Source organism: Aethina tumida, chromosome 1 (assembly GCF_024364675.1).
Source record: "Aethina tumida isolate Nest 87 chromosome 1, icAetTumi1.1, whole genome shotgun sequence".
NCBI lineage: Eukaryota > Metazoa > Arthropoda > Insecta > Coleoptera > Nitidulidae > Aethina > Aethina tumida.
Genome location: NC_065435.1, coordinates 1,297,313 through 1,441,491, shown reverse-complemented (window position 1 = coordinate 1,441,491; position 144,179 = coordinate 1,297,313). Strand labels below are relative to the sequence as shown.

General features: G+C 28.6%; 3 protein-coding genes across 3 annotated transcripts; 2 read left to right on the top strand and 1 right to left on the bottom strand.

The window, feature by feature from the left end:
* Nucleotides 1-22,657: 22,657 nt before the first annotated feature.
* Nucleotides 22,658-124,219, bottom strand: LOC109600743 (uncharacterized). The gene is made up of 8 exons (XM_049961657.1): nucleotides 124,147-124,219; nucleotides 105,649-105,762; nucleotides 103,666-103,904; nucleotides 53,625-53,838; nucleotides 48,680-48,848; nucleotides 42,104-42,240; nucleotides 23,026-23,131; nucleotides 22,658-22,817 (listed from the first exon to the last, which is right to left on the bottom strand). Exons 1-8 carry the CDS (start codon nucleotides 124,217-124,219, stop codon nucleotides 22,658-22,660), a joined length of 1,212 nt encoding a protein of 403 aa, XP_049817614.1.
* Nucleotides 124,220-126,521: 2,302 nt separating this feature from the next.
* Nucleotides 126,522-127,170, top strand: LOC126264236 (uncharacterized). Its single transcript, XM_049961105.1, has 3 exons — nucleotides 126,522-126,647; nucleotides 126,731-126,898; nucleotides 126,957-127,170. The coding sequence occupies exons 1-3, from the start codon at nucleotides 126,578-126,580 to the stop codon at nucleotides 127,133-127,135; spliced, it is 417 nt and encodes a 138-aa protein (XP_049817062.1). The 5' UTR covers nucleotides 126,522-126,577; the 3' UTR covers nucleotides 127,136-127,170.
* Nucleotides 127,171-129,373: 2,203 nt separating this feature from the next.
* Nucleotides 129,374-132,889, top strand: LOC126264308 (uncharacterized). Its single transcript, XM_049961652.1, has 4 exons — nucleotides 129,374-129,474; nucleotides 129,678-129,842; nucleotides 129,902-130,122; nucleotides 132,722-132,889. Exons 1-4 carry the CDS (start codon nucleotides 129,408-129,410, stop codon nucleotides 132,887-132,889), a joined length of 621 nt encoding a protein of 206 aa, XP_049817609.1. The 5' UTR covers nucleotides 129,374-129,407.
* Nucleotides 132,890-144,179: the final 11,290 nt, after the last annotated feature.

The following is a 144,179-nucleotide window of genomic DNA, read 5'->3' as shown; positions in this document are numbered from 1 at the left end:
ACGAGGAATTTTTTTGTTAATTTGCATACATGACACGCTATGTGTTTGTCATTTGTTTATGTAAATAATGCAGTAGGTATATCACATTTACGGGTCAACAATAATTGATGAATAATTTTGAGACTGCGCCACACTGCGAGATAATTACCACAAAGTGAATATATATATGGTACGCGAGCTTTGGACGTACAAAAGAAAATATTCAAATTAAGTAATACTACATTATGTTGTATTTACGTTGTTTGTATGAATAAATTAGCACGTTTGTCGCACGCAGTTGTCCGAAAACAGTTTGTACTGGAAGCAAAACCGAATGCAAATGCCAATAACACAGAATTAATTGTTATTCACTGCACACGTTAATCACACAAAAATGTACTCTGATTTTTGGACCCTCGTAAACGCGGCCGAAACATCTTTTAATTTATTCGCCGATCGATTGGTCGTGTGGGACGTTAATTATCGGAATGATCTTGAATACGAAAGTTTGTTTTCGATTGTCAGGAAATTTTAGTCATCAACCGCCATAAACATGGTCTGAATCACTTGACAAAAAAAAAATGGACTAGGTTCAACAACCGTTTGGCTACAAAAGAAAGGCAAAAGGAGCCGGGTACATTCTCCATCTTATTCCGCAACGATTTTGATGACATGTGATTTTAATAATATGTACGGAAATGAATTGATACGTCACACCACGAAAACACACTAGGTGTTCGTTATTGCCTTACCTCCGTTACACTTGTTCATCTTGCTGAGGATAATTGCAATCTTACTTTTACTTATCAGATTTGCAGCAACTCAAAAGGTTTTCCTGGCAGGAAAAAATTTACTGATTCCAGCACAACGTTTATTGGGCTAAATTTATTACGAGCATGAACGTTTTAGTCCGGCGCAGCATCCCTTCATTTTTAAGACAAATTTCTCTCTCTCGCGTCTGCCCCGGGTTTACATTTACAACTTTCTGTTTATAGAGAATAATTTATCACCACCTCTTCGTTTTAATAGTGCTTTTACTTTCCAGTTAATTTACACACAGAGAGAAAAAACGTATTTCTGTTTTCGATGGTAAATTTCGTTTAATTACTACAATGCACCAAAAAAATGTATGACGTAGAAAGTCACGTTGTTTTTGTTCGAGGTTGACAATTAAAATTACAACCAGAAATTATTACCCAAAACAAGGCGTTTACAGCCAGTTAAATTTTATTCGTAAAACTCCAATTGAATAATTGCCATTAAAATGGAAGACGCCAAACGCCCGGTTGTTCTTAAGCAATAGAATTTAACTAACTAGCCATTACCTCACCATAAAAACTGCAATTTCTATATCTAAAATTAGCAAAACGGAAAAATTTCAACCGCACACTTTTTTTTTTGTTTCAATGTTACGTAACAGTTGTTGTGTAACAGTCAGGTGAAATTGGCGCATGTAATTATTGAGATAGATCGTGTTCAAGATCAGACAGACCTCTTTGGTTCGTCACACGTGTTTATGTTTGGTGGTCACACTGTTTATTTTTGTTGAAAAGAAAGGTGCGCAGTTCAACGCACTTCGTCCGGGATGAAGTGATCAGCGTCGCCAAATTGCATCGTTGCGTGGAAAATGTTGGTTACAACCTATATTATATTAATTGAATAAATGCATTTTGCATAATCGATGAATTGCTGGGAATTGCCCAAGTGATTTTCATCATATCTGCGGATTAGCCGCGTAATCTTGTGTAAAATTCGCTTATGTAATGTTTTTTTAAAAGTGCATTTTAACAGAAACAAGTAGCTAATAACAATTGGCAGTCCATATGGTGAATACTCGGTATATCGTTCATCATCATTATGCAATTAATTCGTATCGCACCTGGCATGGCATAATTTTTATTTCAGTTACTGGTGTACGGGTACAACAAGTATTTTGTAGAAAATATGAGGAATTGATTTAATAATCGCGTTCTACACCTGCAAGTTTCCTAATTAATACGCGAATAATTTTGTCGCCAAATTAATTAACAACGCGGAACTTCTTATGTAATGGTGTTTTGTTATTCCGGTAAGTATAAATTATAGTGAAAAAAAAATAAACTGTCAATAATTTTATCAATAACCGTTGAAAACTGATTAAGCTTGACACATTCATATCCAACACAACATCCCTTTAGAGTTGTCGAGATGAAATTAACTTATATGTTGAATTGTACTATCCACTTTAACAGTAGTATTTCTAAATTATTTGAAGTTAAATAAGAATATTTGTATTTTAAACCTTACTTATTTAAAATTTAAAAATTTACTAAATTTTTAAACAATTTGATTATATTCTTATATATATATATATATATTTATTTTCTTTTTTCTCTTCTATATTTATGAGTTTTAATATATTTTTTCATTTAATTTTTTATTAGTTTTCTGAATTGGTTTTCCATTAAATAAAATTTCTTTATATATTTCTTTTTGTTTGAGTAGTACTAGGATACTCTTTATTTCATTATTTATTTATTATTCTATTAATCTAATTTAAATTTTAGTGGTATTTTTTATTATTATATAACAAGCATAGATTTATTTCTTGAATATGAGATGATGATCAAAATTTGAATTTTTATTCTGTAAATGTTCTTTTACTGTTATTTCTTTCTGTTTATACAATGTAGATAGCGTTTCAATATTTGCACAATAGTTTATATATTCCACTTTATTGTAAAATTTGTGATTTCTCCGTTGAGCTTTTTAAAAAGTTATATAAAGTATTCTGTGTTTTGGGAGCAGTTAATAAGATAATTTTTTTTTTAATTTTGTTTATATTATTTCCTGTGTCCTTTATAAGTTATTTTTCTATATTGGTAGTTTTCTTTTTTTCTTCCTTTTAGGAGATTAGTTAGTTAGATATTTTTATTTCATTAAATCAATTTTCTTGTCTGATTTGGATTATTATTATTATTATTATTATTATTATTATTATTTGTGAGGGATCTTGTTTATTCTGTGCAACACGCTGTAGAATGAAATATATTTGTGTTACGTACAACGATAGAGTCTTGTGAAATTATTAGATTGGTTGTTATAATAAATATAGCTCGTGTTGTTTCTGTATATGCTTATTTATTATTTCTTTATTCTTCCTCTTCTACTGTAAACTTTAATATTGGTTTTTGATCATTTATATATTTGTAGAATTTGTCTAATTCTTCTTGTGTACCAATTTATATGCATAATTCAGTTATGACATATAGGAAACTAACAACAACCAGCGCAATATTTCCATAAAACCTATATCATTGTACCCAAGACAAATACTATACTTTCTACAGCATGCTTCATAGAATAAACAAAATAATAATCCGAATCGCATAAGAAAATGGAGTTAACGAAAAAAGATTTAAAGAATCTATAAAAAAATTATATGGAAATATGGAAGAAAACAAAACTATCAATAAACAAAAATACAAAATAATAATAATAAAAAATTAAAATAAAATCTAAAAATTGCCACAATTAATATCTACAATATTTATTATAATTTGTTGAAAAAGGAACAAAAAGCTCAGATTTTACAAAAAAAGTTTGTTGGACATTATTATAAAATAATTATAATGCAATCTATATTAAAGAATCAAAGCAGATGAAGAAAAAATGCAATTTCGAAAATCATCTGCAAGAAACACTTAGAAAACAACCTAAACCATTAATGGATCCACTCGTCCAGCCAAAATTTTGTGCCTTACTTCTTCACTGTTATTTAATCCTTATTTTAAATGTACCTTCAACAAAGTCTAAAAAATTCAAAAAATTAATAAATGAATATTTAGAATGTCAACTGAAATTAAAGCCAACCTGGAAGAAGAGGGTTTGCTGAAATTAGTTCAGTGAGAAGATAATTAGTTTCTACTAAAAATAACCAATCAAATCAAACAAAAAAAAACTGAGCCACAGAAAAGTGATGGAATTTTTTAGTGACAAGTCTAAATTTAATTAATTAAATTATGTTAAACATCCTACAGGGACAAAAGTTCACAAAAAGTTATACCCACAATGAAACATGGTGGTAATTCAATGGGGACGCTTCAATTGTCATGGGGTAAGTCCCTTAGATTGATTTATGTACAGTGATATATTAAACAGCAATTTGGTTAAATATATTGAAGAAATGATGCCCTTAATATGTGTATTTCAATTAGAAAACGATCCCATCCAAAATTGTGACAGATTAGTTAAATTATATTTTACAAATTTAAATGGTCTCATCAATGTAATTCAAAGAAGCTTGAAGAAATATTGACTTGTATAATATTTGTAAAATGGTGGAGTCTGTCCACGGAGATGGGTCAAAATTATAAGTATATAAAAGTAATATTTTATATACTGTATAAAGAAAGCAAAAATAGAAAGAGTTATGATTAAAATATTTGCTATAATAATTACCAGTAGTGTCTCAATAAAGGAGGTGTATGATGTTATATCAATATTTAAACAATTGAATTATGTAGGTATAAATAATACCTAAAAAACAACATAAACAATTAAAGCATTTCATTATTTTGAGTGTACTATCAACAAACTCTATGTTTATTTTAACCTACATAATTCTTTTAACGTGTAGATTTTAGAATTGAAGTTTTAATAATTTATTATTTTAATTAGTGACATTATATTATTGTTCAGTAAAATAAAAACAAAATAATAGCAGAGAAATGCTTTGTATTTAACTTCAAATAGTAAAAAATATCACTAAGAAATCTTAATTTAGGTTAGGTTAGGTTAGGTTAGGATAATAAAATAAACATAATTCCATTGAAAGAAAAAGAAACCGTGGAAAAGAAAAAGAAAGTTGTTGATATAATATTAAATTATTGCAGACTATTTGATGATAACTTGGTATGTCAAAACAAGGGGAGTTATAAAATAAAAACAATATAATAGAAGATAAGTGCTCTTTATTTAACGCCAAATAATAATAAATTCATTAATGGTAAATCGCCTGAAAATTCTCCCTTGCGAGTCCCGACAAATTCAGACATTAACTTTTTGTTTATTGAGAACAATCCATCAGCAGCACGTTTAATAACCGTAATTGCCTGCAATAAAATCGCGTTCCATTCACGGAATATTACGTGTACAAGGAAGACAGACCGTTGTTACAAAACAGATAAAACCCGAAGCCGAAGCCGTAGGAAACTGATGCTAATCACATCCTTAACTGTCGCGTTTTTTCCACGTGAACCATCTTAATCGCGTCCGAATTGCTACATTCTATTTCACCTTAGAGGAAAACACAAGTTGATTATCAATTTAAGTGTATCAGGTAGCAGTACCGCTGTACCACGAAACAAGGTCAGAAATTCACTCTGCAACGAAAGTACTTTCACTGCATCGTTGCTAGTCGCCGGTCAAATTTAATCTACGTCATATTCATTTTTCGTACGTCTTACACGTTGAAATAATTGATATTTTCATACTACATTTGCTTATATTGAAACAATGGCGAGGAAGGGAGTGGAGGATGACAAAGAAATATATCAAAAATATCCCAGCAGATTCGGCTGGTAGTGCTAAGCCAGCAATTTTTCCATGGAAATGCACTTAATAGGGTGTTCCGCAGTGTAATAAGGCACAAAGACGTTATCGCCGACTTTTAAAAGGTCATTCGGATAAAGAATATGAACTGACCATCTTCCTTTTCCACATTATACAAGATTATCGTAAATTTACTTTATGTACTTATACGTTTCATCCCTGTTTCTATTATTGCTGTTCAAAATAAAACAACGTTGATGATTTGATTGAGAGTCACAATTTTATTACATTACTTTATTCAATAAACGTTCTGTAGTGGATATATGTAAATTTAATATTTATTAATTGTAATACCTTTTGTTTCATTAATTTATAATTTGACCAGTACATTAGCGGTATCAAATTAACTGTGTTATTGATTTCCTTTGTGGTAAAATATTAACAGCGGTTAAAATTTTAGCGAACATCCATGTTTCATAAAAAACTGTATTTTATTCTCGGCTAGGTTCTTAAAAGGGCGCCATAAATTAGCAATTACCACGTCTGAAAACTTTATAAATCCTTTTTTTTTTAAAAAACTATTACTTTCAATTATTTTAAAGTTTTCTTGAACTCACTTCTGATATTCAAGCATAATTTAATTTTCCTATACAGCATTAATGTTTTATGTCAGCTTAAATCTTTAGGAAACGTTACATAAATCCGATAAATATTAAAATATATGAATTATTAGGGATGAAGAAAAAATCACGAGCGATTACCCCAAATCCGTCTAATAATAAATTTCATTTGAACACTAATCCTTTTCCGAATGTAAATCTGTCAGTTTAAGACTATGTGAAGTCTGTGAATTTATTTGGGACCCGGTTTATTCTTCCTCAATCTCAAAGAAAATTACGCTGTTACAGAATTAATCGTATGCGCTTCCTGCTGCTGACTAATTGATGTCAAGTATTTTTTTAAGGGATAATTCTTTAAATGTGGCTAGAGAAATTGCACAAGTTACTATTTAATGTTAATTAGGAAATGTACGTCTCTAATTAAATGTGCTCAAAATATTTTTAAAATGTTTATGTATTATTTCTTTAATTTGTACCTAAATCAACATAATATTTAATTAATTTAAATCTTATTTTTATGTTTTATATGCTTACAGGATGCATTTTGAATTAATTCCTTTTATGAAATTATTTATGAAATATTTAATTTTAAATTTTGTGTCATTTTCTGACGATTATTATAGTTTTATTTGTAAAATAATTGGGATGAAAATTGTGCAGTTTTTGTATTTGTATTCTTTGTGCTACTCATTAATAGATGTCGCACATATAAAAATTAATCAAAACCAACAGCAACTATACTTTTAATAAAATATTACTTTCCTTATACCCCAGTTTAATTATGTATAAATATGATGTTGATAGAAGAGTTTAAATTTAATATATCTGTAGCGATGTGTGAAGTTTACATTTTGCTGAGTTCAAGTAGATATTATACAACTCGGTGTACGTCGCGGAGCCTTGCAATACAGTCATGCACGGGATTACATGAAATTTAATATTGTCAACATTTGATTACAGTCGGGGAAATTGCAGACGACAAGTCTCTATTTAAAATTGATAACGGTTTTTGGCGTGCGTTTCGCGTTCTAACCGCCGCATTAGTGTTGCATTTCGGCAAGACGCAATTTCGAATTAAAATCGGACAGATGAAATAATCGATCGGTTTTCGCATTTGCACATTCACACACACTCACATCCGGGCCCGTATATGCGGTATTTCTTTGATGTCTATCAAAAGGCCACCGCGGCACGTTTGAAATTTTTCGGTGTTAGATAATAATAAAAATTTGCCTTTTATGTCGCACCAAATTTTTATCAATTCCAAACAAACCTGTTTACTTTGTCATTTTTTCGAATTCATGCAAAAAATTCATTCATTTTTATAAAATTGTTTTAATTTTATTTTGAAAATTAGTCTATACAGGGTGTTTCAGAAGTAAAAAAAAATATTTTACTTCACATACACTTGAGTTTATTTTAAGAAAAAAACTTTATATGAATCTATGTCTATATACAGGGTGGTAAGTTTTCAAAAAATTATCTATTTTATAATATCTGTAATACCTATCTAAACATTTTAATGAAAGTTTGTTCACAGCTAATAAATTCAATCAACGTTAACTTACAAACTCGAACAAATATAGATGTAAAAATAATGTCCATGAAACCCATCAAGGTAAATAAAATTAATAAATTAAAATCTTGAAATTATTAATTTTTTGGGATTATGGTCTATGAATAAAAGTCTTTATTATCTTAATATTTTATTTTTGGCTTTTTATAAGAAATTCTATCTATTTTTATGTTTTTAACATTACTTACAGATACAAATATTATTATCTTACAGTTACTTTAAAAGTCAATTACTCGAAACAGTGACAACACAAATAACATTTATTACGCTGTCAATATGTTGAAGTTTCCTGAGATTTATGAGTTGATAATGATACTATAAATGTAGCTAAGTTGACTGTTTTCAAATTAACACCCTTTAATTTTTTATTAACGTGACACGTTTTTAAAAGAAGACAATTTTTATATAATAATTGCTTACAACATTTTGTATTTGCGAATCATCTCTCGTTAATCATCGTATTATCTTCAAAAATATTGAAGTTATCGGTGATAGTTGCTTGAAAATTTAATAATATACCATTAACAATATATCTTGCATATATCGATCGGTCGTCATGCCTTGATATATGTACAATTCGGTACGGCCATTATAACGAATTCCTCCCCATCCCATAATAGAACCCTCTTGGGCAACAGGCTTAAGCCTTTGAACTATTTCTTGAAACACATCGTCTGGACCAGATGATAATTAAAAGGTCATCATTGTACAGTCCAATTCATATGTGAAAAGTATTCATAAACTTTTAATAAATGTATCACGTATTAATAAAAAATATGTAAAAAATTAATTTAGTTTTTTATTAACATGTGCGTGTATTTATTAATTTTTTTTTAACAATTTGTCAGGCGTATGTGTAAAATTAAATTTATTTTAAAAAGTAACAGATGTCGTTGACACTTTACAAATATGAAAATATGAAGTAAATGTAAATGTAATTGATTGAAATTTATTAAAATCAATAATCGATTAGTTGTTGTATGTAAAAACAACTGGGTTTAAAGGAATCCCGACGGGAGAGGTCTTAAAGGATCTAAGAAATATAAAGAGTGTCTGAAACGACCTTTTTCCTTTTGTTAGTGTTCAGTTTAATTAAAGTGACATTTTTATTGACAAAATTTGGTTTGGTCTGATTGTGAGTTAAATTTGAATAGAATAAAAGGGATTTATTCCGTTTTAATACCCTTATTGTTTGATTTACATCACAAAAGACGTAGTTTTTATACAAAATAGCGTGTAACAAATAATTTCCCCGGGTAAAATAAATAAAATGCGTCGATTGTGCTCGAATGAGATTAATATAAAGTGGAAGTGGTACGGATGACAGTGCGTAAAGGAAGAGGAAAATCTCGGAAGAGGTGTAATGTATAGGGAGTAGTAAATAGTAGAAGTGTAGGAATTAAATGACAAGAATATATAGCAAGAACAGATTTCAATAGCAGCTGTATAATGTATATCTCGGCTTTTGTGTTGAGCGGTACGAAAATCGCACAACGCAAGGAGGTTGTTTGCTAATTTACCAAAAATAATCACATTAATTAAAATTACTGCAAGAGATAAGGATTTTTTTCCCGAGCAGAAATTAATTATCTTTTAATGAAAATTAAACAGATTCCTTGAACACAAAAATTGGGTGTTATTAGAGACAATTTAACTTTAATAAAAAAACTGGATTTTTTATGGGCAGATGAATGGATTGTTTCAAACATCAATTGACTATCGATTTTGCTTTTTTTTTTGATACGATTTAATTTTTTTACGTACGTAACCCAACAAATAACAACAACAATAGGTAAAATTTTATCCGGCATTAAATCGATATATCCAGTGGCGTTGGGCACAAACCATTTCTAGGGTTATTGCACCATTTGTCGGTTAATGTGATTTCGCGATTTCAACGAGCAATATACTTAATGAAATGTCTAAAATTGTGCCCTACTCACAGCCCTTTTGAGTACTGAAAACAATTAAAATTCAATGAAAGTAAGTGTATGCAATTAAAAAAAAAACGATTAAATCTAATTGGTTAGGCCAGCAAATTTAATTAACAAAAATTTCTGATGTTTAGTCAATCAAGTTTATTAAAAACAGTAATTTATTTAAGAATTTAAATTATAATCTCTTTTATCCTTATATTTTTTTAATTTGAGACGTAAGAGGTCTTTTCAATTAATCAAAATATTACAATTAGTTGAGAAGTTATAGAAAACAAAATAAATCACAATTTACTTTTTAAAAGATTGCCAACCACAGATAATAATAATACTCAATGGTCTAGGGACACTAAATATCTAGGACTCCATCTAGATTTCAAACTCACTTGGAAGCTCCACACGAACTACGTGCAAGTAAAACTTGCGTGGCTATGAGCAAGTTATAATCTTTACTGTATAGACATGGCCTAGCAAGAACTATCAAGTTTGAAATTATTAAATTCATTGTAAGAAATCAACTTGTTTATTATTACTCAGACAGTATTTCGATTTCAGTCAAATGTAATGACTGAAGACTTTCCCTGTAGTCTTCTGTCTAGCCTTCTTTCAAAAAGGTTTCAAACCTGGTAAGCGGGCATTACATTTAAAATCCCCTGGTAGTAGGTTTAGAGGATACATCTTTCAGGTTATACCCACACTCGGTACTATTCCACCACTTTAAACAAATATAAATTACATAAACTCAAATAGCTTATAAATATTAAAAACAAAATTCAAGATATTGCAAATATTTCGTTATTTTTCACTTTATAAAATACAAAAAATATGTGGATAATATATAAAATTGTATAATGTTAAAATATTGTAAAGGTATCTAGAGTAAAGCAAATTTAATGATTTGACTGTGCAATATAGTTTTAATGAGGTTACAAAATTCTGAATATTGAAAACAATTAAAATTTAATAAAAGTAAGAATCCTTAATTAAAAAAAAACGATTATGCCTTAGTCAGGCCAGCAAATTTAATTAAAAAAAATCATATAAAGTAAAACAAACATTTTTCTAATTTAAAATCAAGGTACATTTTGTTACTTGTTTCATGTTTTAATTAAAAAGAAATTATTTTAGAAATTGAATTTTATACAATTTTTTACTATTATATTTTTCTAATTTCGCAGAAAATATTTTTTGTTTATTATTTTTCTATTTTGATAAATCAAATCTCTTTACAATTTATCAAAGTAAAGCATTTATAAGCAAATTAAAAAAGTAGAATAAAAAACAAATTACTTTATAAGAAGTTGTCAACCCTAGATAATAAAGCATTAAATAATATTAATATTCAATTGCATCTTTAAGAAAGGTAAGAAGAATACAATGTTATCAATACGACTTTGTTGTACTCTTGAGGGGCATGCAGTAACCACAAGAATCTGTTATAAACTCTCAAAGAAGGTATTAAATCAAAATTAATTGAGGAACATATAATGTTCAAAACTTTTAGAAGGCGTTAAAGCCCATTAAACTATCAACACATTTGAGGTCGAGTGGTGGTAGGTTTAGTGGGTATACCTTTCAGGTTAGCCCCATAAAATAATAATATTAAATCTACAACTAACACAATGAAATAATAAACCAATGCCATACAATTATATAATTTTTAACATACACAGCAAACAAATAAAGGTCATATTATTAATTATAATTAACATAATAAAATACATTCGATAAAAACACTATTTAATTAAATCAACCACCTCGCTAATGTGCTTTTAAAACAATTATGGAGTGTTTTATTAATGTTTTGAATTGCAGGTGGTAATTTATTGAATTCTGTGATACCTTTATATAATATGTAATTGGACACATATTAAATTAAAAATGTTATGGGGGCTGCATATTATGTTTTAATTTAAAAAGCATCATAAAACAACGTTTGCTTTATAGATACAATTTTAAAACAGATGTGAAACAATTGACACACAAGATAACCCTCATAATCCGTTTTACTATAATTTATAATATAATTCATTAATCTTATGTGGGTAAATTATATAGAAGGGTAAAACTGAATTGCAGGTGTGGGACTGCTAAACAATTGTATAATAATAATTTTATGAGTATAGGTAAATTGGTTACCATTCTGCATGTGAAAAATATTTTTACTATTAGTATCATTTTATCGATCATTAGCTTTTCTTAGATTGAAGTACATAATTTGGATCTTAGGAATTTAATAAAAACTCAGGTTAACAATAATCTGTCTATATTAACAAATAAATAATAAGAAAACAAAACAAATAAAAATCTTAAGTAATCCAAAAGAAAGGAAAGATAAATTAAACTTAATTATCTCGTAAAATTAAAAATAAATATATAAGCAAATAAAACAACTAACAAGAAATTCAATAAAATTTAATGTAATAAATATAAACTAGAGTTTTCATAAACCCCGTTTCTAGAAAGGGATGAAGTAGGTGATGACATAAGTCCTTATGGCACAGAAAGTTTCCAACAACGCTACTACTTCAAACTACAACTTCATTTACACTTTTGCCAAATTAATTTAAGAATTTTCCTAATTATGAAACTAAATCATAATGACATGATTTAAATTCTATATATAATATACTATAACTTTTGCATAAGGAGAAACCATTATAATCCCAAACATTTTCATTCATTTAGAAAACAATACATTAACTGAACAGAATTTTTGAATTTTGAGAAAACAAAATTCTCAACGTGGTAGTTCAAAAAATTAATATACAAAGATTAAATAATAGTTTTTGGTCTTGTTACATGTGGTTTTCTTTCAAAATTTTGATTTTGTTAAAAACTGAGACTGAAACGATTACATTTTAAATAGTTATTTATCAGGATACAGGATTATCAATTTTCTCTATTTTTTTAGCAGTAAATTTCTGTTAATTGTTATAAAAGACCTTTTAAAATTAAAGTCGACAGCTGGCACAGTCTGATACTCATCTAAAATTTTAAAAAATTTACAAAAATGATTCTTCAAAAAAAATAAGAATATTGGATAAACAGTAATTTATAAAATAATATACTTACCTTTGATATAATGTTAAAATAAATATATTAAAGGTGGTTAGAATAAAACAATTAATATATCATTATATTTTTTATTTATAAAACAACAAACGATATCTATATATATATATTTTATATATTAATATATTATGCATGTATATATACCATCACATTATAATAATAGTTTCTATATACAAAAGACAGTTCAAAGAACCATTAGTACTGGCTTCAGTTCTTTTATCAAACGAAAGAATGCACGTAAAGAGTAATTCATTTGGAACCCGCGTGGGATATAAATTATTATGATTTATTAGATCAGCTGTACGAGTGTATATGTCTGAGACAGTAGCTGCTTGAAGCTATCCGGCATTAATTCAGTTAAAATAGATGGGGAGCCGAGGAGGGGGGGGACCTTGTTTTAACCGAATCTAGAATTGAAACTAAAACAGGTCCCGACTATATTTTGTATAATTGGGTTAAAATATGGATGGAAAATTTTCGGCGTGTTTATAATGAGGGAGGTGAATAAATTTCCACTCCTTTATTCACTTAACTTTTGGCACAAGTTTTGTTTTTGACTTCGGATCGCGATTTAATTAAAATTTTGTTTTGCGTAATCACAAAAATGTCCGCTTTATCTTATCATAATTATTTTTCTTTGTTTAATTATTGTTGTCCGGACGTTTCTTAATCTGATTGTAAATTTACGTGTGCCGCAGACGGTAATTCAGCTGAATTTATGTATTTATGGATTCGTATCAATAAATTTGTGTTCAATTATTGTTGTTAGTCAGGGGATTACGACGACTCAGATTAATAATGATTTATGCTTAAATCAAAAGCTTAGAGCACTCCAATAATCAACTGACTAAAGCTGCGCCCGTTCGAGGAATTACAATAAAACACAAATTAAAAAAAAAATGTATAGTTTACGTTTGTGCAAGGTTGTTTCAAAAGTCTTTGCAACTGTCTGAAACGCTATTTATCCAGTCAGTGAAGGATATAACAAGGATCTTTTCAGGACACCCAACAGATAGACTCAATCTAAGAATTTTCAGGTTTAAAGACGTTGACACAGCTGTACATCCTACTGTTCTCAAATCAACGTGAAAGCGGCATTTTTTCTCTAAATAGATTCGACGTCTTACGGCGTTTCCTCGTGAAAAAATAGCTGTCGCACTTAAATTCCTGGGCGGAATGTTTAATGACCCCAAGACAGTCGCAAAGCAGTTTTAAACTAATTATCAGATTGTGTACGTTGAAGTACGTATATGCAGCTAATTCGAGATTATTAATTAATTTTGTTTAAACCTGTGCTAAAGTTTGGACAGGTGCAATTTTGAATTTCGCTCTCGCTCGGATGGAATAAATTTTCAATGGCAAAACTGCAAGACAACAATAATTAAAGTGGGCATAATTTAATAGTTGCCGTGCAATTACTGCTAAAAACGAAACTTGTTAACGTCTGCGATGATTTATTTATGCACCTCCTTCTTAATATACAGCCGAGTGCGTTGATTGTGTCATTTTTGGCCGGTTTTTTGCGGTGATTATATCGAAGTTAGCGAAGGGATCGGGCAGCAAAAACTCCGGACTAACATGATTTGTGGAAATTTATATGTTGGCGTTTTGTCCCTAAAAATTCTAGTTGAGTGTAAATTGATCAAAGGCGGGCTTTCGGTAGCAGCTGTTAGATCAGCTTACGCGCCATTTAGTAGACATTCATCACTACCAGCACTAATGTTTGTTCAACTCACATAGAATTGTGGTCTTGACATGTACGTACTATGTTTATTTACAACTTTTCATAAAAGTTCCCTCTCAACTGATCACACGCAAAAGGATAACCCGGAAACATGTCTGAAAAGTTCTCTCGTTAATAGAAAAATAAAAATTACCATGCTTTAAGCCACGTTTGCTTCTCTCGCATGCTTTTGTTCCCCACACACAATTCCAAAAATATATATTAATACAGATTGCAACGTTTCCTTTTAATATCACAATCAGAGCACCAATTCAAATGTCAAGACAACACTTCTATATTTAAACCATTAGGTTATACCATTACATTCAGTTGATAACCACTGAACTTACGACTATGTATAATAAAAACAAATTTAGAGAGAAATTTGCATGTTCAAACAATTAAAGAAACATCAAACAGTTTTATTAGCTATGTATTGTTATCTATGTATGCATGTAATCCTTACTTTGAATAAGTTTTGTTCAGTAATAAAGCTAATATCTTCTTTAGACCTAATTGTTCGTTTTTTTTTTTGTTTGTTATAAATCTCTTAACAACCCCTACTCTTTATATACAAACCAATCCAATCCATTTTTTTACAATTTGAATCTTACATATAAAGAAGTTATTAGTAAAGATATTTATATATACACATTAGAAGTAACCATTTATATACACATATGTTAGTAAAAAATACATTTGCTAATCAGCTCCAACCTTTTCCTTATTCAATAAAAAAATACTTCAGCTGAAAATTGTGTGGGTGCTTAAAAACAAAGTTCGAGGTCGTTAAAGTATTTAGCGTGAAGTTATTACGCTAAACAATTAATGTAAATTCTAGTTAAAACTTATGCTATTTTGTCACATGAAACGAGGTCAAAATCAGATTAATTCACCAGACAGGGAAATTTCAGTAAAACGTTTAAAGTGAATTATCAACAATATAAGCAGCACAACGAGAAGACCTATATTAAACAATGGCGGAACATTTAATGGGCAAGTTGACCGGACCTTCAAACAAAGGAAATATGAAATATCACTCAAAATAACTATGCGAGAATAATTAGTCGCATTCCCACGTAATGAGTTTATTTAAAACTTGAATTCAACACTTCCCGCTCTTAAGCACAAAACTATTACGAAAACTTTCGACCACATCCGCATCCGCAATTCTCGATGCGCACCTTTAAAACCGTTTGTTCGCATTTACATGTCCTAATTATATTAATATTTCATATGGGAAAGAGCGCAACACACTTCAAATTTACATACCTTATTTCTTCTGAAAACGGAAAACGTCCATCTATTAAAAATTCAGTTGCTGTTTCAATTCCGCCACTCCGACGCGTCCAACGTTAAAAACGCCAAAGAAGAATGTATAATTGTATTAAGCAATTTTTTATGTAATTAAATTGTCTCTTTTGTTCATGTTTAATTAACTTCTTGCCGTTGTATTTGTTAAACGAATGATATATTGTCGTTATCTACTTTAATGCAGGCCAAAAGTTTTTATTTTATTTATTTAAATGCATTTTAAATTTGTATTTAAATATATTCTGAAAATGTAGCCTCTCTACTAAATATATCGTTTTATATTCAACACAATGACACAGTTAAAAAATCAGAAACACAAGGACAAAGAATTTAAGTTTTTTTTTAAGTTGATTGTTGAACTTAGGTTAATAATGTATTAAATTAAAATTGCTTTTGACTTTATGTCCTTCTACAATAATTTTGTTAAACGTGTTTGTTCTTTTGTGTTTTCCTACTTTGACAAATCAAACGTACTGTTTTTATAAATTATCAAAGTAAAGCATTAGACCGAGTTGAAAAGTTATAGAAAGCAAAAGGAAAAACAATTTATTGTTTGAGAATTTCCTCGTATACAATGAATGAATAAAACGTGGGTGTAAAACTTCTTTGTTATTAAAATAGGTTCTTGTAATTAGAGCGAATGCAAATTAACATTTTGTGACGCATTTTAATAATAAATCATATTTTTAACAGTGTACTCTGTGCAATTTTAATAAAGACGTTTGGTGTTTTATGTTTTCACTGCCTTAACAAATCAAATGTTTCTGATTCTGCATATTATTCAAATAAAGGAAAGTTACGGAAAGAGGAAAACAAGGTACAAAATTTATCAGACGTGTGTGTTAAACTTCCTTGTTATTAAAATAGATTATTATAATTAATGCAAATCTTTCGCCAATTTTTTAAATGATTGCAAAAGGTTTTATTTTAACATTTTTGTGACGTATTTAAATAATGTAATAAATTAAAGTCCATTTTAACACTTTATTTTTTTAAATTTTGCTGAAGGTGTTTGTTCCTTTGTGTTTTTATTACTTTGACAAATCAAACGTTTCTCCCTTCACAAATTACTCAAAGTATAGCATTAGAAAGAGTCGAAAAGTTATAGAAGGAATAGCAATTTATTTTTTATTTCCTTGGGTAAAATGAACAAAATGTGGGTTCAAAACTTCTTTGATATTAAAATATATTTCTATATTTTAAAGTGAATATAATTTATCAAATTTATCACCTGTTTTTTTCCAAAATAATTTTACTGTTAGATTGATGATAGATATTTTTACCACTTTGCCAAATTAATTGTTTCTATTTTGACAAATTATCAAAGTCAAAGATCAAATGGTATTGAAAATTTATAGAAAGCAAAAGGAAAAACAGTTTATTGTTCAAGAATTTGGTGTAAGATTTCCTTGATGTTAAAGTAGATTCTTGTAAATAAAAATAATGCAAATCATTCAGCAATCAGCAAAACTGTTGCAATAAAGTTTTCACATTTTCTCCTCCTATTTAAATAATATAATAAATTAAAATTGCTGTTAACACTTTATTCTTTTAATTTTGCTGGAGGCGTTTTTTCCTTTGTGTTTTTATTACTTTGATAAATCAAACATTTCTGCCTTCACAAATTGCTTAAGTATAACATTAGAAGGAGTCAAAAAGTTATAGAAGGAAAAAGCAATAACGATTTATTTTTTATTTCCTTGTGTAAAATGAACAAAATCAAAACTTCTTTGATCTAATACTCTCTTATGTTTTAAAATTAATGTAATTTTTCAAATTTGCCACCTTTTTTAATCCATAATAATTTTACTCTTTTAATATTTTAAGCACATCATAGTTGTTCTTATTACTATATTTTTCTAATTTCATTAAGATATTTGATTTTTTCTTGCTTTTATTACTTTGTCAAATTAAATGGTTCTATTTTGACAAATTATCAAAGCAAAAGATCAAACGGAGCTGAAAAGTTATAGAAAGCAAAAGGAAAAACAGTTTATTGTTCGAGAATTTGCGGGTGTATAATGAACAAATTAGAGGTGAAAGACTTCCTTTATATTAAAGTAAATTCTTGTAATTAGAGAGCAAATAATTCAGCAATTTTGAATTTTCACATTTTTCTACTTCTATTTAAATAATATAATAAATTAAAATTACTCTTTATTGTTAATAATTTTGCTGAAGGTGTTTGTTCCTTTGTGTTTTTACTTCTTTGACAAATCAAACGTTGCTTCCTTCACAAATTATCCAAGTACAGTATTAGAAGAAGTCGCAAAGTTATAGAAGGGAAAAGGAATAACAATTTATTTTTTATTTCGTTGTGTAAAATGAACAAAATGGTTCAAAACTTCTTTGATATTAAAGTAGATTCTTGTGTTTAAAGTGAAAATGTACCACATTATAATTATTTGAAAATAATTGAACAAATTAGAGGGTAAGACTTTCTGGAATTAAAATTGCTGTTAACATTTTATTCTTTAAATTTTGATAAAGGTGTTTGTTCCTTTACGTTTTTATTCCTTTGACAAATTAAAATTTCTTAGATATTAAAATATATTCCAGTATTTTAAAGTAAATTTTAAATTTACATAATTTCTTACCTTTTTTAATTAGTAACAATTTTATTCTTTCCCTATTTTTGACATTATAATTGTACTTTTATATTTTTCTAATTTCATTAGAAAGGTGTTATCAAAGTAAAAGGTCAGACGGAGTTGAAATGTTAGAGAAAGCAAAAGGACATATTTAAATAATTTAATAAATTACTTTCAGCTTTTACATATTATCCATGTAAAGTATTAGAAATCGGTTATAAAAGGAAAAACTACTTTTTGTTTATTTTCTATATGAGAGTTTAAAACATCCTTGATATTAGACTAGATTCTTTTAATTAGTTAATGTAATTTTATCAAATTTGATAACTGTGATATGTGATCATCTGATTTCTTTTTTTATTTGTAATACTTGATAACAGTTATTAAATCAGTGCAAATTATCAAAGTAAAAGATCAAATGGAATTAAAGAGTAATAGGATGTAAATGAGAAAACTATTTTCTGAGAATAAGCCGATGTACAATGAACAAGATGTGCGAAACTTCTTTGGTAATCAAATATATATTCTTGAAATTGGAGTGAATGTAAATCATTCGGCAATTTTATAAATTGTTTCAATTCAATTTTATTGTTTTCGCAATTTTGCGACGTATTTAAATAATGTAATAAATTAAGGAAACTTTAAACAATTTATTCTTCCGATTTTGCTAAAGGTGTATGTTCTTTTACGTTTTTACTTCTTTGACAAATCAAACGTTTCTGCTTTTACATACTATCAAAGTAAAGGATTGGAAAGAGTCGGAAAGTTATAGAGAGGAAAAGAAATATATAAATTTATTGTTTATTTTTTAGATCAAAATGTGTTTAAAACTTTACATTAAATAGTGTAATAATCTTAAGATTTATAAAATTTGACCAAAAATCAACTGTTTCAGTTATTAAAATTAATAAATGAAAACATTAGAAAGAAATTAATAAACGAAAATCAATATATTGTATAAGAATTCGCTACAATAAGCAAAACGAGTGTGTAAAACTTCCTTGATATTAAAATAGACTGTTGCAATTACAGCGGATGCAATTTGGTGCATTCGTCATTTTTTAAACAGGGGGTGATAAACGTGTGCTCATTCGCCAGTTTTAAAATTTATTTCTCCATTTTTGTAACATACATATTTCAATTTTTTCTACTTTTCTATGTTTCCACTACAATGACAAATCAAACGTTTTTGTTTTTACAAATGATTAATGTAAAACAAGTGATTAAATAAAAATTGTGGATGTAAATTTGGTTGATATTGAAAACGAAGGGTTTCAATTTGCTGTGTTTGTGATGGAGAAAGAGAATTAAGCATAATATATACGTTATGTAGCATGTGACACTTGAGTTGTTTAGCATAGAGATGAAGTTTTATTTAAAAGTGGTGCGGCTGAATGCGATGCATCCTTAGTATTTTCATAATACTTTGATCTTCCGACCGGAATGTAAAATTATTCGATTTTGGTCCAGCGAATGGCGACAAAACATGTGAAAAGAGGCATGTTTACATAATATAGTATTCTGTGTGGGACACCAATGCATTGTATACAAACTTGGCCAAATGTTGTCCCGAATTAGGTATTCAGTATCGATTTCGAAACTTATCAACATTATACTGAAATCGTATTTACCATAGGATTTCAGTTGAATATTAGGGTTGCATCTTTGCTCAAACTAGGGAATATATATTCACTATGGGCGGTGTTAGCAAATTTCAATAATTGTACATTTCAATTTCATGCTTCATTAATCCATTCTACTAATTACCCGAATTTACATATATATTTATTGTGTCACCGACTATAAAACCAATCCCAATCAATTAACAGATACAGATAATAGTTCAATTATATTAAATTGTCAAAAAGCCTGAATTATTTAATTTTTTTTTAATTCGAACTTGTCACACCAGCAATTAGCAAAACCGCATTAACGAACCAGAAACGTAATCGCCAATCTTTCGGGTGTCGGGGCGTCGATTGCGATATTGAATATTGACAGAATACTGAAGTTTTTGTGTGCAACATAATTGCTTTTATAGTTTAATGGAATTTCGGCTCAACTTCAATGATTAGTTGATTAAATTCAAACAACCCAACACACCGTTCCGAACAAGTTTATTAATATAATTTTGTTGCCTCATACTTTCTGTAATGTGTTCTGGCAGTGACTTCTAAAACCTTTATTTACATTTCCATATCGACAAAAATAAATAAAGTCGTTCTGGTTATGTACAACTACGTAAGGTTAATTAGTGATTTGCTGCTTATTTATTAGGCAAAGCTGTTTCGTTTATACATTTTTCCATCCCTTTTATTTTGAATTTATGTAACGATACATACAACACAAATCCCTCTCAAATTAATATATATATATATATATATATATATATATATATATATATATATATATATATAATGTACAGTGTTTAATCGTCTTTCTTCCCCACAACATAAATAATAAATAGCTTGCCTTTTAACACATTAAATTATTCATAGATAAATGATATTTACATTTTCTTTAGAATATAAGCTTTCACCATCTTTGTAAAAAAGTAAAAATCTGTACAGCTTTAATTTCATTAATTAAATTGTTTTACTGTACATCTATGTTTGCAAAAACGGATTTTAAATATGACGTCAGTGGTTGAACAACTAAAAACTGTTCAATAATTTTATATGAAATCTGTTTACGTTTATAAAGGATGTCCCAAAAGTAAGGTAAAATATTTAAGGGTGATTCTTGGATTATTTTTCACGTATGAATGTATCAATTTAAGGTCTGAAATTCAATTAATTAAATTAAAATTTAATTTTGTTTTTGATTTATTAAAAAATTACTTAAATAATAAAATATTTAAATTAAATTAAATTAAATTAAATAAATTAAATGCAAAAAATAATAAAATATTTATTTTATATAAAATAATAAAATATTTAAATTAAAAAAAAATAATAAAATATTCAATTTAAAATAAAAAAACTGAATATTTAAGTAAAAAAAAGTAAAATAATAAAATATTTAATTCATTTAAAATATTTAATTTAATGTATGTTAAAAAAATAAAATATTTAATTTATATTAAAAAAATAAATACATTATTTAATAAAAATTAAAAAAAATAAAATATTTGTATTGTGGATATTATATATTAAAGATTTTTGGAAAGTTTAACATATAATATAAATACTTATTTAATTAATTCATATACATACATAGCTTTCTTAATAAAATATCTAATTTAAATTAGAAAAAAATTAAAATATTAAATTTAAATTAAAAAAAAAAAAAATAAAATAATTAATTTAAATCATTTATAGATATTGTAAAAAAGATAATTTTTTTAGTTTTTACCTTAAAATGGATCCAAACATTTTACCTCACCTTTGAAGCACGTTGTATACTGTTGTAACAAACCAACGCCAATCTGTACCAATCCGTCTTTGGTTACTTAAAACTACTAATTTTACTGACTTTAATAATGCCTATCTTTACTGTTGAATAAAATGTGTATATTACATTTACTGGACAATTTTTAAACAGTGTCTGTAAACCCAAAAGCTGGTCTAGAAATTTTTTTTATTTATTTAAATTTTGTTTTTAAGTACCCAAAATAAACTTATAACTGAAGTATTTTTTAGGTGATGTAAAATGATGTTAAACATGAAGGAGAATAAACAAATTTATCACATTATTGTTAGTTTTCCAACACTACTATTGAATATATGGCGGCTTAAACACATATATTAATTAGATATATACAAATTTTGATACATACAATTAGTTTAATGCTTCTTTGGGTCACAAGATGAATTATTAATAACCTTAGAACCAGTCGAATTAAATAAAAGTAATAAATACAGCACGATTTATCTCACCTGATTCTAAAACAATACTAATCCAGTGGCATAAAATTTATTGCTCAGCTTTTTAAGTTGAAATAGCAATAAAATGTACAGATATTGGTATGTACGGCAAGTGCACGCAATATATTTTATAAAAGGGGAAAAGTTGTGACAATTATTAAATTCCACATAACTTTATTGAGGCCATAAAATAACGAATAAATTATTACCCGGCTTCATCCATCCGCAAGATTATGTTTGTTGAATATGTTGAATATGTTGAATGAATAACCCGGCGTTGATTGAATTAAAAGTGTCTCTTCAAAATGACGTTTCTGTATATAAGTTGATTGAATAAATCCGTCGGCCTGTTAAAGTAAATTGGATGGGATCGAAATAATTCATTAAAGCTCGGACCAATTGATTTGTTAGTCGTTCAAAGAAACCACTGGCCTTTTTACGCCCATTTTACCTATAATATTTGGGGACCGCTTTTGCCACTGCCTTTCCCCTTTTGTAAATAAACACGTCCTCCAAACCGTTCTCCTTGCGATTTGTGACTGTTAAACCGTTTCGAAACATCGAACTAATTCCCATATCGAACGTGGATATTTTTGAAGCCGCACATCTAAAATATGTAAACACCATTATTATTATTATTATTATTATTATTATTAGTTATATTATTTTTTGTTTAAACGGTAGTCTTTACTTCTTGGTCACATTTCTTGATATGATCACAGGTTAGTGTTACTGTCTGTTAATAAACACCACCACCATTAATAACCCTTGTGATTAAAGTCGATTAATGCATATCGAAGATGGTTACGGGTCACCTGATCTTCAACAGCAGCAGCGAGCCGACGATCGCGAAAATCATCAGCGGCGACTCCTCGCCCCAGGCGACGCCGTTTCCATGATGGACCGCCGCCGGCAGTTCACCTGAAACAATATAATTGAATTGTAAAAAAATTGATTTATTTTTCCGCGTCGCAACAGAGAGGTTGCACAACGTAAATTGCAGATTTATATCGAGAGGTTATTAACTTTATTGCGAACATGCGATGGTGTGCATGTGCCATAGTTTACACATACACGAAAATCTCTGTTATTTCAGCGGCTTCGATTGGGTTAAATTATATTAGTTAAGTGAGGCGAGATGATAATTTACGGTGTTCTGTTACTGTTCTGTTTGCATATTTTACTAAAGTAATATTTTATAATTATTATGACGATTTTATATATTGTATTATTACTAAATGTATACTCAGACACATAGAAAACAGAACACATACAGTAGTGGTCATAATTATAGGAATTGGATGCCAGAATATTTTTTCTGTTATTGTTTTATGTACCAGGCAACAAAACAATCTAATTTTATTCTTTAAAATACAATAAAGAGAGAAAAAAAAAAATGAATTATCTAATGTATGTGTATCTAATGAATTGTGATATATGGATAATAAGGCATTCCAGAATGTTTATTATTGTTTATAATAACATTACATTTGACGCTGATGTTTTAATAAACAATCGCGTATTGTTTAAATAAATAAAATATAAAAGTATGACACTTGACTAGTTGTGAAGACAGTAAAAGAAAAGTAGAAGGAAGATAGTGAAGACAGAAGACGATGGTACTCGTCTTCTGTCTTCACACAGTAGGTACGATCATGTAGGGGTTAGCATCATCCCCATTCTTAAAGATTGTCTTATTATAATTATTATTATTTGTTTTCTATTTGTAATTATTTGCTAATAAAGTTTTTGTATGGAATCTGTGTTTATCAGAGCTGCTCCAATAAAATCACAGGTGTAACAGAATTTATTTCTTCCGATCAACTAAAGCCTGCGATATATCTGACAATATATTCGTTAAACAAAAATATATTAAAGACTTTGTTTTTTTGAATTTATTTCTTTTGATCAATTAAAGTCTGAAATGAAGTGTGAAAAGTATCTGACAATAACAAATATACTGAAACTAATTCTTTTCTTTATCATTTGAAAGAATTCTTTTGTAATATTTTTTAGGGTAAATAATTGGAAAAGTAAAGTATGAAATAAAATTCAAAAAATATCTCATATTATCAGACATTCAACAGAAGTCTTCCATAATATTTTTATACCAAATATTTAAAAAAAATGATAAAGTTACGTTTTGTGAAAAAAGTTTTCATTAAACAAAAATATATTAAAGACTTTTATTTAAGGAATTTGCTTATTCTGATCAATTAGAGCCATAAACAAAATGTGAAAAATATTTGTCAATATCAAATACACTGAAAGCATTTCTTTTCTTTATCATCATCAGAGATGTCTTCTATAATATTTTTTGTGATCAATAATTGGAAAAAAAATTGATTACGATATTTTTTGAAAAAAAAAAAAATAGTTTTTCATTTAACAATTATATGCTGAGGACTTTATTTTAATGTATTTATTTTTTCTAATGAAGTAAAGCTTTGGGATATAAAATAAAATGATATGTGTCAGAAGGCATTGTGGAGAAAGATGAAATCCCCAATTTTTTTGTCCCATTTACTGCTTAATTTTGGGCCCTCCAAAATCCAGTTCTCGAAAGAAATAATGTCCAACTTTATATTTTGGATTATCGCGAAGGTCCAGTTTAAATAAAAATATTACTGCTCAATATAGTCAATATGTTTGCCATTTCAAATTATTTTTCTAAAATCGGAGCACCGAATCTATGTGTTTAATTTTGCATGTCACTCAGTGCAGATACACATTTCGACTGCACTTAAAATATTATATTTTTACATTAATATATTTCAGGATGTAAATTTGTACATATGTAACCGAGAATGAAAATGTAATCTGAATATTTAGCCCGAAGATTCAAATACAAAATTTAACACGCATACATAAATAAAATTACACGAAAACGAAATTAAAAATTTAAAAATGTTTGTAAAATTTTAATAGCGTTTAGTGCCTGTTTGGCTATTTTATTAAACATTGTTATTGGATATTTTCAGTCGGGTTAAATAGAACGATGTAAAACCGTTGTATTTTGAGTAAATATACAGTAAATACTATTTGAACGTGATATTTATACACATGTTGAAGATTAAACGGGTAAATCGTTGTTGGTGTTAAAAAAAATTTCATTTGCAAGCCTCGCCTCATATCTTATGGTATATTTTGTATTTTACTGTTCTATGAACCTAATAATAATATTCTTTATTGCTGCACTAAAAATGTAATATTTTTTATGAAGTCTGTATATCTGTGTTATAAAACATGTCTGAGATTTTCCTCTGTAGACGTTTTTTAAAAGATTTATGTGACAAATTTCGTTTGGACCAATAAAATAAAATAAGCATGGTCCCCATACTAACACGAACAAGGCAGAGAAATATAGAAAAATTACAATGGCCAGTTATACAGCGTGCAGAGAAAACGAATCCTGTTTATATATTTTTTTCGCCAACCACTGTCAACGTATTTCATGACAAAGGTTACAGATCCAAACAAATGTATCGGTGCTTTTAATAAAATACATCTCTACGATGTCTATGATTGATAAATAAACGTTCCACCCCTGATCATTTATCATGCCATCTGTTTTGGGAATATAAAACGTATAAATTTTTTAACAATACCGACGCCGAAATTATCAGTTTTAATGGTTAAAAACTATTTCGGTCGGTCGTTTCGGAGTAAAGTTTTCGGTGAATTTTAGTTAAAAATTTAAGCGGAACTTTTTAATTTAATTATTTATCGTGACTTAAGTCCTAAATGGAAATTGTCCGTATTTACGAAAAACTTTCCTTTGAATTATAAATAAATCGCAAATCAATCAAATGGTTAAATTTAGTCGATTACTAATACATAATTGATAAAGCCTTTTTTTAAAACGAAGTTGTGCAGTCTGATTGTGTCACGTAAATTGGGAACTATTTATTGACAGAGTGTATCAAAAGATAACGTCCAAGTCCGAACAAATACATCAATGGCACACTTTTATCTCACTATTACCGCAAAAAAATTGATATTTTAGTTGTAACTTTTGGGGTAAAAAACGATGGTACATAAAGCTTTACCAACCGACCGAAACGCTAACAATCTTTTGTTGCATGCAAACGGAGTTCGGAACAAAAAAATAAATGACAAACCTATGATATTTCAGTTTATGTTCGAGTATTATCTCGTACGAAACCGTAATTTGATTTTTAACATTCATCAATTCCGATTCATCTTTTGCCTCGAAAAAAATTGATATATATTACTCATAAATTTCGATGTATTCGCCATTTTTTGATAAATCTAAAAATCTAAAAATTGTGAGTAATTTGGACAACCTCTAAATCTATTGTAATAAAATTTTATTCATTTGCTAGTATATTCTAATGGTGTTATTGTTTTTACAGTTTGCAATTCTTGAGAGTTTATGTTCTGATCTCATCATCAACAAAGCAATAAGTGATTTGATTTTTAAAATTCATCCATGAGTAGTTTCTTAATTTTGTTAAAAATTCCAATTTTTGCCATAATTTCCTTCAAATAAATATTATTTATTATATTTTTATTAATTGGTTTTAGTGTATTTGCTATTTTTGGAACCCGTAGTTTAGAAAATATAATGAATTTGCCAAATATGAAATTTGTTCTAATAAAACTTGATTTGATTTTTATGTGACTATTTTTGTGATGTCATTGTTTTTACTGTTTGCAATTTCAGTAAAGTTATGAATTTCCAATGTATGTTAAGATCTTATTATAAAAAAAGCAGTAAACGATTTGATTTTTAGAATTCATCAATTCTGACTTATTTCTTGTTTTAATAAATTCTAATTTTTGCTATAATTACCATCAGGTATTTTTTTATTAAATTAATATTAATCGATTTTGTCCATATCTTTTTTTTTAAATAACGTAGTTAATTGTCCAAATTTGAAGTTTATTGTAATAAAAGTTTATTCAGTTGTTTTTCATATAACATATTTTAATGGGTTGCTGAAGATGATTTGATTTTTATAATTCATATATGTTAACGTATTTCTTCTTATTTCAAAAAATTCTAAAATTTGCCAAAATAGAAGAAAAGTAAATATGAATTGGTTTTCTCGCATCCACCATTTTTGAAACCGAAATTTGAAATTTATTGTAATAACATTTTATTCATTTGCAATTTATATTATTATCATACACATTTTTCTGATATCACAAAATATCAGAAGAATTATTTTTTATTTATTAAAGTTTCCTAATTGTCCTAAAAAAATTAAATTATATTAATAAATATTTACGCCTTCGCCATTTTTAACAATTTGTTTTAGAATTTATAAAGTGTTGGACAATGTTGAAACTCATTGTTTTAAAATTTTATTCACACCCTTTTTTGTAACAAATTTTAATGGCGTCATTGTTTTTTATTTTTGCAGTTTCACAAAAGCATTTTTTCATGAAAAATTAAAATTTTGATGTCAAGAATAATTGTATTTAATTTTTGGCCCGTAACAGATCGTTGATATTCAAACGGTGCACCTTTATTGCACCAAAATAAAATTAACATATAAATGAAGCAGTTAAAACGAATAAATCTGTTACGAGTTTATACGTTATTAAGCAATAATAATGCAATATTTCTTGTTGTAAAAGTAGCGCCGTTACTAATTTGTTGTTACAATAATGAATAATTGAAATTCATTGTCTGCACCTTTATGGTCCCCAAATAAAATTATCATGTAAATTGTAACATTTAGAGGGAATAAAACTATTGTTAATCTATATATTGTAAGTAATTATGGTGCTCTTAATACAATTGGTTTATATAATTACAGCAATTAATATCAAAATTGTAAGGGCAAATTAACAATAATATGAAACAATAAAATTGTTCCACATATCGGTGATTGTAACAAAACTATTTGAAATAAATCATTTATTACAGTATTGACCGCGGAATTATAATGAGTACACCGTTAATCAAGCAAGAAATCACTACATACCATCATTTAATTCTTGTCACATGACAAATTATATAAACCATGTTTGTGCTCCATTATTTGTACAAACATTAGTCCAATTTAATGAACAGCTTATTTGTAAATTGTAACAGATTAAACATGAACAAGAAAAACTAGGTTGAGCGTAATTAAGTCTCATAAAAGTTGTGTCATATATAATTTCAGTCCGGCCAAGTCCGGGATCCGTTTTGAAAGGGCCAAAACGTAACTATTTACAAAAGAACAAGACGTATAATATTAGCATAACGTATTACACAATCTGACATAAAATAACTCCACGGTTTAGAATATGAATACGTTTTGAGCAAGTTTCTGTTATACAACCAAAGTTAGATGACCGAAATGCCAAATTTAGTTTACAGGTACGAACGGACTAAAGCAGCGTGTTAATTTTTCATTAAAGAACATGTTTCTCCCCCACAGTCGTGCCCGAAACTTTCCCGTTTACTTAGCGGGGGACGAGTTAAAACTTGCACGTTAGTCCGGAGTAAAAATCATAGTTTATGGAGTTCGAATCGATGGTGGGAGATGGAGCAATTATCTGGTGCGAACTGGAGCATGAGATGCTCTTGCTTATTTACACATCGGTCTGGGGAATATCAGACTTTGGAGAATTTGGTTGACATATAGCGTACTTAAATGGTGGGACGTATTTATAAAAGAGCAAAAACTCTGGTAATTTATTTCGTTTTCTAAATTACTTGAAAACTTTCTGCAATAGAGGATGTTTCCGCCCTAATAGGTACGTCACTGAAGTTTGTTCTAAAGGGGTTAACACTAACATCATACTCTTATATAAGGAATTTGAAGTGCTGGCTATATTCCAGGTTCCCAATTAAATAACGGGCTACACTCGAGTAGATTGGCTCTAAAGGGGCCACAAGGAGATATGAATATACAGCGGTCATTTTCCTACCTATAATCCGCCGCCCCAGACCTATATTAACCATGCATAAGACTGCGTAAATGATACGCACCTCCTTAACATTCCCTCCAATTAACATAATTCCCCTCTTCTTCTGCTTCTTCCCTTCCCCAACTGCTCCGCTCTGTCCCACTCTTCCAGTTATTAATACGGGGCTAATGTTGTTTAGGTATTTTTTTATTGTGGGGGAAGCAATAGGAAAACACACGTAGGCGCCGAAAACGGTCGCACAAACCATAAACCTAATTACCCGGACCGAATTTATTCACTGCATCGATCCGACTTTGACTCCAATCGTCAAAGGGAAAAGCACTCATAAATGTTGCAGGTTAAAACGAAACTATTTTAATGTATTCAGAAAATGTAAATCGACATTAAGAAATTGCTGCAACTTGTTCCATTTAAACATCGTGGCAAAAGGAACGTGCGTAAATTTAAAATTGAACCCAGTCACTGTTGGTTTCCTTTTTGAAAATCCATTCACTCACCAGGCTCAATACGTCGATTCTTGAATACGCAATTTAATGGCTTTTTCCTTTTAGTATTTACTAAATTGCTTCTTCATCGACTTCACAACGCGAGTAACGCAAAATTATTTTATCAATATTTTAATACGGCATTTCCAAATTATCTTGGGGCGGGGGAGGCATGACGAAATGTTAATGAAAATTTAATTCGATTGCTGACTGCGTTACATTGCCGTTCTGTAAATATTAAATGCGAAATAAAATATTGTCTTCGTGTAATTATACATGTTGTTCAAGTCCAAATTTTTACATTTATTAAATAATTTGTTAAACTTTTTATTCTGAAAATTTATTCTATTTTAATTATTAACTTAAAATATTTCTAATACAGTTAATTTTTTATGTAATATTTATTTGTTTCTTATTCAATACAAATAAATGTTCAGAATTGTTGTTAAACATTTCTTATTGTGAGAGTGGTTAAACATAAATATTATTATGTTAATTTATAATCTATTATTTTTAAGTTTTTATAATACATTTATTTTTTAGTGTAATTTAATACAAATAAACTTAAATATTAATTTTATCTCGTTCAAATTTTAAAAAAAAAATCACTAATTCATCAAATTTATGAAATTCAATGATTTAAAAATAATGATGAACAAGCTCAGTTAAATAATTGTTAACCTTTTATTCTGAAAGTTTGCAGCTCATATATTCATATTAATTATTATTATAAATTAATACGAATTATTAAATATCGATTAGTTAGTTAGTTAATTACTTTCAATTTTTCTTGATATATTTATTTATGTTAGTATAATAAAATTCAAATAAATTTATATATATTATTCTTTTTGTTGTTTAAATATAAATATTAATTATTGATATAATTTAAAAATACGAATTATTAAATACTTTATAAAAAGATATGAATTAATTATTATTGGTGTAATTTCATTTAAATAAATTTACACATTTATTTTTTCCTTGTTCATAACATTTTTATCAAATAAAAAATTTATCAGATCTGCTAAATACAATATATTAAAATCATTAATCATTTACAAATAAAATAAAATGAAGAAACTAGAAAGACACCGAGAAATTGCTAATTATGCATTAATTATTGGAGCAGAAACTTTAATATTGCAGCCAAGATTGTTATTTTTAACTTGAAAGGATAGTGAAAAGATATTCTTAAATTATCCGGACTGAAAATTGTATTGAGCCGAAAGCTAAAATCAGAATTAATTAATTAAATACATAATTGATTAAAGCTTTACTTGATATAAAGCTTTCCAGTTTCTATTGCCGACGAAAACACACTGATATAATTAAACAAAAGCTTTGAACTTCTCAAGGAAATAATTTCCCTGTAATGAGGACATTTTGAAGGGCGTCACCTTTCTATGCAAAGAAAGGCCCATTTTTAATAGGAGGAAAAGGGAAAAAACTTAAATTATTAATGTTATTAATAATTTTAGTTTCAGAATTTAAATAACATTATAATTTGATATAAATTCATATTTCTTTAAAATTTCTTTAGGAATTCTTCATTATGTTAAAAATCCTTTTAGCATCTCACTAATTGTTTATATTCGCTATTTTATAAATTACCAATCCAATAACTTGGATATTTTATAATATATTTTAGTGATATACTTATCATGATTTTTTTATGTATTTGTAGTTTTTATGATTTTGTTGATTAAACAAATTAAAAAAAAAAAAAATATTTTATACCTTTTAATTAAAAATAACGGATACGTCTTTTGGTAGAAATTAACGAAATTAAATGTATACATGTATACAACATATTCGCCATTTCTCAGATACAAGCCTCTACTTTATGTATAACAAATTGAAGTTTATAGATTTATTTAGACGAACGTATTGGACATTGAATATTAATCATAAAATATTTATCAATTGTTATCCAATCGTGTTTCGACCCGATTCCGGGGCGATGCGACAAAAACGACAAATTCCGTGGTCCACTCTGTACAAAGATAAAAAAGTAATAAACGTGGCAATTCAGTTTTGATGATATGACGTCCAATCTACAAACCCCTATTTTATGTTGTTCAATTTTATTGAATAATAAAGAGTAAAAACAAAAAAGTTTCCCTTTTATGCGAGGATAAGGAGGTTTGGGCGGAGCGGAGGAGGAGGAGGAGGTGCGTGCGTGCGGGTGGGGGGGATCGGAAAGGGCATAAGTTAAATTAACGTTATCTTAGCGACGGAAGTAACGGGTGGAAACTGAACACATATGATTCGCCGCGTATTAAACGATCAATGAAGCGACCGGCCACCGCAAAAGCGTCGGACCTCGGACCTACGTCTTAACCACATTTTAGGCCGTTTGATTTATCTGCACGACAAAAGTTGAACTTCATACGGCAATCGCTTTATTAGAGGATATCCGCAGGATCGTTCGAATGGGCCGATAAAGAAAATAGCGGTAAGGGAAGACCGTTAAACCAGACGGTTTTACTTTACCTCTTGTTTGAGGTGTTCCTCAAGGCTAAACAGATATTAAACGCCGGGACCTTTACCAGTCACGACCTTAAAAGGGTCCGTTGCGCTTTTATGGACGCGACCTGCTATTCCTTATTTCATTGTTTTCAACCATGAGATATCGCTTAATTGATGATGTATGCATCAAGTCAAATTATTTCTGGCTTTTACTTAAGCTTCTTTATGCTCCGGTGATTTATTGAGTTTTTATACACGGCCCTCTCATACACGATGGGGATAAAAAGAAAATCCATGATAAATTTCCTCCCTACAGACAAAACGTATTAATATATCTTTACTTCTGTAAAATAAAAAAATACTACATTTTTCTTCAACATTAATTATCTCGCACCTAAATTTACAAGTATATTAGGGGAACCCAAAAGTAATATCGTTGCTGCGCATGTCAATATTTGATTCACATTTATCAGCTCATTGTGACTTGTTCGCTTCTAGTCACAATGAAAAGTTTGTAACTTTTTATTTAATAAATATATTGAAGTGAAATTGTGATCATATAAAACTCAATTATATATTTTATAGAATTTAATCATAGGAGAGAAGTAAGTAAGTGTAACAAAAATGAAAATATGCGTTAACATTCAAATTAATGTAACATTATACAATGTCGAAAATGTCGAAAAGATATCCCTATATTTAATAGTGAATATGCCCTCCTTTACTTCTTCGAAGTTCGGCGCAACGTTGATGCATTGATTGCATCAACTGGCGGATCAAGTCTTGGGGTACATTGTTCCATTCTCTCTGAAGTTGTTGAACGTTATTGGCGGATTCCAGATATCTTGTGCCTCGTCCTAAAATGTCTCAAAGATGCTCTATCGGATTCATATTGGGACTATTGTTGGGCACTTCATAACCCCCAAATTATGCTCTTGAAAGAAATTTTGAACAACTCAATGTGTGATTATAATATTAATTAAAAATAAAGTTTTATTAAAAATTTATTCGTTTGAATTTAATGTAACAAACCGTTTCCTGTCCCCGCTTATGTTTTCACGTTGGTCGAAATTTAAGAACGACAGTGAACAACGTAGGCAACGGAAGCATTAAATGAATTGGTTAGCCGTAAAACTGTTAGTTCAGATTTTAGATAACATTTAAATTGGGGTTGTGTCACTGACTTTGCACCTTCAACATAAAATATCGTTCGTTCCAAATGTCCCCGCATTTTTTATTCCGCAAACCCTTTCCAGCCGTTTTACTTACACCACACACACCCCGCCCCCCTCCGCCTGCTTCCTTTCGGCGATTTAAAGAAAACAGTTATAATTTATGAAATTTTCGTCCTGTGTGGGGTTAAGGATTAGCCAGGAAAAAAAAACGAGCGAGTAAAAAAAAAGAAGTGAGTCGGAAAGCGTTTAGCCGTGCATTTTTATGAGGTCGATTGCGGTCGGCTTCGGAATCGTTTGCAGCATATTTCCACGGTTAGATATGGCGATGGCGGCGGTTCGTATATTTATTACCGGAGTAGGGTCAACATGTACGGACAATTTTCAGACATCCGTTGCGGAAGTAGCAAGCCATAATAACACACCACCATTGAAATACCGGCTAATAGCATGTAATCATACGGTTAAATGACTACACGTTTGTTATGCAGATACGACCGACTATAGATTGCCGCCGCCCTTAATAAAATGAGACATTGCATCGCATCTAGTTTTGTTTTGTTTCGAGTGCTTACGTACGCCGATATTCCGGGGATTTCTGCCTAATACACGGACACTGCTTCCAATTATACTTCATCACCGCCTATCTCACTGTTCGGCAACGTTTATTTGTTTAGGCCGAATTGACGGAAACGCACCCGCAAATATCCGGCCACCCGCGAACATGTACGCATCAAAAAATACTGTACAAACTAACATTTTTCATTAGAAAAACGCTTACATTAAAGATTTGTAACCTCAACTCATTTTCTTTGTTGAGTAAGTCTCCTAGTTTTCTTTCTTATGTTGTAAATTTGTAAAATTAATCTATTTTCATGTTTTTCTGTTGTATAAGTCACAGAATTAAAATATATTAAATAACATTGTCAATAGATTTACTTATTTTTGTTACAACTCCACTATACTTTTATGAACGAATTTCTAATTACAGCGTTAACATTTTTTATGGTTACACTTTTTAAAAACTTCTCATGTGACTTTTTAATAATGTCACTGCATAAATTTGAATGAAATTTCCTAGTGTATGTTTATGTATTTATGTGTATTTCCCATGTATTACAAAAATGGCGAATGCGATCATTTTTCTGAAAGGAAATAATTAAAATTCTTATATTTTGTTTCTTATGTTAGAAACTTGTAACATTAACCTATTGTTATATGCTTTTCTGTTGTATAATTCACAGAATCAAAATATTTTAATAAAATTGTCTATATTTTCATTTATTTGTGTTACAAATTTGCCATTCATCAAATTCTTCTTTTTACCATGTATTAGAAAAATGCCGAATGCATCCAACTTTTCTAAGACAAAATAATTTTATTTATTAGATTAAAATTATTATATTTATTTTCTTTTTTTAGAAATTTGTAAGCTTGTTATGTTTATGTTTTTCTGCTACATAAATCATTGTTCATCAAGAAACACCTTTGAGTGTTCATATAACAACATAACATGACATACCAATAATTTGAAATAATTTACCTCCACTTATTCATCAAATTTGTTAATGAATAAATTTTTAATTGAATCAACAATTTTTAAATAGTTTCAATTCTTAAAAAAGTACTTTTTGATTTTTTATAATCATATAACTATATAAATTTGAATTAAATTTCCTAGTACATTTTTTAATAATTAATTACTATATATTACAAAAATGGTGGATGCGCATCATTCTCTTCCGATAAATAAATTATAGTTATTATGTCCCACTATATTCCTGTACATTTTGGCAGACTAAACCTAATTTTACAACGTCGTAACATCGAGTTGATTTGACATTTTTGACTTTTGAAAATGTATGAAGATTAATATTTAATATATTTTATATTAAAATAATGACCGCATTCACCATTTTTTAGAATTTAGAATCATTCTATTACAAAAATGGCGAATGCGCCCCACATTTCTGAGGACAATATTAAAATCATAATACTTTGTTTCCTATATTAAAAATATGTAACCTTAAACTATTGTTAAATGCTTTTCTGTCGTATAATTCACAGAATCAAAATATCCACCATTTTTTAAAGAATTTAGAATTATTATTTGATTATATGAAAAAAACTTGATCAATAATAAAATTAATTAATACCCACTGGAAAACTGTGACACACTAGCTTCGAAATTGGGTTGAAGGTATTGGATTACAATTGATAAATACGTTATGGTTAATATTCGATGTTCAATACATTCGACTAAATAAATCCATAAACTTCAATCTGTTATATAAAAGTAGTGGCTCGTATATGTTTTCGAATACCTAGGGAATTCACTTTGAAAGATACTCCAGTCAAAGGCTCTTAAAATGCGAACATAAATATATATTGACCACATCAAACGGAATGTTTGTTTAGAAATTTATCGGTTCATTATACTTTATTGGGATCGAAGGTTAAAAAACCAATTTTACAATTTTCACAATCAACCGCAACAACCGTTTTTACAAACTAATTTTTTCAGTTTTCCTGTAACCAAACAGAGAAATTAAAATCACGTGGTGCCACGTGTGTGCACATATCTGTGGTGCGTTGTGGTTTCGAAAAGTTCAATAAAATCTCCGTGTTAATTTAACTCTCGAGTGTGCACTGTTCCCCCAACAACTTCTTTCTAAGTCGTCGCGATAATTACATCATTTTCAAGTGTCGCTTTAATAAACATACTCCGATTTCAAGTTTCTCCAAGTTTCGTAATTGTATCGGAGCAAAGTTTGAACTTATTTTTAATTTTGCCACAGCATTAATGAAAATAATTAAAATTGTGTGTGTGTGTGTGTGTGTGTGTGAGAGAGAGAGAGAGAGAGAGAGAGAGAGAGACAGATGCGAATTTCTCGTGTCGCGTCAAACAATGTAAATGATTTCCTTCTCGAGACGTGGAAGATGTGAAAGAAAACAACGAGCACAACACAATATTTTATACACGAATCATTAGAGGGGCAAAAGGTAAAATTGCTTGGCGGAAATTAGCCAAATAAACGGGCTGAATTTTAACTAGGATAAAAACGCTGTTGAAGCTTCCACTACATTTTACGAAGTTTTCAAACTTTCCGATAGTAATTAATTAGTCCGGTTAGTTCATAAAGCAAATAAAAATTACAGGTGAAATATAAGTGATTTCGCGGCGAAGAACTTTTACAATTTTTATGTGGAATTTAAATAAATAACAATAAAATCGACCTTTAATTAAAAATTTAATCAGCCACAACAATAACCGGGAAACTGTTGTAACTGAATTTGTTTTGCAAATGCAATAAAATCACAATGGTTATTTTAATGAATATTATACAATTGTGTGTGAATAAATATTAAAAAAACCTCTACACAAAACAACTATATAACTAAAATCAAATCAGCTACAAGTTCAAAACTCACGAATGACGTAGCAGATACAAATTCCGCTGATATTTTAAAAGTGGGTGTAAGAATACGGGTACAAAAAAAAACGCAATATAGAAATGATAAAAAAGGTTTGATAAAAGCGAATATGTTTACATCTGTCATTTTAATAAATTGATGTAGTATATTGTATGAATGCTGTGTCGTTCCTAGATTATCGATGAATGAAAGATTAAGAATACACATTATGTGCATAAATTGATGACGGTTTCGGGATTTATGGAGGCGGTTTAACCGAACCAAATACGTCTTAATTTATGTGTTTAAAAAAAAAAAGAAACAGGTCATGGTTTCTCTCGTGCGTTTCCACATTATTTTTCCCGATTTGTTATGTATTATTCAGGAAGTACAAGGGGAATAAGTTTGCGTTTCATTTTCAATATACGCAGCGGAGTTCTGGCTTGTTAAATTTTAAAATATTCGTTGAAAATTTCACTTCTAATAAAATTGTATGATTTGGTTAAGTATAAAACAATTTATATTCATGTTGATTACAATTTCTGAAAGTGAACGTGAGGTTTTAGGTTTTAAATCAATTACTTTTTGATTTTAACCACGAATATAATTGAAATAAATAAAATTATAATGAAAACTTAGATTTATAATATACAACAGCAATACAATTATTTATTTTTGCTTATTTTCATTTATTTTTGTTTGCTATTTATTTGTAAATAATTTATTAACAAGAAATTTTCTGTTGTTATTAATATTATGATCGAAATTATTAATTAAATAAGCGAAGATTTGATTTACAACATTTAGAACATTCCAATTAAATATAAAATCTAAAATTAGATTTTTAACATACAGAGCAACACAAATATTCATTTTTACTTATTTTCAATTATTTTTGTTTGCTTTTGATACCGTTTTTAAGAAGAAATTTTCTGACAAAGACAATACGAAGATTATATTTATAATATTCAGAACAAAACAATTATTTACTTATTCTAAATTATTTTTGTTTGATTATTAATTGCAAAAAAATTTCATAAAAAAATGTGTTGTTTTAAAAGTATTGTTTAAAAAGAGTTTTCCTATTTCTATTATTCATACAAATTGAACTGAAAAAAATTGATTTATAAAATTCATCATCATTTACAATTTTTGCTCGAAACTTGAAACTTTAGAACTACATTTTGAAAGTGTTTGTGCTTTTACCAATAAACAAATCAGTGAATCTACAAAAAATTTTAAAAATCTTCAAATTTTTAATAATGCAAATTTAACTGATTTTTTATGTCCACTTAAGAAAACTTCATTGTTTCCAATTTCCGGAAGGTGTAACCAAGAGGATATAAAATCAAAAATAATTGCGTACTTGTATATATAAGCACATTAGCTTCTAACGAACCAAAATTGTCAAAGTAAATTACTTAAATATAAACATCAAACAAAATTTTAAGTAAATCCATTAACAATATAGATCTAATGAAAATTTGAATGTAAAACGAAAGATTATTCAATTTAGCACGTAACACAAACACAAAAATAAGAAACTAATAGCAAGTTTTAACCAGACTGTGACGAAATTACAAAATGTACATAAAAGGAATCGTGAGTTAAATAATTTATCTACACAGACATTTTAAAACAGCCCAACCAGGAGAGTTTTCAGGTGTATATTTATTGTATATATTCCAGAAAAAAAAAACTTTGTAGATTGCTACAAGTAAAACTTTCTACTAAAACTTAAATTATTCGTTCAGCTTTGTTATTACCTTTGTTCCATATTCTCTACCGAGTTGTTTTTGTTTCGCTTTTGATAAGATAATGCTGAGGATATCTGGAGAGCATCTCTTACGCTGCACCGAATTTAAACATAAATAACTTTATTCAATTTCTATCGTAAACTTTATAATTAACAGTAAACATTTTACAACTGAAAGAACAACAACGAACCGAACCGAAGAAAAAAACAACAGAAATCTCAATTAGTCAAGTAACAAGTAACAACATGACTTTTATCTGTGGAACTTTTTTAATGTTCGAAAACACTTTGTACCAAAGACAGTAAACGTAACACATTAGGTCTTAGCGCGAATTTTCAGGATTTGTTTTATTGGCCAAGTGGACAATGAAATACGCGTTTTATTACTTGTACAATGTAAGTTGCTGCAACGTGCAAATACCATTTTATACCATGTTTAGCCCGTAATAAAATACTAAAAGATTTCGCTGACGCTGAAATATCACTCCTCTGTTTATTCACTTTTATTCACTTGGTGTGTGCCTCCGTCGAACCATTTCGACCATACAAATTTCCAATAAAAACATCCTAGTCAAACAAAAATAATTAAATACCCCCAATAATCTGCGAAACATGCTTATCGTAGTAAAAGGGCGGTTTAATTGAGCGATCGTTTCAACTTATCTGGTTAAAAAAAACTCCAATTCAGGAAGTTATTATGTTTATTAAGTCATGTCGGAAACTGGGCTATGGAGAAACAACAACAAATTAAGTGTTGTTATCTAATTCTAAATCTCCAACTTCAGGATTCCTTCATCGTCTGAGCAACATATTTCGAAATTAGTAAAGCAAGCAAAACTTTAGCAAATTTAAAATTAATTTACAACCAGAAAGAAGTTTTAAAGAGAGATTTGCCTCCGACGTTTTCCTGTTATCTTTGAAATTATGATGCAGATTATTTTTCTAGTTAGATGGGTTTTTGAAGCCGGTGGATGTAAATTGATATGTTCACGTCCCCTGATAATTGTTCCACGTAATCGATTTTAAATGAGTTCCAAGGATCATTCCGGACTGAAACAAATACACGTGTTCGTGTTTTATATCAGACGTTGGTTATTTAAATAATCATAGTCCTTTATCACGTCATATTAACCAAATGAATATTCATTTGTTTCCATTAAAAAATGTAAAAACATGTAAATTTGCCCATATTTACCATGTTCAGTGAACGCGATTTTCCATTCGTCAGAAAAAATCAGGTAAATTACAGTTTGTTTACGTTAATCGACAGATTTCCGCTGAATTTTTAACACTCTCAATTGGAAATAGTTAAAAACAATATTAAATTAAACCATGTTGTTGTTAAGGACGCAATCTAAAACCTACAAATATTTTATGCAACACACAAACACAAATGATTTTCAGTCGAAGGTTTAAAATATTGATTGTTATAAATATGTAAATTAGCGCAATTAAAAAAATTGCTATCGCGTAAATTAAATCATGAAATATGGACGATAAAAGCGTGTTTACGATTTAACACATTTCATTTCGAGGGAACAATAAAATCTTTACGTGAGTTATGGCAGACTAATGGAATAGTGCAACACATCAAAATGATTTACTCTTCGTGTTATTAAAAATTACTGCTCGAAACTCTTAGTTTAAAATCTTTCGGATGATTAACACCCCACCAAATAGCTCAAGACGAAATATTTAAATGTGTGACTGTAATATTGAAACATTGTTCATAACATGTAATTTTCATGTATTATGGGGAAACTAATTAAGATATTTAAATAACTTTTAACAATATTATGAATTTTAGTGACCTTTCTTTTTCTATAAAAAATGAATGTTACAAAATATATAACACAATTTTTTGTTAGAATCGGAAGACAGAGAAGACAAAGAAGTGAAAGCAAAATGTATAAAACATGTTAACTTTTATGTATAAACTTTTTTTGTAGGTTTTACAGAAAACCAAACACACGTTAAGAGAATTTTTAATTTTCCTATTATGATAGACAAAGTTGGATACCTGTAATTTGATACAACAGGTATATAATTCATCAAAAACACAAAAAAACAAAGCCCTTTCAAAACGACTCCCTTATACCATGCACACTGTATAGTTTACACACATTTTTATAATTTTCATGTGATTAATACCTCAGTGAATAGCTTACGGCAAAATATTTAAATAGGATAGTAATATTAAAACATTGTTTTATTATAACATATTATTTTCGTTGTTTCATTAATTAATTAATGAATTTATTATAAACAACTTCATGTAGGATTAGTTTCTAATTATATATGTTTATATAATATTTTTATTTCAAAATCATAAAAGAGAAGTAAATTGAATAATTTGTCATAACAAATAAATTTTCTAAAGTTTTAATTATAAAAACAATTAATAAAAATACGTCTGCAACTTTTATTTTAATAATTTTTCAGTATATTTTATTGTTTAAATAACTATTTTTATACGTACATTATTCTATAAAATTGATTGCAATAAATCCTAAACGATTAAATAAAATCTTTTATGAACAATTGAAAAATTAAATTCTCGTAATTTCTATTTTGTAGATGGAAATGTTTATTAATAAACCTCGTTCTAAATTTAAGTAAATTAAATAAAAAATAATATTCCATGATATCATAATACATCATAAACGATATCAAATAAAATTTCATTTTGCATGTAATAATTTAAATATTTAAATAATATATAATTTTCGTAGAATTAAAAATATTTTAATTACAATAACATTTTCATGATGATGCATATAATACTTTAAATAATATATAATGATCACATAATTAAAAATGTTTTAATTGCAGTTACATTGTAAAGCACTGAATTACATTACTACAATATTTTTAATTAATTAAAACAGTTTTAATTTTTATTTAAATTGTGGATGAGGTCCGCTATATAAACGAAAACAATTTGATGAATATTTAAATACCAGTAATGTAGGAACAATGTTTTAAACTATATTTGTGGGTGTGTTTGACAATTTTCGTTAATTAACATTTAAATTATTTTAATATTGTTGTTGTCATTGTTTTTTTGTGGTGTATCCCATTAAAAATGAATCCAAAGTAACTATTATTACCGTTTGAATAGTAAAACCCATTAAAAGGATTAAACAGTGTTTATTTTTAACAAGTGTACTAAATTTTCCTGACTGCCATCCATTGTTTTTCACTAAACAATACGGTGTGGCTTTCGAAGCAGTAGCCAAATATGTTATGTAGTACATGTAAACTGGAATATTCTAATGCGTTTACTTGATAGATTTGTATTTAACAGATATTTAGTTCCATTGGGAGAACCTATTCATCAATATAGGCCTGTAGGTCCGCTGATAGATAATCCCAAGTTTACAATGTCATGATGCCGGAGAAGTATCGTTTACAAAGCATGCAATTAAATTTTCATTACCAATAACAGGTGCAACTACAATGTCATTATGTCAGCTAATAGGAATGCACCCTAATTAACGTGCTTTGGAGGACACTTGGCCGATCACTTAAACAAATATCTGGGACGTAGGCAGATGAAAAAAGAAAAAAGAAAAAAAGGAAAATCGTAATCCGGTGATTCGGTTCCGTGATTGGCGACCGCGTTCTTCAACCAACCCGGTACATTATTCCCGAAAGTTAAGATTAATGGTGAGATTTGGCAGATTTTAGTGCAATAACTTACCGTTAAGAACGTGTACTGCCACTGTGGCGAACGCAAGGGCTCCGACGGCGCACGTGTAGTTTCCTGAATGCCTTTTCTCCAACGGTATAACGGTCAATGTTGAGATCGCTGTGTCTGTGGTTGTCGACATATTCGAGCTGGAAAATAATTTTACTAATTAGCCACATGGCTGGCTGAACGGCTGATCTTGTTTAAATGGAAATCGATGCGCCAGATTGGGCGTCCTGTTGATTTATGCGGGGATTAATCCTAATTGGACTTGAGGAAAATTCGTCTTTAGTTAAATAGTTGTATTGAAAAGCGGGTTCATTTAATTATTTTTCTACCAAAACTTCCATCAAACTAAAAGTCTTTGCCAACATTTTAAATTTATCATGTCACACTGTTATATTAATTAAACTCCTACTTTTTTTATTATTATTATAGAAATGTAGAATTTTTTTCCAAATATGCATTGGCAAATTTAAATTAATATATTTTATGTAATATATTATTTCGTTTCCATTTTATAAAATCGTATTTCTATTTAATTCAAGTTGTCAATAATTTATTAAAAATAATATAATAATAAATGAAGTTCAATATTTTTTATTTAATGGAATAATCTATATTTTATTGAGTAAATAGAAAAGTTACAATATTTATTTTATAAATTCTTAATTTCCACTTAAATCAATTATTAAATTTTATTTATTCTTTAAAAAATATTGTCTCTTATTGTTAAAATCAAATTAAATGAGAAGTAAAAAAATAACTTGCGAATGTGCATTCACCAATATTTGAAATTTTAACATGCGTCAAAATCAATATCAAGAAACAATTATTAATAACTTTCATTTTCCGTGTTGACAAATTAAGAAAGTAACTTATTTTTTTAAAATTTAAATGTTAAAATAGATGTTGAAATTTATTTTTGGCAAATTTAAACAATAATTATTAATAACTTGGTAATAAGTAAACTTTTGATTGTTGCGCATTCACCAATATTTTAATTTATAACTGGAGAATTTTTAATGTTCAAAAGAGTAATATAAATTAATTTTACAGCATATTAATATACTTTTAATTTAACTCATTAAATTTTACAAAAAAAAAAAAAAAAATATTGTGAATTAAAATATATTTAATATATGATAAAATATGAATGTTATAACGTTTAAATTTATGTATTTTGATATTAAAATCTCTATGCAAGTCAAACTAACTTATGAGTAATGCACATTCTCCAAAATTTTAATTATAGGCATAGGCAATAGTAATTTTTCTAAATATTTATTTTATATAAATCAGGTTTATTAAAATCTTTTCAGAAAGATGTACTGATCAATATTGAGTACTAATAAAATAAATTTTTTCTAAAGCACCACTTACCAAAAAATAAACATACAGTTGTATTATATATTTAATATAAAAATATAGTAATATTACACCATCATTTTCCATGTTGAAAAATTTTTATTTTATTTACAACACATAAATAAATATATTTCAATACTTTTATTTAGTTTTAAATAATATTATTTTGCCTTAGAAAAATTTTAATAGCTCAGTGTAAGTTTTATTAATGTTTTAATATCAATATAATTTTAATTTTATTTAACATTTAATGAACGAAAGGAAAAGTTTATAATTTATATTTTTAACTTTTTGAAAAAAAAAAAATGAATACCTACTGGTTTTACTTTTTAATAAAATTCTGTTAATTATTTATTTTAATATGAGTGATGCGCATTCGCCAATATTTTAACTTTTAATATGTTTCAAAATCAAGAGACACTCATTGTTTTTGTTTTAAATTCTTGTTTTTCAATAATACAACAGTTATTAAATTCTTTCCAAATAAACGTATATTTAATAGAGTTAAATTATTTTTTCATTTATTAAAGGTAAAAGCTTGCTGTAATTGACACGTAACATTATTGAATACCAAAAACATTAACAAATTATGAACTTTTAAATTCATAACGCACATAAAATTTTATAAAAAAAGAAATCAAATTTTAATATCAATTGCAGTTTAAAAATTTATCAATTTGAAAAGCATTGTGAATGTAAAAGTCTGTAATTAATTTCGAAATCCGATTAAAAGAGATTTTAGTTTTAATTAAATAAAAAAGTTGATCAATTTTTATTGTTTAAATTCTAACTGGACTTGCGACACAAAAACAAAAAGAAATATCCGATGGATGTTTAAATAAACTGTACAACGATCGAAAAAGTTTAGTTGTGCATTGAAAGTTTATAATCATTGTAATGTAAAACAATTCAATATAAAAAAAAAACTTCAAATAAACTCGTCGAAAATTAAAACTTATGAACGCAATAAAAAAACACAATGGATTGAGTGAAGTGGGAGAGGGGGCGGAAAGTTCGAAAATTTCCAAGAAGCAAATTACAGGGATTTTGCAGATTAAAGTTTACACAACCATATAACGAGTAATTTCTACTAAACTAAACCCTAAGCCATGTGTTTAATTACCCTTTATTATGTGTAATTTTCAGTTTGATTAATTAATTAAAAGATGAACAGAATTCCCCTAAACACCGAACACACCGTCAACACGTATCAGTATAAACACGTATACATCTAATCATTTAATTTACACCGGGGCGCACAAAATTTCTTTGGGCATAACATCTAATTTTCGCATTGGGCAAAAGTTCCGGATCGAATGAATAATATATACGTGGCAAGTTTCGGCTACAATCACGTACGAAATGAATGTTAAATGTTGAGTGAAGTTTGTTTTTGTCTAGATTATTACCCGATGGCTATAAATTTATATTCATGGAAACACGGAAATAGTTCGGGCTTAGTTTAATATGAGACAATTTAATTGACAACAGTTTCTACACATGCTGCGGCCGAGTTTTTAAGGAAAATTAACAACTTAATTAAATCTTAATTGAAAACAAGGACGGGAAGTGGCTCTAAATACTTGTTGCTCGTGTTGCGGATACTAAACTGGTCCTCTGTATTAAAGTGATTAATATTCGCAGGAGACATTTTGAATGCACCGAAAAGTCCTCAACATTATTTATGACCGTTTCTCGCCACGTTCACGTTTTTATTTCTTACACGTGTAATTGATTTCCCTTGTGTATGGGCCTTGCCAAAAAATAACCAATCGAAACACAAACATCCGTTCGTCCGCACTAACCGAAAGTGCAGCAACGGAAGTCGATTGCTGAAAAATAATAAAGAAAACGTGTGTGTATTTCACTTGTATGTACAAATACTTGGCCCATTTAGGGAAGTGAATTTAACCCCGTTAAGTCCCCCATCACCAATTCAACTAATTACTGTATTGCGGTTACTACGGTCACAGCATCACTTTGTTCTCCCCTGATTATTATCACGAAAACACAAATTGTCTACAACTATTTCATTTGCTAAGTATTTTTGTTGTTCCATTTGGAACACATGGTTATTATTACGAGAAAGGGGATAACGCAAGGTAAAATAAGCTTAGGATAATCTCGTGAAACGGTTATAAACTCTTTTATACACAGAAACAACAGTGCCCTTCTGATATTATCATTGTGCGCAGCCTGATGTACAGGAATTTCCATTTTTTTTTTTTCATAACAAGAAGCTTAGTGACAATTTGTAATAACGAAATTATTATTCTTTCATTCGTGTTATTAAATTTCAACCGCAGCAATTATCATATTTTTATTTTTAATTTTATTTTCAACATAATATTGCTCATTGAAAATGAAACTCAAATTCTAAATTCTCAAATTTTTTAGACTACTGAATAATTCTTTTATTTGCATATGGTTTGTACTGTCAGTTACTGTAACTTTTCTTTGATAAAACAAAAATTATAATTTTCTCTTAATCAAGTCTGATGTAACATATTATACTATTTCTAATATTGGCGAATGCGCAACACTGAATTTTATTATGTTGTGATTTAAATATTTTAAGATTTTTATTTAATTATAAGTAAAATCTCATTTGTTTCGATTTCAGTGTTTTTAAGCGTAAATGATGATGCGAAGGCTTTTTAGTTATGAGATTTTTGATTATAGGAATGTATATTATTCATTCAATTTCCGCCACAATCAAAAAATAATATTAATTATATTCTTAATTTCCCTGTTTGTTAATTCTGCATATAAACCATGTTAAGGTTTAAAATATTGATAAATGCGCCACACTAATAAGTTTATTTTACTTATGACTAATACTAAAATATTAACAAATATTAATATTTTAATACCATAATAAATTTCAACATTTCAACATTTCCATTTAATTATATATGAAATCTCATTTCGTTCTATTTAAATATTCATTATATACTTTTGTAATGACCATAAACTTTTAAAGTTCAAATAACGCTAAAATTTTATTTTCATATAAAATGAGGAGACTTGTAATTGGAAATGTTTAAATATATATTGTTTATGCTTTTTAATAAAATATTGTCAGTTACTGCTGCTTTTTAAAACTTTAAGACGAATTATTCATAAAAGTTAGAAGAATATTAAGAATATTCTTAATTTTTCAGCAAGAAAAATGATGATGTAAATAAAAGTTAAAAATATTACATTAGATATTAACAAAATATATATTTTAAAAGTGAATTAAAAATTACCTATATATAATAAACATACAATTTTATTTCTATTTTTGAGGAATGTGGAAAGATTTTAATAATTCATAAATTAGTTTTACCTATAATTAGCACCAAAGTATTGACAGATACTCGAAAGAGATAAACTTCAACATTTCTACATTTTAATGAATAAATGGAAAAATTCAGAATATTAACTACATTGTTACTTTTTAGCATATAAAATGAAGTATAATAAGTATATTTTATTTTTGAAGAATGTGACGTTTCAGAAAGTTTTTAGTAAGTGTATCATTATTGCAAAAACAAGAATTTAAGAAAAATGAAATTGCTATTAATGATCTGTGATTCTGAATTTGAAACATGTTACAATTTAAAATACGATCGCTTTACTTGCGATAAATATTAAAATATTAATATTTTAATATCACAATAAATAAACTTCAACATATTCATTTAATTGTTGTTTATAAATAATAATTTAATCCGATTTCAGTATTAATTAAAAACTTTTACATTTACAATAAATTTTTATAAAATAAATTACTTTAAAATTTGAGAATAATAAAATTACGCAGTCTTCGCTTTTTAATAAATGACTAATCTGTCAATATATATATACTCATACCAATTCTTTTCTTTATAATTTAAAAGAAGTTTTCTAATTAATAATTTTATGGTAAGAAATTGAAAAAAAAAAAAAAAATATTAGTGTATTTTTTTTGGAATTTTTATATTAAATAAAAATACGTTAAAGATTGTTTTAATGAATTTATTCTTTCTGATCATTAAAGTATGGAATAAAGAGGCAAAAATGTACTTTCGTTTGTGCAAATCTGGAACCGAAGACGTGGCACTGTTTGGAATATTTGAAGAACGTAGTCTGGAGGTCGTGAACAGTGTTTGAAAAGTTCACGAACGCGTTAATCGGTAGTGGAAGATAGAATGAGATGAGATTGTCTTCAGTGAAGAGTATTTGATTTGCTACCTTGTCTTAAAATCCAATTTTCCAACTTTTTGATACCTAACTTTATATAGCGTGGACTTTATATTTGAGTGTTTCCAATATTGAGATGTAAATTTGTTGCCGTGGCCATCAAAATTATCACTGATTGAACACACCCTTCCTCAATGAACTTTGGCGGAGCTTCAGAGTCAAGTAGAGGTGGCATGTAATAAGACACTTCATGTCGAAATTGACTACTTCATTAAATTGATGCCGAGGAGAATCGGTGAGTGTCAGGATCGTCCAACTCATTATTAGTTTATTATTAATATAATTAATATTTTTCATTATTTATTATACTCTTTATTACTTCAAACTAGACAAAAATCCAAGAACATGCAATATTAATTAATAAATTATGAAATTTGGCATGGAAAAATGCCGGAGTAGATTTAGATAGAATGGTAAAGAAGTTATAAAATTACGGAGGTTTTCCACATTGACCAACAAACAAATCCCAACAAATATAGATATTTTCCATTTTAATTAATCCACATTAGACATGATTATTTTGTGTATGCAGTGCTACAATAAAAAAATGAAATGCCTTAAGAATATTCAGTACAAGTACCATTTTTATGGTAAGTGAACTTTCAGTACAGTATGTTTTAAAAATCTGTTTAGGTCAGTTTGCACGGCTAATGCAATTCCACCATAAACAGCTGAATTTATTTAGTTCCATACGTAGCATTTTGCACTTTTTAACGGCATGATAAAAGTGGTGAAAATGGCGGCGCATAAACAAAAACGGAATGCGTTTAATCAGAGCAATTGTCCGCATAAAGATACACCTTTGGACCCGTACTCGAGTGGTCCACTCCACAGGAGGAGCATGCACGAATTGGTAAATGGTTCGATTGTTGTCGAACGTAGCGTGGACAAGTGACTAGATGAAATTGTAGTAACACTGCATATAATTAGGATAAAATCCCCTAGGGTAGTATTAAAGTGGAGGCTTAGTGTTCCTGTGGTCAATGCACTTACCTGATACCTTTCGTTAGAGTGCCCTCGCCGTGTCTCCAGGTGATTGGGTGGTCTTTGGAGGGTCCCCCAACTTGAGTGGCGTGACACGTCAATTCTAGGGAACTACCCGCTTTATAATAGCGTTCGGTAACCTGACGCCCCGACTCATCCTCTATCCTCACTTCAGGAGCTGCAAACACAATTATTCATTTAGTTTCCGATGTGGGTCATCACCGTGCCATTCATCCAATCCTATGCTAATTCGTTTCTATTTTGTGCTTGTCCCAATTCGCCCATTTCGTTTCGGTTTTCAAGAAATTAACGTCGAAACAACCTTGACACACATGAAACGACGGAATGAAAAACGTTGCTTTGAGGAAAGGGCCGCAGATCTGGATCAAATAAATGTAAGCCGCTGTGAATTATTAAATACACAAAATATACAATTCAAACAATTAACAAAGGGGAAATCAGTAAAAAGCTTTAACCACTCACATGGAAAGCTTAACTTTAAATCTCCCCTTCATGTCATTTTAGTTATATAATCTTTGATCATTGAGATAAGCTGGTTTTATTTATACTGTTCCACACCAATAATAATTGGTTATTATTAATATTTCAATTTTAACAGTGTATAGAGTACGACCTCTGAACGTGAGCAACGTTAATTTGAATCTCATTTTTCAATCGTGGAGGTTTTCTTGAGAATCATGTAAGTGATATCTGGCGAATTTATATAAAGGTCGTTCCGCAGCAGGAAATATTTGAAAAAAATATTTATTCTAGCCATTTGGATGGAGGCCAAGTGCGGATTTCCTTTATATGATTTTTGCTGGAGAGCAAAAATCCTTTGTACGCTTTAATTTAAGGTTAAATAATCGTTTAATTAGATTGTGTGTTTGTGTGCTTACGGTACAAATAAATCGTGTGAAACGTTGAAACAAAAGAACAATATTTATTTCCATTGCCCTGGGAAATTAGATTAAGAATAATGTATAAAACCATTTTGGGCATATGCGTTTTGCTATGAAAGCAGCAACTATATTTTACGTTGGAATTTAAGGCGAGCTAAAATGGTGAATGGCAAATGGTAAATGGCAAATGGCAATAGGTAGAAAAGTAGAAAGGCAAAAGGAGAGTTTAAATATAAATCTAGATGAGATTCTTCACCGTAGCAAATGTGATTTCTAATAATTCAAGTAAGCGATTTTACAAAACAACCACCTTTCAGTTGTTGGCCGTTATCTCGAGCCACGAACATTTTTATAAACGATCTTCCCCATTCATGGCGTAAGAAAATTAACGGTAATGCGATGACTTTTACTGATAAAAATGACTTTTTAAACTTACTTCTTCCAGATTATTTGACTTTTACTGCCCGAATTACACGCCAACACTCGCAAAATAATATTTCAGATCGAGGGGGAAATTGTACGGTCAAGTTTAAGCGCCTTTTTATTATTATTATTATTATTATTATTATCATTTTCACGATCCAAAATTCCACACGAACAATCGATATATTCAAATTTGGTGCGCGTATTAAAACGTTGAAAATTTCCATTCAATTTAAACGTGAAACTAAACACGGGGTAACGAAGTCAGAACGGTTCGGCGCAAACAAAACGAAACAATTGCGTTAATGTCAGTGTTTGATGTGCGTCTGTTTATCCATGACCACACTACAAATAATCCCGGTTTTACTCGTTAACTACAAAAGATTTAAGACGATCGTCCCCGTCCCGTATTATTCCGTTCCCGAATTTCGCCCCGATACGACCCAGAAAACCAAACCGAAGTGAACATGCATATTCATGGCGGGCCTTTAATGTCTTTCTTGTGTTGCTTCTTCTTGCTTTTAATATTTATTTCATTGTGAGAACGGTTCAACTGCGTTTTCTGTTCTATTGTTTTGTAGCCGACCGCGAAACTTTTCGAACGCCATCCGAAAGCCAAATTTCCCACGGCCAATACATTTACACTGACTAAATCAACCAGACGCAAACGTTTCAAAATTTTTATCACGATACTATTTTGATCTTGAGACGAAATATAACCAAAAATTATATATTAAAGATATTGTTTGCCAAGAAATATTGATAATTGTGCTTTAAAATTTAATTAATTTATAAAAACATAACAAAAAAATACTTTAACTTGATAAACTGTATACTATTTTAGATAATTACTGCAAATTTAAAATAATTATTAATAAAAAATACAATTGATAAATCTAAAAAAACACAGAAACCTTTAACTCATAAAATTTAAATAACTAAAGAGAGGCACTAATTACTAACCAAATGGTATGAAATGTTATTTAATATTTTTTAATATTTAGAAATATTGATTGTTGTACTTTTAAATTAAACAAAATAAAAATGATTGTTGTTAAATATTAAGGAAAAAAGTACATGTACATTTAACTAATTAGTTAATTAATTGATTAAATTGTAATATATTATATATAATTTATGTTTAAAAAAGGAAATAAAGAGTAAAATCCTAATATTAATTAATTACAGCTCTAATTGCCAATAAAAATTATTGCTACAAATTTAATCTAAATATAATTAAATTTAGTATCAAATGTTACATTTAGAAATATTTATTGTAATACTTTTAAATTAAACATTATATGACAAAAAATAAAAATGATTGCTAATAAAATTAAATTAATTAGTTTATTGATTGAAATATACTATTAAAACATTAATTAAACCTCTAATTAGTTAATTAAAAAATATTAAAGGACTAATTGATTAAAAAAAGAATAAAAAATGGTAGTAGAATACATTAAAATTCATATTAAATATTTATAAAAAGAATGAAATAACGAATTCAAAATAATAATTAATCATATCTCTAATTGACAATAATTAATATATAATAAAATTTAAAATTTATTGACTAATTTTTGAAAATATAATGTGTTCGTTGAATCGATATAAATATTTTTAGTAACAATTTTAAATTAATATACAATACAAGGTATAATAAAATTTGTAATTGATAAATATAAAAAGTTATATATAAACGTATAACTAGATACACTAATTAGTACTAAAATGGTTTGAAAAATTATATTTCTAAATGAATTTATTTAAAACAAATGTTGATAAAAATGGAAGAAAAAAATTAAAATATTAATTAATTAAAAACCCAAATTTAAATTAAATACATATAAAATACATTTGAAATAATATGACGGTTAAACTAAAATTATTGATAAATCTAAAAAATAATGTAATAAACGTAACTTTTAATTTTCAACATTTATCTAATTAGCTCTAATTACTCATAAAAATGTTACGTTTTCTATATATCCATTAAAATGTAAATCAAACATTTACATATAAAAAATAAGTGGTTAATAAGAATGAAGAAATAGTTAAAAATACTCATTAATTAAAGGTCTAATTGTTAATAGATGTTAATGTATTTTAAACAAAATCTTTACTACAAATTTATATTAAAAATTAATATAATTTGAGATTTATAGACTGGTTATTAAAAAAATAAATAATATGTATTTGTTTAATTGATATAATTCATTAAATTGATTAAAAATCTTAATTGTTAATAAAAGCGAAATGAAATGTTCTATTTTGATAAAAACATATTGATTATTGTACATCAAAATTAAATATTAATACACAATACAATATATAATAAAATTTGTTATTGATAAATAAAAAAATATATAAACGTTTAACTCATTACATGATGTATTGTTTATAGTAAATGTAAATTAAATAAATATGATACAATACAAGAGAGAGATAATAAAATATCAAATTGATAAATCTAAATAAAATAATATATAAACGTATAAATGATAATATTTAATTAACTGATTATATGCACTAATTACTAATAAAATAGTTTGAATATTTCTTTATAAAAATATTGTTACAATAAATATTTTAAAATAATTTTAAATTAAATAATATTGCATAATAAAATATAAAAAAAATGTTGTAGTGACTTAAAGAAAATAGGTACATGAACATTTTGCTAATTACTTAATTGACAATTTCTATACTCTCAAATTGTAAATTAAATTAATACATTGTAATTAAATAAATTGATAAAAGGCTGTAGTTGCAAATAAAAATAATATGAAATGTCTCAATATAAATTGTTACAAATTTAAATTAAATACTTATACGTAATAAAGACTGCAAGTGACATTATTACAAAAATACACATTTTAAATTTTAAAAATAATATAAGTTAATGAAATAAAAAATACTGTTTTCAAATAAAAATTAATAAAAATTGATACGTAAATGTTTAATTAATAAGTTTTTACTAACGGAGTAAAAGGTCTAATTGTTTACAAAAATTATATGAAATATTTCATTTCGAGATTAAAATATTAATTGTTTGTAAATTTAAATTAAATATTAATACGTAATAAAATATAAAATGGATTGTTGATAAAATTAAAATAAATATTTGAACATTATATTATAAAAACAAACATAATGAAAAATTAATAATATTATACATTTAAAAATTTGTATATATACATTATTAAAAAGAATATGTATTTTAAAAATAGTTAAATAGTTAATAAATTTATATGGCATATTTACATAGATAAAATACAGAAAAAAACGAAGAGGTTAAAAAAAATTAGTTTGTTAATTGTGGGCGAGGTGTTTTAATTCCATATTGGCTCCAAAATATGTAATCACCTTAATCTGTGTTAGAGACGGAGTGGAAGTGCAAAGTTTGAAGGTGAAGCTTGTGTAGACCGTTCGGATATATTGTGTGGAACTGGGAGTAAATCTAGTGCATTAGAGCTATTTAAATATGTAAACTAATCTTGGCCGGGCCTCGCAGGTTTGTTTTCTTCCAATTTTAGTTTACCCAATGAATCAATATTCGTTGTGTGAAGTTGGCTAAATTAAACCCTATCAACTTCAGTCAACGAACAATCGGCCCCGGATGATTTTACCTGTGACTTTAAGGAAAATCCTTTTGACTTTGGGCGGATGCGTGGCCACCTGACACTCGTACAGTCCCTCGTCGCGTCTGGTGACGAAAACGATTTGCAGACGATAGTTGTTCGGATACCGGAAACTAAGAGTGATGCGGTCGTCGCTGCTGTAAGCGCCACGGCCGACTGTAAGCAAGTGGATCGAGTCCTCTTTATGATGTAGCCAAGTCACCTGAAACAAAACCGTATCCGATGTAAAATTGTTGCTTTGCTGCAAGATTAGAATTTATTTCTATTCCGGGAGACGAAAACAAATTACGATATCCTTTGGGTTTTCGTTCAGATATTGTGATTACGTTCATCGATCGATCGACCTTTGCACGTTTGCAATTTGTTCGGTTTAAATTATTTTAACAGCGCAAGACCCGCACTACGGGGATGTTGGACATGTTTAAAAATAAATTGGCCGGATTCAATTGGCTTTGATATACGTCCATAGCTAGATGGAAATTTAATTTTTAAAAACGGTCAATTGTTAATGAAATTCTAATTAACAATATTGTGTAATTGTGTATAAATTTCGATGATGGACGACACTATAATTGACTATTGATAGTTTCATAGTTGTGGGTTAATTATCAAATTTAAATATACTTAATGACATAGAAAATGGAACACATAGGGCCAGTAGTCCAATTTTAGCCAAATTTGGACAAACAATTATTATACTTTAAAGGTTGATTGTGCTACAGTTTTTAATTTCCATGCGTCTTAAATTCATGTAATCCCGACACAGCCAATATTCATTTCATTTTACTTCTTTATTTATACTGTATTAACCTTAGAGTGTTATTAGTCGCTACAGATGTATACTTTAAAGTAAGGACATCTAAATTATGTTATATAATTTCCTTTAACGAAAGTCTCTATGTGGGAGAAGTTTAAATTGTCTCCTAGTATTTCCGTGATGTTTCCTTTGATGTTATTGGAATCTCGGCAGATTTCGTAGTTGGGGTAATCAACCAGTATATGGCTAACAGTTAAAGGTGGTATTACAGATGGGGCAGAATGGTGCGTCGACTCTCTTTAACAAGTAATTATGGGTCAACTTTGTATGTCCAATTTGTAATCTGTTTAATAATACTTGTTGGTGGCAATGTTTGAGGACAGACATCCATAATTTTATTGAAGATTTGGAGTCCTTGAATTTATTTGATGAATTACTCCATGACTTTTGCTTCTTTGACTGTTTCATTTCCTGTGATACTAATATATGATGAGTCAGATGTATGTCCCCAATATCGTTGTCAAAAATTAGAATTACTTCTAGTTAGGATCCTTCAAAAACAATTTATGTTAATCCCATATTGTGAACGTTATTTTGAAGAGTTTCTAATATTTGTTGCCATTCCCCTGAAGATCCCTGAACTTATCATCTATTGAACACACGTGGGAACATCATGGATAGGATAAATTCAACCCTCCCACCACCATAACCGGCAAGTAGATATATCGTGAAAGGCATCTCAAGACAAAATTGACCACTTCATTAGATCAATGCTAAAGGCAGTCAATAAGTGCCTAGACCATCGTGGACTCACCATCATGATTCAAGGAATTCTAACCACTATATCTTTGTGTCCTATTTTCTGTGTCGTTGAGTACACAACGTCGATTTATTTAAATTTTAGTCAAGAGTCTGGATATTAAAATTGGTTTCTTGTGCAGTACATGGCTGATAATAATCGAACACGAATATTCCTAAAGATGTTTGTTTTATTCCAGTAACGAATCTAAATCAGTTTCAAGGTAAAATTTAAAAAGTCTGCAGTGTAATTTAAAAGACTTTAATACTTTCTTGGGGAAGGTATTTAAATGATTTTACGGACCGTCGACGAATAATGAATAGTAATCTTAAATATGAATAAGACTTTCTTATTAGTAAAATAAAAAGTAAATTTTATATTTCGACGTTATTTATTATGTGAAATAAAAGATCCAACTGGAAATTAATAAATATTTACTCTTGTCAGTTTGATGAATGTTCCATGTAAAAATTCCGCGAATAAATATTTAGTTAGCGTTCGTACCATTAAACATGTTAAATCATGTTTACGTTCTGGCGTTATTCACAGGTTGACATTAAGAAAGTGTTGCGAGATTAGATTAGATGTGCTCTTGTAAAGACATCGCCCGATGTGCTTGATCGAGTGAAGAATAAGATTAATTAGACTTGAAGTTAACACTCGCACTCGCACACAAAATTTTATGTTCCGCACAAATTTATTCACTCGGTTAGATTAATGGTTATTTAAACAGTTACGTGGGTAAACAGAACGGGGCTTTGGCTGCCAAAAAAATATACACATAAACCGAAAAGTAGGCGACGACAACTGAAATCAGATGTTTGAAGTAAAAGTATTAATTTACATTTGATCATGGTTCGGATGTGTGAAACGGCGTCGGGAAAGCCGAAGTGGTATTGGCGGTGGTTTGCAGGACCATAAAACAGGAAAACCGTGGAGGAGTGTACAAACACATCGCTGTTTAAAAGGTGCATTGCCATAATAAAGAAGATATTTTCGGGGTGAATGTTTGGAATCCCGGTGTGATAGGGAGGACGTGGAAATGTGATTTCATTATAAAGCACGGCGCTATTGGTATTTTGTATAGCGGGGCTTGATATTATATTGCAAGCAAACCACCTCACGAAACAAAACTTTCGCAATGTTTACGTCTTCTTGTTGGAACTACATGTTTAAGGCGAACTATTTTATGTACAAACTAAATCCTTACTTCTTAAATATCTACTCTATCGATTTCCCACCACGGAATGGAATGGCCATTACTTTAGACGAGGTGGCGGTTTATTTCATTAATTTATGATGAATAGGACTCTCAAGGAAGAATGTAACATACAAAAGCAGGCGAAACTTTATATACTGTGGCTTTTTGTTTTCTCTAAACTCCAAGTTTTAGTGTGTTAATGCATTAAGGAACATTAGTCATTAGAAACTAACGTAACCAATTTTAATTTATTTGATTATCAGTTTTAAAATTTTTGTTCCTCTCTAATTTATTGAATTTAACACACAGTTTTATTTAATTAAGTTGCGTTTAATCAAAAAAGTAAATATAGAGCACTAATTACTACTAAACTGATATTTTAATTAAAAATTAACTTAACTAACTTAATTACATTTCCAATTAAAGCAAAAAATATAAAAGCTCCGTAAGCATTCACAACTGTAAATAAATAAATATACACAAACATCCATATGACAAAAATAAATGTTAATGTAACTGAAATTAAATCTAAAAAACAAAAATGTACAAATAAGAATAATAAACGCTAAATAAGTATTAACAGATTAAATGTACAATTTTATTCATTTTTGTTATTTGACATTTCAGTTTCAGTAAGTTTTTAAGCAGTAGTTAATTTAATTAAAAAAATGTTTATATACATATTCAGTTCATACAAAAAATATGAAAGCTTTGAGTAATTAAATAAGTAAATATACATATGATAAATAAATGATAATGGTAGTGAAATTAAGTCAAAATAAAGTTTATTTTATTTATTATTTTTCATTCATTGAGAATTTCTTACATCACAAAAATATTGATAATTAATTTTTTGCCAGTAATTTTTGGTTACTACTAAATATATAATAATGATATCAGCAAATAAAACTTAATCTAAATCTATATAAAATAATAAAATAAAGTATAACATGAAAATAAGAATTAGCAACCCTATCTAGATAACTATTCAGAATTTTATCATTTGAAAATTTTATTTTATTTAGCATTCACAGAAATAGAGTCCATATTAAAAAAATTCAGTGAATTTCTTTAACACAAAATAATTGTTATAAATATTAGTAATAAATAACTGTTTGTAATTTCCTTTATTATTTTAAAATTTATTTATTTAATTTATTGAATTTAACAGATGTTCAATTATGTTTCATTAAGTTACCTCGTTTGTTATTTTATTTGTTAATATGAGGTATTAATTACTAATAAATTGATATTTCTAAAAATATTTTTGTCAATAATATTTAATTTACTAGATTACCATTTTAAAATTTGCGTTAATTTTATATTTATTGAATTTAATAGACATTTAATTAAACTCCTGTGAGTTGCTTTAAATATTAAATGTAAATATGCAGTATTAATTACTACTAATGGATAAGTCAATATCAGTAAATTTTTAATCAACCAAAATTTAAAAAAAAATATTTAATTTCATATTCAGTTAATACAGAAAATATGAAAGCTATGAATAAATAAAAAATAAATATGATATATTTAAATTTTTATTATTGGAAGAGTTTATTTTATTTATCATTAAAAAAATAAAAGATTTTATTAAAATATATATATATATATATATATATATATATATATATATATATATATATATATATATATATATCAGTATAAATATTTAAATAGTTTTTTTGTCATTAAATTGAACTTTTTTATAAAAAAAATACTGATTTTTTTGACAATAATTTTTAATTTTCTTTATAATTTTAAAATTTTTATATAATTTACTGATTTTTACAGACTTTTAAAGAGATTTTCTTGAGTTGTATAAATTTTAAATGTAAATATTAATTTATAATTGTTTTAATTACTGCTAAATTGAAATTTGAGTAAATTTCTCTTTAGTCTGACGTGAACTTAAGTAAAGAAAAAACTTTATTACATATTCAGTTGAAGCAAAAAATTATGAAAGCTTCGGAAGTATTCATAACTGTAAATTAAATTTTTACAAAAATAAATAAATAAATATAAAACATCCAGATTGTAATTAAATTAGAATTTCAATGAAGAAAGAGAATATTTAAAGAAATTATACTCAAAAATATTGTTAATTAATTTGTTCACAATAATTGTTTTCTTAATTTTCTTGAGAAGTTAACAAAAATGGCCCTAATTCTCTCAAAATAAATTTATATCTGTCACACAAAATACATTACATTTCTTGTATTTAAAGGCATTTCATGCGCACATTTCAAAAGGTGACACTCTCGAGTTTAAAAGACTTTTAATTAGACTTAATTAAGTTGCGTTACAGTCTTGAATATAAATATGGAATATTAATTACTACTAAACTGATATTTCAGTACATTTTGTACCATTCGTTAATTTAATTAAAAAAACTTTTAATTATTCAGTTAAGCACTCGAAACTGTTAATTAAATTTCTACAAAGCTACAAATTAAATTTCAAAAAAATAATGCGTGGGAATAAAAAAAGACCCATAAATAGATGTTGACAGATTAAATATACAAAAATCCATAATTTTTATTATTTGAGGAGTTTTACTTGTCGTCCAGAATTGGAGAAATCTAATGGAAACTAATAAAATAACCGACAATAATGGGTAAACATTATCTTTGCTCTAGCCTTTATTAAAAAAAAAGCCGTGATGATGCCATTAGTTGGGAAAACAATATAATTTAATCTTCCAAATGAAAATATTTGTTAATAAAATCAACATGCATAAAAATTTTACGAGAGCAAATATTTAACGTCTCATTAAAGCTGCTGCAGATTCATTCAAAAATTATAAATATTTAAGTAAAGCAAAAGACATAGTTGCAGTTGGCGTCGGGAAAAACAGTCGGAAGTCAGCCAGTCAGCAGCGAATGTACAAAATCTGTAAGAGACTATTTTAATGGAAAAAGAGTGAATCGTATTTAAGGATTTCTGGGTCTACAATTCCTCATATTTAACTCGGAGACTTTAAAGCAGAGATGATGGGTATAAAATATAAGACGTCGACAACGTGCGATAATGGCTTTATTCTGTAGATGGGCATATCTTTCTATGGCTCACGAGAAATGCTTTATATACCACGGACATGAAAATTTCCCCACTAACTTTTTTTATCTTAAATGTAATCTTAAAATGATGGCTAACTGTACATCGTTACTTTTATAATGACTGTGTCACGATATGATTTATGCGTTAATTGTTCTTTTAATTATATATTCATAAAAAATTTATCGTCTTAAGGGTAATTTCATATTTTAATTAATATCCACAGCAAGAACCAACCAGTAATTAAACTCCTCACAATCATTTCTTCACTATTTTTTACGGCAATTAAAAATTAATTAGGGGTGAACTGTGAACAAATAATATGATGGGGCGGCGCCAATTTTATTGTTCCCATTTAATTACATTTAAAAATAAATAGTCGTCGATAAAAACTTCTGATGTAGGGTAATGCAGTTGTAAAAAGTTGAGGCCGAGTTGGAGCATCTAAATTTATAAATTAAATAAAATAATGCCAGACGTGGTTGATTAAAAATTAAAATCAGGCAAAGTTTATAAATTCAACTTTGTTATATAGGGTAAAGTATAAAAGGGTAACAGTCCCGAATATGAATATTCTTTATAAAACAATGTGGTCCCGTTTAAAACAGCAACTATGCCCATGAACAAACCCCATCAAAATTAATGGCATTTTTCAGTCTGCACATGTTACGGCAGGAAATACATTTATGAAAGTATCGGACTTTTACAATTCTGCTTCTTAATATCTTCGTCGTCGTTCCCCCGAATGTTTTAATATTGTCATGCCCAATGGTTTTTAATAATTCCCACCCTTTGTTTTATTATATTTTAATTTACGATCAATTGTGTTATGTTTACGAGCAGTCATACTTTTCATGTGGTGAATAAAACACACGCAATCGTTTGTTCGCGACTAGAATGAAAAACGACAGAGACCACGTTTCATACACTTACTTTATGGAGTGTGAAGGAATTTTTGTTGTGGCATAATAAATGAAATAACGTCAAATGTTCTAGTGATGCTTTTTGCATTTCTCTTTTGCACTCATTCACAACACTCCAATCAATATCAGCCACACGATCATGCCTCAACCTCCGACGTTACTTTAATTTACCTACCTACACACAAGGTGAGATGTGAAAGCAACGTCTGACGTCCGGTATATTTATTACTAATTAAAGTGGGGGATGACATCTTTTGGTTCTCGAATTCTAGTATTTTGACTTAATTAATTATCAACATTACAACTACTTAAAAATATAAATCATTTACTCAGCACGTGTTGCCCGAAATTAATATAATCTCACCCCTAAATTATCTAAGCATAAAAACGTAACTTTCGGCGATTAATCTTGGGTAATAAAAAATGGTTTGTCGTTTAAATTACTGCCTCACCTTTTATACAATTAACTTTGCCAAATGGATAATATTTGTTGTGCGAGAACTGTGGAAATTTCATTCTTTTTGTGAATGTTATGTTGTTTCGTTTGTGCATATATCAAAATTAAATTATACTTTTTAATGTGCAATGCAAACAAATTGTTTTCTCTTATGTTTGATAATTATTTGTTTTAATGAGATAAATAAATATAGAACTTTTAACGTATTTTTATGTAATTTATAAAAAACTGGCAGTGTCTAAACTGAACATTTCGCATCTTTCTTTATATTTCCATTTGCATTAGTTCAAAAATTAATTCCTTGCAATTTTCACTAAATCCTTTAAAGGAATTATTCTACGTTATTCATATTGTTCTGCATATCGTCTTTTACATACAATCTGAGTTTACTTTATCATATCACAACTATTTGGTTTTGTATTGTATGGAAATCACTTTCTTCGAGCATTAAATTTGAAATATCTCAAAAACAGCGGCGTAAATCAATATTCATCAAGAGTACCTATTTTTTCTAAATTGCACAAAGAATATGAGAAGCTTAATGGTTAAAAAATACTTAGAAAATAGAGCTACGAAAGGGGGAGAACCCTCCAAAATCCGAGCTATTATATAATACAAATTTAAATCAGATTTGACCAAAGAAAATATGAGAGAAAACAATTTTTTGTATCTTAAATTCAAGAAAAAAATATTTATATTACTATTTTAAAAGCATCTTGTGTTTAATATTTAAATGAGACAATTAAATTTTCAGATTTTATTAGCTTATTTAATTGCTTGAGTAAAATTCCGAGATGAAAATATGATATTAAGAAAAAATGAAGGTAATTGATATATTAATGACAAGAGCAGGACATAAATTGTTTCGGTTGTTTGGCTAACGAGTTCAGTTCTCGTAAATTGTTATTAACACAGGAGGAATTTTAGAAGCAAGTTATAATTAACCAGCGTCTGGAATGTCAGAAAACGAGAATATCGCACGAATCACCCCCGTAGTCTCGTTCAGATAAATGTCAAAGCAGTGAAATATAATTAAATTATTAAATTCGCTATAAATTTACGTGCCGTGCGATATGGAATATAAATTACAACGGCATCGAGATAATAAATTATGAAATTTGCTAATATATATATATATACATACGTATGCACCGTGCCTATCTGTAACACGGAATTCGTTTGAAAAATTAAAAGGCCTTTGAAGGAACAATTATCAAATCACCGGGGAGTCGACTCTGTTTGTTGGCTACGTGACTTGAATTACACGCTAATGACGATTCACTTCTGACTATCGTATTTAACATTTTTCCTCGTGGTGAATGGAAAACAACAAATATTTATAAAGGGAACGTTTTTTAAAATGTCAAGATGTAAGACATATAAAGGACTGTTTAGACATATCATATCATACGTGTATGTTAACGGCACTGAAATATGTATGTACTTACTTATACATATTTGTTATTCATTGTACTTTGCCTTTATACCTAAAGTCTATTTTGGTACGTTTCATTTGGAAATGGAAATGGGAAGGAAATCCTCGTATTTTAACATTAATGTAGTGTGGCTTAAATATATACGTATAACTGTGACTGTGACAATGTTAAGTAAAAATTTTACTTAACTTCAGACATTTACAGTTACAACTTTAATTATTATACTGAAACACACTCTTTGAATTTGCGTTTGTGTCAAACGAGGTTTTGCTTTGCAGTTAGGAGAGTGTTCATATATTAGGAGTTAATCGATTATTTACACCAAAGTGGTTCCGATTTTATTATCAAAGTCACAATCTGTAGAATCATCTCTCTCACAACAGTCTTTATATATTTCCAATGAATTATAAATTTTATTGTCAAAGAGAAATTGGAGAACTTGATGCTGGATCATTCATTAAAGTACACCAATTTAGACGAAAATTGTTAAATAAAATTATTCAAGCAAGTACAACTGTAAATTTATTATGATCGAAATATAAATGGGATAACGTTGGAAAATATTTATCGTCTTTTAATATAATAAATAGTGTAAAGTATGACTTAAGAATATTGCTTTAATGTATGTAACTGAAACTGTGATTATCTTAAGTAAAAACGTTCTTAATTGCAGCCATTTGGATTCATCTTTGTATCAACCAAGGGTTTGTTTGGTAGTCAGTATATTGCTTGATATTGAAAATTAGACGAATATTAACACAAAACTTCTCCTGAAATTATCAACAAAGTAAAATGTGTAAAATTGTCTATGTCTCAAAAATATTCATGTATTTTTAACGAAGCTTAAATGTGGGTGTTAAGAATCATTTTTCTTAATTAAAGACCTTCCAGAGCTTCAGGTCTTTTTACTTAAATTTTGTTATCAATAAGAAATTGGGGAAATTAATGGTCATCATTGAAGTCATTAAAGTATATCAATTTTCAGCAAAAAGTTAAATAAAATATAATATTATCACTTAAATTTTATTTTAGTAAATTTCACTTTAAAATAGAAAACATTCATTGTTTTGACACATTAATTAGTGTAAAATCTCAAATTTATTAAAGAAGTGTGATTTTAAGATATTAATTGAATGTATGCAACTGAAATTTTGTCAATTGTAAGTAAAATGTTATTTAAATCTAAACTAAAAATTAAAACAAACTAAACTAATTTTATGAAGGTGTGGTACTCATTGAAGTCATTAGAGGATATTAATTTTAAGCAAAAACTTGAATAAAATTAAACATTTATAAATAAAAACATTCAAAGTCTTTAAATAAACTAAGGAAAACTGCAAATTTGTTTAAGAATAATAACTTAAAAATATTAATTGAATGTATCAAACTGAAACAGCGTCTTGAGTTAAAATGTTGCTTAATTTCAGCCACTTACAGTCCTAAATTTTATTCTAACAAGTTTCATTTTAAAATAGAAAATATTCATCTTTTAATATATTAGAACTGTAAAATTTTATTTAACTTCAGTCACAGTTACATCTTCGATTATAAAAGCACAACATACTATTTGAATTGACCTTTGTGTCAGTCAACCAACGATTTGTTATGCAGTTAGAACAGTGCTCAAATATTGAGAGTTTGTCAACTATTGAGACAAAGCTTCTCCTGAATTTATTAACAAAGTACAACCAGTAAAACTATCTATCTCCTAAGAGATTTAATGTGTTTCTTATCAAATAAATGGATGAGGTTATTAAGTACAGTTTTAATTTACTTTCTAACAACAACAACAACAAATTAGTGAAATGGATGGTTTTTATTGAATTTATTAGAGTATGTGAATTTTAAGCAAAAAGTTCAATAAAAACCAAGCATTTAGAAATGGGAAACATTCATTGTCTTTATATAATGCATGAAACTGAAACGGAGTCAATTTTGAATTAATATGTTATTTAACTTCAGTCACTTACAGTCATATCTTTAATTATCAAATTAAAACAATTTGACTTCACCTTTGTGTCAACCAATGATTTGTTTTGCAGTTAGAACAGTGCTCAAATACTGAGAGTTAGTTAACTATTGACACAGAACTTCTCCTGATTTTGTTAACAAAGTACAGCCAGTGAAATTATCTATCTCACAATGGTATTCATGTATTTCTAACGAAATATATGTTATCTATTATTGACCAGAAATTCAATCGATTAAATTGACATAAAAATAGTCCATATTTTATTAACAAAGTATTCACGTATTTGTTTTTTACACGATAAAATGTAGGGCAAAACTGTAAATTTATTAAAAGTTAAAAATATTGATTGAAGGTGTGCAATTTGAAATAAAGGTGCACTTTATCGCAAGTTTAAAGCCGTGACTTTCGAGCAAGATTCTAATAAATACCAGCGGAAAAACCATCAAATTGTAATTCTTTTAAACAAAATTCCTAGAAACGAATTGATCTACTTTGGTTTTTTTGCTCGATAGTTCGCGAATTTGATCATTGAATTGAGTTTCGCGGCTGTAAGCTGAAAGGTTTTTCTGCTATTAACTTTCCTTGTATTTTATGTCTTTGATAACGATTGTATGAATACAACAGTCAGCCAGTTAGTCTGAACTAACAGAATCCGAAGTTTTCTACGATTGAGTGTCTTTGTGTTACTTTGTTGTTGCGGTGCTTTTATTTAAAACATAGTAACTGAAATAAAAGTGTATTAAAAGGTCATATAAAATTTATTTAGCGTCCCCAAAGTACACAAATATATTTGTGAGATAAATGTAACAAAGATAATAGAGAAACATCATAAAGTAAACCATAAAGTCAATACAACGACACACACGCCAAATAAAACATTCGTGCACTTTTTGTAGCAATTTTAGGACGATTTTACTTTGTATGTCGTATCCGGGATATTCGGGCAACATTAATTCTGGAAGACATTCCATTTTCTCTGCATAAAACTTTTAATATACATATGTCGCTGTTTGACCATTTCGAAATGCTAATGAAAATGTTTGAAAACAGCGTAGCTGACCAAGTTTTGTGTCAGCGGGTTCCCGCATAGATATTGTGACCAGAAAATATATTGCTTCCAACGAAACATATAAATTGTAAAATATGTACACAGCATGTTTCCTCGTCGTATCAGTTCAGTTATAAGTAACACACACACGGCCTGAATGCGAATGGTCTCGCTGTTTTCGGAATCAATTGGGACACAAAATAACGAAAGGTATTCCCAGTTGATAATTTTCCTATTTGCACTGTAATGGCCGCTTCAGTTGGCAGATTAAGATTATAAAAGTTTTATTACGCATTCCCTTATACTCTAAGGGCACACATTTACTGGCCTCCTCTTTAATATCCCCCCGCAATATAAATTTAATGGGACTCACTTGATGAGCTCAACGTTTAACTCATTTACAACAATAAACCACCATTCCCGCATTTTTTTTTTTTTTTTTGTATATAAACAAACCTCTTTTTTGGTGTTGAGTGAGTGTAATTTGGTTGTGCGATTAATCCCTGGGACTGGGTAACATATTCGTCGGGATTTGCATGAATTAAATTCGGTGGCAAATTATTTTCGGAAGTGAAAAAGTTTGATGGCAGACGAGTTGTGCGCGTGTTGACTTTCAAATTTTCCTGTTTGTTTATTGAATATGGCATATTAAAGTTTTCCCCCGTTTGCACTTAATTTAATAGGACTAGAAGCGAACCAGACTAATTACTGCTAAGATTTTAATTAAGGACAACTTAATATGTGTTATCCAGTTTATCGAAGTCCTCTGCTAGAAGTTCATATTTAGATATAAATTTTCCTTCCTTCCGGTGCCACGCACTTCACTATTTGCTTCAGGGAAACTACGGCACACAATTTTACTATAGACTTGTTCATTAGTTCTCTGTCTGCATTTTGTCTCATTCCATTCAAATTGGCCTGTGGGCTAACCAAGGTTTTGCTTTGTAGTTAGAAAATTGTTCACATATTGAGAGTTAATTGCTTAAGCAGACAAAAATTGTCGTGGTTTTATTGCCAAAGTCACAATCTCCAAAACCATCTAGCTAATAAATGTCTCTATATACCTCCAACATAATATAAATGGATGGAGATGTTAACTATCTTTTCCCTTAAGCTAAAATTGTATTATTCAGAAGTTGTAGAAGTTTGTGGGATTATCAAGTTTCATCATATAAAATTATTTTAATATATAGAGTAAAATATTTTTTCAAACAATCTGATCAATCAATTCAAAAAAAATTGTTATGGTTTTATGCCAGTCACAATCTCCAAAAACCATCTACCTACTAAATGTCTCCATAGATTTCTGGTGAAATATAAATGGAAGATGTTAACTGTCTTTTCTCATAAGCTCTCACATTAATTCTATTTTTGAGAAGTAGCAGAAGTTTGTGAGATTGTCTCCATAGATCTCTGACGAAATATGAATGGAAGAAGATGTTGACTGACTTTCCCCTTAAGCTAAAGCTTCTCTCTCGTTAATTCTATTATTGAGAAGTTGCAGAAGTTTGTGGGATTATTAAATTGTGTCAATCATAAGCAAAGTGTTGCTTAACATTATCACTTTAAAACAAACTCTTGAACTTACCTTTTAGGAAACCAAATTTTATTTCGCAGTTAGTAAATTGTCCAAATATTGTGAATTTATCAAGTTTTCAATCAAATTTATCCTGATCTTTCAACAAAGGCACAGCCAATAAAATTATTTACGTGGCAATAGTCTACAGTATTTCTAACCAAGAATAATGGATGAAGTTTAGTTTAGTTAAATTATTTAATTATTAGTTCATACTTTGAGAGTTAAGCACAAAAATTGTCCTAATTATATTGACAAAGCATTTTGGTATCAAAGGTATTGATTCCTTAAAAATTAAGAATCTTTTTAATCCTATTATCAAAAAGAAGTTGGAGAAGTTTATGTTGAATCATTCATTGAAGTGATTGAATTAGATTATCTTAACTTTGAAACTTTAGGATTGTCATATATTGAAAGTTAATAGCTTATTAAAGAAATTGTCATGTGTTCTCAATCTCCAAAATCATAGCTAATATATGTCTCCATATTTCTCCACCAACTTATAAATAGATGAAGACCTTAACCGTCCCTTAAGCTAAATAAATAATTTCACGTAAATTCTATTATTTAGAAGAATTTGCAGAAGTATAATGGTTTGAAATTTTATTTCGTAGTTAGAAAATTGTTTAAATATTAAGAGTTAATCATTTATACAAATTTATTATTATTTTTTAATCAAGGAACAATCTGTAACATCATCTACACAATTGTACTCCAACATTTTTAGCTAAGAATGAATGAAGATCAATTTAATTAAATTCTTCGATTCTTTGTTCATACTATCTAGTTATTAAATGTTTCTATCTCTGACGAAATATAAATGACTGAAAATATTAATTGTATTTTCTTTCAAGCCAAAGGTCCTTTCACGTAAATTCTATAATTTGGTAATTACAGAAGTTTGTGAGATTATCAAATTGTGTCAATCATAAACAGAATTTTACTTAACATTATCACTTTAAAATAAGCTCTTTGAATTTACCTTTTAGGCAATTAAAGTTTAATTCGCAGTTAGAAAATTGTTCAAATATTGAGATAATCACTTATTCAAACATCAAAAACAATTTTCTCAACAACATCTTTTTTGTAAAATCTCCTACATCACAATTGTGCTCCAATATTTCTAAGACACTAAGAATTTGTAGATGGAGATTATTTTAACAAAATTATTCGATTATTTGTTCATACATTGAGAGTTAAGCATCCAAACACAAAAATTATTTTGGTTTAGTACCAAAGCATTTTTTATAAAGGTAACATTAAGATTCTTTAAATTTTGTTATTTAAAAGAAATTGGAGAAGTTTATGTTGAATTCATTAAATTGCTTTAACCTTTAAACACTAACTTAATTAAATTTTTATATCATTTGTGCATTCATTCATTAAGAGTAAAACATCTAAACACCAAAATTATCCTGATTTTATTGTACTTTTAAGTACTTTTTTAACATAGGTATAGTTTCTTGAATTCTATTTAAAGTATCAAAAAATGAGTGTTAATCATTTATTCAAGAAAAAATTGTCACAATCTTCAAAAACAATCTAACTAATAAATGTTTCCAATATCTCTAATGAAATATAAATGGATGAAAATGAAATGAAACTATCGTTTCCTTTAAGGTAAAGATCTTTTTCAAATAAATTCTATTATTTAAAACAAGTTGTAGAAGTTTAAAGTATTATTAAATTGAGTCAATCATAAGTAAAATATTATATAACTTTATCTCTTTAAAACAAACTCTTTGAATTTACCTTTTAGACAACCAAATTTTATTACATAGTTAGAAAATTGTTCAAATATTGAGAGTTAATCACTTATTCAAACAAGCTTATTCTGATTTTTTAATCAAGGCAGAATCTGTAAAATCATCTATATCGCAATTATTTCTAACTAAGGATAAATGGATAAAAGTTCATTTAATTAAATTTTTCTATTATTAGTTCATACACTGAGAGTTCTGTATCTAAATGCACAATTATCCAGGTTTTATTGCACAAAGCATCTTGCTAACAAAGGTATCGTTTCCTTAAAAGTTAAGATTCTTTTCAATTCTATTATTTAAGGAGAGTTGGAGAATTGTATGTTGAATCGTTCATTAAATTGTATCAACCTTGAAACGCTGGAAAATTCTAAAGTATTGGGAGTTAATCGCTTATACAAAAAAAAAACTGTCCTGTTTTTATTAGTAAAATGGCAATTTGTAAAATCATCTACCTACATCAGATATTTCTAATGGAATATAAAAGAATGAAGACGTTTTCAACGTAAATCATATTATCAAATATTGGACTAATTGATGGTGGATTATTTTTAAAATATGTCCTCGTCAAATAAAGGCTCCAACTTAAGACCTAGACAACATTTTCTTAGGAATACCATATAAGTAACAGAAATTTATATTTAATACGTATGAAGAAACTTGATTTAGATGTTATAAAATATTTAAAATCAAAATTGAATTGTAGTGTAGGTGGTTTGGGATTTGTGCTAAATTTTCGAGGGTTGTCAGTTATAATACAATAATTTAAGTGAATTATATGAAGTTGACTTGTCACATCTTACCGGTGACTGTGAGTCAAATGCGGAATATTAATATACAATGTAAATTTAGAAGCAGATTTCGTCGTTATCTTGTCTTATTTTCGTGTGTAAAACAGTTCATTTTCCATATGTCAAAACAAGAAGTTGAGAATATCTTTTAAATAACGAATGTGTTGTTTTGTGTTATTGAGACAATCATGCGTCAGTATAAATAGCTCTAGGGGAAAACATAGTCTCCAAAGTGTTTATGTGCTCCAAAGTTATAACAAAATGCATGAATTTTTTCTCGAATATACCCATGTACATTTTTACATGCAAATTTCCAAAGCGCAAATAGCAATTACGGCAGCAATTATCACTTGATACGATAAGCTCATATAATTTATGACTCGAACATGGTCGAAGATAGGAGGAAACTTAAGAATACTTGATTGCATGTTGTGAACTTCACGGGAAGTTTATATCGGGCGCTAAAATTACCGATGAAGCATAAATGGCACATAATTAATTACACCAGAAATATTACCTTCACAAACTTCGACTGTCATTAGCCAGAAACACACCCTCAAATTAATTTTACGATCATCATCATGGTGGCGTATCGTAAATGTAAATTTTTTTATCAAAATTATGAAAAATGGAAGCCCCAGCACGGGAAAAAAACTAAACTGATAGAAAATTTAATTGGATTACGGCGCCCCGGATTAAGTCCGCATCTCTTTAACGTTTTGTTTTAAGGACGCTGCGGGTTATCCCCCACATAACGTGAAATGTACATTTTTTAAGACGGGCCATAAGCCCCTCAACGTAAAGGTGTTTTTCGGTAATAAAAAGCCGACATCGGAACGTGTCGATAATAGCGTTTTTAAATGGAATAAAGGCAATTCAAGCATGTGGAGATATAATTTAGGGTGGATCCGGGCTTTTTGCGATACATAACAGCGGAAGGGTGGCGAATCCACAATCACTGCCGCAGTTTTTTTTTTATTTATCACTTAAAAAGGGTTGTCGGCCGATATCAAAATATAAACGTTGTCCTTTGATTTATTCATACTTAATTTAACGTTTTTTCCCTGCGAAGCTTGATTACACGTCAGTAGAATTTTACGTTTCACTTCACTATTTAATGATTCTATCTGGCCACGTCTACGTATTGTTTCTATTTAAAAACACCGGGCCATTAACTGATTAAAGTGGCCGAAAGCCTGTGGTTTAACGCAGCTATCTGTCTGGTTGCCATTTTTTGCCGTCTACAAAAATTCACTAATACAAGACTGTATCTAATTGTTGACATATTAGAGTAGATTCGGTGATTGGTTCGTGTTTCTTTTGTCCCCAAAGTGCGTATTAAATGTATCATTCACAATTCGTTGTTGCCAGCCTGAAAGAAAATCAGAGTTTTCGTGTCCAATTAGAGTCAGACGCCATTCAATTTAAGTTGAATGTAATTTATTTTTTTTTTTAAGTTTAAGCACAGGCGAATTAATTGGGCTAATTCGTTAATTATTCCCATTAGTACGGTTCTGCGCCTTTTCATACTTAAAGCTTTTAGAGGTAGTTATAGGCCTCAAGAAATTTCAATGAGCAAATTCGTATGCCACACAAGATCTAGATTAACCATTTAGGTCTATTCAATTTAAACTAAGTTAAGGTTTGGAGGCTAATCGATAATGCATACCGCATTTATTGCTATTATTCCCATCTCCCTCACCACCATTTCTCATTATCTCTCACCGACAAATCCGTGTCATCCTTAAAATCACCTGGCAATTTATTCTCGTCCGCTTTCTGGCGCTTGTTATAATTATTTGTGAGTGAGACATTTTTCTTGCACCTGGCGAAATTCCTCAAGATCTGCTCCCGACGAATGTATCAATGCCCAGTTGGAAATGGAAAAATCACGACGGTATTAAACGGCACAAAAGAAATATATATTCCAACATTTATTTTCAAAGAAAAGTGGTTAAATTCAAATACACACCGCAAGAGTATAATAGATAGTACTGATGTTGACACTTTTTCGCGTCTGCGCCTGTCCCGCAACACACTGATCGAGTTTTTTTTCCGATGTCGTTTACATTGAAAGAGATTCATCTACATTGGACCTACATATGTTGCTTTATTGAAAACCCCCCCTGATATTCATGCAATGTACAACCTTTTATAAAGTACATGATTTATGTTTTAAACTCTAGTCAACGTTAAGGGTGATATTGCAGATTCAATCTGTTACACATTTATACTTTCCATGATTTCTTTACAGTAAACCGCCGAGGCCAAAATGCAAATCCAGCACTTTGATAATGCCCAAACGCTGAATTATTGGTTCGTTATCACGTCACGATTTCTGTTCTGACGGGAAGATTTTCTACCCAAAGGCGACATGAATTTTATTTTTTCACATTCTTTATATAACCCTCATAATTTTTTATTGCGACCACTATACTGATTGTTTGTGATTGAACATAACGTAATATAAACTCTTTGATTTGATTATATTTTTTCACAATTTCAAATAAGATAATCAAATATTTATAATAAATGCCGGATAATTATTAAAATTTACTGTATTGGACTGGTGCCGCATTCGCCATTTTGAACAACAGTTGTAAAAATGGTGGCTGCGACACAAAAAACTTAATTAAAGCATTCTAATGAATTAGGATACGATATTTGAAAACATAAAATTAATTGCCTTTTGAATGTAGTTGTAATTATACAATTTGTTTGCGCATTCACCATATTTAAACATTTATTAAACACCAAAATTATATTTTTTATAGTATTTTAAAGTTTACTTTATTGATTAATTAAAAAATAATAAATAGTACCTGTTAAAAATGGATCTAACAGTAGATAAAATAAATTAATTTTTATATAGTCAATTTATTCGTGGAATTTGTTTAATAATAACTAATTATTGGATTGGGTGCGCATTCGCCATTTTTAACAACAGTTGTAAAAATGGTGGATGCGAAACAAAAAAATTAATTAAAATATTCAAATGAATTAGGATAAGATATTTGAAAGCATAAAATTAATTGCCTTTTGGATGTAGTTGTAATTATACAATTTGTTTGCGCATTCACGATGTTTAAACATGTTTTGAACATCAAAATCATAATTTTTATAGTATTTTAAAGGTTATTTCACTGAATAATTAATAAAATTTAAATAGTACCTGTTAAAAATGGATCTAACAGTGGATAAAATAAATTACTTTTAATATAATCAACTTATTCGTAGAATTTGTTTAATAGTAACTAATTATTGGATTGGGTGCGCATTCGCCATTTTTAACAACAGTTGTAAAAATGGTGGATGCGAAACAAAAAAATTAATTAAAATATTCAAATGAATTAGGATAAGATATTTGAAAACATAAAATTAATTGCCTTTTGGATGTAGTTGTAATTATACAATTTGTTTGTGCATTCACGATATTTAAACATTTATTAAACATCAAAATCATATTTTTTATAGTATTTTAAAGGTTACTTCACTGATTAATTAATAAAATTTAAATAGTACCTGTTAAAAATGGGTCTAACAGTGGATAAAATAAATTACTTTTAATATAATCAACTTATTCGTAGAATTTGTTTAATAGTAACTAATTATTGGATTGGTTGCGCATTCGCCATTTTTAACAATGGTTGTAAAAATGGTGGATGCGAAACAAAAAACTTAATTAAAACATTCAAATGAATTATGATAATTTATTTGAAAACATAAAATTTGAATGTAGTTGTAATTATACAATTTGTTTGTGCATTCGTAATATTTAAACAATTATTAAACATCAAAATCATATTTTAATTTAATCTGAATACAATTATCAATTGATCAGGATAATTATAAAGATAATTTATTAGCGAATCCTTCTTTGTTGTTAATCTAAGGAAACGTTAAGTTTAAAATGAATTAGTTCTTATATAAAATGTGATTAAACTGGAATAAGAACACGATCGGATGTTTGTCAATATTTGATTACGTTTTCTGCATTGTCCTTGTCATATCTACGAGAAACTTATTCACAGTGATAAAATAGATGAAATACGGTGTACATGGATATATGAGCTTCATCCACTGCTGGCTTGAGAAACGTCAATATAATCTAAATTGCAAGAAAATTCTTTTTCCATTTGAAATGACAAGAAATACAACAAGAGTATTTAAAAGTCTTTCAAGTTGTGACGTATTTGTATGGTTTTATTCGGGGGCGCAATACAATTAAACTTAGGAACGTGTCAAAACCGTCACACGATTTCCTTTTTAAATCCCTATTGATTTACCCGTACCTGTTTGCACATTTCCTAAAAATGCACTTTAAAAGAGTATTTAGACAAAATAGTGGAAACAGAACAATGGGAATAATGGCGAATTCGTCGGAATTTAAGCTCGCACTCCCAATAAATGAGCAAACAAAATATGAAAATAACCATTTCCTGGCTGAAACGCAATCCTGCAACGAATTGCCTCGCATTTAATAAGAATTTAATACCCCGGTTTTTTTTGGTTGTTGCGGGACGTGCATAAATTTTGTCCGACCATCAACAAACAATATTTAAGACACAGAAGCTACTAACATTAAAATTAATGAACTCGACCGCAGTACAAACAGTTTCACTGATTTTGTCGTCTCTTTTGTTCCACTTTTCGATTAATGACCCCCCAACTAGAAGCAAAACTAACAGACAGAAGTTTCTTCTGACTATCTATAAAAGCTGGAGCTTTAATTCTCGACAAGCTGTTCGACTCGGGTAAATTCTTTCGAATCGTTAAAAACTGAATGTCACACCGTTAATAAATCTTCACCAATTACCCCCTTTGTGTGTTTATGACGCGGAATAACAAATCAGACTGAATTTATGCGTACTAAACGGTTTAAAACTGGACAAAATTGACGAAGCTCTTGTTTACATTGCAAACAAGGGACCCGACGATATGAAACTGTATCGGAAACGTGTGTATTGATAAATTGGGTGAATCGAAGAGTGATTTTTAAAAGTGTGACTGAAAAAGGTAAGTCATTCGTGCGATCTAATTACTGGTGTAGATGTAATGAAACGTTGCAAATGGCCTGAAAAGGGATTAAATAGATTAATTTGGTTAAATGGCTGTGTCTGTGTTTGACATAAAGGATCTATGGTTTCTACAAAATTACGTTTGAAAGTTGTTAATGCAATGATGGTTTCAATCAATGCTCATCAACGTTCGTATGTTTTTATTAATATACAAGTTGTTTCCGTAATAGATGGTCAACGTTTGAAAACAGATAAAATAGGGAAGAAAATCTTAATCAAAATTAAATAGGTATGAACTGATGAAATAACCTTAAATTATATTTATATTTCTCTTTGTATTAGTTGTTTGTATTTGTATTTGTGACAAGTAGATACCACATTAATGAAACAATCTAAATTGAATGTTTTTCCTGTAAGTAAATTTTCTCAATTTTTGATCCAATCGTGTTAAAATTTGTCTTATCTTAAAATTCAAAATACAATACAAAATTAAATAGATATGACATGATCTCTTTGTAATTGGTATGTATTATCTTAAAATACAAAAAACAATACAAAATTGGATTGACCACCTATTTCAGAAACCCTTTGTGTTGTAATATATTATTCTGAGATTGAAAATCCGAAACAACTAGAAATTAATAAGCCAACTCCTTAACGTAGCACGTGGGATTAAATTAATTATGAAACTATTAAACGTTGCACGTAAATTTAACAAGTTAATGGTTAATTTAATTAATTATTTAACGTATTATATGGTAAACTAGTCGAAAGTAGAAGGGGATAATTTGTGCTTGTTGTTCCATGCCGAATAAACAAACAATGCAATTTTATTATTAGCCATAAAACTCATCTGATGTTTATTGACAACATAGTAAAGTTTAAAGTACGAGGTACTAAACGGTGAAGGATGGCCGTAATGTAGATAAAGGATCGTCGGAATTAAAAGAAAATTTATAATATTTGTCTCAATCTAAACGTACGACCGTTGAGTTTTGTCTTTTATGCATCGCAACAATAAATTGCCGTAATAAATTCATTTATTCACGTATGTATCCGATTTGTTTATCTTTACAACGCAAACACATAAATATTCTATTAAACACGATTTAATTTAGTTACAATATGCGACGGGCGAAAACAATACGCGAATGAAATACAGTTATTAAAATTACATCCAATGAAAAAATAAAAACACAACAACAATCTCTGGTGATATTGTCACGTTGTAAAACGACAAAACCCGTTAAAAGACCATCAGCCGGCCATAAACAACATTTCATATCTAGCGAAATAAACGTGTATTTATCATTTGTATCGTGTCCCTTTTTTGGGGCGGCGCCTCGTGTGAAAATGTAAATCAATTCCTATAAAAATGCGACAATTATAAAGTGGTGGAGCGGCTTTAAGTCAGATCAAAGCCTTTGAAGTCCTTTTGCGAAATTGCTTGTCACTCGAAATATATTATCGTGGGCAACATCAAATTTACACTGTAACCATAACTACATATTTATTTATATTTAATATTTATTAATTTTAAAATAAATTAATATTAATAAATTATTATAACTATTAAATTATTATAAATTTTTAATAATTATAGTGACGAACTAAAAACTAAAAAAATGATAAAATAAAAAAATATGTTTATTTATATAAATTTATTAAATTTCATAATTACTACCTTTATTTATTATAAAAGCTCAAAATGATAATTTAAAATTTGAAGAACTGAAATTAAAAATTGACATCAAATTTATTCTAGAATCATAAGTAAATATTTACTTTCAACATTTACTGGATTACAGATAACCTTTTTAATTTTATTAAAATTATTTCAAAAATAAAACTGTGACCATAAAAAAATTTGATAATTAAAATCTTTATTTAAAAGTTCAAAATGATAATTAAAATTTTGAACATTGAAAATAAAATGTACAATATTAAATTTACTCTGTAAATGAATTAATGTATTTAACATTTATTACACAAAAATAAGCTTTTTAATATTATTAAAATTATTTCAAAAATAAAATTGTGACTATAATGAAATTTGAGAATTATAAACTTTATTTAAAGGTTCAAAATAATAGTGTAACTATAAATAAATATTTATTAATGTATATGTAACATTTATCACATAACGATAATAATTTTAATAATAAGATTATTATTAAAATTATTACCAAAATAAGTGGGTGACAAATATTGATTGAAATTTTTAATGTTTACTTAAAAAATCCTTATTTTAATTATAATTAAACAATAAATTACTTAAAATAATAATTAAACATACAAATGTATAAATTAAAATGAGAAAGATTAAAATTTGAAATTCTATTTATTGTGTTTACATATAATAAAAAAATACCTTAGAACTTAATACATAATTAAAAGGGTGCTCCAAAATTTCTTTAATAATATAAGTACAAATTAAAAGACAACACTAAGGACGTTGTCGGTCAAAGTGTTCAGACCCCTTAACTCACCTTTCACCAGATTACTTCTGTTTGATCAACGCCGCTTTAATTATTTGTATTTTTTATATCCATTTTTCTCCCTTTTTTATTTGACCTTATATAAAAACGGTTGCCTGTTAATTTAGTGGACGCCTCGAGGAATCCACTGAAACTTTTTTTACAAAACAAACTTTCACTTTTTTAAGAATAACATTTGCTCAGTCAATATAGGTAATTCAATTTGACAGTATTAGGTTCAGTAAACCCTTGAACATGAGAATAATTTTAGTGTTTTAATATTTGATTTAATTATTTTGTCAAACAACAGATTGTTTACTCCAAACTGACATAACACCACCGAGGGTGGCTCCCCTTTGAAGGTGACCCAAGTAAATTTCCCACAGATAAAATGCACCAGCCAATACATTTTTTTAAATTCAGCAAGGGCCTCTACAGTTTTTCCATAAGAAAAATACCATGTTAAACACTCCTAAGCGTACTAAAGCAAGACACGTCCTGAATTTTAAGTTAATATAAGAAAAAAACTGAACAACTGGTATTATGAAATAAAAACGATCGAACCCGGTCGTGCATTCGAAAATGAGAATACACCTTTTAGTCCCTTCCTCTGTACAAAATTAAACATCGGAATTACAAAGCGGAGCAAATTGTATTACATTAGTTTAATGCAGCATTAAGTTTCAGGAAACTATGAATAACATTAATAATAATTAGCGAGGATTATACGGTGGGTGGGGAGCAGAAGTGCACCAAGAAACCCACTTGTTTTGATTTACAACTCGAACTTTCAAGAGCATCGACATAATTCCACATTCACGTGTAAAGAGCGGGTGGGATTTTTATTTTTAGTCGATCATCGAACGTTCAACATTTATCGGTAACGCAAGACACGTACCGGTTTTTGCCGGCGACCGTAGCCGGTTCTCAAGTTTATGCATGTTTATTAATTGCGGCGAATGCGAGTGAAATTTTTGAGCGGCGGTGCAGCAGCTGAAGTACGGAAGTAAATATAATTCGTTTCGTGCACAATTTACCTTCCGGCTAATTTCAGAGAAGGGACCCATTTATTTTCAGCGGCGTTTCACTTGAACCTAAATAATTACTCAAATTAACCTTAATTTAAGGGATCGGCCTTTCCAGTTCTTCATTTAATCCGATCATGCTAAACCGCCGCCGACCGCATGCACGGCCACCACAAACAATGGACGCGGCTACTCATTTTTTTTTTATTATTATTTATTTTGTTTCCCTCGTCACTGGATGAATGATACATGAAATTTGTTAAAATGGAAAATGTTGTACAGCAAGCTGCACCACAATGGTGCAATAGCACTAATGAGATTTATATGCCGCCCCACAATCCTATTATCCTGTTTTTGTACATTTGGGCTTTTAAAACGGTATTCAGTTTTCGAGTAAATCCAAATATATATTGGGAAATCCGCGGGTGAAAAACAAAACGGGTTGTTGACACTGGAGATTCCCATTAGGAAGGAGAAAAAGAGGATGGTGCAAAAGGAAAAGAGCAAAGTCTAATCAGAGATAAATGTTCATAAATGCGTTCAGATTACCTTTATCCATTATCAAAGAGGAATTTCGGCTGGATATTGTTGGTGTATCATCATACAGTTCTGGACTGATCTGCAGACAGTGATTTGCATCTTTACGTCAGAATTTATTAAAGCCCTTAACCTTTGAAAGGGTCTCATCTCAAAACATTTATTCTACGTTTTAATATAAAATCAAATGAAGGGCTTTTGAAAATATGTATTCATCAAAAACAATATGAAAGAAATGAAAAATATCTTAAACAATATTGTGTTCCTCCTACTCAAAGCTCAAAGCTTTTAATAATATAAATTTTATTAAAATGTTCTAATATAGTAAACTGAGTTTTTTATAGCAGACACTTTCAATATTAATTGAATGGAACAAATTATTGACCTTGAATCAAAACCATGACAAATTGCCGACTACTTGGGCACAACCAACTATATTTTGAATGGTAAGCGTGGTCTTGTATGTGTGTATTTTTATTCTCTATACATGAAATTTACTAAAATGGATAATGTTGTTGAGCAAGTTGCATCACACTAGTTCAATAGCACTAATGAGATTTATATAACGCCCGACAATCCCATTATCAAGTTTTTGCACATTGGAGCATTCAAAAAGTATATCGTTTTCTAGTATAAACAAATAAATATTGGGCAATCCCCAAATGAAAAACTGAATGTGTTGTTGACGATGGAGGTTCTCATTAGGAAGAAGGAAAAGAAGATGGTGTAAAGGGAAAAGATACTCTAATCAGATAAAAATGTTCATAAATGAGTTGAAATTACCTTTATTCATTATTAAAGAGGAATGTCTGCCGGATATTGTTGGTGTATCATCATACGTTTCTAGAGTAATCTGTATACAGTGATATGCATCTTTGTGTCTGAATTTATTAAAGCCCTTAACATTTGAAAGGGTACCATTTCAAAAGATTTATTCCACGTTTTGATATGCAATCAAAGGTAGTGCTCATGAAAATTTGTATTCATCAAAAACAAAGAGCAAGAAATGACAAATATCTAAAATAATATTTATAAAAATTTTTGTTCAATATTTATTATGTATATAATATTAATACATAATTAAAAAGCTAAAAGCATTTAATAATATTGTAAAGTATATTAAAATTATTTAATATAATAAACTACCCTTTTATAGCAGATATTTTCAATTTTTTTCCCTAATACAATTTTCGAGTAAGACAAAAAATATTTGGAAATCAGCACATGAAAAATAAAACAGGTTGTTGACAGTGGAGATTGTCATTATGAAGGAGGAAAAGGAGATGGTGCAAAAGGAAAAAGGCAAAGATACGGCCTAATCAGATATGAATGTTCATAAATGAGTCCAGATTACCTTTATCCATTATCAAAGAGGAATTTAGGCCGGGTATTGTTGGTGTATCATCATACATTTCTGGAATGATCTGCACACAGTGATTTGCATCTTTACGTCAGAATTTATTAAAGCCCTTAACTTTTGAAAGGGTCTCATTTCAAAACATTTATTCCGCGATATAATATAGAATCAAAGGTAGGGCTTATGAAAACATGTATTCATCAAGAACAAAGTGTAAGAAGTGACAAATGTCTAAAATAATATTGTGCGCCTACGCTATTTATGTATTTAAATAATAAGATAAAATTCTAATGATAATCCCTTCAGGAATTTTCCGGTTCCATACTCAGAAACGAAATCCACAGGTAAATGCAGAACTGTGGTTTCCTATTTAGCAATTGAAATGTATGTAAACTAGACCTTTACGTTTAGAGAGGAAATCCTTCCATAACAGCAACTACCTTTGGTACTTTGTTGACGGGCCATATCGCATGCCGTGACTTTTATAAATTAAATACAGCCAGGAGGTGTCGATCACGAAGTTTTAAACTTTCTTGACTTAAGAAGCACAATTTACTGCCTAACTTGCCTCACTTTTACACCGAACAAATACTGCCGGATCCCGCACTTTTTTTGTTCATTGCTTCTACACTCTACACTACGGAATTAAACTGGACGAAACTGATTGGATTGTCCAGATATACACAATGTACACTAACTTTTAATTGTGTCAGTATTGATCATATTTAACTATTGATTATTTTGATTTAAAAATTCCCAGAAATATAGCAAAGAAATTGTACTTTAATAAGATCAAGATATAGAAATAGCAGATTCTAACTTTAACAAAAGACTCCAATAACGAAAGACGTTGGTTATTTAAAAATAATATAAATAAGATTAAGTTCAAACAGAAAGTATTCATTAAAACATTTTCCTTTGTCCAATACACAATAAAATTTATTAAACAAATAAATGATCATAAAGAGCTTTTACCAGAGGGCCACTTTCGTGTATCTTTATTATTAAACTGTTGCGAAGGAAACTTCTCCAAAATGATTTGTTTTGTGTTATCTTCCCGTAAAATCAAATTTCAGATAGACAATCAACTTTGTCTGTTTTAATGAAAAAACTGAAAATTTGAAATTTCTCATACATTCGTTTCGTTTCCACTTGTTGGCACCCTCTTGAAGCTGCATTTTTTTTATCCACACTCGAATTGGATACAATGAAGTTTATTTTGTTAAGAAAATATCAGTAAAACATCAAAAACTTTTAAAGCTTTAAAGTTTTTGATTAATTTCCATAGTTTAGTTGGTTCTTAACTTTAAAATATTGCTGTTTTGATCACCATTTAATTTTAAATTGATTTAAATTTTTGACAATCTTAGAAAATAACAATAAGGTATAAAATATAAAAAGTTAGACAAAGTAATAATAACTTTAGGATCACGAAGAAAGCACTAAAATTAAATCGTGTATTGAATTACTTTATTAAACCTGTGAAACGTAGACTTTCCTATAGCACATATACGAGGATATTCCTGTATCAAGAAAAATAGAGTAATATAATGTAATAAAATAATTAATATTGTTATAAAATGTAGAATTTCACTATTTAGAGGGGCGAAAAGGTAAGAGGATCAAGAATTTTGTGTATAAATGTTAAATAAAATATAGAAAATGTTTGTTAGTGTTAATAAATATTAATAAAAATTCCAATCCAAATTTCATAATTATCAGGAGTACCAAAAATTTGGAGAAAACTGATTAAAACTTAAAAGTGCAGCTTTAATATTGTACATTTTCTTGGTATTGGTTTATTATAGTATAAACACTTTGTATAATGCAAAGAGTGGGTGAAATGTAATTTGATAACTTTTGAATATATCAACTTCCAATTAAAACCACGTAAAATGTTCTCCATCTAACCAGATTTCACCATAAAGTTTACATGTGCCAAATTGTCCAGTACCATATAAACACTTATCAAAAAAGTGAGGATTTTTATTGTCTATTTAATGCTATTTTACTGGGTAAAATCGGGTGAGCAGTTACAGAGTTATGAGCGATTCATTTAATGAGTCAGATGAACTTTAAAATAAAACTATTCAGTGTTAACTACTTTTAATATTTAGGACCACTACAAATTATACAAACTTGTTTGTTTATGTACCTTGAAGGTAAATTAGTAAACCGCTTGTTAAATATAAAGAGGTGAAGTGTTAAGTCGATTATTTACTTTTTGTAAAATTTAACTCAGTACATTTATTCAGTAAAATAAGATGTAGACAAAATCTGGTAGTAAACTTTAAGGAAATAATAAACATTGTATATTATCACATATTACGACTCATTATTTTATTTTTTTTTTACCTAGATAGATAATACTTTATAAATAAACCGTTGAATGAAAACTTTTCGTGATGAAATTACATTATATAGAAAAAAAATATTAAAAATGGAAGTCATAACTTGTAGTTTCAATTCATTTTAGGATATTAACAATAAGAAAATATGAAAATGATGTAGGGGTTTGAAGAACCATAATTATAAGTGTTATAAACTTTATGAAATATATCAATTATCTGGATAATTACCTATATAATTATAAAATTTTGATAATTATCCTATATTTACTTAAAAAAAAAGAATACTTTAGTGCCTTGGTTTTAATACATTTACCCATTAAAATTGTATAAAGTAATTATTGATTCCTGGTAAAATATAATTTTTATATATATATATATATATATATATATATATATATATATATTTTATAAATCACATTGGACTAGATATATGTTCATGAAAAATTCAAATCATAATTTAAGTGAGTTAAAATTTCAGGTGGCCCCCGGAAAACCCACGCAAGTATATAATTATGCTAACTAACAGCCCGGAGTGGACCCATTCCAGAAAATTGCATCAGAAATTTATTAGAAAATAAATCCAAAAGGCTACAATAACATTAATATCGCCTTAATGACGCCTGATTTCCGGATAAGTGGCGCAAGTATTTTGCATGTTTGTTTACTTTTATTGGCAGTCACGTTTCGGCGATTAAGGGTCCGTAGGGAGAGGTGAACAAACATATAAGATGTGTCACAAGCAAATGAACTAAAGCACGATTCTTTAACGCTAAGCACGTCAAATATCTCCACTCCACTATAATCTTACACATATCGTATGTGCTATATACGAGGCGGCAACGAATGATTAATGGAAATCGGGACCAACGAGGACCAACCAGACTGATAAGCCACGAAATAACTGCACTGCTCAAAGTGTCGCAGAATTTTTGCGTGGCACACGAAATAAATTAATCCACGGTATTTCATTAAGTCGGGATTGTTGAGGTCAAGAAAGGAATTTGAATCTGTTCTTGGTACTTAAGCGAAGAGAAATGTAATTAATTTAATAACGAAATTATAAAGCCGGCAACTATGCGTAATGTGCAAGTGATTTCTTGTTTGCTTAAAATCTCCTTTGTGTTATTTAACTTAAATGCCGTAACATAACGTTTCAACAGATTAAATTGAAGGATGAAAAGATAAACGGTGGAACTATGGAAGCTTTTTACTATTTATCTTTAATTAAATAAAGCGGTGTCTAAAATCTAGTATAATAGAGCTCCGTTCGAGAATATATTTGGATAGAAACATAAAGTTAATTGAAATTCTTGGATTTAGATCTTTACAGGCTTTTAACGATACGTAATTTTCCAGATAAGAATCCATAATTTCCTGAAGTGATCATAAAATGTGGCTTTTGTTGAATATTTTGCAGACTTTACGTTCAATTTTAATATTATTTGGTTGAGATTTATTGAAAACAGCTAAAATTCAATTCGACGATCCAATAATGCAACTATTTATCTACTCGTTTGTGTTATTTATTGGTACAATTAAAATGAAAATTTTAAAATTATGTCCCTAAGTAAAATAACATGGAAAACATATCAAATATAATTAAGTATTTTAATTAAATCATTTCATATTAATGCAAACATTGGAATATAATTTTTCAAAAATATATTTCTAAATTGGCAATTATAATTTGGCCAAAGCTTGAAAAAACTTTTTACACGCTCAAGGCCTGAAGTTATAAAAATACACCATTGGCAAATGTTGTCAATCACAAGTTGTTAAACTCACAAGAAATATATAAGAGCATTATTAAAAAGAAATACATTTTAGAATATAAAACCATGTATAAAACTTTTAATAATTTTTTATTTGTATCACAAAAAAAAAGTAAATTCAATATCTGCGATTTCAAGACTCTCAAATTAAAACGAAATGATGAAATGAAAAACAGATTCTATCTGTTAAAGGCAGTCGTAATATTTCGTCCAACATTTCTTTTAAATAAACAGGATTAAAGAAAGCACTTCACTGCTATTATTTTTATTTTATTTTAAAACCCCATGTTTCGACCCTCATAGGTCTTTACATTCTCGACCACTATTTGTTATCAAAATAAACTCGTAACATATACTGGGTGTTACACGACTTATCCGACGAATTTTAACTGTTACATAAGAAGTCGATTTATCAAAAGCAAATGTAATAAAAGTCCAACAGAAAACGAGGTCGAAAATAATAAAGTTTTATTTTTAGTGTTTGAAACTTGGGTGGAAAACAATAGACTAATTTTGCCCTCGCAGTTGCCAGATCTTAATCCTGTAGATTTTTCTTATGGAGACATTTAAAAAATGTCGCACATTGTACCGAAATTTAAATAAGAGAATAATGAGAACAGTTTAGAACAAATTTTGTAGATAGATTGAATAGGAACATAAATTTTTTTTTACAAATTCTTGAGTAAATGAGTAAACATAAAGGAGTAAAGGCATTAGTCGATTACTTACTTTTTGTAGACTTATCTCAGTACATTTGTTCAGGAAAATAATATGTACATAAAGTCTGATGGTAGACTTTGTGGAGATAATAAACATTGTATTTTACCATACATCAGAATTCATTATATTATTTTTCTCACCTCTATAGACAATACTTTATAATAAAACATTTGAATGGAACCATTTTATTATAAAATACAGTATAAAGATAAAAAAATGAAAAATGGGAGGCATAACTTAGGTTACATTTCATTTTAGCATGTTTTATAAGAATGTCTAACATTAGAAACTATAAAAGAAATGTATAATTCTGAAAAAGCAATCTATAAGTTATAAAATTTATGACTTGACTAAGAAAGGAAAACAAGGAAAGAAGAGTAAGAATTTTATAGATGAATGATAAATAAAAAAGAGAGACATATGCTCAATTAAAAGTAAAAACAATTAACTGTCAGAATTATGATTGTTAATAATAATAATTTTAAAGAGCTGTCAGTAATACCTAAAATACTGAGGAATGTTCATGTACATTAAAGTGGTTTCTTATAGTAGACACTCTGTATAATATGGAAAGGTTGTGGAAAATCAATTGATAATTTTTTAATAGATGGACCTCGAATAAAAAGCATGCAGAATGTTATTTATCTAACCAAACTTTGCCATAAAGATCTCATATGAGAAAATGCACTGCACCATATGGGCATTATCAATAATTTTTTTTAACGGAAGAACTGGTGTATAGGTAATTTTATTCAAATTCATTGTTATTTGACTGTCTAAAATCCGGTGAGAAGTTACAGACATTTAATTAATATAATTAATTTAATTCATCATTTTTTTTATTAATCTGAATAGATGTCTAGAGGTATACTATAAATTACAAAAATAATATAAATAACATATTTTTTTGCTTATGTGTCTTATAAGTAAATTAGTAAAACGCTTGTTAAACATAAAGAGGTAAAATGTTGAGTCGATTATTTACTTTTTGTAAAAATTATCTCAGTACATTTATCCAGTAAAATAACATGTACATAAAATCTGACGGTAGAATTTGACGAGATGATAAACATTGTGTTATACCACACAACAGGATTCATTATATTATTTCTCTCACCTTTATAAATAATAATTTATAAAAAAACTTTTGAGTGGAAACCTTTCAGTATGAGGAAAAGAAAGCTGAAAAATGACATGCATAACTTAAGGTTACATTACATTTTACTATGTGTTACAGGAATGTTACACAATAGAAACTATGATTTTGAAAAACAATAACTCTAAAATGTTTTTATAGATGACAGTTAAATAAAAAAGACATTTTTGTTGCTATTAATAAATATAGTTCAATTAAAAAAAATAACAATTAACTGTCAGAATCAGATGATTGTCAAACAATACTGACCAATAACAATTTTATAGTTATCATAAAACAATAATATTTTAAAGTTAAGATCAGGCAACAACACCAACAATTTTGAAGAAACTAACTAACTAAGCTTCAAACTATTAATTTTATTGAAACTTTCTTGTAGTCATAAATTTATAGTAGATACTGTATATAATAATTCCTAAAAACTTGTAAAAACCATGTAAAAGGTTGTCCATTTAACCCAATTTTGTCAAAAAGTTGATATGTGGCAAATTACCCATATCATGTGAATTTTATCAATGTGGCCTTGTATGTGTGTATTTTTATTTTTTATTCAATGCTATTTTACTGGCTAAAATTAGATGAGTAGTTACAAAGTTAGTAAAACGATTATTAAACATAAAGGGGTAAATTATTGAGTAGATTATTTACTTTTTGTAAAGTTTATCTAAGTACATTTATTCAGGAAAATAATATGTACATAAAATCTCGTCGTAGACTTTGAGGAGCTAATAAACATGTTAATAAACAATGTTTTACTACACAATAGGATTTATTATATTATTTTTCTCACCTGTATAGACAATACTTTATAAAAGAGCGTTTTAATGAAAACCTTTAATTATAAAATGCGCTGTAAACAAATTTTAGAAATGAAAGATATAACTTAGGGTTCCATTTTATGTTATGAGGTTTTACGAGGGTGTTAAACATTAGAAACTTTGAAAAGGATTTGTAATTTTGAAAAACAATAATTGTTAGTGTTATAAAATTTATGAATTAACCATCTAAAAGAAAAAAACAAGACAAGTAAAGCAAGAAAGAAATTTATAAAAAAGAAATAATTTTTCTTAGTGTTAATAAATTTAACTAAACGAAATATTAAAACAATTTTCAAAATCAGATGGTTATCAAATAGAACAGTATCAACAATTTTAAGAAAATGAATCGTCCCCTGATAGCTTTCCAATCTCCAATAAAAACCGTGTAAAAAGTTATCTATATAACCAAATTTTGTCATAAAGTTGACATGTGGCAAATTGCCCAGTATCATATGGGCACTATCCACTATTTTTTTAAAGGAAAGAGTGGTCTCGATGTAGGTATTCTTTATTCAATGCTATGTTATTTTGCTGGCTAAAATGCGGTGAATAGTTACAGTGTTATGAATTCATTTAATATGTTTGATAAACTTAAAACAATAAAACTAAAAATAGGTGCCTATATCTAGGTCATTAAATGTTTGTATAATTAAACAAATAACAAGACATATAATTTTTTTTGTTTATGCGCAGCATTATAGGTAATTTAGTAAAACGCTTGTTAAATAATGGTAAAGGGTTGAGTCGATTATTTACTTTTTGTGAAATTTATCTAAGCATATTTATTCAGTAAATATATGTACATAAAATCTGGTTGTAGACTTTGAGCAGATAATAAACATTGTGTTTAACCACACAACAGGATTCATTATGTTATTTTTTTCACCCGTATAGACAATACTTTATAAAAAAACTTTTGAATAAAAACCTGTCATGATGGAATACATTATAAAGAAAACAAAAAATGAAAAATGAGAGTCATAACTTAAGGTTCCATTCCATTTTACGATGTTTTACAAGGATGTTAAACATCAGAAACTATAAAAGGGATGTATGGATATGCGGCACAACACCTGTTTACAGATTGCGAATAAAAATTGCCTAATATAAATTCTAATGTACAATCAATAAAAAAAATTAAGTAAACTTTACACGGAAGTGCATAATTAATTTTTATGTTTCACGATTGTTCTGGCGAAAGAAATTTTAATAAAACTTCAAGCGGTTGACAGACGGAAGTCTTAAGGAAAAGTCACCAATCTAAGCTTTATTAAAAGAACAATAACATCAGAAAATATTCGTGTTGACATTTTGATTGCGTAAATACTTGCCAGCTAGACGGTCTGATAAGCAAATCTTTGTGAATGCTAAATAAATTCAAATCTGAGCCAACGCGATGGGGATTTATAAATTCCTTGAGTCTATCTCTAGATTAACGGATATCACATCGGGTCGCATTTCAATCGAAGGTCCTCTGTGTTTTTATTTCAGCCGAAGCAATGTCAAAAACAGGTGTCAATATAATTTGGTAATGGCAAGTTTCGAAGTTAGATTAAAATGATAATTAGATTTGTTGAAGTTTGGAAATTGTCATACTAAAATCTCCCAAAGTTGTTTCATTAGAAGGAAAAAACATTGACAAAGAAGGGTGCTAGTTTGTGTCACATGACACGAATGTTACTTTTCAATTTGGTGATTAGCTTAAATAAAAGTTTAAATAAAATTACTTTTACTTCCCATTGGTTATAAATATTTCAGGGGTCCTTGTAAATCCGAGAAGTTTCAAAGTGTTCCCTAACTCTGTTTTCAGTTCAGTTTATTTTATTTCCAAAGGAGAGTATTTGATAAAACTTATCGCAAATTGTACCAAATCGTAATACACGCGAACACACGTAACCGTCAACTTAATGTTTCACCGTTAGTGTCACCTGTTAAAATATTAATTATTTAGTTTTCTAACCGCAAATTAATGAACGACTATTGCAGTGACATTATGCCGTAAATATCGATTGCGAATGCAAGAGATAATGAATGCATCCAAAGTCAATATAAAAGTTTCCGAATAAATTACTACTGGGGAAAACTGGAAAAATTTCCTTATAAAAATACAAAATTCCATCGTGGTTTTTTAATTATAATCCACAGAAATAATATAAAATTTGAAATTAAACGTTTTGTAAGATATTTCATAAAGGGTTCAATCTAAAATTAAATTAATTCTGTAAGTATACAAAATGTTTTCTTGCTTTTCTGTCACACATGTCAGTTGGATGTACAGTATTGGCAGGAAATTCAAATAATTTTTATCCGGGTTATTACATGGAGATTATATGGGGGTGTTTTTCTTCGTACGGAGTTGGTAGGTGTTATATAAAATTAATCATTGTATAAAGAATATAAAAATATATAATTATTTTAAATAAAATATAAAATATTTTAATTGAATTCAATTAGAGTTGTGAATTTCCTAATTAACATTGAACAGTATAGTAATGTGTGCCACCATTGTAGCTGAACATCTACGCTAGGAAATAAACCGTCATAAAAATACCAGCAATAACTCATCGAATGGATTCCAGAAATGGCTTAAATAAGCCCAAGTTGATTTAGCAAATAGCGTGTATTTTTTAGAGGCGCATTTCCTGGGGAAAAATATAAATCAATTGTCGGTGTTTTATGGCGTTGCACGCGTCGAAAAGTGATAACTACTGATAACAGGCCAATGGGAAGTTGCAAATAAAAATGGCAAACATTACCTGGTTTTACGTCACGGTCCGTTTGCAGTTTCCGTCGTCTATTTTATAATCTCCGTCCTCCCTATAGATAATTGCCCGTTATTAAATTCGTCGTCGTCCTTTGAGCCGTCTCGAACGAAAATTAATCAAAAATCAGTAAATAAGTCAAAGGGATTTCGTTTCAAAGTGCAGAATGGGTTTATCCATCGTTCATTACTTATGCAAATGTATTTTCGTAATTTTATTATGACTTTGCGTAAAACATTAGTCAGAATGTGTGCATTTCAAAGGGTCTAGGATTTAATCAAATAAAGACTAAAATCCTTGCCGGGCCACTCAGTTTAAGGACGTGGGAATTAAGAATTCAGGACGTACACCCCATGGAATATTACATTCATATAACGTGAAAACCAACCGAGTCAACGCCTCCCTTTCGCCGAAGATCACTTCTGAATTTAAAAATCATTTTTTATTACACGCAAATGCATAGTTAACGATTTCCAGATTTATATACGCCCGTTCCTCTTTTTTTTCAACGTCTCCAGATATTGTTTTATTGCTCCCCAGAATCCTACGGCTCATGACAGGACGGAATATTGAAATTTTACTCGGATGCAATCACCTTTCCGTTTGTTGTTGTACCTTTACCGTTCCCGTTTCCCGATTCGTTTATGTACACAACGCAAATTTAAAACATCACTCAATAAGTCTCCCGTCCAACTAAGAGAGACAATTTTTTCTTTTTTAGAAATTCTACTTTATTCATCACTTTCAAGAGTGATACGTTCGTTCCAATGCTGATGCCCTTTATGTAAAACGATTTCAAAATTGGCCTCACTTCTTCTATTCATTACAAAACTGGTGTTACTAAAGCGACTGTAAGTAAACCTCTAAACTAAACGTCAGAATGTCTTGAGTTCAATTTTACTGATTATTTGTTTTGGGTTGGCAAAAGTAGAGCAATTTATACTATATACTTAAGTTTTGTTGCTACAAATAATTTGTAATTAGTATTTTAATTAATTTTACACTAATATATTGTAAAATTGCCATTATTATGATGCGGCAGAAATGAGCAACGGTGACAACAAGTGGAGTAAGACGCTGTCTCACAAACAAATTTATTTCTCATGCAGTTCCTCGTTGCTTTGTATAAAAATGCACCATAAATTTCGCAGCTAAGGTCCACTTTCGCCGAATTCCGACACCGGCGTACAGGTTGAATTTAAAGTGAAGCGTGAATTGAAAAATATGTTGAGGAAATAGGAAAACCAGCTAGTGAATTAATCAAATTAAACAAAGTGAGTAAATTAACATTTTCCGAAGCCCTTTGTTATCCCGTCACATCTGGAAGTTAATAAATGTATTCTTTTCTCCTTAACATTTAAAATATCTACAATGGTCGGCGTCTTTTGTTCCTCCGTGGCCGGGGCTTGGGCAAAAAAAAGTGCAACCTTTCACGCCCCGAAATCTGTTTGATCTGTTTCGGATGTCGTTTTTTTGAGCAAGTAACAGTGTTGTTGCGAACGCCTGGCCGCGGGGCCAATTAAATGTTTTACCGATCATTTTATTTTAACAACGGAATAGAAATTTAAATGGGCCCCATTTATCCATCCTTTAACTATTATATAAAGCAACAAATGGTCCACGTTCGAAAAATAACCGAGTTTTATACTGACAATAACACGCTGGATAAATACATATGAATTTATGGATGTATGAAAACTGTTAACATAACCAACTTATCACCCCATTTTTTTATGTACGGTCGTTCTATTAACTATTTACAGATTTTAATAAAGTTTTACGGGGATTTTTTTGCAACACTCATTCACAGTATGCTTTTCATGACATTTTAATTTGGAATCACCATTTGATGAAAAGAAAAATTTTACGTCAAATAAAACAGTCAAATCCCCTTTGATTTTTACTGACATTAGTCAACAAAATATGAATTAAAATAAAGTGCATTTACCAATTTCACATAGGAGCACTGTCTCAGTGAAGTTGGCCCAACCATTTAACAAAAAACTATTTTTGTTAGTTGATGCAACTTCACTGAAACAAAGCTCAAAAATAACTCAAAAATTCAACAAATATTTTTATACTTTCGTTGTATTCAAGTGTCATAGAAACAAAATTAGGTTACTCCAACTAAAGAAATATTTCAATATTCTATGTCTACAGTAAAAGTAATTAAATTAAATACCTTCAAAATTAACGAAAAAAATGTAATCAGTGAAAAATAAATCAATAAATCTCATAATATTTAAATAAAGTATTTATTAAAAAATCAAAAATACTTTTTGATTATAAAATAAATAATAGAGGAAGTCAATTAACACATTAGTTAAACCTTCTAATTGTCAATAGATGTGGTTACTTCAAATGAAAAAATATTTCAATATTTTTTGTTTGTCTTAAAAGTAATTAAAAATATTCTTATTTAAAACTTTTTTGTATGTCTTATCATAATATAAATAATAGAGGGAGTCAATTAATACATTAGTTACTCATGTTAATTGTCAATAAAAGTGGTTACTTCAGCTGAAGGAATATTTCAATATTTTTGTCAGCAATAAAAGTAATTAAATTCAATATCTTCGAAATTAAAAATACAATGTAAACAGAGTAAAATCAATTCACAAATCTCATAATATACAGTACATCATTAGATTTTAAGCATTTATTAAAAATTAAAAAATATTCTTATTTAAAACTCTTTTGTATGCCTTATCATAATATATATAACAGAGGAACTTAATACATTAGTTACTCATGTTAATTGTCGATAAATGTGGTTATTTCAACTGAAGAAATATTTTAATATTTTTCGTCTGCAATAAAGTAATTAAATTCAATCTCCAACAAAAAAAATGTAATGGAGAAAAAAATCCATCCACAAAAGTATTTCTCAAAAATTCAGAAGTTCCTTATTTAAAATTTTTTATATGTCTTATGTAAAATAAATAATAGAGGGGAACAATAAATATTTCAACCAAATCCGATACCCCTCATACAGAATATATATATATATATATATATATATATATATATATATATATATATATAAAATATTGAAATTTAAATCAAAGGACAAATAATTTACTTTTGTACTTTGCGAGACAATAAGAAAATAAAGAGACCCGGAGCTTTTATATGTCTTCGACATTAGATATGGCGTATCAAAGAAAAAGTAAAATATTTATTAAGAACGATCCTGTTGGTTTTGTTTTTAGTGAACATAAATCGTCCATTTGACAAACGCTTTTGTTTCAAGTAGCCGAGTAAATTGTGTTGCTGATAGTTTTCCTCGGCAGTAAAAATGGTTGAAATTAGATTTCGGGTAAGCCGCAAACGTTAAATATACATAATAAAAAAGGTGCGTTCAGTAATAAAACCTTTCAACTAGAAATAGTAAAGTCAGAAGACAAATGGTATTAGCACGTATTCCCAGTTAGACTCAGGAGAGGTCTGTCTATTGTTAAACTAGGCGCTGTGGTTTAAGATGGATTCTCTTTAGCAAAGGCAACGTACTGCCGAGTGACACTTCACCTCCACACTGCTCTAAATTCTATCTATTCCTCCGACTACACACAACACTCAAATAAATTTACAAGTTCTGTTTTGAAAGTAAGCCATATCTCATATTAATCTTGGCACTAGGAATTTGGGTTAACATTCACCCTTCATCCGTCAACACTTCGAAACTATCACTAGTTTCACTAGTCAACCAGATCAATTTAATATCTTTGGCTGTGATCTCGTACAAAAAAGTATTAAATCTTCATCTTTGATGTGTTCGTGGTTCGTGTCGGTGCGACTTGTTAGAAATGCACTAATTGCAGCTAAGAATGAAGTGTACTTAAACTAATTAAATAAGTTGGTTGTTGTGTCAGTTTTACCTTGAAGCGACATAATTAAAGTAAGTGAGTTTGTGGAACATATCCAAAGCAGTTAATTCAGACGTGGCGCTTCAGTTGTTACGAAAATCCACAACCAGTAACATAATATTTATAATTAGAGAAAAGTTGAGAATGTGACTGTGTCGGCTGGGCGTAAAACTAATGTAAAAGGCCATCGGACTTAGAAAACAATTAGATGAGACGGTCTCATAGAGCGGGGAGTTAATACGATTGGACTAGTGAACAACCGAACTTTTAATCTTATCAGTTTTCAGAGCCGGCCTCGATCGGGCCGAATTCACCTGAGACACGCCTTCACTTTTTGACTTGATCCATAAATACTGCACAAAAAAATATTCGAACGCGTCGGGCACAATCAATACGTTAGGAAAAAAAATTATGGGCACGAAGACACAATGCGTGGCGTGGTAAAGTTTCGTTTGCTTAAAATTTAACAGTCTGGGCGCAAAATTAATTAAAGGCCCGTAAATAAAAGTCCATTATTTGTCTTTGTTGTGTTTCGGGTGGCGAACTGACGAACGACGGCGAGTCCTTCTCTCCGCACCTAAATGAATTTAACCTTTTAAAAACGCCTTTCAATTGTGCGCCAAACAAATTTCCATCTTGGGGTTATTACACAAATATTTGCATATTGGTTAAAGTCTTTCTTTAACCGCATCTTTTAACTTCAAGATTATAATATACCTTCCAGTTATTCTTCCAGAAAATTTCATTTGTCAACTTGAATTGTTCCTGCCATTAAAACGGATGTAACTAATTGAAAAATAAAGAATATTTATTTAACACTAACACTAATTACATTTTCTAAGGTTAATGTTCAGATTTTACAGCAGAATTATTAAATGAATTTTGCTCTTTGTGTACTTCTTGTTTTTGGTTTCCAAACGAGTACTTTGAGCAAAATTAAATGAGCAAGATTATAAGGACAGAAAATTCGTTCTTTGTGAACGTTAAATATCATATAATAAATTTTAAATATGCACTTAAATATATTTTCACTGTTTAAATACATTATCGATCTAATCTTTCTTTAACCACACTTTTTATATTTTAAATTTATGATTCTGCCATATTTTCATTTGCCATCATGAATTGTTCACACTTAACATTAAAACGAATATAACTAGGTGACAAAAAAAAAATAATATTTCTTTAACAATAAAACCAGTTCCATTTTCTGGGGTAATATTCAGATTTTACTTTAAACTTTTAAATGAATTTTGTTCTCCATGTAGTTATTGCTTTAGTTTCACACGGGTATTATACAAACGAGTATATGAACAAAATTATAACGACAGAAAATTCATTATTTATGAACATTAAAAAGAATAAAAATATTCAAAATCGACACAATAAATTTTAAATTTGTAGCAAAATTTATTTTCATTGTTCCAATGTTTTATAGATTTAATCTTTCTTCAAATATGTCTTTTAAGTTTAATATGCTATTTATATTTACATTTGCCTTCATCGTTAACATTAAGACGAACATTAATTGTTAAAAAATAAAAAATATTTCTTTGATGCTCCTTATACATTTTCCAGGATTAATGATCAGGTTTCACCTCACAGACCATTAAATTAATTTCATTATGTTATTGTTTTCGTTTCCAAACGAGTGTTTTGTGAACAATGAAATGAGTAAGATTATAACGATAGAAACGTTATTTTTTATGAACATTAAAAATGAAATAAAAATATTAAATATACATACAAAAAAATTAATCAATCTGAACCATAATATATTTACTGATTTAAGTTTTCTTTAACCACATCATTAAAGTTTTAAAATTGTAACATCACATAAGAACTTCATGAATGGCTTCTTTTTAACATTAAAATAACTTGTTGAAAAATAAAAGGTATTTCTTTAATATTAACACCTACCACTTAACATACTACATTTTCTAGGGTTAATGTTCAGATTTTACCTCACCGACCATTAAATAAGTTATGCAGCTATTGTTTTAGTTTCAAACACGTATTCTGAAAACAAGTAAATTAGCAAGATTTTAAGAACAGACAATTCATTATTTATGAACATTAAAAAAGAAATAAAAAGTATTAAGTATCCATACAATAAATTTTAAATCTACACTAAAATATTTTTATCACTTAAGTGTTTTATTGATTCAGTCTCTCTTCGACCTCATCCTTTAAGTTTTAAAATTATAAAACGCTAATTTCCAAATTTTCTGAAGTTACACACGTATGTGGACAAATGTATAGAGACAGAAAATTCATTACAATTATATTAAATATCCATACAACAAATTTTAAATCTGCAACAAAATATATTTTCATTGCTTACGTATTTTATCTATTTAGTCTTACTTCAACCACATCTTTTAGGTTTAAAATTGCAATTCTTTTACTTTTGTCCATCATTATTGAAATAAAATAAATATAACTAGAATAAAAATAAAGAAAGTTTCTTTGACACAACACCAATTACATTAAGGAATATTCAGATTTTACCTTTCAAACTTTTAAATGAATTTCGTTCTTCATTTAAATGTTAGTTCCAAACGAGTATCTTACAAACAATACGTGAACAAGATTACATTGAAAATGAATCATTTCTGTAAATAAAAAATATTAAATACATATGCTTAAAATCGACACCACAATTTATTTTCATTGCTTAAAAGCAATTTCTGGAGAATTTTAATATTTAGTAGTGGCACAAATATAACACCAACATTATTATGTTTCGACTGAGTGTTGTGGACAATAGTCATTAACCATTATTCAGGTATTTAACGGCACGACAGTAAATACATATATCAAGTTTTTATTCTCAAAATATTAAATTGAATATACATTAAATTGAAATACATTTCGAAAACATAGTCATAATCTTACTTTCACCAACATCTTTACTATCACCAATTTTCGACGGAGCGGCACAGTAAACTAATTTTGATCGCTCCATATAACTAATTGAAAAATAAAATTTCATTCTCTGTGTAGTTATTGTTTTGGTTACCAACGGAGTACATTGTAAATAAATAAATGAGCAAAAAAACAGGATAAAAACTGAATATTCATTACTTATGAATATTAAAAATGAAATAAAAAATATTAAATATACAATAAATTTCAGTCGGTAGTAAAATATATTTTCATAGCTTAAGGGTTTTATTGATTTAGTTTTCCTTGACTATATTATTAAAATTTTAAAATTAGAATATGCTATCTTTCAATTATTTTATTATTTTTTTCATTTGTCATCATGAATTGCTCCTCGTTACAATTAAGATAATTATAACTATTTCTTCTTCGTATGGTTATTGTTTTAGTTTCTAAATTATTCTAAAAAGGAGTAGGTGATCCTCAGAAAATTGCATATGTATAAAAATAATAAAGAAATAAAAATTATTAATAATCTATACAAATTTTAAATCATTTGCGTGTTTCATCGATTTTGGATTACTTCAACCACAACTTTATTATAATATGCTACCTTTCAATTACATATTTTCTTTGATCACCATGAATTGTTTTTATTTAACGTTAAAAGCTATTTTAACGATAAAACCAATTGCATGTTTTGTACTAATACCTTAAAAATGACGATATGAAATAAATTACAAAATATTTAGAATGTAAAACTAAATATCCATACAATAAATTTTTAATCTGCACTAAAATATATTTTCATTACTTACGTGCTTATCGATTTAATTTTACATTTAGGTTGTTTCCAATTTTCACTCCATCTATATTTTCATTTGTTATACTGGTTTTTTGTTACTTGGATTTACTTAAGACTTAAGATAATTAGATGAAAAATTAAAAATATTTCTTTAATAATAAAACCAATTACATTTTCAGGAGTAACATTAAAATTTTACCTCATAAACTTCTAAATGAATTTCGTTCTACGTGTAGTTAGTTGTTTTAGTTTGAAACAAGTATCCTACAAACAAGTATGTGGACAAGATTATAACAGAAGGAAAACTTATATCTTAAATATTCATATGATAAATTTTAAATCTATACTAAAATATAGTTTCATTGCTTAAGAATTTTATCTATTTAATCTTTCTTCAACCACATCTTTTAAGTTCCAAAATTATAATACCCTATCTATCAGCACTTTCATATTTTTATTAGTCTTCATGAATGCTACGAAGGCATTATAACTAGTTGAAAAATAGAGCATTTCTTTGACATTAACACCAACTCTATTTCCTAGGGTTAATGTTCACATTTTACGTCACAAATCATTAAAAGAATTTCGTTCTTTGTGTAGTTATTGTTTTAGTTTGAAACACGTATTCTGCAAACAAGTTAATGAGCAGATTTTAACGACAGAAATAAAATTAAATGAAATATCCATAACATAAATTTTAAATCTACACTAAAATATATTTTCATTGCTTAAGTGTCTTATTGGTTGAGTTTTTCTTCAACCACATAAGTTAACTTTTAAAATAATATGCTACCTTTCAGTCTTTCTACATTTTCTTTTGTCATCATTAACTGCTCTCGCTTTACATTAAAACCAATATGATTCGTTGGAAAATAAAGAATATTTCTTTAGCAATAAAACCAATTACATTTTCTAGGGTAATATTCTGATTTTACCTCACAAACTTTTAAATTTCCTCCTTCGTGTTATTTTAGTTATTGTTTTAGTTTCAAACGAGTATTCTGCAAACAAGTATGTGAACTACAATACAATACATTATACCTACTGAAAATTCATAATTTATGAATAAAATATATTAAATATTTGTAGAATAAATATTAAAACTGCAGAAGAATGTAATTTCATTACTTAGGAATTTTATCTATTTAATCTTTCTTTAACCATATCCCTAAAGTTTTAAGATTATTACATGCTACATTTGAGTTTTGTATATTTTCAATTGTCATCATCCTCCTTACCATTGAGATCAATGCAATTAGTTGAGAAATAAAATATATTTCCTCTTTGACACGAACAGCTATTTTGGAGTGAATATTCAGATTTCACCTCACAAACCTTTAAACGAATTTCATTCTTCTTGTAGTTATTGTTTTACCTTCAAACGAGTACTCTGCAAAGAAGTATGTGAACAAGTATGTGAACGATAGAAAATTCAATATGTTTGAAAATAAAAAAGATATAAAAAATATTAAAAATTCGTTCAATAAATTTTAAATCTGTGCTAAAATATATTTTCATTGTTTACGTGTTTCATCGATTTTAACTTACTTTAGACATATCTTTTTGGTGTTAAAATTATAATTAAAATGGAACCTTTTAATTCTTTTATATTTTTATTATTCATCAGTAATTGTTCCTAATTAAAATTAAAATAAATATAACTAGATGAAAAATAAAAAATATATCTTTGTCATCAACCCTAGTTGGGGTTACTATTCAGGTTTTATCTCGCAAACAATTAAATCAATGTCATTCTTTGTGCAGTTAATGTTTTAGTTTCAACCGAGTAGAATCAAAACGAGTAAATGAGCAAAATTACAACAACAAATAATTCATTATATATGAACATTAAAAGAGAAATAAAATATATTAAATATCAATCGAATACATTTTAAATCTGCATTAAAGTTTTTCCTATGATTTAACCTCTCTTTATAGATTTATAATACTTCTACCTTCTAACAAGTATTCTGCAAAGAAGTATGTGAACAACAGAAAATTCAATATCTGCAAAAATATATCTCCATTACTTACGTATTTTATCAATTTAATTTTACCTTATCTACATCTTTTTGGTTTTAAAATGTAATATGCTATCTTTCGATTATTTTATATCTTTAATATGTTTCATCGGTAATAGTTCCCCTTTAAAATTAAAATAAATATAACTAAATGAAAAATAAAGAACACTTCTTTGATACCAACACCAGTTACATTTTCTGAGGTTGCTATTCATATTTTACCTCGTAAACAATTAAATAAATTTCGTTCTTCGTGTAGTTAATGCTTTAGTTTAAAAGGAGCAAAATCCAAACAAGTAAATGAACAAAATGACAACAGAATATTAATGGACATCAAAAGGTAAATAAAATATATTAAATATCCACACAATGAATTTAAAATCTGCACTAAAATGTTTTCATTCCTTAAGTGTTTTATCGATTTAACATTCCTTTAACAAAATTTTTTGTTTTAAAATTAATATATTTCAGTTTTTCTATATTTTTGTTTATAATTATAAATTTTTTCTACTTACTAGTAACAGAAAATTTAAAAAATAATACATTAAACGTTAAAAACATCCAACCAATAAATATATATTTGTAAATCCATAATAAAATATATTTTCATCGCTTAAGTGTTTTATTGATCTAATTAAACGGTGAAAACTAGGTCATCTGATAATGTGGTGATATTAATTTAATGAAAACTCACGCTTTAGCAGTTTAGCAAATAATACGTGTGTTATTAAATTGTAGAAAGCAAGTAGTTGAATAAAATATACGAGTAATATGTCTCAAGATGCGTCAAGAGTCCTCCACTACGTAAAGCACCGAAGATATAAATTTCCAAATAAAAGGACAAGAGCACTCCTAAAAATTTATTAAAAACAAATTCATCTAAAGAAAAAACATCCGAATGTCACGTCACGTCATTTCCACACCTTCAATTACACCGTTTGTCATGCAAAATTGCTAAAGTTAATGTTATAAAACGGGAAGGCGAGGAAGCATAATAAAAGAAAAATAAAATAAGGCATCGGGGTCGGAAAGAAATTTGCGTAATTTGCAAATCTGTTGAGATTAACAAAACATGAAACAACCGGTGTACAGAAAAAAAAAAGAAACGCAGGCCGAAAATAACGCATCTGCTCCTGTAAAGCGTGTTTGAGGGCCCGCTTAAATTGCACGGATGTATCAAATTTAGCTTGGAAAAATCGACTCTGTTCTTATCATAAAATATTTAACGCCACACACGCTTTTATCCATGTGTAAAAATAAATTACGAGTCAAAGATGAGGGAAAAAAAACATTGTAATAAAACAAATGAAATTTCTTTTTGCCGTGGATTTATCCGCAACGGCCAGTTTGAAGTGGGCACGTACGACCGTTCAATCGTACTTAAGGTGAAGAAAACTGTTATAAAACTGGGACGCAATCACGATTATTTTTAATAATTACTTTAGTACGGCGCATTTTAGTGTTTAAATCCTGTTTATTGTCTTGCACACGCCAACAAACCCGGATTTACGCTGTTCCAAGAGATTAATGCACACCTAGAATTTTGTAAATAATTTTTTTATTTAAGTAAATAGTATATATATTTTTAAGTTTAAGGGAACATCCTAATCGTCCGGATAATTTAGAGAATGTTCTACTTCTACTCGAAATTTAAGAGAATTTGGACCAAAATGAATAGAATGAATAATTTTTGTAGAAAAACTATTATTTTAAGATTTTTTGTAACGATTGCAAATACATTTAGTTTGCCTGTGTTTAGAACATATTAATAATAGTAAATTATTATTGGTGTGGTGCCTTAATTTGTTGAAACAGTGTATATGAAGGAATTTGATTTGCAATTACACTACCTAGCCCGGTTTTTTCACAAAGTCCGACGTACAGATTCCCGGTTTCACCATAAAGGATTTTATTATTATTGAATTTTGTTAAAGTGAAAGAACGTATGAAAGGGATAAGTTGCAGGCCACTGCAAAAATGCATCATAAAAATGGCTGGCGTGAAAAAAAATGGTTTGAAATTATGGTGGAGGCGAAGGTGACGCGGTCGGACGAAATTTATTTTCCCGTGGATTTATTTGTAATGGGTACCACGAAGTAAGCACGTTCGAGCATTCAATCATTCAAAAGACGGTTCATTTGTTTTAGAGAAACAATTGAATTTTTCTAGCTAACATGTTTGTTTTGTTTCCTGAATTGCTGATTTTCAACTTTCCTGCGTTTTTTCTCCTCTGCTAAAATATTAAGTTAACTCTGAGGCACAGTTCCACATTAGACTGGCTCAATCAAGATGGGCAAATAAATAAAATCAACTGAAAAAATAAAATACATGTGACATGTGACCTAAACAAATATCTCAGTGATATTGTCAGTGATTCGTTGTCATTATAGCCAGTTAGTTAGTTTTGGTAATGATTATGAAGGATGAATTAAATTAAACGGCGACCTAATCTATGCTAAACTATTTTAAATTGTTATCTTTGTGAGAAAGTTTGCTAAAGGACGATTTTCTCGCTTGACTGTTTACTGTGCAGTACGTCTGATTTAAATCTGAATTATAATCTGCCAGAAAACACCTTGGAGGCATTATAGTTTCATTATAACAGCATATGAGATTAATTTAAACATGGCACATTCAAAGACTATCAAATTTACGTAAACACTTTCGGGCTTGTGTGTTAATAAGTAACAGGGCCAATGTTCCTAAATTGAATTAAAACTAATCCAGCAAAACTAATTAACTCGAACATAGAATTTTTCATTTTTTTTATTAAACGTATAAAAGAAAATGTAGCGGTTTTAATATATCAAATATGGAAATTTTTTAGTCGTAAAATCGCCCGAATTTATGGAGCACTTCTTGTGACATAATGTAGCCTGCAGTTTCTTAAACTTTGTTAAAAAGTTTAAAGTTCTTCCCTTCGTACGTACAAATGACTGAATGTTACAAAGAATTTTTTCTTGTATTTAGTGGTAATTTGTTCTGAAATGTAGCATACAATATTCGATAATAAAAAAGAAGTCAGAATAAAGATGGGTATACTAATGATTATTATTATTTTTTTAATATTTATGAAATTCTACACAAAAAGACAAAGATAAAAATTTTAATACGTGTTTAACATATACACAATGAGAATTTAGTTTATAATAGATTACAGTAGTGTTTGCATGATTATTTGTTTTGATAATTATGCCTAGATGTAAATTTGAGAGGGGTAGAGCAATTGGTTTGTTGAAATCTGGGGTCAATCAGTGTGAAATCGTATGTAAACTCAATGTTGTACAAGATGTTATTTCTAACGTGTGTATTTGATTTTAACAAACTAGCTCTACTTCAGAAAGACCAGGATTGGTAGACTAAGGTAAACTTCTGCAAATTCATTCACGCAGATCATTGAGATGCTTTTATTTGACTCAGGACTATAAGTAATAACAACTGGAATAGGCAATTAATCATTAAAAATCTCTTTGAAAATTAAAATTGCTATATTTATATTCAGACCAAATCATGGTGGTTTTTATAATACAGTAAAAAACAACAAATTATATATGTAAATTTGATCAAAAACATATGTTACTGATTAAGGTTAAATTTATTAACTCTTATGTATTGTTAATAACTAAATTACTTCTAATTAATATGTACTACAAGAAGAAGTAACAAAAAATCAATGACAAAAATTTTTACATAATTTTTACAACACCTCTAACTTTTGAGCATGAGTTTGTAAGTTGTAAATTAGTTCACCCTCCAGGGATAACAAAACCATCAATTTCAAAGTAAAATTTAATCAAATTTACAGAGTACCAATTCAAGATGTCAATTAAAATTGTCCGTTTTCACACAACTCCATTAATAAAACAAATCCATATCAATTATTAAGCACAATTAAAAAACATTTAACTCGAATCCTGCGAGTTTGGCCAAAGTGACGTTTATTAAAGCAGCTTTTAAAAGTGACGTCATTTTAATAAAAGCAATACACATGAGAATTGGCCTCTGGTGAATTTTGATATCAGGTTTGATGTACTTAAAACTCTGGAAAAGGCTTCATTTCCATATATATCTTTTTAATTTAAAATTCAATTACTCTACTATAACTTCTGTTCCATTGATTTTTGCTAGATATTTTAATGGATATGTTCGGAAGATTCAATGCGATTGTTTCATTCAATTTTCCTCTGACGGTGTTAAATCAGTCATTGCAGCTCGATGAGAAAATTAAAAATAAACGATTTTCCCCGAACTGGGAAAAAAACACCTTTTATGCAATGTTTTTAAGGAAGTTTTCCGATATTCCCGGGAGAATAAAATAATGTACAAATACAGTGCCTTGGTTCACTAGATTTTCCCGTTATTCCCGAGCCACAGCTTCAATGTGAGACAGAGACGGATAGATAACTTTTAAAATACATAGTATTCGAGAAGCAGACTCTTTTTATTCTGCTTTCAAATACGAATGTTGTTTAATTATTTCAATAACCGAAAATGTATCTGTTGCCACAAATAAAATGGATTGTTTAGTTGGGAATTTTCACAACAATCACCGAACAAACAACGCATAATCGAAAAAAAGAGAATTGATGAATGGAAGTGAATAGAAAGGGAGACAGATAGTGAGAAAGAGTAATTGAGTATGGCCAGTGATCTGTAAAATGAATGATAATTTTCGACTCACAGTTTTATCCTGGAGCAATCCTATTCGACAGTCGAGCATGACAGTGGATCCGACTCTTGCAGTGATATTATGCGGTTCGGGACCCTCCTCGAAAAAAGGACCCCACCGGGAATCGGGCAGGTGGTAATGGGGAGCAGGAAGTCCTCTACCGAAACCATGACGTACAGGCTCGCTGGCCTTAGTTGAGTATTCTGAACTAGAAGTGCTTTCCGTTGATGCTGACAAGAAAGGGGCCGGACCTGAAATATAATAGATTTTCTGTCACCTCGACTTATTCCATTTCATTCCAATAAACATCTATTTCACCACTTGTTTCCACCTACAAATTTATAAGTGGAATTACTTCCTAACATTTTACACTATCTACGCACATATTTTTTTATTTAATTCACCGGAAAAACTAATTTACCTTTTTGTTTCATGATTCATTTCAATAAATTTCTTTGTAACTCTATTATTTTTTCTAAATTTCATTTTTGGACTTTTGGATTTGTAAAAATTTATTTACTACTTTATTCTAAATAAATTAAGAGAGGGTAATAATGGGTTGAAACTAATTAATCTTAGTGGAACAAAACTAGTAAGTTTTAACCCCAGAAAAATTTTGATGACTGTATGATAGCTTAATTAGAAATTAGATTAGACTACCAATGCAATTGTAAAACTTACACATATATGATTTTCGGTTTGCTTTACACATTAAGGAAGATTTTGTTGACTCTCTTGAGGTAAATTACTTTTTTCTGTAACTAGTGTTATTTCTACGTCCATAACACTAAATATTCAATATAACAATGGTTACTTACACGGAGAAAAATGGGTATATATTAATATATAGTTACACATTTATAATATATTTATTCTAAAATATTTTAAATATGTATTTTTTAATACATTTTATAATAAAAAATTTAAATAAGTGGGTCAAATGTATATTTCGAGAAAATCTCTGATTAAAAAAAAAATATATATTCGAGTCCCAATTTAATTAAATTAAAGACAATTTTTTATAGTGTAGTAATTTAAATATAATTTTTAAAAATATATTCAAAATTAAAGAATTATTTTTTAAATTTTAATAAGTCTAGTATTAAATATAATAAAAAATTAATTTAATTTTAAACAATATATATTATAAATTAAAGAATTGTTTCTTAAGTTTCAGTAAAAAGAAACTCAAATTTAATATAAGTATGTATTAAATGTGATAAATAACCATTTAAAATTGTTCAATATGTGAAAAATTATTTTAATTTGGTTTTAAAAATGTATATTAAAAATTAAAAGAATTATTTTTTAAATTTCAGTAAAAACAGATACAAAAAATAAGTATAATAATATAATGATTAAAAAATATTATTAAAAAATATTACAACAACATAGATTAAAATTTAAACAAATATTTCTTAAACTTTAATAAAAAACAAAGATTTTACAACAAAATGAAACAAATATACAAAGTTAATATAAGAATGTATTAAAGTTAAAAATATATATTAGAAATTATTAAATATAAGACAAAAAATTTAACATAAGAATATACCAAATGTATATTTAAAATAATCTAGTATTAAATATAACAAAAAATTATTTTAATTTAATTTAAAAAAATATTGTATATAAAAATTAAGGAAATAAATATACACATTTAGTATAAGAATATTATACTAAATATATATTTAGAATTATTAAATGTAATTAAAAAAATAATAGTTTAATTTCAATTTAAAAAATATATTATAATAAACAAAGGTATACATTTTAATTCTATTAAAATATATAATACATTTTTCTCCGTGTAACTAAAATTCCTTCAGCATCTCATAAAAAAAAATTAAAACATGCAAAACTAAAAACATTGAAAGGTGCAAAGTGCGAACGAGAATATTTCACAATTTCATAATTGAAATGGGGGAAAATGTTTGTAATATAAAATTTGGTTGTGCAACCGACAACAAAAGGCATTAAAATTAGCGTTCTGACCTCCCGCTGTGTTGGCAGGAATATCTGAGGCCAGATGAGCGACTGTTTCGGAGCCCGGCTCGGTCTCCGTTTGCACTGAAACATCCTCTGATAAAAATGTCGTCGTCTCATTGTCTGAAACAAAACGGAAGATAAAAAAAAACGGCACGTCGTTAATGTACGGTTTAAATTATTTTATAGTTAGTCCAAATCGATGTGTGTGTACATAAATCCGAAATGTTGCTGCGAGTACAGGCCGCAAAACGTTGTAATTTATGTAGTTCGTGTACGGGGGAACGGGGACAGGACATTTTATCTCGTCCAAAACAAGGTCATATTACATTTCTACATTACATTTCATTCATTTTTGGCTGTAGCTGTTTTCGGCGATTCGTGAACCCCTTTTTGGATCAGTTGTTGCTTGTCGATTTTGGATAAACTTTTTCATCCGTGCAGTTATAATGCAATTTGATCCAAATTCAATTGATTAATTAACCAAACTCGGTTTTTAATATTTTATCGGCGCAAATATATAACAGACGTAAATAGATAAAACATTTATTGATGTTACAAATATTTGATTTATTGTGAAAACACAATCAGCCATTATTTTTACTGATTTACGTTCATAACTCAATTTTAAGAATTAATTCAATATTTGCTTTATTAAAAAAAATTCAATTACACCGATTGTAGATTTGTTCACAATTGTATTCAAATGTCAGAATTTTTTTGTACGGTGTAAAAAAATATTTGAGCTGTAAATATGAAATTGCAATACTGGAAAACAATAGGAAAATTATTTTCAATAAAAGAAACTACTTTTTTTAATTAACAAATCAATTATTGTTTCTTTTTTTTTTGTACGGTTACATGAGCATTATTTGGTGCGGAAAAATAGATCAATTATAAAAAATTCAAATTCGCTAATAAAAAATGTATCGAAGCATTGGTAATGAAATTTAATTGAAATTTGAATCACCTATTTGGAAAAACATTGAAATTTAAACTTCATTAGTCTAGAAAATTATTTTTACAGATTAACTGATTTATCGACAATTTAATGTATGTACAGTACTTATCAGTGAAACAGCACAAAATTTAATAATACAAGTTTTGTTATATGTTTTATGAAAGGATTTAATTCCAAATTTATTCACTAAATACATAAAAAGAATATTTTAATATTTTATAATTTTTTTTTTTAATTTTTCAGACATCTTAAAAACGACGAATTTGGCTCATTATATATTTAGGTTCTGTGATACTATTTAACAATACTCTCAATAAAAAGAGTTTATTCTTTGTTGGATTTATATTATGTTATTAAATAACCCGCATTCAGTGAGAAGAAAAAACCATTGTAGTTTAAAGAAAAATAAAATAATAATTAACACGAAAAAGCAAGGTCTAAATATTGTTGACGGTGCTGAAAGCACAAGATGCTCCCAAAAATAGTTTAAAATGTTATTAACAAATTAAAAACATTAAAAACTTATTTAAAAATGTAATAAGAAAACGTTCTAACCAAAAATAATTCCTTTTATAGACAGATAAATTGGATGAATCAGTAAACGAAATGCTTTCAAAATTAAAAAATGAATTAATTAACAGTGTAAAAAAATATTTGTGCTGTAAATATGAAACTACAATACTGGAAAATAATTGGAAAATTATTTTCAATAGAAGAAACTACTTTTTTTAATTAACAAATCAATTATTGTTTTGTGAATACTTTTTTTTGTACAGTTACATGCGCATTCTCTGTTGCAGAAAAACAGATCAATTGTAAAAAATTCAAATTTGTTAATAAAAAAATGTATCGGAGCATCGGTAATGAAATTTAATTGAAATTTGAATTACCTATTTAAAAAAACATTGGAATTTAAGCTTCATTAGTCTAGAAAATTATTTTTACATATTAACTGATATCGACAATTTAATGTATATACAGTGCTGACCTGTGAAATAGCACAAAATTTAAAAATAAACATTTTATAAGATTAATTCACTAAATGCATAAAAAGAATAGAATCTGTTGATTAAGGTACAAAACGAAAAATTGTAGAAACAATATAGTGTAATTATTTTTAATAAAGTAGAGAATATCTTGATTGCTCTTAATCCAAGGTGTACATTTCCTAATTAAAAATAAATAGTGGATACGATATAAAAAGTCTTCTTGTTGTTATACAAGAATAAATCAGTATAGAGTTTATTCCTTGTCCTGATTTAAATTCAAAAAAAAAAGAAAAACAATAATATAAAACACACAATCCTTTGGGCAAACGAAGTGAATTATAATTTTAGAAATTGAAATGAGTGAACAAACAATTCACATAAAATTCGCGAGCGTTGCGGTGTAAACATTAAAGAGGGAATTTACAATTCAAAGATGATTTCCAGTTTTGCAACTGAAATACGTAAACGCCGTACATATAAAATTTACGAAGTTCTCACGAGCTAAAGCCCTTTACTGCGTCCATTTGTAGTTGCTTAAATTATTTAAAAGTGCCGGGCGTTTTAAGAAGAGACTTGCGAATTTGGTTAATAAATAACGCTATTTCTGCAGCGGTTTTTTTTTTCGTATTTTTATTATGACGCCATTAATATTGGAGATGTACAGGCAGGTTTGCAACGGATAAAATAATTTAATGTTTTTATGGGATGGAACGGAGCCCGGCCCGGAGATCCCTCTGAATATTTTATCGTTTCCTTAAAGAGAAATAATAGGAATGTATATTAGATGATTACGGGCACCGTAACATTTATATCTTGGGAAGTGATGCCTCCCAAAAGAGTGAATCTGGTCACTTCTGCCTTTGATTCATCCTTTGGGGGACTTAAAATGTAGTGATACAATTCCAGAAAACTCAAGTGAAGTATAAATTTGTTCTGTTTTTTTTTTTCCTTAAGGAAAATCTAGTGCAAAGCAAAGCTATCTTGATCTCGGTTATAGGAGAGAAACAGTTGAAAATGTCGCATTTATTACTCTTTTTGTATAACTCTGGCTTAACGGGAATAATGGACTAGCTGAGAATTGAACATTCATTTAAATTTGTTTCTTTTCCGCACGCAAAGAAAAACAAACAAACAACTGAATAGAATGGAACAATAAGAGAACAGAAGGTGCGAGTGTAAGGGTAGGATAACAAGTCCAAACCTACTTTAGATCTGCGTTTTTATTTGAACAAATAATTTGATTGTTTTCCTTGTAATTAATATATCTTGTTGTATATTTCAGAGAGATTTACACGTTATATAATGCTAATTAAAAGATTAATAAAATTAAAGTTTTTCCTGTCATCAAAAACTTAGACACATTTCTTTTAAATTGTGGTTAAAAGATAGCTTCAAGCCTCATATAAATTTATTTTAATAAACCAACTTAAATCACAAAATATTGTGATAAAAGAATTGTTTTGACAGATATTTGATATTGAACAATGTTTGTCATCAGCTTCATATAAATTTATTTTAACAGAAGATTTAAGTAAAGTATTCTCATAAAATAATTTTCTGGATAAATAATAAATAATAGCTTAACTGTCAGAGTTACTAAAATTCCAAAAGTCCATGTGTGGTTCAACGTTTGTCTTCAGCTTCAGCTGAACTGTATCAACTACTTGAAAAATTGAAGACATACATAAACGAATTATTTACTAAATTATAAAAGCATATCTGTTCCAAATCTGTATTTCTATTTGGACAAATAATTAAATTGTATTCTTTGTAATGAATCATGTAAAGTTTATTCTCGGGTGATTTACACTATATTTAATGCAACTTAAAAGTTTGAATTAACAAAAGTTAAGTTACTGGGTAAACAAGAAGTTGTTAGTCTGAGCATTTAATGAATAATATGCAGTGTTCATCAGCAGTGTGAGAGACTTCGTTTGCATCTGGTTACTAATTTCCTAAAGTTTAACCCACATAAATTAAATATTACGACATTAGTTTTATTGTAGTAAAATTATTTCAATCCCTCACACAGGGATAATATCCTTTGCGCCAGAACATTGTAGTCTTATTAACTCGCAACTTGATTCTGTAATTATGCTAAATAAACTTTACAGATTTTATGTATAAATTATATAATTCTTCGCGTGGCTACAAATGTTTAACAAAACCGCAATCCGGCCATTCGTATTCAATTTAGCAACATGAACTAAACACCAACGCAAACTCTTTATTCCGCCATCTAAAATTTAAACACTTTTCTGATAATTACAATTAACCACTGTTAAACTTTAAGTGTCGATTTAATCTCGACGTAAATGAATACAAATGATAATACTTTCAAGTGTGCAATGAATATTTGCAGTAATTCTAGACGATGGTGGATTTTGCGAGATACGGATTACCTTACGGAATTTCATTATACTTAAGTATGTTTAAACTACCGCAAATGACATTGTTAATTGCAAACTCTCCGACTGCAATTACATTGTGACGAAATGTTGTTCTCCTTACGTAGATCAAAGGCGCCAATTATTACAATTAATCAAATTATTCCAATTATTTTAATTAGCTCAACTACGAATTACGAGTTTTTAGTAATTAACCAAAATTCGAAAACAATTTGCAACTAAAAGCCAGTTAACATATTGGCCGGTTGTCGTTAGAAAAAACAAATGGTCATATAGCGATGATATTCCATTTAGCTGTTTAAAAAAAAAAAGCCGATAAAATTGCGAGCCACGAGGGACATTGAATGTATTTCCGTTTTTGTAATTAACAAGTCCCAACCAAGAACATTACAGTCAATTTTTGCATGGCGTTAAAAATAAATAGGCTGGAAATGAAAACAGGTACACACAAACGCGAATAATCAAAATGAAAGTTCCACTATTCATACGAATTAAACAATTACACCCCGACAACCACATTTACAAAAGCAATTACGGCGTATTTAAAAGAAATTATAAAATCCAGCTGAAACCATAAATTTCATAATAGCTCAGGCCCGGCTGACGGAAAAAAAATACACAAAATTACACACCGAATCGCTTGCTTAATAGACTTTTCGAAATTGAGACAATTACCTAACCCCTCAGTTTGAAGTCGTAAAGTGTTTAATCCTATATTTTTAAATTCTAAATACACCCAGTCCATGCTGAACGAATTAAACCTTTTTCACGATTTTTATTTCGTCTGAATTACACTAAACTCGACTGTCATATGGGAATAACAGGATTTTTGTGCGAAATTAAACATGGTCGGAATTTTAAATTTAATACTTTAAATAGAACGGCTCACTTCCACGTCGACATTTTATTAACTAATTGCAAATGTAACACGTCATTTTATAAAGAGAACTTGATGCTTTTATGAAAATCTCGTATATGGACCAACGTTTGCCATTAACTTCAAAGTATTTTATCTTAATGGAAGAGTTTGATTAAAATGTTTTATACAAATATTGCTTTGATTAATATTTAACATCACAGGTAATGGATATAAATTAGCCTCATGTGAACAAAAATTTGTATTACTGAGAAGGTTTGAATGGTTTTGGTGCAAGAACTTTAACCAATTGCACTATTACATGTTTTGTCTTCAACTTCATCTTCAACTTTAAAGTTAAATGATTCTAGTACACGTATAAACTTTAATCAACCACAAAGTTGAAAATATCCATCCCTTGTAGTTTATTCTTTCCATTATTTATAAAAAATTAGTTAGAATCCAAAAGTGTTACGTGTGGTTCAAGATTAGCCTTGAATTTATATACATTTATTTTAAAAATATTTAATTAAAATATTGTCATAAAAAATTGTTTTGGTTAAGATGTAATGGACAAACTGTTAGAGTCGAATAGTTTTAGCACATGCATCGACCAACCAACTGCAAAATTGAAGAAATACTTTGAAGTTTACGTTTTCAGTCTGAAATACAGAGTGATTAAGAATCTAAAAATGTCACGTGTCTGTTAAACTTTGTTTTCAAGTTTACATAGGTAGATTTTTTAATTAGAAGATTTAATTCAATACCGTCAAATGAAGAAACCCCTTCAATTTTTGTTAGAGCCAAAGTTAATTAACTGAAGTTTATCGTATCAATTTGAAGTAAAATGGCTTAGAATCACATGTGATTAAAGATTTGAATGCTGACACAAACTTTAATAGGTTGCAAATTGGAAAAATATCAGAGTTAAATGGTTCTAGTACATGCATCAACTTTAGTCAACTGTAAAATTGAAAAAAGTTCATGTTCTCAGTTTGAAATACAAAGTGTCTAAGAGCCTAAAATTGTCACGTGTGATTCAAAGTTTGTTTTCAAATTCCCATAAATAGATTTTAATGAGAAGATTAACATTAGATAAACCACCAGAGTTAAAACGTTCGAATACAAGCATTAACTTTAACTAACAGTAAAAAGTTTTGTTAACTAACCGCGAAAATGTAGAAACCTCTTGAAGTTTATCGTTTTAATTTGAAACAAAAATCACATATGATTAAAGATTTGAATGCTGACGTCAAATTTAATAGGCTGCAAATTGGAGAATATGAGGGTTAAGTTTTGGCATTTTCAACAAAACAAACAAATTTACCTTAAAAAGAAGATTTGAATGTTGTGGCAAAAGTATTGTTTTAGTAAAGATTTAATATTGGATAAATCATCAGAGTTGAGTGGTTGGAGTGCAAGCAGCAACTTTAACGGGCTACAGTATAAGAGTTTTGTCTTCAAGTTGGAAGAAGCCCCTGGAAGTTAATCTTAATGAGAAAATCGTGTAATAAATAGTTGGACGTAAATAAAGGTAGCTTTCATAATGAAGTGTAGACGTATAAGAAATCCATAAGCTTTTAAAACCGGGAAACTTTTCCTTTCGATTTCATTAAAAGTTATTTTACTTACTTAAAATGTTTTCAGTGCGCAACCAAAAATACCCCGTGTATATGCAGCTTTGTCTGAAACACAGCCTCGGTAATTACACAAAGAAAAGCTTAACATCTGCTGTAAAATTTTCATGAAACATTTAAGAAGTAATTAATTTGGTTGAAGTGTTGAGATAAGTACAATAAGGCGATACTCTGAATAAAATACAACTTAAAGGTGATAAAATAACAATAGATGGTTCAACTTCAGGCCCGGAATATCATTTTCAACCCTCAAATTTTCGTACTTACCCCGGTTTTAAAGAGTAATTTTGGTTAAGACGCTTCGAGACACTACTCTAAATTATACACCGCAATACCCCGCAGAAGGCAGTTTATTCCTGCACCCTTAACAACATTCGGTAATAAACAGTTACTTAATAACTCAACTAATACAAATTTATGGACATTTTTGGTAGCATCTACGCGACACGCTTCCGCCTACTATAATACTAAAACTGATACAAGGTAAAACGTGCAAAACGGACGGGCATTGTTTAATTTTTAAAAATCCGAGTTGACTTAAAGGCAGTAAAAGGGGATTGATATCTTAATAAATTCCCAAGTTTTATGTGAACGGCCGCGTTAGGTTAGTTTGATAAAACGTGAACTTTAAAAGAAATACTCAATTCTGAAACCAAGGGCTGTATAGAGTAGTTGTATAGGATGACGGCCATCAATAACACACAGTCTACTGTGAATCCACTTTCCTAGATCTTCTCCTTTGCACACAATCAGCGTACTTCTCTCCTGCCCTCCTTATGCCACAAAATACCCTCAAGGCTTTCAAATTACTTCCTGTCAACTCTTAAAACATTTTATTCAGATCAAATCGAAATCCCTCTGGAATATTGTGTTATTACACACATGTTTTTAGCTTAATCAAAGATTTACTTATTATTTCAATTTGTTTAGATAAAAATCGTAGATCAAAAGTGTACATTTAAATATTCATATTATTGTCAGTTATGTTGGTATTTATTAATATTTGAAAATAATTCAGAGGTCAAAAGTGGAGCTACATTTAGCCTTAATTTCACTTAATTACAAAATTAATTTAAATTAATAAGAATCATTCTTTTAATAATAATTTTTTAATTTACTATTTTCAGATGGAAATAAATTGTTCTTGGTTAATATAATTTTAAGGTTTTGTTGTTGTACATTCTTGTCTGGCTCATAAAAAACAAAAGATATATGAAATGGATGTTTGACAGTAAGTTGGCTGGCCAATTCACCGGAAGTTATGACATTTCACCATAACGACGATAAATTAATTTCGTCCCAACATCTAATACATTTAAATACCTTATTCAGCATCCAAACATAGAAAAGAAATTGAGTTCGAATAGCGCAAGTTCTTAAGAAAAATACACAGGAGAGGAAGACGCAGAAGACTAATAAGCAGCGTGAAATGGGATGGATCTACTTTCTATTGATGGGATTATGAAGAGATGGCACGTTTTATTTTACTCCTCCATTGTTGAAGGCCTTAAATTTATTACGAAGTCATGATTCACAGCTTTATCAATACGTCCCTCTCGAGTGTGTGTGTGTGTGTGATCAAATAAAATTCTACACTAACAACAAAATTCAATACCTACGACCCACTAGCAGACTTTTTTTAGCAATCAAATGCAAGATCGTAAGGAAGTTGTTGTTGGAGAATACTAATTGCATATTCAAGAAGTGACTTTTCAATTAATTCACTTCGTTTTCACGTTTTTTCCCTTCGAAATACGGATTAGAACATTATTAGGTGAATACAAATGATGAAATGGAGGTGAGAGACGAAAATTTACGTATTCAATACTAATTGGAACGACACGAAAGCGTGCTACGTAAACTCAGTGCAAAAACGAACAAAAGTTAATAAAATCGTTTGTTAATTTAGATTAGTAACGTGTACATAACGTGTACGTTTATCTATATCTGGAACAATATAAACTATGTTAAATTTAGATGCAACCACACACACAACAATGTAAACGTACACATTAAACTAATGTAGGGATGCATTCGAATTAACAATCCTTGTTATTGCTGCGGTTTTCCTGTGTGGAATTGATTCCAGCTACATTGATACCTCCAAAAAGGTGGCGTTAATTTCTTCTGGCGACAATTAGGATAATTGAAAACGTAAAATGGCCTCGGCCTTAATTATGTTGTTAATATATTCAGATTGGCATCCTTTTGTATGAACTGTTAATGTTGATGGTGCATGGCCGTGGCCCTTTTGGGGCCCGAACGAATTTTGCCAGACAACGCAAAGGGACAAGGCCAATGTAAATTAACCCTTAGCCGTGGATGCCGTCCGGCCCAATTGTATGCCCCGGGCCCAGACAGACTTTCTTAATATAATTTCGCCATTATTTTTCAGGTCCCAGATGTAATCAATACCTAATTTCTTAGGAATTGTTTTCTAACGTCCAATTCCGAATTAATGAGGTATTTATGCAGTAGTGGCAAGAGGAATAGTGCACATTACTATTTATTGTTAATTAGGAAATGAACACCTATAATTAGTTACATTCAATTTATTTTATTTTTTACTTAAAATAATTACACGCTATTTTTTCTACAATTATTCTTTTAGTTTTTTAATCACAATCATTTCTAATTACATAAAATCTTAAGCAAAATAAATACACAATCTTGTTAATTAGGGAATGTACACCTCTAATAATTGTATTCAAAATATTTTATATTTTATTTAAAATAATTACACTTTATGAATACTTCAATTAATCTAAATTTAATGGTTTTTGTTGTTTTAATCAAGACTTCATGTACGTATTAAAAACTATTAAATACTAGATATAAAAAAGCTATTTTTACTGAGAAAGAAGATGATTTTGAGACAAATAAACAACTAAGAATGTAACAGGTATGATTAGGATAAATAAATAAAAAGTATTATACATTAAAGAACAAAAAAGTGCTGAACTTTGAAAGAAGCTTAAAAAGCTATTACCTACAAAAAAATTGATATAAAAAATATTGTGAAATTTGATGAAGTAAATATAAGTGAACATCAAGGTAAAGCAGATAATTTTAATGAATATTTTATTGAGAGTATTAAATAAATAAAAAATAGTATTGATAGAAGTGAATATGGGTGTTACATTTTAAAGAATATGTCTTTTAAAGCAGAGTTTGATACATTTCATTTAGTTACAATACTGAACTTATGATCAAAACAAATACAGTAAAGGATATATTTGAATTGCATGAAAATTGTATTTTAGATATTGTAAATACGTCTTGAGCAAATGGTGCAATACAACAAAACTGGAAAACTTCTGTTATACTTTCGATGCAAAAAGTTTTTAATTCTTCTGTATGTAAGGATCTATAAATACTGTGCGTATATTTGAAAGAATTTGGGCAACGGAGGTAAAGAACCAGTTAATCAAAAATTGGGACGTAATTCAAAATAATCAACGTGGTTTTCGTAAAGGACACTTCTGTGAAACTATTGTTTTAAATGTATTTGATGAATGGTTTAGTGACATAGAAAGTAATAAACTTATATTAGCAGTTTCCCTAGATTTCAGGAGAGCTTTTGAAACTTTAGACAGAACATTATTGTTACAGAAGTTGAATAAGATTGGCTTTGGTGGAGCTGTACTTAACTGATTTGAAAAGTACTTCATAAACCGATATTAAAATGTAAAATTTAAAAACTACGTTCCGTCTGATTTAATATATAAAATTAGTGTTTTACAAGAGACAGATAGTAGTGTAAAATATGTAACATTTGTATGTCTACAGACAATACAATGAAGTACATTGCTGGTAATGAATTTGATCATGTGTTCTGGAATCTTTAAACGGATCATCTCTCATAATATTTTAATAGTGTTAAAAAATTTGCTGTCTAGTATACTAGTATTGCTGCTTATCATTTCTTGTTTAGGTTATGTTTTTTGACTTAACATTAGAATTAAATCCTTTTACGAAAGTATTTAATTTTAAAGTTTGCGCCATTTCTGTGGCTACCACTGTATCTACCGAATGCATTTTGGTCTCGCTTTATTTTGTCCCGTTCATTTCAATTTTGGTGCATTGTAGTACGGGTACGTAATAAAAATCAATTGTAAATTGAATTTTTCGAAATAAATCTCTTAGTAAATATATCAAAAATATTGTTATGTACCCGGAATAACAATTTTGTTTGTATGCGCCTCGCAAGTCGCCAACTGAAAACGAAATAAAAATTGAATTATGACTCTCGGTATTTATCCAATAAACTCCACTTATCGCGCATAAAAGGCCCGTGACGTTTAAAAATAATAGAGATATACTAGTTCCGCGCAAAAAAATTTGTCCTCTATTATCGCATAAAATGTATGCGTCCATTATGGCGGGGGACACTATTAATTCCATTCGTTTGGATTTTCGAGCCCGCCAGATTAGATTTTTCTTTTGTAAACACACCACCAATTATTTATGTGCCGCCTCAATTCACTTTTATTTGCCCCTTATTAATTAATTTTTGGCTCGGGTCAATTATTTTTTACAATATATCTTCAGCAACAATATATTAGGTACTAGAGAAAGTAATTTGCAGTTTTTAACATTTAAACTCTCTCTAAAATGGTTTCATTGTTAATAAGAAGCAGAACGCCTTTCCTATCGACTAAAGAAGCTGATCTTTTTCATGAAACAGTAGTAATTATCTAAAATTCAGTTATTAAAATCTTTCTTGGGTTAAGACTCTTTTTAGTACTGGGTACATCATGTTTACCAGCTTGTCAACTCATTGTCCAGATCGAAGAGAACCGTCAATAAAAGGTCATTTAGTTCACATATAATACAAAGAGAAAAATGACAATTATCAAACACCTAATTTTGTTGTTATGTAGAATCCATTTTGTCCTACTTTTTGATGAAGTTCAGAGAATAAATAGCTAAAGAAGTATACTTTAAAGACATCTAAATTAGATTACATAATTTCATTTGTTTAATAAGGTCTCTACGTGGGGTAAATTTAACTTTGATGTTATTGAAATCTCGATTGGGCAACCAACCAGTATATGAGCAACTGTTAAGGTGATATTACAGGTGGGACAGGCTCGTGCATCGACTCCCTTTAACAAGTAATTACGGGTCAGCTTTGTATGTCAAATTCGTAATCTACTCAGTAATACTTGTTGAAGGCGATGTTTGGGGATAGACTTCCATAGCTTTAATAAAGGAGGACACCTTGAGTTTTCTTGACGAATTATTCAATGATTGTTGTCAGTTTTCAGTTATTAGTTGTTGAAATCAGGCAGATAAGTATTCATACCATATCTTCTTTAGTAAGAAGTTGTTTAGTTGTTTCGCTGTCTGTAATTCCAGAAGAAAGTTATTTTGAGATATCTTGAGTAGATTTGTTTAATACTATAGAAAGAGAAGCATATTGAGTGTGCTTAATAGTTTGTTTATTATATTGATAAATGTATTAGTAATTTTATAGTATTGGTATAATTCAAGGATCATTTTTGGAGTTTTGATAATCCAGTTTGGAAAAGGATTTGACTAATTTTAACACGGTAACTTATATTAAATCCTTCTTTCAGTTTAGTAATCGGGTGATATATTGTTGTTGATAGGGTTTTTTTGTCAGCCAGATGATTTCTTTTGTATAAAACATTTTGAATATTTGGGTCTTCCTGTATTACAGGTATTTTTATGTGTGGTTTGATATATATTACAAATTGGGTTATCTGGTTTCCTACAAAAGATTTACCGGGCAGGTACTGTGTGCTAAAAGTGATAATCTAAAGCCTAGTTGTGTAGCAACTCTATTGATTTTAATACTGAACAATTTGCAGACGAACAGGCTACTGCACCCTAATCTAATTTTGTTCTTATTAGGCTTTTATTAAGCTGAAATAGTGTAATAGAATCTGTCCCCTATTTGTAATGCGATGTTGATTTAGGCAGATTTAACATAGGTTGACATGATAGTTTTAAGTAATTAATTTGTTCCTTTCAGTTTAGTATAAGAACTTTTCATGAGAATTATACATAGATTTTGTCTTTGGAATTCATTTTTCTATATTTAATATTTCGTTTTACATTAATTCTTGGATGTTATGAATGTGTTGCCCTCTAATGTATACAACCAAGTCATTTGTTTAAATATCTGCTTTAACTGGTGATTCAATAAATGTATCGTTTAGTGCTAATAAAAAATAAACGTTACACTGAGGCTGGAACTTAAAGAAAGATCGCTGATTAGAGAATTTTCAGATAATCTTATTCCATTTACTCAAGTTAGTATGCCATTTTATTGCAGAATAATGAATAATCTGTAGATCTACACTGTGTCGTACCCTTTTATTAGGGCGAAGAAAACTTTGATTATGAATGAAACCACCTTGAATGTTAATAGTGAGCCTTATGATGTTTAGTGTGGATCTGTTTTGCCTGAAACCATTTTGGTTTTTGTTAAGTAATATTTTACTCTCTAAGAACCATCTTAATCTTCTGTCTAATATACTTTACTAATTCAATTAACATACAGTACTAAAAGAAATTGGGAGACTCGTGCACGACAGAGACAGTAAAGTGAAGTAGTAGAAGACATTTACTCTCTCTCTCTCTGACATGCATGGTGTCTTTCTCAAGATTCAGACGTATAATACAATACATTATTTAGTTAAATAAATCGCAAAACAAACACGTAAATTACTTTTTCCGGTGAATAAAATGTTTTTACTTCAGGATTTAATTATATTTTTACATTAATTAATACAAGCAAATACAATTTACCACACATTGAAATCTAAAACTGGATTGTCAGTGAAAATTTAGTATTGATGCAGTATAATATTTGATATATTGATTTCAATTGCATTTCCAATTGACAATTAAATTGTACTTGGTTATTGAATATTGCAGCTTTATAACTAATACAAAAACTGGTATTTTATTGAATATTTTATTGTGGGATTAACTATATTCCAAATAATTTCATATACAATAACCTTTATTATTTTGTAATTTGCAAAACCGTTCGTTTATTAATGTAAACATGTACTTTTTGAAACAATAACAATTTAATATACAACAACGTATTGTTGTCAATATCAAAAAAGATTAATTTTAAATTTTTCATACATAATATATTCAGCGTTAATCCTGAAAGTAAACATGTATGAAAAATTCACTGGCAACAGTTAATTGTGCGTTCGATGAATAAAAGTTAAAGATAAATGTGACCTTTGATGTGCTTTTCCTTTGCTTGCCCCCCCAAAAAAATAAACAGAGGGCGAGATTGTGTGTAGAATAAACAAAAGCAAGGCATTTTATAAAATATTTACATTTTTATTTCGAATTCTTTGAATATGTTCATTTTATTAAGAAAGTAAACACTCGTCGTGATATATGACCCTTTGACGAATATTTTCGCTTTTACTGCCTCCATTTTTTAAGTGCCTACTGAAAACCTTTCCAGACGCGAATTTATTGTGATACGTACCGGGTCCTTTTCCCTACCAGGAATACTGATGAAACGAAATCCTTGTTTCACGTCATTCAGGTGAAACGACTTGTGTGGCGTGTCGGGGTAAAAATGTCGAATTATTTTCGCCTTAATTAGTTTTGCGCATTTACATGATTGTGTCAACTACAAATGATTTAACCGGTTTTTGGCAAACGAATTTTGAACTAGAACCGAACATTGGCATCCGTCCAATTGAATATCTAGTTTTCAAATTAACACCTAAAAACAGCGTCATATTGTTAAATTGTGGAAATTTGTTCAATAAAGCGGCTTAAAACTGCAGGATTTCCGTTATTTAATGACTTCCTGCTTCTAATTAAGCTTTTTTTAGTTCATATGATGTTCCATTTTATGCTGAAATAACTCCGTTTCATGATTCTTGAGTAACATACCAAAAAAATTAACCAGAATTTGCAACCAGCATTGCAACTTCTATTATATAAATGCAAGGCTCATATTTTCGAATAATAAATTAACTCAACGAACAAACCATAATGATAAAGTATCTAATTTAACAGTGAAGATGCCACCACCACGTATATAAATCACAATGCTGAGGTCACCAAATCATATAGCTAAACGAAAGTTTTAAATAAATGAAAGCGCAGCTTTCGGAACTACCACATGTGGCACCTCTAAAACAATTCGCCGGATGAACGTAGTTTAATTATAATGAGACAATTCGTTCTGAAAGTATAATTGGTTAATTTGATCCCTATTAAATGGATGATTTTCTTTCCTTTCGAAAGCTCTGTAATGGACGACTTCGAATAACCTTTAATTTTCAAGTTTCGTGATTCGTTCTTATTACTCTCCCCCATTTTGTAAAATGAACTAGTCGCAATTTTTCTAGAAATTTATAACGATCTGCGATTGCTCCTTTTCTTTAATTTTCCTCAGGACACTGGATAATTCCTGTAACGTCAGTCTCTGGTTGTCTTCAAAGTAGGTAATTAAAAGTTGTGACTTTATTGTTCAGTTCGTGTTCTGTAATTTTTTCATTTTTTCAAATATTTCACTGTAAGCATTAGTTTTACATGACTGACCACTGAAACTTTACGTAGCAAAAACTATCTGAACATCTTTGTAATGTTTTGTCACGAATTGTTCAGCTATAAATCAAGTCAGTCTTAGAATCAGCTCTATTATTTCCACAACTTATCAATCACTCCATTTTATGTTTATATAATATACAACAGATATGATATAATAATAATGATAAATGAATTAAGACTTATTTAAAAAAAAATATATTTGATTTAATAATGTATGATTAATTTAATTTTGGTTTAATTTTTAATTATATAGTGGTTAATAATTAAACAATACAGCAATACATAATATTTAACAAATATAATAAATTAATAATATTAATGTGTTGAAGAATAATTATTGTAATTGTCTAATAATTAATTTAAAAATACATAATAAATTTATATAATATTAGTAATTTATATGTAATTTGTAAAATTTATAATTAGTTTATTTTTTCAGTGATCAAATATTAAATTTATACAAATTAAAATTTTGCAGAATATAATAAATAATAATATATATGTTGCAGGTTTATTTTAATAACAATTATTATATTATTAATTTACAAAATTTAGTAATTTTTTCTATTCAAAAGATAATATAATAAATCATTATTGTTATTAATTTATTAATAATTTACTGAATTAATAATTAATTTACTTCCCTTTTTTATTTAGTTTTTCCTATAGATTAAATCTTTTCAATTAATTTACTTGTCTATTATATTTAATTTTATGGCTCATAATTAAATTTATGCATATGCAAAAATATTATATGATAATATTAATAAATATATCGAAGATTTATTTAAATATTTATTAATTTAGTAATATATAATTATTTTCTTCTATTTTTTAAATTTTTAAAACTACTATCATAATTTTATTTGACCAAAAATTAAATTTATACATTATACAGTTTATTTTTGATTTCATAAGATTAAAATATTTCACTCTAAGGAAGTGTCAGTGTCAGGATATGACTGACCACTAAAACTTTACACTGCAAAAACTATCCAAACATCCTTGTAATGTTTTGTCACGAATTGGTTAGCTATAAATCAAGTCAGCCTTAGAATCAGCTCTATTATTTTGACAGCAGATCAATCACTCCATTTTATGTCATTTAAACTTTGTGTCGTCTGGTCGAGGTGTTTCATTCGTTTTACTCCATTACTGTTTTCGCCATCTTACCTTTAACAAGGGTTAATTAAATATCTATCACGTAATTAAGTTTCCTTTTTTTTCCAAACTGGCACAAATCTAAACATGTTGATTAACTATTTTTGTCAATCCAATTCTTTTACTCTTTAATCCTTTTATAGAAAGTTTTTATTCTTAAAAGTTTACTAATAGTTGCCTAAAAAAGATATAAAAACAAATAAGTGTTCCCCAATTTGCAATAAAATTGCGTCTAGACGCAATAATCAGTTTGTTAAAACGGCAATCTTTCCACGTAAACATAATAACAAAAGTAATATTGCCGAAATAAGTGCATAAAGCCGTTATTGGACGAGCTGAATAAAATTCTTTATCAAACGAAGGAAAAATGTCCAAATCTGCTACAACAAGCGAAAAATTAAATTGGAGAATTATTGAAATGAGATGTCATTACTGGAGAATTCGACAGTTTTTAACATCCCACATCTTTTCCATTTTAGATAAACAATTCCGTTATTCTATAAAAACCAAATTTTTCATCATTTGCTTTAATTAATACAGATGTTAAAAATTTATTCGACAAGGCCTTCAAATTTGTGGTAATCGATAAATCTCATTAAGTATAGGTTTTATATTCAAAGCTATTAAAGGACATTTTGTTCGCATACTTTTTCTAATCTTCCCATCATTACAGCATCATTAATCACATCAAATTATAATACTAGCGAGGCGATTATTATCTTCTCCATGTTCCATATTGTCTTGAAATAAATACACATTAATAAAAAATTAATACACGTGTAATAATTACCCAAATCTTCTACTTAAAGAAGTGGTGGAGTTGGTGCTTAAGGACGAAGGTGTAAATAAATGTTTTTGCATTAAAACACACTTTGCTACTTTGCAGCATTTCGTAAAACTGCCTTTCAAATGCAAATATTTTACCTCAGTCAGTGTCTTTATTAAAATATCAAAGTTGGTTCAATCAACGTCCGGAGGAAAAGTGATCACCACTGACACGTCGACGAAATCAGTTGAATTTACAGTTTTTAGATAATAAAGTGTTGTCGTTTCTGCTGATACTTGATCAGCTGATTGTGTATCTTGAAGGTGTGTCAAGTTATATTAGGGTTATTGTGACTTGTTCACTTCTAAATTTGCAATTTGGGGTGAAATGGGCTGTCAAAGATCAGAAAAGCACTCTGCAAGGTACTGTGTGTGTCACCCGGTGAGTGGTGGGTCTTTCATTTGTTGAGATCCCTACAACATTTTCTTAGTGGCCAAAAAATGTATTCGTTTGAATTTAATGTAAGAAAGCTACATTACTTTCCGGTCCCTTAATAACTGCTTTACAATAAACATCAGCTCTAACGATGTGAATGTCTTAAGTGAACTGAGTAAACTATCCATAATAATTTAAATCTGCTTTGCAAAGTTAATGCAGTTTTTCTTTTTCATTTATCATCATTAAAGTACACTTAGAATTACTGAAAATATTCGTCGAGGAGGAGAATCATTGCGGAGATACAAGACGGAATAACCGAGTTAAGGGTAGGTAAACATAAACTGCACTTGGCTTAGAGATAGAAACTTTAGTTCTAAATTAAGTTTAATGGTTAAGACAAACTTTGGGATATCATCACCCATTTTCATTCATAACAGATGTACCGAGTAAACCGTTATGTACAAATATATAGTGCGATAGTGTATTTTCAGTACTTCCCTTCGGTTGTGTGTGTGTGTGTGTGTGTGTGTGTGTGTGTGTGTGTGTGGGTGTATATATTTTTTTGACTTGTCCCCATAATTTGCGTTAATGGTCCGACACGTTTAGATTAACGGTTTGCTTGTGGTAATCCTCCTTTCCGCTCGTGAATATATTATCCAAACGGTTTGCTCTATTATGTTCGGGACCCGGTTGCGACTAAACTGGAATGAAAATCGTACTCACCAGAACCGTAGCACTGGGCCAGGAGGCCGACGAAGAAAACGACCGTCGACTTTTTCCACAACGAAAGCAACATGTTTCTGCGGCGGTTTTTAACTACTTTGGAAACATCCCCCTCCCTCGTGCATTCTGAAAATAAAACAAATAGTTTATCAACATGAAACTACAACAGTAAATTAAATGTTTTACTAGGGTTAAAACAAATACTATATCAATGGTATTGATGTAGTATTAATCACCCTGTACAGTAATTAACACATTTTGATGAGTATTAAACTAATTTAGCAGATTTGACCGAAAAGGTTTTTTTAATTTGCATTTATATTATAAAATCATTGTTTGCTAATAAATAGCCTACATAATAATTAACAAATACCATTTTGCATGTATATTTCACTTGAATATAAAATATGGAACGAATATGGAATGTGAACAGTTTATGTTAAAATCACTCCACAGGGAAATATCAAACTTTATAGGTAATTATTAACAATTAAATAAACAGATATTGTGGGAAAACATTTATTTTAATGTGATGTATATGTTCTAATAATAATTAGTTATTTTTAAATTTTATTTTTAAAAAATTCTACACCTTTTCACTTTATTTTAAATATATTTTTAAAAACTATAATAATGAAATAAATTGTTCTTAATGTGGTATACATTATATAAAAAAAATAAATTTATACAATATACAATAAATATTTTATTACTATCATTATTATTTAATTAGTTATTCAGTGGTAATAATTAACTTTATACAATATACAATTAATATAATTATTATTATTACTATTATTATTATTAAGTTATAAGTAATTTACAAAATTTATTAATTAATTTACTTCACTTTTTTATTTCTGTATATTTTTATATTTATTTAATATTAATTTAATGGTTAATAATTAAATTTATAGATTGATATTTATAGATATGATATAAATATTATCATTATTAATTTATATATGTGGTTTACAAATTTTAATTATCATTATTATTATTATTAATAATATTTTATTTATTATTAAATAGTTAAAAATTAAATTTATACAATATACAGTATACTGAATATGGTTTAATAATATTATTATATCGATTTAATATTAATTTAATGGTTAGTAATTAATGTTATAGATTTATATTTATAGATATGATATAAATATTATTATTATTATTATTATTATTAATAATTTACATATGTGGTTTAGAAAATTTAATAATTAATTCACTTCTCTTTTTTGTTTAATTTAGTGGTTAAATTAACTATACACTATATAATAAATATAATTATTACTATTAATACTTCATTTATTATTAAATAATTAAAATTTAATTTATACAATATACGGTATACCATATATGATATAATAATTATTTTTATTCATTTATATGTAACAAAATTTATTAATTAATTTTTTTCAGTTTTTATTTGTATGTTTTTTTATTTATTGATTAAATATGTTTATTTAATGGCTAGTAATTAAATTCATAGATTTATATTTATAGATATAATATAAATATTTCTAGTTTTAATTTATGTATGTGGTTTACAAAATTTAATAATTAATTTACTTCTCCATTTTGTTTAATATTTAAAATTAGGTTCATAATTTCATTTATTATTCAGTGGATAAAAATTAAATTTATATATGATATAATAATAAAAATAATATAATTCAATTTATTATTATTATTATTATTTAATTGTATGTAATGTAATAATTATGTACAAATTAATATATATTTTGAAAATAAGGGAAATAATTTCATCTATTAGTGATTAATAATTATAATTATATATTATAGAATAAATTTCGACATAAATTTAAATATTATTAATTAATAATATTAAATAATTAATAAATAATAATAATAGTATTATTATTATTATTATTATTATTATTATTATTATTATTATTATTATTATTATTAATTATGATGTATAAATAAATTGAAAATGTCGCAATTTTATTTATTATTCATTTGCCAATAATTAAATTTGTACAATAAATATAATATAAAAGATATTCTGGAAAGAATTTCTTTTAATGTTATGTCTATGTTCTAATAGTAAAATTAATTGTCTATTTTTTAAAATTTTATTAGCTTACCATTTAATGTCTATTATTAGTGTTTTTTAAAAACTGTAACATAAAATGAATTATTCATAAAATTGTTTGTTTTATAACATGATTAAAGTACTAATGGATTTTACGCGTATTTAATTAAACCAGTCGAAATATGATTTGAAAGTTAAAAAGATGTGATTTTTTTTTTTCAAATACCCCGCCGCACTTAACGATACGCCACTGTCTTGATAGAAAAGTATTAGTACGATAACGTGCCGCTATAACTGACTCCCCTTCGTAACCGACCGCCCACAAATTGAGGCATTCAATCAAATACAAATAATTGTGCGACACAAATTGCTATGGCGCTTCCACTCATTGACATCAACATGCTCATGCAGGTGCAACCTGAGCAAGAACGGGACTACATAGGTAAAAAACTTTGATTCGGTACCGATTCAATTTGAATCTGTCACTTACGTTACGATGACGGTATTTGTGGTTCATGTTTTCAGTGTTGTTTCACCGTTATTTCTTCGGCCTGATGATGAGGGACGACGATCTGATCCAGAACTTTATAAACCGACTGTGTTTGGAATACAGACTAACCTACAACAGGGCCGTAGACATTGTCATATATTTCGTCTTGGATTTCTATCACAACATTGTGTGGACCTACAGAAGTGAGTACTTGTACAATTTTACCACCTGATATTGTGGAATTACTGTAATTATTTTTAGATCTTGTGATCATGTCACTGAACATGTTCATTGACAACGAATGGGAACTGATCCAGGACAACATCCTATCAGCAATGGCTGCAGGCCTCACAGAAGATCAAGCAACTGATCTAGTGATGGATTTAATTTATAGATCCGTTGTCAGTCACGGTTGGCACAATATTCAAGCATATATATAAATTTATAACTTATACCAATGTTTTTCATAAATACCCATGTAACATTACATGCAGTTATAAATTTTAATAATTTGTTTAATACATTTCGTTATTTAATTGCCATTTTAAATATGTTTTGAACCTTAGAGTGTTAATTTCGTTCATTCTTCATTGGTATGTGATTAAATTTATATAATATTGTCTTGCTTCAACAGGTGCCACCAGATCAAGAAAGAGACTCCATAGGTAAAACTTACACATGCAGTACCGATTCATTTTGAATCTGTCAGTTATGTTTAATGGTCGAAAATGTTTTGTTTACATTTTCAGTATTGTTTAACGTTTATTTCTGCGACCTGATGATGAGGCAGGACGAATTGATCCCGAATTTTTTACACCGACTGTATATGGTGACGATGTGAGCTACGACAGGGGGGCAGACATTGTCATATATTTCGTCTTTGATTTTTTTCACAACGGGGGCCTACAGACATGAGTATTCGTATATTTTTACCATATAATATTGTGTAATTATTGTAAGTATTTTTAGATCTTGTGAATATGTTCATTGAACACGAATGGGAACTGATCCAGAACAACATAGAACAACATCTTATCACCAAGGCTCGTCACAAAAGATTAAGCAACTATAAAACTTGTACTTAAAATTACTTGTATTTAATTATGCCAATGTTTATAATAAATTATATTTTTTCATAAATATCCATGTATTATTATATGCAGTTATAAAATTTAAAGATTAATATACATTTTTTAATTTGTTTAACATATTTCGTTATTTAATTATTATTTGAAATTTATTTTGAACATTAGAGTCTTAATTTCATTGGTAAGTACTTATATTTATATAATATAAAATAAACATGATGTTTCTACAGATGTTTATGATAAAACATTTTTTGTTTACATTTTCAGTATTGTTTAATAGTTATTTCTGCATCCTGATGATGAAGGAGGACAAATAGTTTCCAAATTTTATACACCGACTGTTGTCTGGGCCTTCAGAATTAAGTATTTAATTTTACCACCTTATTTGCAATTGTTGTAATTATTTTTGGATTTTGTAATCATGTCACTGAATATATTCATTGGCAGACTGATCCAGGATAACATTTTATCAGCATTGGCTACAGAAGATCAAGCAATTGAACAAGTAATAGACTTAATTTATAGTTCAACTGTCAACAACATATAATTAAATATATATAATTATTAGGAATTTACAAGTAACTAACAAAATTTAATAACCTCTTTTTTGTTTAATTTTTTATATTGATTAAACTTATTGATTTGAAATATATTTTAATAATGAGAGGTAATAATTTCATTTACAAATTACAGATTTTAATAATTAATTTATTTTTCTATTGATTAAATTTATTTATTTGATACATATTTTGAAAAAAAGGATAATAATTTCATTTATTATTCAGTGATAACAATAATTTAAAAAATTTAACAATTAAATTGCTTCTTTTTCTTTACATTTTACTATTGTTTAAATGTATTCCCTTGAAACATATTAACAAGTATATAATTAGTATAATAATAATAACAAAATATTATTATTATTGTAAATTGATCAGTAATTTACAAAATTATTAATTTATTTGTTTTATTTAATGTTTTATATTGATTAAATGTGTAAATTTGAGATATAAAAATAAGGGACATAATTTCATTTAATATTTAGTAATTAATAATAAAATTTGTACAAAATTAAATAAACTAAAATATTTAATAATTAAATTAGATCTTTTCCTGTTTTTTCTGATGATTAATGTGTTCATTCATCATATATTTATAATAATAATATTTTTTGTAGATTTATTTAAATAATTATTAATTTAATAATAATAATATTAATAAAAATAATAATAATAAAATATATAATTAATAATAATTAAAAAAATGACATTTAACACATACTTTGAAAATGACAGTCACAATTTCATTTGTGATTCAATAATTGAATTAAAATTTTCATTTGAACTATATTTTGAAAATGAGGGTCATAGTTTCATTTATTATTTAGTAGCTAATTAAATGTATATAATATACAGTGAAAAATACTCAATATATTATATCGGTGCTAACAACAATTTTTAAAAGTGGCGCGTTTTTTGAACCCGCGATATTGTGAGTTGCCATGACAACCACCCCGTTATGTTAATTAGGAACTTTTCATTAGTTGGTACCTTGTCATTGTGACTCTTCAAAACGCCATTGATCGTCTGTACCGTCATTATCATTGTTAATTATATAATTAAATATGGCAGACTACTTAAGATACTTCGCTGATGTGTTCGAGGGTGACGTCGAGCTGGGAGTATTCGATTGTAAGTACCACAATTAAATTGTCTCACACTGGAAATTACATTTGAGTCGACGATCATCGCAAGACAGGATTTCTGAAGGTTATCATTTATTTTTCCCTATTACTGTCTAAAAAATTAAATAAATAAATGTCCCTGTGTTAAATCCTGGACGACTTTGATTCAATAATGCTATTAGATAATTAAATTAAGAAATATCTTTTTAGATTTTTTCCAGAAACACTTCGACATTGTACTTTCGAACTTCGATATAGAAATTGCCGACTACAAACTTAAGTACCTAAATAAGGGTTATTCGTTGCAAACTGTTGACGACATGGTAGAAACGAATGTCAGAGATCATTACATCAGAACAATCTGGCCGTATCAACGTAAGTATACACTTATTACTAACTTATTGGTTTACAATGTAATAATTGATCTATTTTAGGAAACCTACTTGGTTATTTAATTATGGTCTGCAACAAACAAACTCTAGCATTGGACGGATATATTTTTCAAAGACTATTTGAAGGAGAAAGTCGTGAAAAAGCATTCACTGGTGTGATGGCCATACTTACGGTGTATTTCAACACAGAAATTTGGCCTGAGCTGAAAAACTACTTGAAAAAACCGGCAATAATTTGTACAAGAGTATTGGGAACCAAAAAAGTAAGAGAAAAGTTGAAGCTCAAATCAAAATCGTAAAAATCTACACTATGTTTAAGTCACACTAAACATGTTGTAGATTTATTATTGATGACCATAAAATATTTTTATTAAATCACAAAATTGTTATGTAGTCAATGAAATGGAAAGGGATCATTAGAACTTCATTCAGTTTGCCATTTAGTTTGAGAAATGTCTTGTATTACTTTTGTGAATTAAATATTACATAAAATTCAAATACCGTTTTAAAGACTCTTGAGTCTTACACATTAACTTGTCAAATAAGTAACCTTCCTGTTTTATTGTAATACAAAGTTCCATGTATGTAAAATTTATTTTGTGTATACATTGTATTCCGTTCAAAATTAAAAGGTCCATTTAAGATTTGTTTACCATTTATCATTCACAGCATGAATGCACACATGTGTAGATATCACATTTTTAAAGAATATAAATTTTGTATGTTAAACATGGATGTGTTCAAAATGTTGAGATGCATGCTAAAGAAATAAACCAGACATGCGATGCAGTATGTGTCTAAAATATAATTTTTACCAGCCACATTGAACATAAGCACAATGCGATTTTTTTTTTACACAGATGAATAATGCCCCGAGTAAAATGCCTAGTGCGGTAAAAACAACGGGAAAACCAAATTCGATGTAGGTTATTTCTTTCGGAATAAGGTAACAATCCATTCTTGCGTTTTACGAGATTGAAAAACTAACAGACATTGACAAATGTAGGTGAGCATAGGCTCCAGCAGATATGGGGCTATACATTCCACTTCTGTTAAAGATAAAATTGACGTGGGTATAATCAGGACGAATTCCTTTCTTTTTCTTAACCCGTATTTAACAAATAATAAATGATAATTGAAAATATTTTCAACCCTTTTAGAATTTTGTTGATTATGTGACAGTAGGTCTAGTGTACTTGGGATTACTGTCTCTGTCGTGCATGATGTCTCCTTCAAAATTCAGTCTGGTCAAACGGTTTTCGATTGGTATACATCCTTAATTTAAAAAGAATCATTCTTTTAACATAATGATTATGTTTTTTAATACTTTGTAATTATTTAATTTTGACAAATTAGAAAATAAATTAATATACAATTAGTCCAGTATTACTTTAATTTGTTTCCGGTGGTTGCTCCAGACAGTTACATATATGACCAAAATTCTTAATGCTTCAAGGGTCGAACTGTGCCGACACCCTTGCGCAAAACCAATTTACCACCGTTTAAAGTCGAAAACAAAAAAACACAACCGCTAATATTCGTTAACATTAGTTAATGTCACTTATTACGTCTTCGTACCGTTAAACGTAATTTTTTATCATTTATCAAGTGTCTCCCGAGCCCTGACAATTATAACACAATTTATCAGATATTTTCACTCCTAGGGCCATTAATAATGTTTTCCAGATGTAAAATCCGACGGTTGACACAATTGCAGATGAACACCGCGTCATAAATTCGAAAATAAATAATATCTAGAACTATAATATGTTTAGCTAAGAAACTTTATATGAACGTACTTAAGCCTCCCCCAGTTTTGGTCGTGTAAGTTTCCAAAGTTATTTTTCTTGACAAATCGCTCTTCCAAACTCCCTTCGTTACAACATTCTATTTAGATGATTTCAGATTAACTTGTTTCCACTTGTATAAATATTTAATTATAATTTTTCGGCTCAAAAGCTAATTTAATTAGTGACTACACAGCTACATCTATTACTAACTAGATGTTCGACTTCGTTTGAGACTGACAATTTCAAATTGTTTTCTTGTCATCTAAATTGTTATTAACTTCTCTGCTCGATATTTATACTATGTTAAGTACTAGTCTTTGATAAAATACACTGCGCCTCTTTTGAAGTGGATAATTTGAATTATTTCAACAAATATGTTAACAAACTAAGTTTTAATAAACAATGTAATTAAATAAACTAAATAAAACTTCCACCCTTCTTGGCATATCCAGTAATAAACGAATAAATTCTTGATGCATAACTGGCTTTCTTGCCCTAAGAACCTCCAACTGGAGGTTTACCTTAGAGGGACCGCTTATTTATATTATTTGACTGGTCATTTCACCCCCAATTGCAAGAAAAGTTTAATATTAAATTAATTAGAAGTGAACAAGTCACAACAAGCTAAAAATGACTTTGGTACGTCTTCGAGACCATACACCATGAGCTGACATTGACAGTACTCCTAACAATTCAATAATTATTGTAGGAAGAATATAGTGTAAAGTTAAATAAAACATTTTGATTGCACTTAATTAGAGGTGTGCATTTTCTAATTAACATTAAATAGGCCACCACTGTGTACGTAACAGCCTGGAGTAACCACCGGAAATAAATGGAAGCAACCCCAGCTTTCGTTTGTAATTTGGCACAATCAATATTTATAGTAAATACAATTTATAGATAAAACAAGGTGATTAACAATTTTAAACACAAGTGATAAAGTTTAATAATTTAACACAACAATTCCATTATGATTCAGACTAGCGTTTAATATTTACAGAAAAGATTTATGGTGGCATATGGTTTTTCGCCATGGCAGCTAATAATTTATTAACAGTGTATATTTTAGTGTTTTGTAGAATCGTGTGTGAAAGTCGCGGGATTCAACTGGGGACGCGTATATCTTTTAACCGGACATACACATTATCCTTGTTCTTGGAATGGAGGCCAGCACAATAAGAGGCTTTACGACAGACAAATGGGCTACATGAGAAAAGGTTCATTTGACAAAACATAAATTCCAACATCATTTTTTTTATCTTTCATATAAATATGTAACAGGGCCGAAAAAAAATATAAATAAATATCCAGCACCCAAAGACGGGCACAGAATGTAAAATAGATGTGTAATTAAATTCTATATTGGCCCACCATTGGGGAATTACTTTTATATCTCTTCAATCGCAAGATAAAAAAAGCGGTTTTAAATTTAAATGTTTTACAATTCAAATTTCTCATATACGTTTAATAAAAATTCCGCAATTGCAAAATGTTTACGTTACGTTACAACGTAGGGCAGATTCTTTTAATATTTTAACATAAATGTAATTGAACATAATGCGCCATCCAAATATGTACGTAGGCAGCAAAAATATGTAACACACGTAGCAGCACGCTTTTTATACACGCATCGGAACGTAACCGTCGACTTTTTTAAAATCTTAAACAAATAACAGACAATTTACTAAACTACCCGTGCCCGCACGACTTTCATTTCACAACGTAAGTATGAAATTATAGGGAACATTTTTAGCCCTTTAGAATGGAGATAGAATAAGGACTTTTAACATTCATGACTTGTCTAAACGGCCTTTTGTGAAAGTATCCAATTCAGCATATGTTGACGCTTTTTAACTTTCTGTATGCAACTTTCGTGCCGGCTAAATCCCTAATACCATTTAAATTTCAAAATCCCTTACTCTTACAGCTGGCATTTGATCATCTAGCCTAGATGGCCGGCTCTTATCTTGTACAAACATTTCGATTCGATTGATTGATTGATTCCAATTCGCTTCAAATACTTCTTTTGGTCTTCTTTTTACATTATCATCGTGATACTTCCATATTTATAAGTCAAATTTTTGATAACTCGAAGAAATTGGTTGGCAATGGCGTCCAGGGTAATTTTTTTAAAATTCAAATAATATTTGTCCTGGTTATTATGTTCAACCACTAATATTCGTTAAAATGTATATTGAAAATTAACTTCTCTTTAAATATTTGACAATTACATAGTTAAACAATAAAAAATATAAAGAGTGTAATTTTACTGATAATTATTTGTTTTGGGATGGCACAAAAAGTAAAGTAACTTATGCTATTTAAAGTTTTACTACTACAAATAATTTGTAATTATTGTACTTTCTGCCAATACTGTATCTGGCTTATGCCCGAACGGCATTCTGTGTTAGCAACAATTCTAAGACCAATTATCGATGAATTAGAATAATGCCGGAAACTCCTATAATTTCCTTTATGGTGTTTACATGATTACAACACCCTTAATTCTAAATGGAAATACATTTTACTAAGGGGTTTTCTGTAAGACATTTAACTGGAACAAATCAAGTAATAATTACACATAATTTTCACCCTTGACGCCACTGCTAACCAATTTGCTTTGAGTTGTCGAAGTCCATCTGTATTTTAAAAATTCACTAATTTCAGCACCCAACTTTAATCTAATTTAACTCGAGTAAATGGTCGTTTCGAATTGATTTAGGGCAGTCATAAACTTATTAAAATGTTGACAGGGCAACACATGCATTTAAGTGTGTGTGTGTCTTTCAGCGAGGCCTGTTTAATATTTATATTATAATAGTAAATCCAAGACTAAAGCCTTTAAAATAACGCTTTTGGTTGTATATTTTGAGTCACCATAAATCGGGGAGCGGAGTCAGTGGCACAGGTGCGAGTTTTATACACATATAATACACTTTATGTGAGGATTTAGGTTTTGTTTTACTGCGAATATCAAGGTTGTAACGGTGTTATTAGATAACCTTTTCGCATTTTCAGCTAAATCCACTCATCCGTTCATTGCTGGCAAGCACCTATTCAAGCACTATCCAGATACTTCGTGTCAAAACCAAACACCCCAAAAAACTAATTCGCCTCGAATTTATTATCCCCGCTTTAATTGGCCTTCGTTCCAGTCTTAATTTTACAAGAAGATCCACGGGAATTGTACAAAAAACCTTTCAAATTAATATCACTAATTATTTAATGTACACGCCCAATTAACGTCTTCTTTATCACTTTCGTTATGTTAAATAATCAAAAAATCCAAACACAAGCATAATTAAAAGCCATTTATTACCTAAAAAGACTTCTTTTACCAAACTCACACGCCAGCCTGACATTTAAAATCAGTTGGGAATTTTATCCCGGCCATATATAACACCCCTGTTATTTATTTCAACTCATAGGGGATAAAAACGAGCCTGTTTACGCATTACGTGTGTAATTACAACATTCCCCAAGAAGAAGTACCCAATGAACGCCTTGGATCCGCCCAGTAGTACCTGCGACCCTTCATTTTTCGTTAGGTACTTATTGGCCCAGCTGACGCTTGCGCACCCCACCTACTTAGCCCAACGGGGTATGTTATTCGATTTAAATTTATTTCAGGGGCGTGCACGTCTGTTCTTCTATTTCCCCGTTTCCTGTGTGTCATTATTGGAATAATTGATATTCTAATCCAGCCAAATAGCACACTGTTAAGTCAGAATGGGTAAAATTCAATTTATACTTTCTGAATACAAATAATTCTATCACTTTCTCATAGTATTGTTCCGATGTATTACATAGAGATAGTAAATCGCAACTAAGGCCCTTTATTTCTCAGCCGTTTCGCATTCGGGCCACGTAGGGACATTTCATTATGCCAGACTATGGATGGTAATATCAATATTTTTTAAATAGTGTGAATTATGGTGAAAGTTTGTGTAACTGTTGAAATTAATCGAATAAATTTGATTAAGATTAATAATAACGTGGCGGAGTCAGAAAGTTGACACACTGACAAATCTGAACTGCTAACCTGAATTTTTCGACTTGATTCACAGACTGTTACAGACTAAAAATATACATCGTATGCTCTGAGCTCTTTAAACTGTATCAATTAATCACGACGATATGAATGAGTTTTCGGGCCTCTAATTGTAGTTTTTTCTCTCCTATTGTTTTTTCTTGAAGGTCACAATTATTAATTGTAATTAATTAAATAAATTAAAATCTATGTTTTTTGAAAAATTTGTACATTAATAATGCTATTATTACATATTAAAATAATTAAAATATTATAAATTTTGTATATATATATATATATATATATATATATATATATATATATATATATATATATATAAAATGAGTAAAATGTTAATTATTAATATATGAATATTAATAATTAAATAAAAGGTAATTAAAATAATTTGAATATCTTTAAGATTTTAAATAATCTAAAATTTCTTTTGTTAAATTGATAAAATTATCAATAAATTATGCATTATATAAAATAATTGTTTGTGTTAAATTTTAATTAATCTTTTATATTAATTAAATTTTAAAAATATAATAAAAAATATTAAGAAATTTATACTTTAAGAAAGGAAATTTGTTAATATTTTACTAATATAAAATTAATAATAAAAATTAAGAAAATAAGTAAGTAATAATTGAATATTATTAGAATTAACACTATATAAATTTATTATTATTATTATTATAAAAATATTAAATATTAATGCTTAACATAAATTCGATAATTAATTAATTATTATGATTATTATGAATTTTAGTTGGAATTATTTAACTTAACACATAACATAATCTTTTAATATTTATTTTATTAATTTTATATTAATTGAACGTGAAAAATAAATTCTAAAAGAATTTAAGACGTCAATATAATTATTACAATTTGACTCAGAGAGAAAATTTGTAAAATTATTTAAATATTAAATAAAAATTATTTAAAACATTTTTTTCATTTAATTGTTTTCACTAAATAAAATTAACAATAAATATAAATAATAATTGATATTATTATATATTAAATTATTTAATTAATTAAAATAATTTTAATAAAGAGTAAAAAATTTCAATCGATAGATTATTTATTTTGTAAAGTACTTTCTTATGTTATTATTTAATTAATTATTAAGGTTTAGAACTGTAGATATCAACATATGAATAGAAGATCATTTTTAATCTTATCTAATTATATTTTAATTGTTATAAAAGTTAATTAAATAACGTAATTATTGGACTAAAACACTGTTAATAACTTTAAATGTCTATTTACTTAAAATCAATTACATGATTGTCTGTGTTATGAAAGAATATCCTCATTACGTATGAAAATCAGCATAATAGGTTAAGCTTAGAATCAAAATGAAATTTTTACCATATGCAACACATTATAAAACATGCACATTTGTTTGGGGCTTTGCGGCCGACCGATTCAGATAATCACGTGTGAACTTTAATAAATTTTAATCGTGCACGGTAAATCAAAAAGGGAATAAATCAGTTTGGAAAAGATTAGCGAAGCCCAACAAATTTGAATATATTTTTCATCAATTATCTAAATGCAGGTAAATATACGGTAGCGAGGCCCGGCTTAAAATACATATGGAAATACAGTCGGAATCCATTATTCTTTCCTCGGGAACATCGACGTTCTCGGTTCGCACAGCTTTCCATTTTTTTTTTTTTTTGTCCTTTCTGCCTAACAGGAACAAAAAGGAAATAATATTGCAATCATATCTACGCGAAATTTGAATTTTAATGTTGCTTCATCATCAGCCACTTAGTCCGACTGAACGAACGAGAGACTCCCAACCCAACAAAAATCCACGATATCGATGTGTAAGAGAATATATAATGTGTAAAACGGTGACAAAAATAATAACACCAGCCGTGGCCAACGTTTTGTAGTGGGAATGACTTAAGTCGTACTGCGCACGACTCTCCCATTCGTTGGCCACTAAGTAAGTACCCTACCACCACATTTCAACACGCCCACATCCCATTCGTGAGTGGGCAGGCGAAAGCTTTAAAATAATTTCGTTAAGCAAAACCAACCAGTACACGACCGTACGATCCTGTAAAGGGATTTACTTCCCCCTTGCATCCAGACGAAGGCACAGTTGTTTAATATTTCGTAGGCAAAAGTGGTATTTCACGTTGCTGAATGAATGTTTATATATTCCGGAGACGAGTGTAGCCGACATGAAGCACCGAACTTGAATGCGCCCGGATTTTATCACAAAACATAATTTATAATATTATAGTTAACGTTCACGCTCTATTATTTTATATTACGCCAAGGTTAATCTTGGAAACAAAGCAACGGATGAAAATCAAGAGTGGCTCTCGTTTATGTGGACTAATTTTGTGTGGGTGGTTTTACGAGTCGTGGATTGAGATCAGCGGATTTTGGCGGCTGTCATAAAAATTCTAATTAATATAGTTTTACTTAATATATATAAATGGTTTGGTTTTATTATATATACGGAGCAATAATATTTCTTTTATTTCGGTCTTTGTTTCGGGAATGTGGGATAGAATAACCGTTACGGAGAGCTCGCAAATAACCAAGAAATTGGGTCAAACCTTCATTGAAAGCTTCTATTATATAAGTAACAATTTTATGCACTATTACTTAAAATGCACGCCTTTACGGTAATGGATGTAACTTACAATTAGGTGTTGTATTGTGTGTCATAAAACACACAAGAAAATCAATAATGTATAAAGGCAAATATTGCTCTTATTAATAATAATAATAATAACCATTTGTTTGCCAAGCATTACAATACTTGGATGAAATATAAAATTCAAATAAAGTAGCAGCAAATTATGTAAAACTAATTAAATAAAAAGAAATTATAAACATATGATTACATTAGCACACAATTTTCTCACAGAAATTGAATTGACAGAACAGAAAATCTTGAAATCTTTACTAAACAATAGTTTATTACAATTAATGGACAATGTTAAATCATTAATGAATAAAAGGAAAAAAAGAGGCCCATTATTAGATCTTTGTGGCACCCCAAAGGTTGCCAAGTAGAATTTCGACTTAAATCAACTGTAGTTGATATATTGTTCTCTACTAAGGTAAAAAGAAAGTACTTAATTAGCGAAATTCTTACAACCAATAAAGTTTAATTTGTTGAGAATTATAGAGTGGTTCAATGCTTTGAGGAAATCTGTATAAATAACATTGACTTGACCTTTGTCCATTTCGATGGACACATAATCAGTAACTGTTGTTAAGTTAGTTAATGTTGAACGATGATGAATGAATCCGTGTTGGTTGGGAGACAAATAATATTGCACTTGATGATACAATTACGTGTGGACTCCTATTTCAAATATGTTTGAGTCACTGGATAGGATGGAAATTGGTCTGTAATTCTGAATGTTATTCGAGCTTCCTTGTTTTAAATTAGGGCAAATTCGAGCAATCTTCTTTACTATACATCGGACTTTAAAATCAAATTAAATATGGTCTTTAAAGGTTCCAGTATGTTCACATGTATAATGATTTGATTCTACGAGTACAAGATTAACTATAATATAGTTGTGCTGATGAAAATAATTGTGCATGGTGTAATTAAAAACAGTGGATTTGATTCTACGACTAAAATATTCCAGAAGGAGAAGGAAGGAATCAAAATTTGCTTCTTGTGACATCCCAGAACATGCAAAGTAAAATTTAGTCCATTGTAGCTGATATATTGTACAAAATATCTGTATAAATGACGTTGACTCGGCCAATTTTATATGAAAGAAAGTAGTTTTAAGGTATCAAGATTGTTAAAGTAATGACAACGTCTTTAAATGAATATAAGAGACTTATATGCAGTACTAGATATCTCCATAATGTCTAAGATACGAAGTAGAATTTAGTCCATTGTATCTGATATATTGTACAAAGTAGTTATATAATGTAATTATTAAAAAAGGAAGTCTAATTTATTGAGAATTATAGGTGTGATCGTCAATTCTCTCGAATGTTTTAGAGAAATTTATATAAATGACTAAGAGAGAAGTTTCAGGGTATCAAAATTGTTAGTCATGACAATTTCTTTAAATGAATCTAAGAGACTTATATACAGAACTATGTTAGATACCTCTATAATGTCTATTATCTTTGATAATATAGTTATGCTGAAGAAGTGAATTGTTGTATATGGTCTAATTAAAAGTAAGGGATTTGATTCTACGAGTGAAAAATTAACTACTAGAAGGAGAAGGAAGGGACTAGCATTTGATTCTTGTGGCACCCGAGAAGATATATATGTAGAATTTAGTACAAAGTACTTAAATAATATAATTATTAAAAAAATATATGTTTAATTTATTGAGAATTATAGAGTGTCGATTGTTTTAGAGAAATCTGTATAAATGACATCGACTTGATTACCTTTATCCATGCTCTTAAAAGCATGATCAGTCATAATTGTATAATTGAAAGACATCGTGAATATGTATATTACAATGGATTAGTGTTAATTAGTTTCATTATGGGTATTAACCAAATTTGGTCTATCACCACTTACTATTAATGAAACTCCATTTTCTGGATATTAATTTTATACAATATATATGAACTAATTACGGCCATTATACGGTGTAATCAATATTAGTAACTTAATTTATTTCGCAAACATTACGTCAATCCCCGCGGACAATGTGGCATCAAACTAAACGTTACAAAATGTTAACAAACCACTAAATTAACAAAAACGTTCATTAAACGTCTATACATATTAAAGGCGAAGGTGATGTGAATCCGAATGTTGAAAATTTATAGTATTGCATTAAGAAATTCGGTATCTTCGCTTAGTAATTAAGTTCAGTGTGGCGGAATCCCATGAAAAGACAACGCGAACTTAATTATTTATAACTGTTGACGATTAACACGTTCCCCACGTAATCCCCATGTCACCATGTTATTTCCCAAATAAACGTTCACAACGAAAAACAACCCGTGGCTTTATTTTACAATACCTACGACTGGAAACTTAGTTTGTTTTGTTGAAAGTTTATTTCAATAAATAAAAGCTTGCGTCGACGGCAAACGAACCATTTGACGACTTTAATTTTGAGTGTTGGACCTTTTTAATTTATATTCAAGGGTAACTCGTAAGTTTCCGTTTCAATAATTCCTGAGAGCTGTTGACTTAATAATCCCCTTTGTAAATAATCAACAGCTTTAAATTAGTTAATAATGAATATGACAATTACATTAATTATGAAGTTTACTTAGGACAGAACTGAGGAACGATGCAATTATAAAAGTCGGAAAAATTTAATAATTTTTGTCAATGAAATACGAGCCCACTCGGCTTATAAATGTACTTTCATGTTTATTTTATTTTTTTCCCTCAAACTTTGTGGGGAAAGTAACGAAGTTACAAGGGTTACACTTCCACCGGACAGAATCTACTTATGTTGCCCACGATATGATAGCGGGACAAAAAAAAAAAAAAAAGAAAAAAATAACCACACGGTGGGAATTTTTATTAAACGCCAAGCTCAAAAGTAGCATGCGATTAATTGATTCGGAGATAATGAAAATCCAAATGTAATAAAAATGGGCCCCGTCAAATAAACCTGAACAGTTCACAATGAATGATGTAAACTGATTGTTCCTTTAATTTTTTCCTCCTTTCACTTCCCTATTTTATTAAATTCGACGACGTTCATTCTCGCCTAATAAAACGTTTCGACTCTCCTTTCGGCCGGTTATTTTGAATAATAAAAGAACGTAAAAACAATGAAATAAATTAAGAGGTTATAAGGAATTTTATGTCCTGACTGAAGGATTTATTATTACGGATAAGGAAATTTTATAACCATTTAACGGTATTTGAAAATATAATTTTTTTGTTGGCAATAAAGCAATGAGACAAGCTCTTTATTATATATTGTGCGAGTCTAATAAAACGACGAAATTGAACGACTCTTTTATAAGCCAAAATAAGTCTTTTGAAGTAGATATTTTGATTTGTTTTTAAAATCAAAATACCGGTAACAAATATGTTATCAAAATGAGTTGTTAATAAACAATAATCTTCTTCATAAATTAAACAAAATTGCAACAGCTTCCATCCTCCTTGGCGTATTCAAAATTAGTGAGCGAATCATTTATTAATCCATAGATCACCATTTTTCTCTAAGAGTATCAACAAGCTCCTTCAAATTTTGAGGCTGGAGGTTTCGAGTGTAAATTTGTCTTCTAAGGGATGTGATGATGATTTTGCAACGCCAAATTTTTGACCCTTGAATTTTTTTCAAATATTAATAAATACCTAACTAAACCCACTAACAATTATATTGTTGTTATTAAATATACTGTATAATTGACAATGATATGGATATTTAAACGTTCACTTTTCTTCTTCTCTTGTTCTTATAATAAATAATAAAGTAATAAAACTAACACCACCAAATTCTTTGATAATAAAATAAGTTAAAAGCTTCCACCCTCCTTGGCGTATTCAAAATTAGTGAAAAGTTGCTTCTATTAAATACATAAAAAGTAAAATATTAGTAATTAAAATAAAACACAGTGAAAATATTTTTAATGTAGGAAATTCAAATCATCCACTTCAAGAGACAAGTGTGTTTGCTGTTGGCAATTTTTTAAATAAATTATTAACGTCAGCAAATTAAAATCAATATTATATACATATGTGTAAAAGGCCATCATCAAAGCTTTTATGAATAGTTTATGCCCGAGTTGAAGGGGTTAATCATAGAGTTTCTGCGAACTTGTGTCATCTGTTTATTTAAAGCTTAAAATAACAAATATTAAGTTGTGTAGGTACAAAGGTAAAAATGTTATAATGACACAGAGATAGAGGAGGAGATGAGACGTTGACCTTGTACTCCAGATTCCCTTCTACTACGAAATTCTGATTGCTTAGATTTTGCTTTCGAATATCACACACCCTTGAATGCGAGAGACACCTTTATTATGCTACAGGGTATATTTTTATGATATTAACTTTTTCTTGTAAACTTGATACTTGAGTGTTACGTGCTTTTATATACTCACTTTATTGAAAGCAAGCAGTTTTATGAAAAATTTATAACACTTGTCTCCGTGTAAATTTCTGCATGAATTAAATTTTTGATGAGATGGACACAAGTTGTACGAGTATTAGACAATAGCATCAACAAGTGAACAATTATCAATAAATAGTTGTAAGTTTGGAATCCAATTAGACAAGGGGGCATTATTTGAAGGGGACGTGTACATTCAGTAGGATCAACCTATATCAAACTAATGCCATAAAGACAATAAGCGAATAAGAACGACCAGGATTGGAACATTAAACTATAAACTATTTAGGCCTGTGATATCTTCCCAAACTGCTATCATTTCATAATTTATTTACCAGACAATGAAATTACATACTGCCTATCGCTAAATACTCTTAGTTTATCCCTTTAATCACAGTTTCAATTTATACTAAGCAGTATTGCTAAAGTACTTTACGTGGCGTCGCGTTCCAGACTTTACTGCTACAAAGGGATTCGCTTACATGGATTAACCCATTGTTTTCTTTTATTTCGTGTGGCCCAGTTCCCTTTCTCGTTTTGCGTTTTTTTTTTTTTAAAAAAAAAAGCAAACCACCGGTGCAGACTCATCATATTTATCGCGTGGCAATTAAAATAAACGTTCCGCCATCATCGAACATCAGAACGACGGATGTAATGAAATTCCCCGGCGAGTGAGACCGACTAAGGGACGCGTCCGGATCAATTCAATCCACGATAATTATTACATTTTTGTTTTCATTACATGGCGTAAAATGCTAAGCAAAAACCCACACGTTGGCTTAAATTTTTAGACTCCATTTGTCGGCGCACTTTGGGATTGGAACTAGACAAAATTCGAACACTTTTTTTTGTTTGTTAAACGTTAGGGTAAAACCCCCTATTAGACTAATTATCCATAAATATTAATTAGGTGTTCAACAACTTATTTCATTTGTTACTGGGGTGCGTTGAAGTAGTAACTTTCTGAGTATGTCAGTGAGGGAAGCTGTTTAAATCCTCAGGCTTTAGTTTTGAGATTAAATTTGTGAATTAATTATTAGGCTATAAGGAGTTTAGACTGTGGAACTTATAACTTCAGGTATGTTACTGTCTTTATACTAAGTGGCATTTAATGACATTGTAATTATGTTTCAAATAATATTCGGCATTTTACTACTTTTGGGTGTTTTATTTACTTAAGTTATAAGACTAATCGGAATTATCAAAAACCATCTGATCCATTAGTCTTTTGCTAAGAAGACAAAAACATATATCAACGTAAATGAAGAAAAATAATTTAAGAATGACAATCCAGAAAACATTTGATGACAATTCTGATTATTATTTAGCTGTATCAGTAATACTTCTACTAAACGAGATTGTTAATAAATATATTTGTTATTTTTTGATGTGATTATCATCATTATATCATCAGTAGTTATTATTATTATTTTTAT

What these genes read in the sequence shown, in the direction of transcription:
- LOC109600743 (XM_049961657.1), bottom strand. Translation starts at nt 124,219, where the DNA reads ATGTTGCTTTCGTTGTGGAAAAAGTCGACGGTCGTTTTCTTCGTCGGC. An exon ending in GGCCCAGTGCTACGGTTCTG is followed by an intron (nt 105,763 to 124,146) that starts GTGAGTACGATT and finishes GTTTTGTTTCAG; the next exon opens with ACAATGAGACGACGACATTT. An exon ending in GATTTTCCTTAAAGTCACAG is followed by an intron (nt 48,849 to 53,624) that starts GTAAAATCATCC and finishes TTGTGTTTGCAG; the next exon opens with CTCCTGAAGTGAGGATAGAG.
- LOC126264236 (XM_049961105.1), top strand. Translation starts at nt 126,578, where the DNA reads ATGGCGCTTCCACTCATTGACATCAACATGCTCATGCAGGTGCAACCT. An exon ending in GCAAGAACGGGACTACATAG is followed by an intron (nt 126,648 to 126,730) that starts GTAAAAAACTTT and finishes TCATGTTTTCAG; the next exon opens with TGTTGTTTCACCGTTATTTC. An exon ending in CATTGTGTGGACCTACAGAA is followed by an intron (nt 126,899 to 126,956) that starts GTGAGTACTTGT and finishes AATTATTTTTAG; the next exon opens with ATCTTGTGATCATGTCACTG.
- LOC126264308 (XM_049961652.1), top strand. Translation starts at nt 129,408, where the DNA reads ATGGCAGACTACTTAAGATACTTCGCTGATGTGTTCGAGGGTGACGTC. An exon ending in CGAGCTGGGAGTATTCGATT is followed by an intron (nt 129,475 to 129,677) that starts GTAAGTACCACA and finishes ATATCTTTTTAG; the next exon opens with ATTTTTTCCAGAAACACTTC. An exon ending in GAGTATTGGGAACCAAAAAA is followed by an intron (nt 130,123 to 132,721) that starts GTAAGAGAAAAG and finishes TGTATATTTTAG; the next exon opens with TGTTTTGTAGAATCGTGTGT.